Source organism: Haemaphysalis longicornis, unplaced genomic scaffold (genome assembly GCF_048455015.1).
Source record: "Haemaphysalis longicornis isolate Haplotype H1 unplaced genomic scaffold, Haemaphysalis longicornis Haplotype H1 scaffold_11, whole genome shotgun sequence".
Lineage (NCBI taxonomy): Eukaryota > Metazoa > Arthropoda > Arachnida > Ixodida > Ixodidae > Haemaphysalis > Haemaphysalis longicornis.
This window is the reverse complement of record NW_027526214.1, coordinates 57866702-58010880: the sequence shown is the minus strand read 5'-3', so window position 1 is coordinate 58010880 and position 144179 is coordinate 57866702. Positions and strand designations below refer to the sequence as shown.

Genomic DNA, 144179 nt, shown 5'->3' with positions numbered 1-144179 from the left:
CCAAGGGCTTTTTGATGGCATCACCGCTCATGTATATACCATCTCCTGCAGGGCTCCTTCCAGCTGTGGTTGCTTTTGGACGCTCAAGGGCCTGGGGTTAAACCGTAGTGGGCGCGCATCTCCCGTCTCGATGTGGTGTTCTAAGAAGTTCACCGTACCAGGGGCTTCCGTGAACATGGTTGCAAAGGGTTGTAGTATTGCTGCGAGCCATGATTGTTCCTCCGCAGGCCCTGCGTACTTCAGCAAGATTGTTTGCAAACACGTTTCCTCCTTTGCCACAGTGGTCTCCGCTGTCAGCAACCCTGACAGCGATTCTGATGGTCCTGCCGCAAAGCTGTTTATCGGCGTTCCAGGCCCATAGTGGTAGTTTTCGGCCTTCACGTCAAGCACTAGCCCTATTCTGGCCATACATTCACGGCCCAGAATAGCCGGACAGGAAATACCAGGAAGGTACAAAAACCGCTGCCTTTGTTTCGGGCCATCAACGATTACTGTCAGTCTCGCTGCCGCTGTAATCGGCACAACCTGGTCTGAAGGTTTTCTGATACTGGTGCTTACGTGCCTGAATTTAATCTTCTTCGGAGAACACCATTCTCCGATAAAGTCTCCGAACACAGAAACCGGTGCTCCAGTGTCCAGCAGGGCAGGTATACTCAGGCCGGCTACCTTGACGGTAATAAAAGGTGTATTCTCCAAGATTGCGGCCTGTTCTCGGGAAGCCAATGGCCAACAGCTCACCATGCGCTCACCGTTGCTTGCAAGAGGCCATTTTTGCGCCTTCTCCCCCATGCTCCCACTTTCCATCTTGTCGTTGTTGGGTGCGGCGTGCTCGAATACTGTTGATGTGGAATCTTGGTTCTGCTCCTGCATTCCTCGTCTTCGCCGAGCTTTCCACGGGCATTTTGAGCGCTGCGGTGACAATTGGTCGGTACACTTATCCGCCTGTGGGTTTGTGAACTGCGGCCGGCCAGGATGCGACGAGTCTCGCTGCACTTTCAAATGGCGTTTCTTGATTGCTTGTGTCAGGGTCGGAGCAGATGGTGCCCCTGTGTGGTAGGATGATCTTAATACCAGTGCATTGTTGTTTACCTCTGTTGGCTGCACTAAGGCAGGTCGTGGTGGCGCCTCCTGGCCCGCCGAGCTTTAGTACTTTGTCTGGTGGAAAGCGGCTTGCCGCTTTTCCTTGTTGCTTGACTCGGGTGATGTGGACACGAATTCCTTGCTGTTGTCTGCACAGATAGGCTTGCGATGGTTAGGAAATGTCTCTCCTCTTTGGGCTACTTGCGTCTGGTCATTCAGGCACAATGGGAACTCCCACGATGGCGCCGCACCACTGGGGTCAGTCAGCGCTGCAAAAGTTTCCCATGGTGGCGCCGCACCGCTGGGGTGAGTCAGTGCTGCAACAGCATCCTACGGCGGGACCGCACCGCTGGGGTAAGTCAGCGCTGCAACAGCTTCCCACGGTGGCACCGCACCGCTGGGGTGAGTCAGCGCTGCAACAGCTTCCCACAGTGGCGCCACACCACTGGGGTGAGTCAGCGCTGCAGCTATCCACGCCGTGGCTGCTCTCTGCTGTTTGCCTCTGGCCATTCCCTCGTGGTTGCCGGTTGTCGTACCCCACGCCTGCGAACAGCGCTGCCTTCCTGACTTGCGACGTTGCTCTCTTCGAGGGTAATGTCGGCTGGTCTCGGCCGGAGGGGGCCTGCAGTATGCGCTTACAAGAACGCTCTCAGCACGCCCCTTTAGGCGTTGGTGGTTGGTAGGATTCCGTGGCCATCAGCGAAGCTTCTATGGCTGTGGCCTCCTTTGCGAGGTCATCGAAGTCCGTGGACCGCAGGGATCGCAACTACTGCTGGAACCTCGGGTGGCTCGGTCGGACAAACCGCAAAACCTTTTCCGCATCGGGTATAGCCGGTTCCGCCCGCTCATACAGGTCCTGCATACAACTCACTTGTTCGCAAAGACTTTCACCGTCTCCCTGTGTCCCTGCACGAAGTTCGTCTTTGATGCGGTACTCATACCCGGGAGGCAGAAACTCCAGCTTAAAGCGCTCCTTGAATTCCATCTTATGCTCCAATGACTTCTGGTGACGTCTTCCAACACCGGCTCCCAACCGCAAAGCAACTGGCAAGATCCTGCTTATCAGCACGCTATCTGAAATTGCCATGGCTTCTTGGTAGTCCGACAATTCATAAAGAAAGTCGAAAACAGACTTCTTGTCTGTGTAACCTGTGTACGTTGGCACGGCTAAGTTTACCCGCAATGACGCATTGCAGTGGAAGTTGCATTGATTATCCTGTGGCGCCCGATCACTGCATAATGCCTCAGTGTTAAGCTTGCTAGCCTGAAGCGACAATAGTTGCTTTTCAAAGTCGGCCTTCTATGCTGTCAGTTCGGCCTTCAAGTCAAAAATTGTCTTTGTGTTGTCTCATAGCGGGTTAGTCTGTGCTGTGGTATCCAGGACATTGCGGTGGTTGACAGACTGCTTGTCCAGAAAGTTACAGCATGCTGCTGTACACTCGCTACGAAGTCTTCAGTCACTTGTGCCAACGTCGGCTGAAGAGCGCCCACCGCGGACGCTGGTTGCTCCTCGCTGTCCAGGCGTCATTGCTGTGACTGGCCGCCAGTCGGTCCCGTCCGTAGCCCGAGGAAGCAGCCGCTCTCGCGCGTGCCCCGGTGCGCACTCCACCCCGGCGCTCCTGCGAGCGCCGCTTTTACGGCACTTCGTTGGTTATGCGCATGTTCCGGGTTGTATGCGCAGTACACGTATTTGTTTCGTCTCACTGTTCATCACACTCGCGCGCACGGGCTCATGACGCACTGACGCCACTATCGCTGTTCGACGCGCGTACTTCACTGTAATCACCCTGCGCGGGCGCTCGTAGGGGCTACGTCCCTTACAAGAGGTAACCCCTCTGAGAATCTTTTATAGCAAAAATGATAGAAAAGGTTCAATTCATTTTCATGCCGTTGAAATGTATGGAAAAAGTTTTCGTACACTAGCTTGAAAGAATTTCTGGTCCAATTTGCCTAAGCATGAGAAAAAACCCTCAACTGTGCGGATTTGTGCTCTGTTTACGGCATAAGAGTAACTAATGCAACTCCTATATATACATATATATATATATATATATATATATATATATATATATATATATATATATATATATATATATATATATATATATATATATATATATATATATATATATATATATTCAGTAGCACTTGTACTGGGGTTCTTGATCTGCTCATTGGGGCTACATATTCGCAAACACATCAGGTGGCGTTCATGTCGACCACACTTTTGATTGTGCCCTCTTGATGCTACAGCTGGAGTGCTCTTTTCTGTTTACATTTTTATTGCAAAATGAAGGAACAGCAGCCAACTTAAGCATACAAATCATGCCGGGCTGGTTCACAGCGGGCTTTGAAATTCTCTTCCAGCGATTACTCTTTTCACCGTCCTAAAACTGTTATCTCACGGTCGTCCTCGTAAATGACGTTCTGTTACATCCGGTTATCCTACTGGTCCGGTACCCTCATTTTACAGTTGCCTCTTTTTCACACAACTACTAATCACTTCGACACTTCTTCAGCAATCATGCTTTTCATACGGCGCTAAAAACCCTTACTGAGTTTTTTGTAAGCCATTCGCCTTCTCCTAAGGGCACAAGATTTTGGCCCTATTTTTATATCTTCTTCCTATTAGCAGTGAAAGGATTGGTGGCCGCTTCATATAAACGGTTTATATGCCGCCTATCCAAATAACATTTTTCTGACTTGTAGAACACGCTTATTTATTTAAATTTTGAGCTATACTCTCAGGTAATCTCACAAAGCCATTTAGTCATGTAGTAAATGATGCCATACTAAACGAACGTGCTCGTTTCACAAATCCACCTTAAAAAACTAACAGAATACAGATATGTTCATGTTGTTCTTTCCAGCAATCTATCTTTGTATCAGCATATTACTTTATTTGCGCGAAATCTTTCGAAAAAATATGTTATTTAGGACGAACACTGTCCCAATCGCCAAAAAGCACTAAATTGGTAACGATACAACACTGATTCGTCCTGTACTTGACTAGCATGCGCCGTATTGAATCCACACAAGCACTACAAAATCGATAAAATCGAGGCCTTTCAAAAAGCTACCAGATTTATCTGTAATCTGTATTAACGCTACTTTTTGCCTTCCCTTGCATTGTCTTCTGTGGAACTCAGCACACTACGCACGCGCCGACTAAATGATTCTATGAAATTGTTTTACGCTTTATTAACTCAGTTTATCGCATGTCTGACAATACCTTACATTTCACTTGGCTCCCCGTCAATTACTAGAAGAAATCACTTTTTAATATCAAGCCTCACAGCGAAATCAAATTTAGTTTTTAAAGACGATAGTCTTTCTTGGGCTACTTACATCCAGAAATTTCGGTCTGTCTGTATGTCTGTCTGTCTGTCGGTCTCTTACTCGATTCAGCCTCCTGGCCAAAGCAGAGGCGATATTGCGCAATAGTCTCATATAATCACTGCCAAAGGTAAGCGTCTAAGCCCGGTTTATATGTTCATACTTGTCAACTTTGTTGAACAAGAACAAGACATTACGCAAATATAAGACAGGAAATTAGTACACAAGGTATATTTACAGTGTTCCTTTATTTAAAAATTTATGAATACTTGTTTTCTTTATAGAAAATGATATTCTACATCTATTGCAGAAAACCACCGCCTGCTGTCGCCACGGAACCATGCACCCACACGCATGCACCCCCAAGTGGGGATTAGCGAGGGCTGAATCGGTTGTTCCACTAGCTAGTTTCTAGTTTCTTCATGAAACGCATGTGAAGCACGGCTACGCGGTTCTATTATTCGTGAAGTCGGCCGCCTCGATTCACGCGCGTCACTACCGTACTGCAGCGCTGGCATTGACGAACACGGCCTGTAGCAGTGGAACGCAGTAAATTCAAATCGCCTTGACCAAACCCTTCGTGTGTTTACCTTGGGATGAGCGCGACGGTACGGGAACAGCATGAGAGGTGAGCGGGAAAGCAAAAGGGGCCATTTCTTGGCAAATGTTTACAAGAACTATCGGGTTTTGACGATATTTGCAACGAAAAGAGCAGACACGCGGCTTTGTTCCCCATCACTGCTGCACTCTGGAATGAATTGTCCAGTTATACTCGCTTCCCACCTCTTAAAAAAATTTTATTTGCCATTTCTGATTTGCGTTAACGGTTATTTTGTTGTATTCCTCTGTTGATTTGTTTAATTGGGATTTTTTCTTCTGTGAATGCTCACTCCTGCAATCGCCAGAGCTGGGGGCTGCAATATGTTTCAATAAACAAATAAATAAAAATATATCGCTGACGTATTCAGATTTGCAAGTCCCATCTTCCTATTGCTCGGAACAACATAGACAACATAGCAGACATTCCGCCCACATTACAGCTTGTCGCCTTTGAAATACGGATCACAAAATGACCAGTGGAGCACAAAAAAAACTATACATACTGATAATTAACCCAATACAGGAAAAAAGCTTTCAGAAATTGTGGCCTTGCTCTCTCAGCAAATAAGATACACTTATTGTAAACAATCATATAAACCATAAAGAATAGAACAAGATCCGTGTCAGCTTGATGGATTTCCAATATCACAAAAGACGGAATTTAGGAATTGATGGCTGCGTCTTCAAAGTAACGGAAAGTCAACACCGACAAATGTTGCTTCACATTTCGCTGTGTGGATTTTGCAAAGGCCTCGATACAGGACCTGCTTTGGTTTCACACGAATACAAATTTATGAAGAATTAAAAATGTTATACATTCCGTTAGCCTGGTTTGTATACATTGAGGAAGCTTTTCAACATGATAGCATTATTTGCTTTTACAAAAACTGCAAGCCTACGCTGTTTGGGGAATTGCGGTGTGATTAACACAATCTGACTTATAACACTGTAATGATATTGTTAGCCTGGCAGCTACACTTCATATTCTTTGGGAATTGCTGCATACCTTCCACAGGACAGCGTTTCAGGACAAGTTTTCGCCAATATATACAGTATTGATATCGTGAACACTTCCATCAAAGTAAAACTTCCAATAAATTGTGACTATACGAATATATGTTTAGACAAAAATCAGTAAAGGAATTGATAGCAAGTGGTAATTTTGTGTGGAATAGTTTAAAAAATTGGACAAGAGAAAGCCGTCTAGAACTATATCCTGCAAATATGAAGGTCCTGTTATTTCCTGCTGAAAGTGGCCGTATTTTCACATCAAACGAACTTCTTTATTTTAAATTCTGTCGCGATTGTTTCCCCTCAAACCATTGGGGAAAATATTTCAATACACTCTTTCATGCAAACACCATACACTCCTTTTAGCAGCGAAGCAGTCTCAGGCAGTAGGTTTGTGTATCAAACTCCGCCTTGCATCCTCCGTATATTTCAGCAGCACACAATAATTACTGTGATATTTTGGCCTTGGTTTAGGCCTAACGGTCACATAATAAACAACAATTCAGAACAGATTTCTCTGTGTGATAGAGAATGTGCCGAGCACATTTACGCAGTGATTATGTGAAAATAATACCTAATGCCATTAAAAAGGTAAAGTTTATTTTTTCGCGAAATATAACCAAGACACAAAAAAGTTACCCGTTTCTAATCCAGCCGGCATATTCCGACCTACACCAGCCTTAAGTTTACTCTTTGAAAAATGAAGTGTAGACTGTTTTAACATATAAAACCACATACGGCCTTCAATCGCTGAGAAATAAACGTCCTAGATTGCTGAACGAACTTAAGATTAAAAATAAACCTATAGAAAAACACCTTTAGGCAACGGCGAAATGATTTGATTTTGGCCTCATAATCACTTTTTGGTCTTACTTGTAACTTTCTATATATGTATTTTTGTGTCATGTTTATAGGACGTGTATTTTGTCTATTGTTCTGCTTGTTTTGGCGATATGTATTTTTGTACCTTTTTGTGTTTTTGTTGTAAAATAAGTACGTATGGTGCCATTGTCACAGAGGGTATTTCAAGTGTTTTACAATGAGAAATAAACGCGGAAGCGCCACCTTCACTTCACATTGTCATTTCTTTACCGTTTGCCAGACAGTACTGAAAGTGTGTCCAAATATAGGCCCGTCTATGGCCCCTATCTGGATCTGCCGGGCACAATCCAGATTTTGGGAGCCACTGATCATACGCTGAGCAGATAAAATTCGGCCACCAGTTTTCGGTACCTCTCGGGTCGATTCGGTTAACACAGAACGGCAGATGCTCAGCTCCCAATTCCCTATTGATTTCTATTCGGTGAACGATCTTTAGAATCAAAATGACCTACGCACGGTTCCAGGGGAGTCCTTTTTTTCTTCAGCGCCGAAGCACGACAGGCGACTGGCCAGAGAATATACGTTTTCTTGTGTCAGTTGGTGTTAGGAATGAGACCAGCCGAAGTGCGGCACGCGAATTCGTTTTCCACCGGTGAATGGAAACCGCTTGTCCACCGAATATTCGGGTTCTTCAATGATGATGATGATGTTTGGATTTTTATGGCGCAAGGACGACTGAGTGCAACGACTGCCAAATGTTGTATAGTTCAATTCAATGACATGACTTTAAAACTAGACCATTGCAGTTAAACTAAAAGAAGTAAAACTCAAGGTAATGAAGCTGACTGGTGTAAAGGGCTAGGTTTTCTTGGTGCATGGTAAAAAATGAAATGTATAAACTTAACCTCAGTGAGAAACTTAAAAACACGCTTGATAGAAAATATGGGCTCGTCTCATAAAAAGTATGATCGGTGTAGTGGAATGTGTTGTCTCTATATTTCTGCGAAGTGTTTGTGTAGTGTTTTTTCTAGTGTCTTGCATTGTATGAGGATGTGGATCATGGATTGGGACTCTCCGCATCTGCTGCACAGAAGTCTTGGAGATGCAGTGAGACGGTGCGAGTGCGTGGCGTGTGTGCGCCCTATCCGTAATGTAGCAAAGGCGACTTCTGTGTATCTATTGCGTGAGTCGGTGGCGTATGGTCGCAAGTGTGATTTTATTATATTTAACGTGTTTTGTTTGCTTACTCCAGTGTGTTTGCCATGTTTTGCAAAGTTGTTTTCTGATGTGTGGCTTCACGTCTGTGTAGGGTAATGTGGTTATGTCTATTGTATTCAAAAGTGTAGCCGCAGCAGCAATTCGATCCGCGGCTTCGTTTCCGGCTATACCGCCGTGGCCAGGGACCCAGCAAATTAACATTTGAAATTTGTGGGCATATACTGACACACACTGTTGTTATATATAAACACATTGTCGTTTCTTTCCGGCCGAAAAATATTGTCTTCAAGTATTCCTTTTTTCCGCGTACTGCGAAAGAATGCAATGAGCTTGACAGTAAAATTATTAAAACAACGAGTATTAAGGAATTTGAAAAATTCATCTCTGACTACTATGGTGGCTTTTTTTGCATTTGAAACCTTTTCTATATTGTTTGAAGTGCATTGTTCTGTGTTCTTACTTCAGTATTGTACTGTTCACATTGTTGTTCCACCAAGTGCACCTACTCTGCTATGGCCCTCCTTTGGGGCCAGTATTGCTAAATAAATATACATAATACATTTGACTATCAGATTGACAACGTGGTTTTTGGGAGACTGTGTTGACGACAACACCCGCACAATACTCAGGGAATCTGCATAAATGATGGATTGTGGGATGTGACTTTCAAGTATATGATGAACAACAAGAAGAACACAATAATCCTCTGGCGTAAAGATACTAGTATTACAATTCAGAATTTTTCTTACATTAAGGCCGGCTTCATGCACAGCGCCGTACATATAAGTGGCAGGTTTAGAGGCATCCGTATAAAATTCAGAACACTGATACTTCTGCTCCAAATACAAGTGCTGCAGAATTGCACATCTGGGAGCCCTGTTTTTACCTATATGTGTGGAAGATGTGTCCCATAATACAGAGCTAATATGCCATGGTGCCATAAACTCTGTTACAGAAGTTTGTATGGTATCTAAAAAGGAGACCGCAAGCAAAAGGAGACAGCAAGCAAAATGGAGACAGCAGGAGACCATAGATTAAGCAGGAGTTCAGTGCTACATGTATCGTAAAAAACTGATTTAAAATGATGGACAGACATGGATGAAATTTCAAACGCGCAAAGGTGATCTGTGTATGCTCGCTACCGTTGTAGGTTGCATTTATTGCACTCCATACGGAGGCTTTCGATCGGGCTAGAGCAGAAGGCGCCACATGACACGAGACGCCCCAAGTGAAGCACTGGGTCTTGCATTTCCAGGGATGTTTTACCTGCTGACCAATAAAAAGCACTTCAATATACCAATCGTGAATATACAAGGCTAGAACAAACACGTTAAAGAAGTTGTTTGTCACAACCAAAAGAAATGAGTTAGAGAACATTCAGGATAATCTATGTTTTCAACATTTATGTTTTAGCTATTTTATCTGTGTGGAAGAATGTCACGTTTTCGTGAAATATTTTACGTAAAAGCTTGTGATCGTTTTTTCAAAGAAATCGAGACACCATTGAGGTGACTTTCCGGATCCGGCCAGATGCCGCGCCTCTTGGAAAACAAAAGACAAGTGCACTTTCCAAGAAAAACGTTAAAGCCATTTCTATATGTCCAGCCAAATAGCTTGTTAACAGCAAGCTGGACGTGGCGCTCACAGACAGTCAAGTTACAGGATTTAGGAGAGATTTGAACGTCGTCTACTTATATTGAACAGGAAATTGTTTGTGGTAGCGCCTTTCTAAGATAATTCGTTTTCACAACAAAAAGGGTGCAGCTCAAACCTCCACCTTGTGGCACGCCATTTTCCTGCATATGACCCCTAAGGGGTGCCCTTACAGCTGGCACATCAAACGTTCTTTTAGACCATCGTATTTGTCACTGCACTTTATGCTTAAAAAACCCGATTTTTGAGAAACTGTAAGTGCATGTCTATGTGGCATTGCACAACGTTTGTAAACTTTTTTTCTCCACTCGAAACGCTTTTAGCTAGTGCCACTTGCATTAGCTTAGATTACCCATGAAAAACCCAAGCCTGATATTACTATCTTATGTGTATCGAGATAGTCGCTCAAGTGGTTTTTCCTTTTTCTAGATATGCTTAGAAGATTAGGCATTGATTGTATGCTTGGGGATGTCACACAAGATGTAATATTAATTTGCCAGGTTGCATTTGGTCGCAAATATTCTATTTAATTGCAGCCTAAAGAAAATCTCAAAAAAAGCAGACCGGAGACAAGAGGGTTATCATGCAAAACCTGCAGTGTCATTCTCTGGTGGTGGTAAATATAGTTTTCAGTACTTACAAACACAAAAAAAGTATGCACGTGTTCGTTGGCATCACAGCCGCGCTCTTTGCCCTTTAGAATTCCATGTCCCTCTGCTTCCTAAGGAGGGAAGAAAGTAATATTGGGGGAACTATGTTCCTCTACCAATGCCATGGCAGGTTTCAAGCTTTAAAGAAAATAGACCGAGAGGGCTAGAAGCCAACACTCTATTGGAAGAAAACCCCTTTGAATATAAAAAAAACATTTTGTGGTGGAGAAGAGCGGGGGACGAAAGAATCTAGTAGTACCAATAGAGGCAGCATAAATATAAGTAAGGGCCAGCATGAACAAAATAAGTACAATTCTGCGAGTCAGTTTGGCAGAAAGGCCTGCCAGAAACGAGCAGCTGCACTTCACAAAAAAATAAAATATATGTACACGCTTTTCATCATGTACGCAGCCAATCAGTCTTATTTCAATGGCAGAAACAGTGAAGCGGAAGCAGTGAAATCAATTCTAATTTTGAAGAAGTAGATTGAAGTGCATAAGAGATAAAACACACAGAAATTTGTAGGGGGATTACCAGCGGTAGCATCCTTACTTTGTCAATTTTATTGTTTATCCGGCGCGTTTTTATGGCGTTCCTTTTTTTGTCCATGTTGTTGTCGTTGTACTTGCCATTTCCACGCCATGTTCTTGTTATTTTTTCTAAATTTTTAATAACGTTTAGGCAAGGCCGTTCTATCCTTTTCAAGCCCTGTATTTCTATTTTTATGCGTAGCATGATACGCATGATAGATACACACAATAATACGCGTGATATACATTTTGTATCATGCGTCACAAGCATATCTTACCAAATAACTTTGTCATGTGGCGCCTGTTATATCAATAAAACAGGCGTGTGTGTTACCTTCAGGGTAAGAGCACAATGAACCCGAATAAAGCAATGTTATCACACGATCCGTTACGTTTTGAAAGCTTGCCATATCAGTAGGAAGTGTAACGGATGTACCAGCCAGCCACTGTCTAACTATTTTGATTAGGTATGTGGGCGGCATAAATTGTTGTTGTATTACAATATGTTTATTAGAAGAAAAACGACAGTCAATACACAGCACCGCTGCACCTTGTCATTGCCTCGGTCGTTGTTTGTTTTACTGCAATATACCACATTGCTGAAATTGCTGAAACTCAGTAAACAAAATATATGATATGAGAAAGAGGGAGAATAGTCTTTATTGATACTGGTGAGGTTTACCTGGTCAAGGGGCCTAGCTTGCTACACCAGATGTATGAAAAAATTTAATCGACAAAGAGATGATGATAATGACTGTGATGAAGGTGATGCGCTCACTAATAGAGTCCTGTTTAAAGATTCTGATCGTCTTGTGTGCTTCGCAGGAAAGACAATAGAGCTTTTGCACCCCTAGATGCTCCTTTAGAGTTTGGCTAAGGGGCTAGTACGTCCGGTAGAGCTTTAAATGTTGTGCATAGCATCATTTGCCCTTGGCAGCCTAATAAAGCCTTAACGGCTTTTAATGTATGTCACCACCTTTGAAAAAACTTTTTTTACACTTTGTTGTTCATACATTTTGAGAACCAGCAAACATTCTAAAATGTCTTGCAGGAGCAATCACGTTCTCACATTTGTTAGTTCAAAGGTTATAGTCAATTTTCTAAGATTCCGTCGATGGTTTTAAAACGGAAACATTTTTGGTGCCACAACAGAAACAGAGAACGCAGGGAATATCCTTATTGTACATAAAAGCTTTGTAGAGTCTTACTAATACGTACAAAATAGAAAAATACATTTCCTGGGTATTCCGTTTGCCTAAACCGTGCTTAAAAGTTGTTTAAAGAGGATGCGTGACCCCAAACGCGTCTCTATTTACTTTGCAGGCGCTGTATGCTCCTGCTGTAAATGCTAGCATGCGCGTCACTTTCATAGGATTATTATACCAGAACTACAAATAACATCTGCTGGATCATTTATTAAAAATGCGCTGTCAAGTCCAGAATGAGAGGCGACTAAAGAGAAAGTTTCGTGACAGTCGGTAGGCAGTGAATGCTCCAGTCGAAGACCATGTGGGCTTGCATGTGTCGCATAGTACTGCAAAGCCTGAAGCTAACGCGAAAATTGTGAGATGCCACTCAAAGAATCTTTCCTGCAAGGCAATAGGTGTTTAGGCATGCGGACTTCATCATCTGCTTTCGCACAACTCATTTATGTAACGTAAAATGTCCACGTGGCCTGCCTATCCTTGCTTTTTTTATGTATGTGGCTTTGGGACACTCTAACGATAGCAAAAGAAGTACAGCAAATATTTTGAGGGAAGGAGGCATTGAACTTGGCCACCACGTTACTGTGGGATATTGAACCAGTGACCAGTATCGTGGGAATCAGGGTAAGTGCTATTCAATGGGCAGGACAAAACACCTCTGCAAGAAAAAATAGATTCAAACTAAATCCTAAAAAGTGTTTGTCGCAGCTAAGGGGATCCCTCGCTATAAACTTGGTGATATATAACTTTCCCGAACAAGATTATCTGGCTTAAACTTGGATCAAAAAACATTATTCTTGTGTTTCTCAAACGACTTGCATTTACGCTCTAACGAAGCACTGGATAAAGCCTGCATTGATATGATCTGGAAGAGTGGGCCGGTCAAATGTGAGGAATATAAGCCTAGCAGGTATTTCCTTGTCAACTCTTCTGATGGTAATGCGCCGAACTACCGTCACACCCCGTTTTCGCAGGCCTTCAAGGAGGTCGGCCTCTGTCTCGTTTGCCAGATCTGGCTCCGAAATCATGCCCTGGGAGCTGTTGAGGCGGCGGTGGGGCGTGACTCGGATAGCCAGATCGGCGTGGCGGGTTTGAGCAAGGAGTTTATCGGCCTGATCATGTCTACTACCTCGACAAGGATTTAACCAGGTCGATGTTTTTTGGCCTTATACGAGTTTCCAACAATACCCTCAAGAAACTTTGAAACAAGAAATACCGACTGTGAAGCAAGAGGTTTTTTGGTCGATCGATTCAATCACTATGAAGCGAGGGTAGTATTTTGGTTTAGGAGGACCGAAGTAAGAAAGTAATGGGAAAGCAAATTCGGTGCGGCCCCTTTTCGGGGGCCGATCACGTTTGGATTGGGGTTTATATTTTACGCTATAGCATAGTATAAAAGCAGAAAGACGAGGGTACTTTCTTCGTCAGCCTTACCCTGATAGCTGAAGAGGTCCACAGCTCCCTGCCGGTAAACAAACACGGAGCCCATCCGCCGGAGCTTTACCTAGGCTGCGACAGCCACCGTTCGTAGTTTCTGCCCTTCACCATTGAACACATCGCTACCGTTGCTTCCAACATATGAAGAAAAGCAGAATGGCACCGCCTGCTAGTACTACAATGGTCGGCTTGCCATCAGTCGAAACAAGGTCATTTGTATATCAAATAAGAAAACTGGACCTGAAATATTACCCTGTGGCACACCAGCAATACTACTTTGAAATGCGGACGTGGGTTGTCCTTTTTTAACGCATTTAAAAGATGACGTAGGTAAGATGTCAGGAATTCAAGTGGACTGGGTTGTATGCCATACGGTTCAAAATTTTAAATTAAATTGATATAGCTAAAGTGATGGAAAGCCTTCGAAAAATCTTAGAAGATGCCAACACACATTTATGTCTTCAAAAGCGCGAAGAATAGGTTATTTCTGAGGCAATCGAGCTCATTCAGTACATTTATCTTGCAAACAACAATCTTGGGATGTGTGAACAATTTAAACCTGTTGAAAAATTTAACTAGCCTTTTTTTCTATAATTCTCTCTAAACCCCTTCAAGAAATCGGTAATAGAAAAATCGTCTATAACTTGAGAAGCTATTTTTATTTCCGCCCTTGTATATAACAGTTACCTCAGATAACCGCAATTGGCTTAGAAACGTACCAGTTGGTAAGGCAAAGTGATAAATATAGGTTATTGCAGGAGATAGTGGAATGAGGAGAAACTTCACTGGGGCGATTTGAACGCCATCTATATCGCAAGACCTGTTGTTCTCATAGGACGAAAAAATGTTACATACCTCAGTACAATCAGTTGGTCCCAAAAATATACTACTATTGTTTCATGGTAAGGTATTGTAAGCAATATCTGAAGTCACACCAGTATACTTAGTATTTGAAAACAAAGCGTAATAAATTTGTCTGCAACTTCCCCACTCACAATATTTTCACCCTGCAAAACAAGACATGTTACTCCTATACAGATCAAGCCTGCTTTACTAATTTACTAACTTTGTTCCAAACTTGTGCACGATAGTCACCAGTTTCATTCGGAAACTCTTCACTTAAAATTTTCTTTGTTCCTTTTTGCAAAAGACCCTACTTTATTGCCGTATTTTTAAAGCTTGCCAGTTAGTGGGGCACTTTGCATTCATAAATTTCTGATGTACCTGGCTTTTTGTTGTTATCATTTTTAGGCATTTTATATATTTTTATTTCTTCAGTCTTTTTGTGGACTTCATCAAGGTTTTCTCAGGAAACTGGGCATGGTATATACGTATATAACAGAGAGATGTCTCGTACGCCTCGTCATCAATTTCAGAACAAAGACGTCATGCAAGTGTTGATTTGAAAAAGCGCAGAAAAAGAAGGTTTGAATTCCAGGCTTGATCTTTTGAGCTGTATTCTGTGCTGGCAATTCACGTTGTTTACCTGTAGGACGTTTCACAAACACGTAATTTGGAAAGTGATCGCTGATTGCAGTGTACAGTGCATCACAAAATAAGGTATTGATATTTTTTATGACGTCTTTATTTCCACTTTGTACAGGTTATAAACCTTGCGACAGAAATAAAGGAATATATAGTGGAGGGGGAGCGGGCCACTGTCCACGTCTTCGAGGTGGGGTGGTCCCGACGTCGGCCCTGAAAAGAAACGGCCGGGTCCTCTGTCGTCCTTACAATATTGAAGAAAAGCCCGCCAGAGCTGGACTGCGTCCGGTGGTTCAACGTGCGATGGTGGATCTATCCACTCCTTGAGGGTTCCAGGTCGGCGTACGCCGAAAGACTGAAGTGCAGTCTCCCGAACCGCAGTAAAGGCAGGGCAATGCCACAAAATATGTTCAGTCGTGCCTCTTGCTGGGCATAACGGGCACTGTGATGTAACGTATGAGTGTGGGTTGATGAGGTGTAGCCGCGCTGGGGACAGGGGTTGGCCAGTCTGGGCTGGGCGAAGAATTACCGCCTCTATCCTTCGAAGAGTACCGGGTGGGCGCCGATATTTTTCCTCGGGGTTCGCCAAGTGCCTAAAAATGCTGCGACGATAGCATTGAGCACGATGCCACGTCTCGGCTTTATTCATTAGAGGTGACGGTGGGTGTGCAACATCGGCAATGGCTGAAGGGGAAACGACAGCGAAACCAGTAATTCCCTCATGCGCAGGAATCCATTTGATGAGTATGTTGTAGCCTTCCTCCCGTAGGCGACGGGCTTCTTTCTGAATTGTGTTAAATGCATATGGCGATGAGCTCAAGATTGGTGACCATGTCTTCCTCAGTGAACAGATGAACTACAGTCCTGTCTGTCTCAGAATTATGCCAAGCTATTGCGGCGCCGTTCTGGAACCGGGCGGCATTCGTTTATAGTTGCACGGTCCCTTCTAGGGATATCTTGTAGCTTGTGTGATATTTTTATGTGGCGTTTAGCGGCAGCTTTGCCCCATGGCGGATTAGCTGAACTCATGTTCTTTGTTAATGGTATACCATCCACTAAGTCGATGAGTTCTCACGGTGGGGCAGGAGACGAGAGCCATTTCGGGTTGTCTACGTCGTATCCCGATGCCCACAAGATGTGACGGCGAGCCACCCCTGTGGAAAGACGGAAGCACTGGGCTTGCGACAGCTGCTCTGCCACATCCACCAGGGCATTGATTTTGCTGCATGCCTGCAGGTACACTACTGGGTATTACAGCAGTAGTGCAGTGACCAAGCGCATCGCTTTGCGATTAATTCTCTCACGCTGAAGGTGTTGGGTAGCGTTAAGTCTCATGTACGAATATGCGCACAGTATTTTCGATGGTATCAGGGCTAGGGTGATCTGTCGCAGCCCCACTTCTTTGATTCCCATCCAAGGCGGAGACGCGACGCATAAGGTGTAAGGCCTGATGGCAAGTATTCATCGTGCTATGAAGCCAGCTTTTAGGTCCTCTGTCGTCGTCAATAAGCATGCCGAATATACAAATTGTTTGTTTCCAGGCATATGACTGAGTCCAGTAAACGAAGGGAGAGAAGGTTTCGTAAGGCCTCGGATCGTAGTCACCGACTGTTCATGAGAGCAACGTATTCGGTTTTTTCAGGACGGGTTTTCATGCCGCACTGCTGGATGTAGTCATGAACAACATTCACGTCGGCCGGCAGGGCTTGTTCTTGCTCTCCGGGGGACCCCGAATGGGTCTGAAGGGCTATGTCGTCTGCATATACTTCAAAATTAAGACCGCGTATCGAAGTCAGCATTGGTGGGAGACTTGACATGACAATGGTAAATAGAGCGGGGGATATGACAGCGCCTTGTGGGACACCTGCTGGGTTGCTCTGCAATTCATCCTGACTATCCCCAATGATTACTCAGAAAGGTCTCTCCGCAAGGAAGGCTTTAACGAAGCGGTATAGGTTTCCGCCTAACCCTATGGGCTGGAGCCGGTTAAGTATGGTAGAGTGGGGCACGGAGTCACACGCCTTTTTCACGTCTGTGCCAACTACCACTCGGAGCTGTGCACTGCTAGAGTACGCGTGAACATCGTTATGAAACCTCCTGAGAATATCTTGTGCACAGAGCCCGCGACGAAAACCTAATTGCATAGGGCACAGTACGTTGTACTTGTCTAAGTACCACTCTAGTCTTTTAAGAACGATGCGTTCCATGACCCTACAGACGTTGGATGTTAGGGATATCGGCCTTAGGTGTTGTTATGTTCGACTCTGCCTGCGAGGTTTGGGTATTGGTATCACTACTGATTTCTTCCAGGCAGAGGGAAGATCACCGTTGTTACAATAGTCCTTCATCACTTTCAACAAGGACAGTTTATGTGATTTGGGAAGGTTCAAAAGTGTTGAGTATCGCTCACCATCCGCACCCGGGGCGCTTTTAGTTTTGGATTCATACAAGGAAGCCTCCAGTTTGTCTAACGTGAAGGGAACGTCGTATTCCTCTGCATCTGATGGCGGGTCCGCTGGCAAGGCGTCCACATTCTCAGGTTGAGTAAAAAATTCTCCCCTGCTTGTATGGCTGGCTGTTCCGGAGAGACGTTCAATTTCAGGGCCATGCTTAGGGGAGGAGAAATACGCCTCTTGCGTACAAGCAAAGCTCGAAAAATATGATAGGCCCTCGACAAGTCGGCGGCTTCGTTGAGCGAGTGGCACAGCAGCTGCCAATCTTGCCTCGCGACGTTCATCGTATGCTGCTCAACCTCTTGAGAAATACGCTTGAGAGCGCGCCTCCACCGGGGTGTCCGGCCAGATCGGCAATAGGAGTTAAGAGCACGAAGCTTACGATTCCACAATCCCAAAAGGTGGGAGTCCGGCTTCGGTGCATCAAATTTGACTGAAAGCTTTATTGTAGCTTTTTTTGGCATCGTTTATCTGAGCGATCAGCTGTTCTAATCTCTCGGGGACATCCACCTAACTGAGCGTCGTACGGAAATCGTCCTATGAACGTGTTCGTCAATCTGATGGTACTGGGGCAGCTGCAATAACTTACGCCCTCGAGGGGCCCACGACAACACTACAGGATAGTGATCATTACCCATGACATCATCGACCCGTGACCATTGGAACTTTCTGTGATGAGAAGCAAGTGTCAGGTCTGGCGAGGTGTCCTGTTGACCTCTGTGCATACCAAATAGAGTGGGTAGGGCCAGCTCGTTGGCGATGGTGAGTTTGGCTTTGATAACTTGTTGCCACAGATGTCTTCCCCTACCTTCTGGGCGTTTATATCACCAGCCGGCGTGCATGGCGTTAAAATCGCCCCCAACAATAACATGATCCTGGGGATATAATCATAAGAAGTGTTCCGGAAAAGACATACCCCCTCGATAAGCAGTAGTAACGAATGATCTGACATAAACTGAATAGACCGAGGCTCGTTGGTCACCATGTAATGTAAGGCGCACTCGCGCTACCTCCTGCGTCTGTCTGCACCAAGCGGAGGTATCAAGCTCGGTCTAGGACGCCCGAGAGAGAACAAAGATGCATGATTATTCATTAGCTACTGGATCCGCAGTTCGCGATCCTGTCCCGGGACATCGGTGCTGTATGGAATGGGTGCAGTAAGGTGTATACCCGATTAGATTTTGTGTTTTACTGCCCGCTTCCTGAAGTAAGACAGCAAGAGGCAGCGTCGGTGTGATCGACAGTCAACTTTGAAGGTCAGCTTGTTTGCGATGAATTCCGCGGCAGTTCCATTGCAAGAACCAGATAGGCGAATCCGAAGCAAAGATGTCATGTGGGTTTGCTCTACTGCTTGCCATTATGGAATTGGAATGTGTGCAAAAATAAAAATGATGTATGTCCGAGTCCGGTCTCGTAGTTTGGAGATAGTTGCGCTATTCCTAAGAGAGGCAATATTTGTTTTATAACCTCTTTAGAAACCGGTTCGATAATATCTTGAGTAGGTCTTCTTAAACGTCTAACATGCGTGACCGATCTCACAAAAGACGTGCTACTGCACCTTGTCGTGTAGCATGAAGAGCATCAGCATAAGCACGATGTAACCGCGCCTGCTTTGGTACCGGCGTAGGTTCCACGAAGGATGCCGGCAGGGATAACGGAGCGGCATTTCCTGTAGTACCTTGAGATTGCGTGGTATGTTTCTGCGCATCGTGCCGTTTCGCTTTGCGTTACCTGTCTTCTGCCTTCGGTTGATGATGATGATGATGATGGTGTTTGGAGTTTAATGGCGCAAGGCCGACTAAGGGCAAAGAGCGCCAAACAATAGTGATTACATGAAAGTGGCATGGAAGTAGAAGTACAACATTTCAGTAAAAATAAACCAAGTAAAACACAACGTAATGAAGACGACTGGTGTAAAGGGCCAGGTTGTCAACATGCATGGTATGAAATGAGATATAAAAATTTTACATCGGTAAGAAACTCCAAAACGCGTTTGATTGGAAATATGGCTTCGTCTCCTAAGAAGTATGACGGGTGTGGTGGAATATGTCGCGGGTGTGGTTGTGGGAAGTATTTGCGTCGTGTTGTGTCAAGTGCCTTACATTGTATAAGGACGTGGATCACGGACAGGGCCTCTCCGCACCTGCTGCACAGAGGTCTTGGAGATCCAGTGAGCAGGTGCGAGTGCGTTGCGTGCGTATGCCCTATCCGTAATCTAGCCAAGGCGACTTCTATGTATCTGTTGCGTGCATCGGAGGTGTACGGTTCCAAGTGTGGTTTTATTACATGTAACTTGTTGTCTGTTTGTCCACTCGAATGTGTTTGTTATGTTTTGCGAAGTTGTTGTTTGATGTGTGGCTTCACGTCGGTGTAGGGTAATGTGGTTATGTCTACTGCATTCAAGGGTGTAGCAGCAGCAGCCATTCGGTCCGCTGCTTCGTTCCCAGCTATACCACAGTGGCCAGGGACCCAGCAAAGAAACAGTTCAAATTTCCGTACATACACCGACATAATCCCCTTGACGATCAGATTTACAACGTGATTTTTTCAAGACTTTGTTGACGACAAAGCCCGCACGACACTGAGGAAGTATGTATATATAATGGATTGTGGGATGTGACTTTGAAGGATATGATTAACGACAAGACGTACACCGTAAGCCTCTGCTTTAAAGATACTGGTATTACTATTAAGAGTTCCAGTGACATTAAGGCCGGGCCCATGCGCCGCGCAGGACACAGAGGTGGCAGTTTTAGAGGCGTCTGTATAAAATTCAGAAAATTGATAGTTCTGCTGCAAATACAAGAAGTGCTGCAGAATTGCACATGTGGGAGCTCGGTTTTTATCTACATGTGTGAAAGATGTGTCGCATAAGACAGGGCGGAGATGCCATGGTGCTATAAAATCTGTTTGAGAACTTTGTATGGTGTCTACAAAGGAGACAGAAAGCTCTGACGCTGCATCTTTAAGTCTGTAGGAGAAGGGCGCAGAGAACAATGGTCGGTTTAGGAGTAGTGCAGTCATAGACGTCTCAAAAAGCTGATTTAAAAGGATGGTGTGGCATAGATGAAATTTTAAAAGCAAAAGGGAGATCTGTGTATGCTCGCTGAGGTTGTAGGTTCCACTTATTACACTCCACATAGAGGCCTTCGACCGGGCTAGTCCGGAAAGCACAACATGCCAGCCGGAGCCCCAGATGAAGCACTGGGTCCAACATTTTGAGGGATGGCTTACTTGCTCAGCCATAAACAACACTTCCATACTCTAATCGTGAACCTATCAGGCTAGTAAAAACACGTAAAAGGAGTTGTTTGTCAGCACCATATGAAGAGTGGGAGAGAACCTTGAGTATATTCATGGCCTTTAAGCATTTATGTTTAAGTTGTTTTATATGTGGAATGAACGACAGCTTTTCGTCAAGGACTACGCCTAAAAACTTGTGTTCATTTTTGACTGGAATTGAGACACCATTGAGTTTGATGTCTGGATCGGGCCGAATGCCACGCCTTTTCGAAAACAAAACACTGGATTGAATTTAAAACCGTTGCTATCTGCCCAGCCAGCTAGCTTGTTAACACCAAGCTGGACTTGGCGCTCGCAGACAGACAGGTTACAAGACTTAAAGGATAATTGCACGTCGTCTACATAGATTGAGCAGTAAATGGTTGGTGGCAGAGCCTTCCGAAGAGAGTTCATTTTTACAATAAACAAAGTGCAACTCAAAACTCCTCCTTGCGGAACACCGTTTTCCTGCACATGATATCTAGAGAGTGCAGTTCCAACACGCACGCGAAACGTTCCTTCAGAGAGGTAACTGGCAAGCGTGTTCCACATGTTACCCGACATACCAAAGGACTTCAAATCGCTGAGGATGCCGTACCGCCAAGCAGTGTCGTACGCCTTTTCAAGATCAAAGAATACTGTCATACAGTACTGCTTATGGATATGGATGAAAGCATCTTTAATATATGACTCTAATGCAACAAGTTGATCGTTCGTAGATCACCCCGCCCTAAAGCCCGCCTGGCAGCTCTCGAGAAGACCGTTGCACTGTAAGAAGTACACGAGCCTCCTGTTTACCATCTTCTCGAAGAGCTTACACAGGCAGCTTGTCAGGGCAATGGGGCGATAACTGGTGGGAGAGGAACGGTGCTTCCCATCCTTTAGGAAAGCCACTACCATGGCCTCCCCCTAAGAGCGTGGGAAGTGCCCCGAAGGAAATATTTTATTGTAGAGGTGAAGAAGTGTTTCAAGCGTGTCTGCATGTAAGTGTTGTATAATTGTGTATGAAATCCTATCTGCACCTGGAGCTGAAGGTTTACAAGTACCAAGTGCGACATTCAGCTCATGAAGTGAAAAGGGGGTGTTATAGGATGAGTTTGACTTATTAGTGTCTCGCAAGGACTTCTTTTCACATGATGCTTTGTGTTTAATGAAAGGGTTGGTGTACTGTGCTGAGCTGGACACGTGTTCGAAGTATTGTGCAAGCGTGTTGGCCTGGTCTTCGAGTGTGTCCCCTGTTGTGCTAACCAGGGGCAAGCTGTGTGTCTGTTGTCCTTTTAGCTTGCGTATTCGTGTCCAGACTTTGTGAGTGTCGGTGTATGAGTTGATGGAATTGAGGAAGGCGCGCCAACTCTCCCTTTTCGCCTCACGACGCACACGCTTCCCAAGAGCCTTTGCCCGTTTAAAGGAAATGAGATTATCTGGCGTGGGATACCGGCGAAGGACACCCCACGCCTTGTTCTGGGCCTCCCGCGCCCGCCTACAGTCCTCGTTCCACCAGGGCCTCCTTGGGGTGCGGGACGCACTGGAGGCCTGGGGCATGGACTTGTCGGCGGCGTCGAGTATGTGTGCCGCGATGAGTTGGGCTGCTTCCTCCACGTGTAGGTGTTTTATGGTTGTGTGGTGTAGTTTAGATGTTTCTGTGAATGTACTCCAGTTTGCATTTGATTCAATAAACCTGTTATGGGAAGATGGACTGCTCGGGCCTATACCTATATACGTTAATGAAGTGGGGAAATGGTCACTACCATATGGGTCTGTGCCCACACCCCACTCAAGACATGGAAAGAGAACTGCGGAACCAATCGCCAAGTCAAGATGAGAGTATGTATTGTGTCCTAAGTTATGGTATGTAGGTTGTTTTTTGTTGAAGAGGCATGCTCCGGAGGATGTAATAAACTTCTCTATCAGGCGACCTCGGGCATTCGTTCTGGAGGAGCCCCAAAGAAAGTTGTGCGCATTAAGGTCGCCTGTTAGTATGTATGGTTCGGGAAGCTGGTCGACCAGCGCCTCGAAATCAGAGCTCGAAAGTGCATGATCAGGAGGAATATATATTGAGCATACCGTTATCAACCTATTAAAGATTATTGTTCGAATTGCTACAGCCTCAAGGACAGTGTTCAGAGTGACAGGGTGGCAAGCTAAGGATTTCCGGGCAATTATGGCCACACCGCCAGAAGAGTGTGTGCAGCGTTCCCTGTCCTTTCTGAAGACCATGTAACTATTCAAGAAATTTGTGTGCTTGGAATTCAAATTTGTTTCCTGAACACACATTACACTTGGCTGATTAGCATGCAGTATTTCGTATACATCGTCAAGATTTTTAAGAAGGCCTCTACAGTTCCATTGAATTATGTTTTCTTTTCCCATTATTTAGTGTGAGAGCTACTGGAGGTGTGTGTTTGTTTATGTGTCGTCTTTCGGGGCTGTGACTCTCGCCTTTTATGGCTTGTCGGGAGGCTTTGGCGTCGGGATGCGTTCCTTGCGCTGCGTTGCAGGCAGGAACGGCCCGACATCCATCTCGTCGTCGGATGTCCGAGGGGTGGCCGACGGACCAGCCCTCCCCGGACTTGGCCCCCCCTCGGGAGCCCTTCCTTTGAGCCGCCACCGCCGAGGGCGTCCGGGGCGCCACAGGTGGCACGAGCGGTGCGGTCGCGGTGGGAACCGGTGCGGGGCCCGTGGTGTCCATCACCTCGGTACCCTCCAACGCACTGGAGGACGGGGAAGCCGAGGCGGGAGCGGCACCGGTCCCGAGGGAAGAGGTTGCTACCACAACCGCTGCTGCCTCAGCAAGCGGCGTGATGGCGGGTTGGGCTGCCAGAGGCAACCCAGGGGGGGTGGGGGGCAGGGACCAGGTCAGACTCGCTGAACTGGGTCCCTGTGGAAACGAGACGCCGCTCCGCCCCCCGGCGAGCTGCGTCGGCGTACCTCCCCAGGGGGAAAGAGGCGAACCTCTTCCGCGCCTCTGGGAAGGTGATGTTCTCAGTTACCTTGATGTTGATTATCTTTTTTTCGAGTTAGAACTTTTCACACTTGCGGGAGTATGCCGCATGCGGCCCCCCGCAGTTTACACAAGTGAGAGTTTCTGATGGGCAGTTCTCGATCGGATGATCGTGCGCCGCGCATTTTGCACACGTCGTTCGGCCACGGCAAGAGTTCGCACCATGCCCGAACCACTGGCACTTTAAACAGCGCCGCGGGTTCGGGATGTACGGACGGATGGAGCAATGGATAAAACCTGCATGTATGTGTTTTGGAAGAACTGCGCGGTCAAACGTCAAGATAATGTGCTTGGTGGGAATCTCCTTGTCGTCTCTGCGGATAGTGATGCGGCTCACGGCAGTGACGCCCTGATCCTTCAAGCCGGCAAGGAGATCCGCATCCGTTTCGTTCAAGAGATCTGTCTCGGATATCACACCCTGCGAGCTGTTGAGGCTCCGATGGGGTGTGACCCTGATGTCGAGATCAGCCAGTCTAGTCTGAGCTTTGCAGACTGCTGCTTGTCATTTATTTCGATAAGAAGTTTACCAGACCTTTCTTTTTTGCAAGTATACGATTTTCCTATTATGGCTTCAAGATACTTGGCGATCAAGAAGACTGACTGAGATGCAAGAGGGTGGGTTGGATTGAGGGACTCCAAGACAAGAAACCGAGAGTAATGATCTGGTTCAGGAAATGTTAAAGATGGCAATGGGGGAAACGATACTTCGGTGCGGCCCCTTTTAGGGGGCCGATCGCGGTTGGGGGGGTTTAGATAATACCATAAAGCATAGTTTAAAAGCAGGGAGACGGGGGTACTTTCTCCTTTGACCTTACCCTGGTAGTCAAAGAGGTCCCGGAGCTCCCTGCCTGGTAGACAGGCAGGGAGCCCATCGGCCGTAGCTTGACCAAGGCTCCGACGGCCACCGTTCACGGCTTCTAACCCTTCACCTTACAACTTCTAGCCACGGTAGGCGACAGCTTAATTATGGGGGGCTCGGGGTACGCAGTGTCGCCACTCACCGTCACCAAGATTACACAAGGTGCCCCGTGCGGGGTACTGCCTTCGGTAAGGACCACCTTTGAATTGGCGGGAAATGCGAAGGAACAAACAATGTTCTGAAGCTGATTGTGTATTAGCAGGGGTAGTATACGCAGTCGCGGTCGACGTTTGGTTGCCACGACAAAGCTGGACTTATTGTTCAAGCTCCTTTCGTCGTGACACTCGGCTACGGCGAGCAATTCCATCTTTGAGGCATTTCGTAGCCTGTTCCGAGCAGGGCATTTCGATTATGTGGCTAGGTGGTGACCGCCGCAGTTTCGGTATGCTGGTTCTGTTGGATGACAGGCCTCGAGTCTGCCATGTGCGGCGCGACCACGGAAGGAGCACCGGCGCTGATCTAGTAGGGGACACGAATGTTTGCTGTGTCCGATTTTTTGACAAGTCTAGCATACGAGGGCTTTCGGGTAATTGGGCACTGCCGGTAGGAGTCTGCTGTGTAAATGAATTTGGTGGGGTATTCTGGAGCTGTGAAATGTTATTAGAGCGGGTCCGTTTGTGGCCATGGGCCTGGCGCTGATTATCTTGCACCAATAGCAGGTGAGCTTAGCCATAAGCTGTTCACTTGTTAGCCCGTTTGCACGATATATGACACCGTGAATCTGGCCGGGGCGAATGGTATCTTATGCCTGCATACGTGTCGTCTTACGGGAAATGGCGAGAGAACGTAGTCCAATAAGGTGGTCATGGGCATGCGTATGCGAAACGTCTACTGCAAACTGGTTGCTCAATCTGAGAGGCCTTAACTGAAATCCTGAGCAGAAGTGGATTTTTGGAAGATCTTCGTCGATAGCTCTGTGCAGCGACCGTGCGAGGAGTGCGCCTAATTGTCCCCGGTGATGTAAGCTTAACAAATCACAGTGTGCTTTACATTGAGTAGATCAATAGCTGAAGCTTTTTTCTTTCGCCTCCCAGGCTGCCAATCATCTTCGAGAAGTTCATTGTCAGTCAAAAGATCGTTTCTGCCCCGCGAGGTTACCATGGACGCAGACGCAGAACCCCACGTTCGTAGGGAGCGTTCAAGACCGTCTGCGAGTGGGCAATTGCACTGCCCTTATATATTTGCTTGTGGGAGAAGTGCATGCTTCTATTGTGGGTAGCTTGACACATTTCGAAGATGCGAAAAAAGTTCAAAGTCGTACCTGAGAAGGATCATTTCGATGCGCATTTTCAGTGGAGAGCACCGAGAACGGGTTTGAAAAGGGTATCGACGCAACAATTTCGCAAGATTCATCCTCCGTCATGGTGCTTTGGTGGGCTTCAAGTGCAGTGGTAGGCTGCGACGCGTTATCGGAGTCGCTGCAAAGCTATATTGCCGCTGCATCTGGCTGAGGCGGCCTCGGAGCCATGTTGCAATCGGCGGCAGGCGTAGCAGAACAATCGGGTTAATTTTTTCGGGTGGTATCCGATGTAGGAGCACTGAAGACGTTGTCTACAGGACTAGAAGGTCCAGGTGATGGGGGCCCATACATTTTTAGGTGCACAGCTCAAAAAATATCTGGGCCATAAAAGTTGAGAAGCTCGGAGTGATGCGAACGTGCATCCGGTCCAGCCAGCAGCTTGCTGCGCCCCCTTCAGGTATTGATCTTTGTGTTAGAGATCAATAAATAAATGGGACTGTCTGCATCGTAACGCGTGTGGCATTCTGTGTCAGCATAGAAATGCCATTTGATTCCACCGTAATAAAAAAACTTCATGAGCAGGATATAGTTTTAGAAAGTCGATATTGCCGTGAACCATACATTGGGTTTGTTTATTTGTGTTTTGCTTTTACCGCCGGCGGCCCCGGTCTGTGTTATCTCTGCGCCAAGGGAAGCGCGTGTTCCATTCTTTCTTTCTGTGCCGCATGTGTTATCTGTTGTGATAGGGAGAGCATTCCGATCTAACGTGAACAGCCCAGAATGATCTTCTTGGATCTACTATGTTCTCGATGCGAATCGACGTTTCGAGAACCACGCGCGCCAAAAGATAAAAACCCTGCAGTGCGGACGCCGGGGCATTCGATTCTGCGACGTTCGCCGACGCGTCACTTTGTTGACCGCTGCTTCGCCGCCTCTCTATTCTTTTGAGTTGTTAGGGGAGCACAAGTTCGCTCCAATAAACGTGTTTTTCATTCACGACAACTGCATCGTCCTTGTCTTCGTGACAATATTGAAGTCTCCCCAAAAATTAAATTGAATTTGTCGTTTTGCATATAGGTGAGGAGGCAGTGCAGAAGTTCAGTAAAGATATTTTCATCGGCATCAGTGGCTCGGTACGCTGCAGAATATATAGAATTATTTGAGATAGTGGTTAAGCATTCAACTGCATTGGACACGAGAGAAACATCTGATAGAATGTCACAATAAACATATTTGTAAACAAGATATCCTGCCCACCTCCGTTTCTATAGATCGATTCCCAAAAAAGCTTCGATATTCGTCACCTTGTAAATTTTATCCATACATGTATACCATGTTTCTGTCAACATGACGGCATGCAACTAATAAGTAAACTTTCCAGAACTACTAATGTTTCGGCTTCGTTGTGCCTCGTCGAAAGAATGTTAAGGTTTATGCAAGCAAAGCGTATATCAGTGTTCATTTCAACTATTTTGCTGACATCACGCATTGACCAGTTTACGCCTGACCAGTTTACGGAAGATTATCTACGTCATAGGCGTTTCGGAAGTGCACGATAGATTCCTCATTTATTCGCGCAGAGACCTTTCCATCAGGTGCTGAATCAAAACGGCAGTTTTTTGCGTTTTTTGCGCAATCGCCATGACCAGCAACTGCTTGGTTACTGGGCAAAGGTGCTCCTTGATGAACACACGTTTGCTAGACCTTCGGCCAAAGTCACAAGTCGAAAGTTTCATTGTTCTTGCCTTCTCTGCCACGTTGTTATGATTTGACCAGAATTTCAACACCAAGAAAATGTTTGGAGCGACATTCGGGTTTTTTGGTGGAACAAGGTCGCAGACGTAAATCTGCGATTCTGAAATGGGCTTGTTTATTAGTCTACCTATATCGGTGTTGGTGTCAACAACAGTTTTATCCTCAGCGAACAGCAAACCATTTACTTCAATCTTGCACTTCATGGAATACTGCTCCCAGCTAGTAATGCATTGCTGGGTGCTCAAAAACTTGTTTTGCTGGGCTTGGCAGTCTAAGTGTAGTTTTAAGCGCGAATGCACTTTTTAAGCGAGCCTGAATCGTCCGCCGCCGTCGTCCGCATAGCAACAGCTGCGGGTGCGCGCGCTCCTCGTCTTCCCTAGCAACGGAGGGAGATGGGCGCGCGCTACTCTCCTCCTCCTCTCTCCGCTCAGTGACTGCGGGTGTTGGGCGCCTCCTCTCCACTTCGGGCGGCAGAGCTCTCGCTCGCGTAGCGGGCGCTCCGCATTCCGACGCGTGAGGGCGCTCGTGTAGCGGCCGCGTGGCGCGGGAGGGTATTAGTCGAGCGCGCGCCGTCGTCGAGAGCGGTCGTTGGTCCTGCATCTCGATAACGATGATGGCGGACCGGGCAACGGTACCAGCATTAACGAGTGAAATATCTTTCTTTGTAGTTGTGTGCGTGTGTGTGATTTCTCGACTACTCATTAAGATCACGATATCCACCGTAATAGCGCAATTAACCACCGTGCATTCGCACTTACACACTCTCCCCCTCGGGGAAGTGCGAGGGAAGTTTTTCGTTTTTTTTTGTTGAGAGATTTGTTTTCCCTTCCCAGCTCCAATTCACCAAGTTGGTAACTGCCTACTACAACTCACTGATATTTATTTTCGAGCAACAGCTCACGTGTAAAAATGGTCCTTTTTGCAAAGTGGTGACAATAGTACGGTTGTAACTTTCCACTGCAATATGCTATCGTAAACATCACTGCTCGCATTCTGCCACGCGAAGTAGGGATAGGGCTAAGAGTGGTTTGCCCACACATTGCGTGGTGCAAGCATTTATAATTATGGTTGTTCCAAATCAAGATACAGAGGGGGCCTTTGAATCAAAAATTCTTAGCGCCAGAATACATCAAAGCATGTTATAAAGAAAGCAAGGAGGTTTACAGCCATACAGGTACTCTTTGATAACACAAAAATTAGCACTAGAACAAAACTTATGACGGACGTCCAAAATCCGTATTTTATTACCCCCTGTAAGTCCCGGGTACATTTCTGTCGATCTTGAACGGCCGCAAGATGTCTGAAGGCCCGGCTCGGGTGTCTGTCGGACGTTAGTACGATGATCAATTCCTTTGCACTGGGCCATCCCACGGACGTCCGCACTACTTTCGCCGGCTTTCTTAGGATATCCGAGAGATGACGAAAAATGGGACCCCGGTTGTCAGAGAGATGTCGATAAACATTTGTGGTCCAATGGGTCTTATCCTCCAATATCTTTGGTAAATCGCTAAGAACTTCCTCGGAAACCGGGCCCATTCCGGTTGGTAGGTTGAAAATGCTGGAATTACTGATGTGGGGCCACAACGCTTGGTAAGTTCACGCGGTATGCACGGGAAACCACCACTATGGTAAGGGGCGGCTGCAAACACAAGGAGACATATAAACTGTAGCGGTGGCTCGGAGCTACACCACTAACTTTTTCTGAACGAGCTCACTGCAGGGGTCGAGCATTGCTTTATTGCCAATAACGACGAGTTTATGCAGGCTGGGCGAGGGACGTCATGCTCACGTAGGAGTAAATGCTTGTGCTCGTTATCAGGGCAGTGACAACTCGGTTACATCTTCCTTTCCTTGATGCAATCAAGGTCGCTCTAGCAGGGGGTACCGACGATGCTCGCGACGTTCCTGAGTGCTTCTTCGTGGTAGTAGCGGCTCGCGAACGGGACCGGAACTGGCAAGCCTGAGGAAGGTGTTGTGGTTGTTGTGGCACGGTAGCTCTGGAAACTTCTGGAGATGTTCCCGTATGCGTCGCATTTATCGGCCATCTTAAGTTTTCACCAATACGGAGCGGGGAGCTCCCGCTGATCCTAGCACAATCACCGGGGACCACGTCCGTGTGTGCCTGTCGTAAACCGAGGCCCACTGACCGGGTGAGAGGTTGCGCAGGTCCCCAGCTCCTCGGTTCTAGTAGACCCCCTGCTTGTGGCAAATCTCCTGGAGACCGGAGTGCACCTTCGTGCTAGGCCATGGTGATGGCTTCAGGTTGTAGGAGGGAACCAGTAGTCGTCTTCTCATCTGTCGAGCCATCAGCATCTGCACAGTTGACTTCGAAATAGCATCACTTGGAGTATTGCGCTACTGAGGGAGAGGTAAAGAGAAGTCTCGGCTATTATAGAAACAATTCTTCAGCACCATTTTCCATTCTTGCACTGCCCCATCGGCCATGCCATTTGCGCGGGTGATAAGCGTTTGACGTCACGTGGGTGATTCCTAGTTCATGGAGACATTTATAAAACTTGTGCCTACTAAAACGGGGCCCGTTGCACTACAGATGTTCACTTGTAAGCCAATGAGAGAGAAAAATTTCGCGCACCACTCCTATATCTACCGAGAAGTTGTGTATCCAAACTCCAGTATTTCAAAATAAAAGGCGTAGAAGTGTAAAATGATGGCAAACTCTTTACCACCGTGGTGGAATCAGTCCATGCCAACTATTTTCCATTGCAGACTGGGACATCATGAGGCAGTAGAGGCATTTTCGTATTTTGCTTTTGGTGAGCCTGGCAAACTTTGCATGATGATGCAACCTTTTCAATGTCGCTCGAAATGGATGGTAAACACGACACTCCTAGAACGAATTTTCATCGTTTCTGCCCCTGACTAGGCCAAATGACGAAGGTGAACCATTTGAGCTCTCTTTGTGCTTGGTACGGTCACCTTGTTGCTGCGAAAGACGAGGCCATCTTGTATATGCATCTCGTCTCCATACGCCCAATATGGTCTGCCACTTGCTGGGACGTCCTCTTTGTTTTCCAGCCAGTCAGTCTCGGCGTACGATCGGCCGGTAGAAAGAGCAGGATCGTTGGCAGTTGCTGCACGGAGCTCTTCGAGGCGACGCTAGGAAGATGGAACGAGGACAAAGGTGTTAACATTGAAACGTGCGGTTTCTTCCCTCAATAAGGCGCTGCTTGGAAATCTAGAGAGCGCGTTAGCCAAAAACAGCTCTTTTCCTGGCGGTACCGAAGATTGATGGCGTATCGCGGCAATGGCAGTCGCAATCGTTGTAGTCTAATTGGGCACTGGTAAAGTGGCGCACTGAAAATTGGCACCAATAGACGATGGTCAGTTTCCACCGTAACATCTGACTGGCCAAGGATATAATCGTGAAATTTTCGCAGCCATGCGCAACCGCTAGAGCTTAGTTTCCAATCTGCGCGTACCGCGTCTGGCCATCACTCAGCGATTAGAGAGAGAGAGGGAGGGACAGAGAGACAAAACTTCATTATGTTGTTTGGGTAGTTCGGAGCGATCTAGACGAGAAAGCGATAGGGCGGCCGTATTGTATATGAACGGCGCCAACGCCCATGTGGCTGGTGTCAACAGAGAGGGTGACTGTCTTTTTCGGATCAAAGTAAGCAGAAAAAGGGGCGATTAATAAGGCTTGGCACAGCTCATTGAAGCTGCTTTGCTGTTTTTCCGTCCAGACCGAGGCAATATCTTTGCGGAGCAGAGTTGTAAGTGGTTCGCTTAGCACAGCATTCGTGGAATGAAGCGCTGCACGTAATTCATCGTTAGAGGAACACTTTAAATTCCTTCTTTTTACTCGGCGCTGGCATGTCCTAAATGTCTTGGACGCGATCGGGATCCAGGCTCAGTCCTTGCGTGGTGAAAACATTTTCATGTACAGAACTTGCGCCAGCAAAAAGACATTTCTGCTAGTTCAGAGGGAGGTTGTGCTCACGGTAACGTGCCAGCACTTTGGTCAAGTTGTCATGCTCTTCCTTCGTTGTGCCCCAGACTACTATGTCGTGCATTACAACAGCTACTCCAGACAGGCCCTCCAAGAGGCGACGCATGGCTGCTTGAAATATTTCCGGGGCAGAAGGACTTCCAAAAGGCACGCGGAGCAACCGATAGCGCCCCTAATGTGCGCTCATAGGGTAGTGTTCACGTCGGGCATAGGGTAGTGTTCACGCAGCATAAGCTTGTTAAGCTCCGTTTGGTAGAGAAAAATTCTTGTTTTTTTTACCTGACCATTGAGTTGGTTCGGTAACCTTGGTTATGCCGTTTTGCTCCTCTATGCGTTGAAGTCCGGGTTTACTTTGTCTTCATTGGCGACCGCAACCCTACTGGCTGGCACAACAACAGCAACGGCGCCCGGCTTGAGCTTCATTTTGTATTCAAAATTTTCAGCTGTTTCAATCCCGTGAAAACATCGGCGAAGGGCTGCGCCAACGGGTAGAGCTGCTGGGTCTCGACGCTATATATGCGATACCTTAAGCCAACGCTTTCTGATGTTCCTCCGCTGAGTGCCAGCGGCACGTTTTGCTTAGTGACGAAGAAGGTTTCATCGTGCTGTTTATCGTTCGAGGATAGCAATAACTTTACGTTAAACTGCGCAGGCTTTTTGTGGCCGACCAAACTCGTTAACCTGGCTCGGCAGGTTTGGCAAGTCTTTATCAGAAGCGACAAAACGTCTTGCTCTGAAATCACACGACAGTTTTCTCCTGTATCAAGCTTGCAGACCGTCCGACGGCCTTCAATGCAAACTATCCCGGTGCACTGGTTACTAGCGATTCCGCTCACTGTTAGAGCGTCCACGAAAATTTTGGGATTTCGTAAACCCGCAGCTCTTATTTCACTGCGCTTTGAATTTCGCTGTGCAAGAAGGATGACTGCGCGCATGCTTGTGCAAAATGGTTCCATCCTCCGAATTTCTTGCAGGCTTTCCTTTCGCTGGGCAGCGGCTGCTGTGGTGAACTTTACAGCCGTATTTGCTACATGGCTTTGTCACTCTGCCAAAAGCATTTATGGCTGCAGTTTCACCGCTTTCAACGGTGCACGCATGTGCGCGAACTGCTCCTCGCCTTGCTCTTGGAAGCGACAGACTTCGACTACTGGTTGGTAAGACGAGTTTTCCGAATTAGCTTCTTTTGCACGAGTCTCTAATACCGAGTATGATGCGACTACGAAGCATGCGCTCTCCTGTCTCCAAAGTCGTAGTGTTTTGCTAGCGTTCGCCATTTCACAAGCCAGTCATTGAAATTTCGTTTTCGTTTTCGTGTCGGGAGCCAAAGAAAAACACATGGTAAGTGAGGTTCTACGCGCGCATGTATAAGTCTTGAAATTTTTGAAATATGAGGTTTACATCGGTTGTGTCCTCTCTTGGCTCACACTTTACTGAAGCGCACGCTTTTCAAGCTTATGATGATGAAGTTGGGGTTTAATGGCGCCTTTAGCTCAATGGTCATAAAAGCGTCGCCGCTTGCACTTATTTCAGTTGCTTGTTCAGTTGAGTAGCCGTGGAAAGCAGTTCAAACTCACTTTTCTAGGTCTTCCACCCAAGCCAAAACATCTCGCGATGTGCCAAGGGGCCTAGGAGGAGGCAGGAGCGTTGTTGGCAGTGCAGGCGTTGTCGGCAACGCAAGCGGTATCGTCATGCTAGAAGTTTTCTGCTGCACAATCTGAACCAGCTGAGCGCCGGTGTGGAACAACGCTTTATTGCTGATGACGAAGGGCTCATCTAGGCTGGGCGAGTGACGTCCCACTCACGTCGGAGACACAGCTTGTGCTCGTTATCACGGCAGTGACATCTCGGTTTCACTTTGTAAGCGGAATGTACCGGGTTTGAATCCGCTTACCCCCGTGTGCCCACCGATTTTTTTATTTGGTACCCTTGAAAGAGGAATTCACGCTTTGAAGAGAACTTTACCATTGTGAGTGCCCGTGACTATTGACCATCTAGCGGTGCTTCCGGCCACCATGCCGCGCTGCTCCATTGGCGGAGGTGAAAAAGTCTGGCGGCATGTCCTGCCACACGCGGTTACACGTTCAGCATCCACCATGGCTCTGGAAGGCACCATGTGCATTCGTGTGCCTTGGTGGTGCCTGGAACCTACCGGTAAAATAGGTACAAGCGACTCCCCGCCTTGGCGTTGGGCCCTTGTGTGTTAATACAACGCTTGGGAAGTTCAGCTGGCTTTCACGGCAAATCGCCCTGTTTTAAAGGAGGGCTGCAGAAACGCAAAATTTTTTAGTCCTTTAAACACTTGCTAATATCCCGTTGTGCCCGTGCGAGCTGCCCAAGATGGTTGAGCTTGTTGATGTTTTCTCCGGTTATCATTCTCCCTTTCAAGTGTGCGAAACATATTAGAGCGATGTGCATGCCCTTTAACTGCTACTCCGTGGTGCGGACCACGGATACCGAGCAGAGATGTTCCAATTCATTGAGCAGTTTATTCTTCGTTTTCTGGATGTCTTTACAAAATTCCCTAGGCCACTATTCATCCGTCTTGATGTGATCTCAAAGCTTTGAGGTCAGGTGGTTTTGGCTTTGAATGATTCCCACTCCGTCGACCATATCGTGCGAAATCCCAAACAATGTATTTCGTCCCGCACGTGTTCTACAAATTCTTGGTTCTCCATGATCGATGCATTCGTTCTACAACGGGGTTTTGTTTGCCTTGTTTTTTATTTACATTGCAGCTAATTTTACATGGGACTACGCCGTGGTCCGACAGTGGGACGGGTGACATGGTGTCGTCTTGCACTCGGGTAAGTCTCCCCAGATAGAAAACTGATCCAGCAGTTCTGGAAACGCATCATTCCATCTGCTTTATGATGGGGTCGCCCACTTACTCCATGGGGCCGCGTCGGCAACGTCAGAGTCACGAACGACTGACTAAAATTCGGGACGGGGCCCCGCTGCCAGTGGAGCCACCCGTTCTGTCATTTTTTTCACGCCATTGAAGTTGCCACCAATAATAAATGCCCACTCTGCATTCAAAAGAGGGTAGTGCAGATGACCAACTGAGTTCGTGATGGTGAGCCTTGTGGCCGTATATGCACAGGGAACAAGGGAGTTCACTTCCCACAACTGTCTACTGTCATGCGAAGAATTTGCAAGGACAAAAACAAACGCTGGGTAAAGAAGACGACGAAAAGAAACTACGAAGCAGACGGCAGGCGCAAGATGGTCCGCCAAGTTGATTGACACCAGCTACGGCGCCGAGTGCTCGCGACCATGGCACGAGCTCGCGCCGGCCACCAGCCAATCAGGAGCGGCCAGCGACAGCGACCGGCGGGCAGAGGCGATTCCGAGAGGAAGACGGAAGACAGGAGACAGACTGAAGTATGGAGCGTGACCGGGCTGCGCGGCGGTCGGGCGACCGGACCCGTGCCGTGCCTCAGGAGGTCCTCCACCAGGACATCCTTCAAGACATTTAATCCACAAGGAAGTCGTCGCATCGGGCATCGGTGACGACAGCGGCGCTTCAAGAGAGCTGCGTTCCCCAAGACGGTGAGGGGATCTCGGAGCGCGCTATACTACCGCGGCCACGGCACACTACCTGGACATTTCAACGCTACTTCGACCGGTGTCGGTAATCACTACGTACCGTGTATCATTCCTTAGTTCCCCGACTGTGACTCTTCCACTATTTGAACTTATTGCCGTTTTCTATACCGTGTCCTCGCAGCCGCGCTTTGACCTTTCGTTTGTATCGGTTCATTGTGTGCATTTTGTTGTGCTTTAGGGTTATACAAATATTGTCCCTAGAACCTGACACTACACTGGGATGAAAAAGCCATCTCTGCCCAATTTGCTGTTCACGATTTTAACCAAAATATTTTTGCTAACCACAATGGCTGCTCCGCCACCTCTGGTGTTTGTCGTGGTGTGAAAGCGCGTAAAAAGATTGCCGAACAGGCTTACAGAACGTTTTGCATCGTCTGATTTTTAATTCCTGTTTTGTCAAGAAACGCTACATCAACGTTTTCCCAATTTACGTTGTAAGTCGAAGTCGCCGTTTTGCGGAGACTAGGGTGACCACATAAAGCGTGGCTATCTCTAAAATGGCTTGAGGCAGCCTTGTTGTGGGTAAGGATCACACCTCAGCTGCTTTTAGCTGGGCCTTCAGGAATCCTTCACTCGTTTTTTTCCCTTGACCGTATCGTTTCCAGCCCTGCCGCGTGCCTTTCGGCGTGTCGCAATAGTCATTTCGGAATTATTGGTCTCTTGGTAGGAATCTTTTATGACTCACTCTTCTGTGTGACCCACATGTCGGTTGGGCTGTATTCATGTAGTGCTAGGGGCCTTTGTGTGGCTGGTACTTCTCATTTCACTCGCTCTCCTCTCCGGTGTCCTCGGCTATGCAGCTTTTCTCTCCTGCGCAGGGGGAGGGCCCGGCGTCAAGAATGTATATACGCACCGGCTGGGCACGTACACTGGCGTTTCATTGAAAGCGATTGCTCAGCTACCTCTTAACACCCGATGCTCATCATGGCCGCCATTCCGTTCGGGTCTATCTATACCCCCGTCTGTGGCTTTGGGAGCGCTCGCTGCTGTCTTCGTTCTGCGAAGAGACCGTGGAGTGTCTGTGGTTGTAGCAAAGGAGCGACCGGAATGGCAACACTCCGTCTTACAGAACGTTTAGTAGTGCCCGGTGTCGTGGCATAGTAGGCACAGTGCTGGCCTACCAGCTGCACTTTAAGTATGAGCACATCCGCGTGGTGCCATGGTGGGTATGTTTACAGCGACGGGGGCTAAACGGGCTGATATGAGGCACCCTACTCGTTCCGGGCATGTGCGCGAGCCTAGTTTATCCTAGCCATAACGTACCGCTTGTTGCACCCGCTCAATGAGCTCCAGCGACAACATCATTCGTTCGTTAGGAACCCTTAATAGAGCCACTGTAGCTTTACAGCAACTTCACTTCAGTGGGGTTTTATGACCAGGCATCTCGTCCCATTTACTGCAATCTTGGTCCGTGCAGCTAAGCCTTCCATCTTTTTCTCAGACCTGGCGGTCACCATCCAGACGTAATTGGGCCTAAATGGGCTATGATGTTCTAGAGGACTGCTGCGAAGTCGCGAATTCCGTAGGCCATGCCTAAGAAATTTTATGCAGTACCAACATAGAAAGAAATTATAGGAGGCCTGGGTGGGGTGCTTCGAAAGAAAGACATGCAAATGTTTCAACATGCGGTGGTCGCACCACGCTGAGGCATACCCAAGGGTAAAGAATGGTGTAGGACAGGGGGTGGCACATCGGTGGAAATCAAAAGTTGACGCGGCAGAGTGGAAGCTCACCTTGAAAAAACGGCATCATATCCTTTTGACAAGGTCCCTTTTGTGAAACACAGCTGCATACCGCGCGACTTTGCATTCAGACTGCGTTACCACTTTCGATACCAGATAGGTACAGATGGTACACAAGTGGTGGGCACTGCTCCTCTTGCAGTCCCAATACGAGCCCATGCGAAGCTCCAATCTATTCTTGAGTGCGGAGGGTGAAGACATTGGATTGATCAAAGCAGAACTCAAGAACGTATTCGAGTTCTTACATATCTGCCAGCAGGCTGACCCGTTCCTTCAAGCGGACATCCAATGTATAGGCTCCTTTTATTTGCATCCGGGATGTGCCACATAAGTTTCCGCTTCGTACGGCACCCGCATCAACGTAATCTACAAGAAAATCGTGAGCGCGGTGTCTTCAATGAAAACGCTATTTTCATTGGAGTGCCTGCTTGCCATCAAGCCGCGAAGCTTTACTTGTACTAGCTAGCATAGACCCTGCCACAATCAATTTACTGACAGCCCTTTGTTCCTCACGGGCAGGGGATGGGCTCCAACGAGTTAGGCAATGGTCCATCTCACTCTTTACCACACTTATTTCTGCTTTCGTGATCCAGTGCTGCCATTTATGGCACGTGAACAGTAGCAAGGTTTGTTTCACCCTGTTGTGCTGTATGCCTCCTGTGTCAAAACCGGGAAAGTACACAGCACATCTTTCTTGATTGCTGCACGGCAGTGTATTTTTCGGATAAACTTCAAGCGTGCTTCCAAACCTCGCGGATTGTAACATGGCTCATCCTGCAGTTCCTCTGCGAGGAAAAGGACTACGTCGTTTTTCATGGCTGGGTCCTCGCCAAGGAATTAATTCTCTCTGGAAGGCGTTGGTAGACGAAGTGGAGTGTGCCCTTGACCCACAGCCCACAAGGTGACATTTTTTTGCGGAAAGTGGAATGGACGGTGAAACTGTGAAAAACGGTTGCCCGCGGCCGGAATATATAGAAGCGCCTTAAGACAATTGTGGATAAGCGCAACGTATGGGCCATGAAAATATTTCGAGTGGTCTATGGGCCACTGCAACCATGCGTTGATTGACCAATCGCCTTTCCAGGTGTATACAGAAAAGAGATTAGCGCCATCCTATAGTGGCCACAGAATTCTATCAGGCGCTGCTACTTGGTAGCCTCTTTTGAGTTGTCATTCTTCCAACTCTTTACTTCGTGTTTTTCGACCTGGACTTCCGTTCAGAGTTATCTCACTACCGAAAACAAGTAACCCACACATCCGCTGTAACTGAGTAACCAACAAGTAACAAGTAACAACTAACCGACACATTGACGGTGGGCTTCGCGGCTGTGCCACGACACAGGCCGCTAACCCGTTCCCCATGACCATGGAAGTTTTTTTTCTCATTATCGCCGACCTGCTACTGCCTGCCTTGCTGTCTGTATCGTCTGTCACCCCGGGAATCTACCTGCCTTCTACCAACGAAGGCGAACCTCCTGTATGCCCCCTCCCTAGCACCCATCCTTACGGACCTTTGGCAGCGCCACCCCTCCATCCGTGGATCGTAGAGATAAATTCAGCCACCCTATCGCGTTCGACAACATCCCCTGCGCCACCATAAAGCAGCAACCACCATCCAGCGCACACTGTGGGCTTCGCGGCTGTGCCACCACACGGGCAGCTAACCCGTTCATCCTGATGCAGCAGGTTGGTAGTTAGTATCCCACGTCTACTAAAAAATCAAGTAATTACCGTTCGGTCAGCTTACGAGCCCACACTGCTGCTGTTTGCTTGTTACCGAATGTGTGAATGTCATACGTGCCTTCCTATTGTTATCGGGAGATGTAGAGATGAACCCCGAGCCAGATATCCTCGCTGAGCTGAAGTTGCCACTGGGCCAATCGACAATATTACCTGAGGTTCGAGTTGGTAAATCTGAGATACCCACCACAAACCAGACTATCACAGATCTTGGAAAGCGCATTGCTGTCTTAAAAAATCACTGCCAAAATCTTCTAACCCTTCGAGCACAAGTAGATGCAATAAGTACTAATACCGATGAGCTAACTCACCGTGTGTATGACATAGACGAGCGTCTTGACGACCTCGAGAACCGTTCCCCGCATGACAATGTAATATTCTACAATCTCCCTGACACTAATCGGAAGAAAACATACGCTCATTCAGAAGAAATAATAATTCAGCACTGCCTTGAAAGACTTGAACTAACAATCGAACCAAAAGACGTAGAGCATGCACATCGCCGAGGGCGGCACACCAATAACCATAAATTGCCCATAATAATGAAACTCTCGTCTTTCAAAACTAAAGAATCCATCCTTTCAAAGAACCCAAAACTAAATGTACGAAATTTAGCATTGTCGAAGATTTCACATACCCTTTTCGAATAGCCCGAAAAGAGCTCGTTCCTTTTGCTGAGAGCAAATATGTGCCATTTTTACTGCGTTTTCAAACTTCGCACATTGGCTCAAAGCGGTACATTTTCGAATACGAAGCAGGAATTCTCACGGAAAAAATTGATCAGTACGATATCGCAAAGGGCACCGAAAGCCATGTACAAGCATTAAAGTTAGGTTTCGTTTTTTGTAATTTATACTAACATCCGTAGTTTCCTTCCTTAGTCCATGCCCCTGTTTAATCTATAAAAATCATCTGACAATAGTACACCTATATTGACCACCGAAACGTGGCTTACTGACGACATTTCAGATACAGATGCTCTGGCTGACTTGCCGCACTTTAACCTTTTTCGTCACGAACGTAAGAACGCACGTTGCGGGGGCGTACTGATCGCGACTAGCAAAAAGCTATCTTGCTCCCTTATCAATATCACCTCACAACTTGAAATAATATGTGTAATGTGCCGTTCCCCACCCGAAACAGTAACACTTGGCGTATGCTACAGGCCCCCTGGTATTGATCCAAATTTCGCCCGCGAACAAAATGAAATGCTATCTACGCATACTAATAAATACCCCACCGCACATATCCTCCTTTATGCTGACCTTAATTTTTTGAATATTGACTGGCTGAACAAAACACAACAAATTATTGGAAATACCGAAGCCAGAGAATTTGTCGATATATGCAGAACTTTGACCTTAAGCATCTGGTATCGAACCAACACGTGTAACTAGTGAATCTTCGAATATTTTAGATCTGATACCAACAAACAGCCCCGAAAGCTTAGAATCTATGTTGTCCTTACATAAAATCAGTGGTCACAAATTTATTCATACTACAAAAAATTTCATCCCTAAAACACGCCACAATTCCAGCAGAATAATAATTATGTACAATAAGGGTGAATATGAAGCAATTATTACAAACTGCGAGATCTCCTGCCTGCGTTTGAATCCAATTTCGATTCCTGACTTCGTAACAGTAACTTTAGTCTTTAGGGACAAAGTAATGCAGTTAGTTAATAAATACATCCCCAAGACGAACTTTCCCTCCAATAAAACTAAACAATAATTTCAAAACGATTAAAAAGGAAAGAAAATAAAAAGAAACGCCTTTTTTGTACTGCGAAACTTCATGCACTGCGTGCGCATGGGATATGTACTATGCTGCAGAAGACGCATACTATGCTGCAACTCGAAGTGCAAAACTTACGTTTTATCGCATTGCCTTACCTAAAATTTTAACGAATAACTCTAGAAAGTTCTGGGAAGTTATCAACCCGCAACCGACAGGCGAAATAACGCTTACAGACCATAATGAAGAGAACGTTAGCGACGCTGATTGTGCCGACGTGTTTCACATCGCGGTGTGGTCTGTGTTCACTAAAGAAGAAGATTTGCCACTTCCCTCGCCACCTACTACGACATTACCGATAATGGCTCCAGTGGAATTTTCTGTTGCTGGCATTTTGTTCCTTATCGACACACTTAAACTTTCATCATCATCTGGCGTAGACAACATTAACAACTGTTGAAATACACTAAACCAATTATTGCAGTGTATTTTTCAGGGCTGTTCTTATTGTCGCTTGAAACAGGAATGTTACCAGCCGACTGGATAGTGGGAAAGGTCATTCCGGTCCACAGATTAGGTACAAACAGTCACCCCTAAATTACCATCCCATTTCAATAACCAGCGTCTCATGCAAAATCATGAAACACGTCATATACACTCACATAATGCACTTCCTGGACGCTAACAATTTTCTTCATTCTTCCAAGCATGGTTTTAGTAAATCTTTATCTTTTGAAAAACAACTATCGATATTTACTCATGATTTACATGCTAATCATGACGAAAACCTCTAGAATGATGCAATCTTTCTAGACTTCGTTAAAGCTTTTGACAAAGTACCACAAAAACGCCTGTTACTAAAACTTGCCCAGTTGAAACGGCGCCCCAAAATTCTAGCATGAAATTCAGAATTTCTTGCTAACCGTTCCCAGTTCGTCGATATTAAAAATAGCCATTCTAGCTCCATCTCGGTAACATCAGGTGTCCCCCAAAGGTCTGTCCTCCGACCCCTTCTCTTTCTAATAGATATTAACCATCTACTCATGCATGTATCTTCTCATATCCGCAACAAGATGACAAGCTGGGCGAGTTGGTATTGGTTCATGGTGATGGAAGATAGCCAGCGCAAGGAAGACGAGTACAAGGAACGTAACAGACAGCGCGGCACTCACAACTGAATTTTTATTGGAAAAGAAAAAACATTTATACACCAAACACCGCTCATGTCAAAACAGTTAAATTCAAGAATGAGTCACAGCGCAAGCCTCCAACTCGGCAAGTCACACGTTCTGCAAGATAACCGATTTTGCTTTTGTGCAAGGGCACAGAAGGTTGGCTAACACAAGTTTCGCAAATTTTGGATATGAAAAAAGCCTCAGACACTTCCCTAGTATGTTGATTAGGCTGTTCGAACAACACGGTTGTGTCATATAAAACCGGTGTACACTTTTACATGTGTACACGTGCGCCAATGAGAAGCCAAGTTAGCAATTGAAGAGTTCTGGATGGACAGAAAATGCTCGCGCAGTCGGTTTTTCACGCAACAACCAGTTTGACCTATGTAGCAAAAACTACAATACAACGGGATGTGGTAGACAACGCCAACAGCACACGCAACATAACTGTACTTGTGGTTGACACTGCACGTGTTGACAACGGACTTTATATTGCTATCTCTTTTTTTGGCTAACAGTGAACAAATTTTTGATAACTTATTTGGAGCTTTGAAAACCACGTAAACACCATAGCGGGAACCTACGTTTTTAAGCCCGTGGGCAATCCTGTGGCTGTACGAAATTACTGCCAATTTCGTTTTCTTCTGTGAAGGATCACCACTCGAGTCACGTTTAGCACGACCTTTAGCAACTTTTATTAACTTATCGGTGACAGGCACGGGTACACTAGAAGAAACACCCGCGTCTTGTAGACGGGCTACTTGCTCCGCAAAGCTAGCACCTATTAAATGTTTGCAGGATTTTTCTAGTGCAGATCTTAAACACGAAAAAGCGACGCCCCTTTTTACTACAATAGATTGGGCTAACCTTAATATAAGGATAGGAATTGCTGAATTGGGCTCACAACAAAATCAACAGTGACTACTTTTAAAATGCCAACTAAAGTTGGGAAACTGCAGCAAATTATGCTGTAGTTTGTCCACTGGTTGACCAAATAAGAGATAGCAATATAAAGTACGTTCTCAACAACTGCACTGTCAACCAAAAGCACAAGAATGTTGCGTGTGATGTTGGCGTTGTCTATCATATCCCTTTGTCTGCTGGTTTTTGCTACTTAGGTCAAACTGGTCTTTGCGTCAATAAGCGACTGCGCGAGCATTTTCTGTCCATCCAGAACTCTTCGCTTGCTAACATTGCTTTTCATTGCCGCACGTGTACACGTGTACACAAGTGTATACCGGTTTTATCTGACATAACGCTGTAGTTCAAACACCCTTGTGAACATACTAGTGAAGTGTCTGAGGCTTTTTTCATATCTAAAAATTGCGACACTTGTGTTAGCCAACCTTCTGTGTCCTTGCACAAAGCGTAATCTGTTATCTTGCAGAACGTGTGACTTCCCGAGTTGCAGTCTTGGGCCGTGACTCATTCTTGAACTGAACTGTTTGGACATGCGCGGTTTTTTGGTGTAAATATGTTTTTCCTTTTCCAATAAAAATTTAGGTGTGAGTGCCGCGCTATGTCTGTTACCTTTCTCGTCCTCGTCTTCCTTGCGCTGGCTATTTTCTAAAACAGCCGCAAGTTTGCCGACGTTTGTGTTCTGTACCGCAAAATTACTAACCCTTCTGATCAAACGGCGCTTCAAAATGACCTTAACCGCGTACAGTTAATAGAACTGTACGCGGTTAATAGAACTGTGGTTAATAGAACTTAATCCCACTAAATGCAAACTCGTTTCTTTTCAACGCCACCGTAATCCCTTGTATTTTTTTACGTAATAGCTAACTGGACTCCTAACGAGTTCAATTCTATAAACGCCTAGGCGTCATCTTAACCTGTGATCTTCAATAGCGCAAGCATATCACGAACTTCATATCAACAGCAAACCGATCTGTGGGTTTTTTCAAGCGCCATTTGCGTCATGCCTCTCTGGACGTCAAACTTTTCAGCTATAAATATTTAATCCGACCAAAATTAAAATATGCGGCTAACATGTTGAGCCCGCAACAGGTAAACCTAATCAATGAATTATAATCAGTGCAAAACCGAGCAAATGGATTCATTCATTCCCCGTATTCCTTTGACGTAGGCCTACCTTCCCTTAAACGTGAAATGGTCTTTGAACTCTTTCAGTACACAACCGCATCACCAGCTTTTGTTTGCTACACAAGTTTTTCTACAGCCCTCTTAATCAAGCACCCTACATCTTCCCACCGACGCGCATATCTCACCGCACTGCACACCCGAATCAAATTGCCCGTCCACATGCTGGCACTACTACTTTTTCTGCCTCATTTTACCCCGTGTAGCAGTAGACTAGAATGGCCCTCTCTGTTACGTTCCGGCCATCACGTGTTCAGCAACATTTAAAGAGAAGGTCACCACACGCATTTCCATTTGACGACCTGTGTACATTTATCTCTAACCCACCCGTTATGTATTACCCCCTACACGGGGGTCTTTAAGCTAATAAAGTGATGTGATGTGATGATGTGATGTCATATACTACTCATTGATATTGCCGCGACCATGTATTGGGTTTGTTTATTTATGTTTTGCTTTTACCGCGCGGCAGCACCGGTATGTGTTATCTGTGCGCCAAGGGAAGAGCGTGTTTCATTCTTTCTTTCTATGCCGCCTCTGTTATCTCTTCTGATCGAGAGGGCATTTTGAACTAACGTGAACAGCCTGGAATAATCTTCTTTGTTCTGGATGTTAACTGACGGTTCGATAAACATTCGCGCCTGAAGATAAAAAGCCAACATAGAAGACGCCGCGGTATCTCATTCCACTCTGACGCTCGCCGACGCACTCACATTTTTGGCTGCTGTCTCGCCGCCTGTGTATTCTTTGAGTTGTTAGGGGAGCACAAGTTCGCTCAAGCGCCCCAGTCCCGCGCCCCCGTCGACCCACACCCACAAGACTTCGATGATCACAGCGCGTTCTTCGGAATCGTCACGGAAAGCGACCTAGCCTCCCAGCAGCGTGCGGACCCCGACTTACGTGTAATAATCGACTACCTCGAGGGATGTAATGTCGCCGTTCTTAGGACATTCAAACGCAACTTACCAGCATTCAGCCTGAGAAACTCCGTCCTGGTGAAGAATTTCGGGCCCAGAGCAAGAATGCATCACCCGCTTGTCATTCGTGCGGACCTTCGGGACGAAATTTTGGAAGCGTGCCAAGACGACCCGTCTTACGGACATCTCGGCACAGCTCGAACTATGGGGAAAATCAAGGCGAGGTACTAATGGCCCCGCCTTACCTCTGACGTCACCCACTACGTCCGCAGCTGCCGTGACTGCCAGCGACGAAAAACTCCGCCAAAGAGACCCGCCGGACGTCTGCAGCCAATCGCCTCCTATGGACTTCTGCAGCCGATCAAAACTCCTATGTTTTCTTGGCAGCATAGTCGTTTACTAATCCATATTGGATATCTTATACCAATGCACGTAGTGCCCGCCATCGTGACGGGCGTGACTTACCATAAAATGTTGTCTTCATCGTTTGCATAAAAAACCGAGATGAGAGTGTTGCAATGAATTCGGTTGATTGCGGGGTTTAACGTGCTGACGGTACGCAGGCGATGAGGCACACTGCAGTAGAGCGCTCTGGAATATTTTATCCACCTGGGGATCTTTACATGCACCGAAATCCTAAACACAGGCGTTTTCGTTTCTCGTCTCCACCAGAGATGCACCCACTACACATGGAATCGAAACCAGGTTCATGGGCTCAGCAGCAGAAGACTGATTTAATGAGCCACCCCGGAGGTTTTCAAAGTATGTTATTATTAGGACCAAGCACAGTTAAAGCACTTTAAAGCGCCATCTTACAATTTAAAGTCCGCTACGTTTTTCAATGTTGTGATCTTATTTCTGATAGTCTTGCTTAGCAGCATGGCAAAAGAAAGGACTTAAAATGACTGGAAGAAAAAAAATTTTCCTAAGTCACCCACAACTAAAAAAAACGGCCAGCCATGAAGGGCAGCCGTCGCTGAATCCTCTATAGAAACTTATTCACTCATATCTCTTTCAACTGGGGTATTGCTGCTTCATTAGAGCCAGTATGTTTGGCAAGGTGTTATAATTTTTTTTGAAAACATGGCAAAACATTTTTTTCCACAAACACATTTGCAATGCATAAAAATGCCTTGTCAGATTTTTCACAAAAATATCGGAACATTTTCTTGCGTTAACACATATGGCTGCACAGTGTCCCAGGTGATTTGCCAGCCCAGCCGTTGTATTCCTTTAGGTAGGTGGAACGACCAAGTCAAGTAGTGATTTCACAACAAAAAAACTGCTAGGAGCCTGAAATTTTCTTTAGCCGGAAGTTTTATTGGTTTACTTTTTTCCGGTACCCTCCTGACCCGTAGGGCACTATTGATGGGAGTTGTATACTAGGACGTTCGACCTGTTGCAAGGATTGTATATATATAAGTTTATTATGTTTATTACTTGCTCCACATTTGTATTTCACCAACAAAAGCATTTAATAATCTAAAATACCACATTTTCTTACCAAACCTATAGGTGCCTTTACAAAGGTTTGTCTTCGGGGATTGAGAAAACATTCATCACCATCATCAGCCAACTCAGGTTCACTGCAGAACAAAGGCCTCTCCCATTGACCTCCAACCGCTCCGGAGCTTCAAAGCTCGATTACACAGTTTACCCCCCAATATCTCTTTTTATTCCATTCAATTTTTCCCTTCTTCTATACCCATTTCTTGTTATCAACTCTGTTACCAGAAAAGCCCACCGGTTGTTGGTTTGTGCCACTACATGGCCAGCCCAAGTCCATTTCTCTTTCAATATTTGAACTACATCTTATACTGTAGTTGGTTCTCGGATGCAAGTAACTCGCTTGCCATCCCTGAGTGTTACTGCTGTAATTATTCGTTCCATCACCCCTTTATCCGACCTGACTTTGCTTTCCCGTTGTTTAGTACGCCACACATCTTCAGAATCATATGTAAGAACAGGCAGTATGCACTGATTTTAGATTTTTTTTAGTGACCGAGGTAGCTTATTTTTAATCATAAAAGAGTGCTTGCTTGTAAACCAATAGGTATTCTGTGCCTCATTTCTCTCTCGCGTTGGGGGCCAGTACTATTCATCTGTCTGAGGTATTTGTAATCTTATACTTGTTCTAGCGTGTCTTTCCTATGTGAAGAGAGGCTTTTGGGCATGTGTATTCCTCGTACATAAGGTTATTTTTGTTGATCTGAAACCCCACGGCCATAATTTCTGATTGCAATTCTTGAGAAATTGCTTGCCTGTGTTCTGTAATATCACTGAGCAAGAATATGTCACCTGCAAACCACAAACGGCTCAAGTATTCTCCGTTTATCTTCAATCGGACGTTTTCCCAGTCAGGTTTTCTAAGTACCCTTTCCAGGCATGATGTGAGTAGTTTTGGCGATATGGTAGTTCCTCTTGTCCCTCCAATTCGTATTGAAAATTTTTCACTTTTCTGGCGGACGACTACACTTCCCGTGCATTCCTTATATATATCATTGTCAGCGAAAACCCCTGCAGGTTCTCCTCAGGTATTCGCCGGCGACTGGGACTTGCCACAGTGCCAATCACTAGAGGAGGACGATTGGTAATGGCACAAACAAACATATATTCTGAAACCAAAACACACACATCAAAATAGAAATGATTACGGAGACAATTACAAACGTCCGCTAATTACAAGTTCAGCAAAAGTTACATAATACTGATGACTACCAGTTCTAAAGAAAGTACCAAGAGACGTTGCCACCCTAGGTTTGCCATGATGGGGCACTGTCAGGAGTGTGTAGTAGGTTCTAGTGACGTTGTGATTGGAGGTGTTTCAGGGCTACCATGGCGACATCGGCAGTACCGGCACGTCGAAGAGGAACAAGCACCGTTCCCGTACACAACGGTCTGCTCGGCACCGGCGCATGGTCGGGCGCCCTATAAAAGTGGGCAGGCGGCAAACGACCACTGCCACTCGACGAAGGGCAGCCGGCGACGGGTCGTCGAGGGGCGGACCACGCCAACGCTGCACGCATCCAAGAGTCAGGAGTCGCGCCTAGCCACAGAATGCAAAGGCACTCGGTAGAGCCTTCTCGAGCTCAGATAACGAAATCCGACGATCTTCGAGTCCTCTGGCTGGACGTCGCGCTCTCCGAACCTGCTCCATGCACTCCTCTCGCCATTCTCGGTCGTTCCAGCGTGACCTCCCCTTCTTGTTTGTGAGCACTTCACACTCGCCCACATCATTTCTTCGGGTGTCTTCCCGTTTATTGTTTGTTCACGCAACCAACATAATGGGCAATCCCCGCAGGCCCCATTCGCGTGAAATGTACTGTATTCCCACCATGTCATAGTCACAAAGAGCGCTTCACCTCACGAGAGCCTCACCTCACATTCATTTGGAAATATTATGCTGCTTTCCCCTATTAGCTGGTCTTTTATTGCTTTTAGCACAGGGCAGGCCACTACTTAATAAAATGCTTCCTAACAATTATGAAAAGTAGTACAGTAGAAATTGCTTAAATAAGTAACTACGATAAGCCTGTTTGATGTAAAAAAATTTCGAAGCTTGCACTAAGTGCTCCATGCGTGAACCATAACAAAGCTGGAGCCTTACGTTCTATGAAAGAACTGAAGCACTGTAGACCATTACAGATTGCATTAGGGTTCAAATGGTTTATATACATAATTCGTCGACGCTTTTCACAGTGTTAGTACTAGTACAATCGTCATTTCAATCGATTTATTTTCTTTCTTATGAATGGCTTGCGGACCAGGATATTATTATGCGGATGCTGTAATATTTCCCCCAAAGAAGAATGCGTCAGCAGCCCCAGAACCGGCAGCAACTGGTTTCACGAACTGGGCGTCAGTAGTGTGAGTTGCCTTGTGCTCACCATTTAGGGGCGGACGAACGTGAACTATATTCTTTATAAATTTTGCGAGCGCTTCGCCCATGCCTGGATGAGGCCGGCAGATCCCCATAAGCCACGTGGTCCTGTGCGCGGTGAATGGCAGGCGTAAATATCAGTCGGGTTTTACAAAAGAAGCAAACCCCTGCCAGCAATCGCAGCACCGCATATAAAACTAGAATACCAGCCACGTGTAATGTACGCCGTGTAGTTTTGTCTGTGTAGCTTCAACATAAAATATACAAGCAACATATAGAGTATGTCTTTACATGGACCATAAAATGTTCAAAAATAAAGTACCAGCAACGTACTCTTAACATCGTAAACTTGTGATGTGAAAGTGCATGTACATGTCACGTCTAGTAGATATACTGCCTGGACATAGACCTTCCGTTTTTTGTAGACTTCGCAGAGCTGTTCGTGGTTTCTTATATCTGCACATCTGTTGCATGCTTGTCATTTAACTCAGCATAACGATGCTCCTGCGGTTGACTCTCCTCGATTCGTAGCTAGATACCCCTATGCCTGGTCATCTACACTCTACGGCTTCCAACGACCGGCAGCGACGCTTTGAAGACGGGGTTATAAACAGTGAGAACAGTGTGGCGATTGTGGTGTGGGCAGATGCAATGCAAAAATTATTTCCCACGATATAAACAATGCAGTGGCGGCCACTTCAGCATGATTGTAGGATCATTTTTGTCCCCGCTCGGGAATAGTAATGGCAATATTCAAAAACAGGTTGTGTGCAAAAATTGCTTAGGTGATTTGTGGCTCCTAACCGAATATGTCGAACACGCAAAGTCCTCATAATCAACCGGCTGATCATAATTTTGCACACTCTGTATTATCAGTAGTTTTGGAAAAAGTATTGCGCGAAAGCACACGCTGCTCTGATTTCTTTGTTCTCCGCCCCCATTCACTTTAATTTGTGCATATAGCACCAAAGGTAAGAATATAATGGTTGGGGGGATCAGTATCACAATAACTGTCGACTAAAATGCTTTCGCATTTCAATTTTTCGTGTGTGTTCACGATCACGGGGCGGCGATAGGCAAGAAGCCGTATTTTTGCTATTCCCTCCGTGCAATGTCATGCTGCTCTATCTCTGGCCGCGGGTATTTGCTGTCAGCTTTTTAAACTTCAGCAAAAGTGCTGAACTTTAAATAAACACTGAGCCCTCATGACGAGAGAAGCTGATCACAACAAAATGTCTTCTTTGGAGCAAGTGCCTTCATTGCTCATCATATTCAGCAAAAGCGAGTAACATCCTAATGAGTGTTTTGCTTAATACATAATCATTATTGCTTCTGGAACGAATGACCGGTAACTCTTTCGCATCATTTTTATCTGGCAATGATCCCCCAACATTTGTCGCTGAAGGCGGGTTTTGACTGTCAATTAGGGAACATTACTCCTCTGACTGCACTACTTTGTGTAACAATGTAAGCACCCTTATTTTCTTCCGCTTTAACGTCTGTGTTCCCCCTCAGCAGAATTTATGAAACGGTGGTCAATATTCGAATGATTAGATTAAAGAATGCTTAGTCTGTTTGTGACCAAATGTGACTACGGCACTAAGCCTGCCTTCTTCAATGCCGGTGTTGTTCCCTTTGAGCACACATGGATAGTTTACAATTATAAAGATGGTATCGCATATAAACAATATCAAGGGTACACGTTCATACTCTTCTTTTCTTTTAATTTGTGTATATAATTTTGGGGCTACACGTTGTCCTTCAGAAGGTTTGCCATAAATATTAGGTCACAGCTGATTACGAACAAAAAAGCGCGATATCAGTGTTTGCTATTTTGGGGTTTTTTAAGCTAAGTAAGTTTGAAATTTTATGTAGTGATCGTACGCTGTATACCACAATTCAATTAACAATTCAATTGAATGAAAAATAATTGGATGTCTTGATTTCTGTGCAGTATTATAATGTAAGTATATAAATAAATTGCTTTCTTTGATAAAGTTATTTGATTTTCAGTAAATACTGCAAGAAGTGTCTCCAAATTAAGTTGTAAGTGTATTGATAATCCCGGCTGTTCTCTCACGTGAGAAAATGTCTGAAATTGCAATAAACAGTATAAAAAAATTAAGGGATGCTTACACCACGGGGAAGTCGTTAATGGCGAAGCTACTGTACGTGAGCACTGGTGGACACGCAGATACGTTTCAGTCTCACAGTTTTGTTATTTATTATTTATTTATTTACAGATACCTCAAAGACCCCAATAGGTGGGGTTTTACATGAGGGGTGTTGAAGCACGAAAATTACACAACAACCGAACAACAAACCGAAAAAAATACAACCGAGCTAGCGTATCACGAATACAGACGGTATCAAGCACGCTCTGTTGATAAAAGACATACAATGCCAACCAACGAAGTAGATAACACCCCTAAAGATAATCGCATACAGGACACAAAAAAATCAGTGCAGACGTTTTTCTACGGCAGCTTTGAACGGAGTCGGGTTTGTTTGGGTGACGACTCTTTCGGGAAGGCTGTTGCATTCGATGGCTGTCAAAACAGGAAATGAATATAGATAGGTTGTCGTGCGTGCGTGAGGTGGGTATACTGCGGGTGAGTGGTTGAGGGGATTCAATGGGTGGTGAGCAGTTTTTATGCAGAGGTTTTCGCATGATAACGAGTTGTACAATTTGTGGAGGAGGCAAAATCGTGCTACTGTACGTCGTGTTTTGAGACTTTGCTATTTAGCTTTACGGTTAGGATGTGTTACGCTTGTATGGTATAAATAATCGGAAAAGACGAATCTGGCTGCATGGTTCTGGACGGATTCAAGGATGGTACATGAGTTAGCTTGCGGTAAGTCCCAGACTGCACACGCGAATTCCAGCTTAGGGCGAACAAGCGCTTCGTAGGCCAATAATTGACGTGTGGGCGGATGCAGGTTTATGTAGCGTCGCAGGAAGCCCAGCGCGCGATTCGCGTCCCTGGTGATGCGATTTATGTGGGATGTCTATGTAAGGTCATGAGAAATAGGAAGACTTAGATATGTAGTGGACGAGAAAGGGGATATAGCGAAGCCACTTACGGAACATTTGTACGTGGAATAGAAGTGACGCCTGTGCAATGACATGATGGATGTTTTGTGAATGTTTAGTATGAGAGTGGTGGTGCTACTAATCGTACTAATACGCATCAAAGAGGTCGCCGTCTTTTCAGTAATAGGTGGATGCAAAGTCGTCATCTGGATTGTAGGCGCCTCCTGTTCTTCGTCATCGACTCGATGACGCGGTGGCAGGATCTGCAAGTCGACTTGGAAAGGGTTGGAACACTCGTAGCATTTTCTCCAAGTATCTTTAATGGCTTCTTAAGGACGCCGTGTCCACGATGACCTCTGCCAAGCATTGTGCCTTTTAAGCTTGACCATGAGCGCTGGAGTTTTTTTGTACATGCGTGGTCACACATGACGACAGCGCTAAAGCTTTCTTTGCTAAAGCCACTCTGCCTGCAGGATACTCAGCGGTGAAGAAGAACGACAAACTGAGCGAGTTTGTACAGGTTCATAGAAAAAAACACCACAAAAACATACAAAATATAGGAAAAAAAACGTACGACACAGGCGCACGCCCAGTATCCTACGTTTTGCTTGCTCAATCGTGTGTGTTTCACCAGAGTTTTAAACTGCACGCCTTAACGAGCACTTGCCAGGTTCTCGCTCCTTGCTTCCTTTTCCAGTTTTTTTTTTCTGAAGCCAGTGCGCGTGTTGAGGACGCTGGGCGATCACTACGAGACATGCACTCACCAGAGCGCAGGGCTTCTACAACAACTCCACAGTTAAAAAATGCGGTACGTTTATCGTGCTGAGACTCTCAAAATTGTCCTCGGCCAGAGAAGGTGGCTTCCCAGTAGTGTAAATACACGGGTGAGGTAACCAGGATATTCTCATTGTGGTCACTATTTATTACTATATTACACAATCTGTCACTATATAGCAAGATGTAAAAAATTATAATTTCAAAATTTACTTTCAAATACCCATCTGTACTCTATTAAGGTTTTTTGCTTTGTAACTTAAATGTGATACCGTTTGTACAGGAAATACTTGTAATAAAATTGGTGATAAAATTCCGCGCCCTTTTGCTTAGGTAAAATACGAAATAGCAATTCATCTGAGCCTGACTGCAAATAAAGTATCACTCTCTTTTTTCTTTACCTCCATGAAGAAGGATGACCAGCAAAGCCTTGGTGGGTTACAACAAATTCATTTGAGCCCCTAATTTCCATATAATCGGTTTCCGAACACTTCCCGTAAAGCCTGTTGCAGCCGTTTTCCGTAAACTTTTTGCTAGAAGAGCAAGTATTGAATGCCGACAGTTTTCTCCTTAATGATGCCAGGGCGATTGTTGTGGCGCAAGGGCTGTAGGGCAGCTTCAAAAAAAAAAGCCAATAACCCATAGACAAGAGAAGATTACCACTGAAGTGGCTAACAAAAAATACGTGTACAATCATTTAAAAGAAATGAATTAGGCCGTTATAGAGTGCAAGTTTGTGACCATGCCTATTATAAAATCAGCTAAAACATTATATTCCCGTAAGTGCTTAAAAGCCCGCTAAAATATCATTGGATGCTCATAGACGAAGAATTCTGACACTAGTTGGATATGATTTCGGTACAGGAGGACGGGGTATTTGTGCTGTGTTCAGGGATGTGTCTCACATTGACTTAATGTGGATTAGGGATTGGTGTCCTCCAGTTATGCTGCACAAATGTGAAAACCAGTGAGGAGGTGTGAGTGTGTTACTTGTGTGTGGCACATTCGTAATATTTCTATTGTGGCTTTTGTGCGACTGTTGTTTCATCCCGTACTGTATCATCTGAAGTGTGGTTTTACTAAGGGTAGCTTTTTCCTTGGTGTGGTTACTTCAGTCTCTATCTGTGTTATACATACGTATGAGTAAGCTCCAAAATATAACTAAAAAAACAAATATTCAGTAAACTTCTGCGGTTAAATACTGAGGTTTAGATTGCTTGTTATACTTTCCCAAAACTCTAAAAGTGCGCAGCAAATGTCACAGTCAAGGCACTTTTTAACACATGACCTATATATTGTGCACATTCATATTCCCTGAAGACAAAAATGCTGGAGTACTTTTTTGCGTTATATTTTCTCGATTTTTACGAATGCAGATTTCAAAAATGCATGGCGGAGCTGCCAGGGTACTACATGACCTGTACTAGATGTTCTACAGGTGTGTAAAAAGGAGACACCCAGTTAGGGTGCTTGCTGTCTGATGTATGAGAAAAAACTAAATCGAATGGCCGTCTTCTAAAGACATTGGTTGTGGATGGATTACAAAACAAGGATTAAGGGTTGGTTAAATTGATAAAGCTTTAAAGGTGTATAACAAGCTACCGTAAATTAAATGGGAAGCGAAGCACCATTTGTCGCAATTCACATAAAGACTCTGGACAGTGCTGTTAGCAATGCGCCATGCAAAAAGCAAAGGCAAAAGAGCAGGATTAGGGTGGGGCAGTTTTAACGGAGTTTTTGTGCCTGACCAAGGTATCACACTGGCTCTGTGCAGCTGAAGACCCTACAAAGGCGGTAATATAAAATGAAGAAGATGCTTGTCAACAATAGGATTTAGCAGACAGGACCCTCTGTATATTTATAGTTTTTGAAATATTTTAAGTCGGCAATAAAAGGAGTTTTCATCTACTGCTACAACTAAAACTGGTGGTCCGTTCCGTCACGAACTTACTTACAATTGAGGATAACCTGCGTCCGCGTGGAAATCGTGCTTCGCAGAGAACACTACGCAACTATTTTCCAGTCAAGCCCATTACCCATGGTTATTGTTTCGTGTCCACCGTGAAAAAAAAGGAAGGACCCGAGTGCACGTGAAAGCGTCGATTGAGGAGTTCATCCGGCCCATAAAATAATTAGCAAAATAACGAGCGCTTATGTGCGCCCCCCTCTCATTGATGTCCCACCGTTCCCGGCACACTATTATCTAGCTAAGCCTACCCACTAAGGCAGATTACCCAGAATTCCACTGACCGCCCAGCGATCCTGTGTGCGTGCCTCGCGGCCACCTCCCAGCGTCCACGACGCACCTTTGTCAAGCAAAACCTGCCCAATCGTAATATTTTTCAAAATCGGCAAAGAAACTCTATCGTTTGCTGTAATCGTGGCAACACTTGCTACAAATGGGAAAAGCATGTGACAGCGTATTCCCCTTGAATGATTATTACATCCAAAAAATAAAGCAAGCTTACACTAATAGCAACCATAAATGCGGAAGCAAAGATGAGGCAAGTTGCCTTGAAGGGGTTGACACGATTGTAACACGTAATGTTCTGGGTATGTAAGTAAAAAGCGTGTTTTGTAAAGCCAAAAAAAAGGAGCCAAAAAATTCCTGTTGAAGTGCGCAAGCCACAGAGCTGCTTCCTCAAAACCGCATTCCTACTGTGGAAACAATAAATGTGTAATATATGCCATCTCAGAGTATCCTATCAAACACCATAAATAAAAACTTGGCGTATGGTTGTAGTCGCAGAGTGGGGAATAGTAATATACAGTAAGCATCCGTAAAGATGTACTGGAAGTGGTAGTGATGGTTCCTTCGTCATATTAAAAGTTCGTTTTAGTAGAAGCTTTTCAAAAAATGTTAGGGATTGCGCGCAGTTGCATGCAAATCTCTTGCTTCCAGATAGGTAATGGAGCAGTCTTAGAATGAGGAACCAGGTAAGAACATAATTTTTTTGACCGCGCAACTAGACAGAAGACTCTCATAAAGAGCTCCCGAATATACTTATTCAGTAGAAGTGGCGACGGAGACCCTAAACCAGGTACCTCTAGTGACAACGTAGCGGAGGTATAGTGGGAACTCCTCGCTTTGTCGAAGGTGGCACAGTGAACACGCGAATTCAGCTGACCCCTACACAAATGCTGCCGCTGAGAAGAGGCATTGGTCAGGAGAGCTGCTGCGTTCGCGAACAGGAAGTCTCGGTCATGGCTTTTCTAGATGCGGAGCATCTCTTATCGGGGGGATGTCACTTGCCCGTGCTCCGTCCGCAGCGCCTCTGATGGTGATTGTGGCAGGATGCCCCTATAGACTGCCAACCGAAAAATCCATCACGAGGCAGATTCGCGTTCACCCACCGTCATGGTCTTCCCGTAGGGGAAGCGCTGAAGAAGAAGGAGACGAAGACAAAGCTGTGAAGACGAGGGCGTTTACGTTGCTAATCTATCACGACATAGGTTCGCTTTCAACCACCATCGTCTTCTTTCCGTAGGGGAACCGCTAAAGAATAAGGAGAAGAAGATAAAGCTGTGAAGAAGAGGGCGTGTACGTTGCTCTCAGCCCGTGCACTAACGTCAACGACCTTTACCTCACCAACGCTGACGGATACTTCCGATTCTATCACAGAGACTGCAACATCGACAAGAACATGAATCCCGGCGAGGCGGTGATTCTCGGCGCCTCGAGAACCACCGCCTACTCACCCTCACAAAACAGAACTTGCGTGCCTTTGCCACCGGTGTGGACCCAGACGCGGAATTCCCTCTAGCGCTACTAAACCCCAAATCCCCCAACATATAACGGCAAATCAATGAAATCACACGGAACCCTCATGATGCTTCGCATCATCATCAGGGTTCCCCACTGGAAGATGGTGTACGTTTTTTAAAATCATTTTACCCTGGTAGTTTTCCGCATTTCTCCTGCAGAGCAGAGTAGCCACATACTCGCTCTCGCTCTTTTTTTTCTTTTCTTAGCGGCTGCCTCCACGGGGTGAAGGGGGGAAGAAGTGGTAGCTTTATCTGTGTGTCTTTGTTCCTTCTCGCTGACTTCATCCCTGGTGCGAATTCGCTTCGCGATGTCGTTCCTATTGCTCTTAATTTCATCTGGTGGAGTAAATACCCCGCCGCACCATGCCAGGACTGCCTTGTTAGCTATCTGAAATCGCTCGCAGGGGTGAAAACCCCGAACGTTTTCCGTGTTATCTGAAGAGTACTCGCAACGCTGCCCATCTTAACGGTTTTTTGACGTGGGGTACATTGAAAAAACCAAAGAAACCTTCCCACCTTCTTTTGCATAAGCAAGGCTATGTGTTAACCCTGTTTGTCCTAACGGGAATTCACTGCAATTTGTTTCGCATTAATTTCATATCACAAAAGTGGAATTTCTTTTCTCTAACAGTCCTCCTTTTGTATATTGCAATATTTCACTGTTCAAGACATACCGGAAAATTCCAGCTTAGAAAGAATGAATGAACCAATGAATTACTTTTTATTCACTTATGCACATGTATATATGCAGATATTTTTTTAAAAATTGGCCCACCAAGAAAAAAATCTGTATAGACAGCTTTACTAGTCCTTGGCTCCGTCATGTACAAAGCAATGACAAGGCGGTCAGAACTTCAGACAAGAAGTAAACGACAAAAAAAATCAACCAAAGATAGAAGGAGCCGCATTACTGCAGAACCAAAAAAAGTGTTACTGAGTCTGTAGAAAAATTCCGAACAAACTGAAGATATCTTGTAGATTGAAATACATGGTGTCCACGTTATCTCTAAACCACCGGTTAAGCAATGACAGCAGAATAAAAAACAATATCTGTGAGCCAAACTTTTTTCTGGGGCACGTTAAAATCCATTTGTCACGTAGTCATGTGGCATAGAGTTCATTACGCTCCGTATGATTTTCTAATTGAAGGACGCTGTTTTCCTGGTGTAAACGAGAAGCTTTTTTATAGGACGTGAATAAATATACTTCGTATGGAGTTAAAGTACTGAATTTTTTTAAAGTATTCTAGGAGGATTCCATGGGTTGGTCTGTTTGAATAATAAAAATTGCTCTCAAACTCTTTTTTGCAAAATAAATCTTTTCATTCGTTTGTCTTGGTTGTCAAACCCTAAACAAGTTTACAATAGTTTAGAGTAGACAAAAAAAAGAGTGGTAGATGAGTACTTTACCCCTGTTGGTATTACGAATATCAGTTTTGATAACGCTCAAACAGCAGAAGACAGCTTATTCATCGCATGATTTGCGTGAATGTTCCAAATAGGTCAATACACAAATTTATTCCTAAATTTTTAAAGTCGCTCATGACCTCAAGTTTGTTACTTATAGGAAAGGGTACAGTTGTCCGGTGGGTAATTATTTTTATCGCAAAAGGACATAACCTTTGTTTTACAGGCATCAATTGTTAAATAATTGTTGTCAAAACATTTCTTAAGCTCCAGTAATGATTCATTTGCAATAGTTATAAATTAGCATTCTTTGGTTCAGAGAATGGCGAGGTGGTGTCGTCGGAATAATTATTAGGCTTGGCCTGTGGGGTAGCAGTAACTATAGAATGATTTAAGTATTGAACAAAAACGGTCCCAATATACGTCACTGTGGTACTCCAGAAAATGACGATTTTTTTGCAGATGTTCATGAGGTATTTTTAACGTATTGGCGACGTTGCCTCAAATATGACTTTATCAGGAGTGACGCGTGTCCAGGAAACCCATAAGGCTCTGGCTTTTTAGGCACAATATAATTTGATAGGGAGTCTAAGGCTTTCGTAATATCTACGAAGAGGGTAAGTGCAAGGTGTTGTTGTTCTGTGATTCTAAACTAAATTCCTTCGGTATAATTACGGCCACTTCAGTAAAACGCGATAGTATAAATCCATAGTGCGAGCCAGTGAAGATTTTGTGTTCAGCAAAATTAGAAATTCTTCACACAGTAATTATTTTCAAATACTTTGCAAAATATTGGGAGAAGAGAGGTAGAGCGGGAATTACCAAATACATTTTTACCTTTCTTATGTATAGGAACAACTTTCGCAGATTGCATTCGTGATTGGAAAACTGCTTGTCCAATCACAAGGTTAAATATAAATGAGAGTACTGGGGCAATGTGTATAATAACATGCTTGACAGGTTTTGTCAGTATATTATCGCTACCACAGGCACGGCTGTTATTTAACTTTGGAAAACATGCATCACATCAGTGACGTGAACGTATACTAGGCGAATAGTAGAATTTATGCTGCTCTCGATGTTGGCATATAAAACAGTACCTGTGATGCCAAGAAAAATGCTCACAAAATAATCATGGAAAGCGTTTTCAAGTGAATCATTTGTAAAAACAGTGTTATTATGTACGATCTGAGACGACAAACTGTTCGATCACCGCCGTTTGAGGAGGCTGTAATTATTTCCTACGTACGAATCTTGTGCCTCTGCGAAGATTACAAAGGTTCTTGTAATATGTTTTCTTTGCTTCTTATTTCGTTTTGAAGTGGGTTTGTAACTATTTAAAATTGAGCAAAAAATTTACTATCTCTCTTATCGACAAAACACTTATACAACTTGTTTTTTTTGTGCTTAACTTCCACAATATTTTCGGAAGTTGTTCATGGCTTTCTATATTTATTTTATGGCGATTGGTTGATAAAAAAACTTTGGCAAATAAGGTCCTTGAAAAACCTAATGAAACATGTATAAGCATCCTCAGCACTTGAGTGTTTGTATATGTCTTGCCAATTTGGTTGTGATATCAGCAGCCTCAATCGAGCGAGCGTTATTGTAGTTATATTATGAATGCAAGTACAGTATTCTTTACGTTGTATGATTGCTGGGGGCTTGGCTTTTCAAAAAAACAAATGTTCCCATGTGGTCACCAACTGGTGTTAATATCGTGCATAAGAGCGTTGGTAATTTACTATTGTCGGTGAGAAAAAGGTCAATCAAAGTTCTGGATTGAGGAGTGACTCAAGTAGGCTCCTTTATAATGCCTATGTTTCATTACCATAACAAAAGTTGTTCTTTACCCTCGTGAAAGGTTGGTATCTGTAAGCAAGTCGATATTAAAATCCTCGCATACAACCATACTACCAAAAACAAATATTTTCTCAAGTATAGCCTTCTTAGTCCTGGGGTACCCAAATGAGTACCATAACCATATAGGCACAAAACCTTTCCACCATTCGAAATTCGCGCGTTAAAAGTTGTTTCCCCTCCAAAAGCATGCCTTTCTTTCACTAAGACCCCCCCCCCCAGGTGGCGCGATGTGTCAAGTCATTTCTGATGAGGCGGCAAAAGTGGCTTTCAACGGCGTGAAGGCTCCATTGCGTCCACTGGAAAAGCAAAGCTCATAGTACCCAAATTGGTATCATCAAATTTATTTACTTTCGTTTAGTTTTTTGCTATTTCAATTTCTTTGCGTTTATTTCTATAGTCAATAACCGAATAAAAGTGTGTGTAGGATTTTGGAGCATTTTTGAAGCATTCTAGCATTTTTGAAAATAATTGTCCTTGCATTGCACACGCACTGAACCCCGGAGTACCCAAATGGGTACAATCAAATTCTATTACTTTCGTTTGCTTCTTTCCCATTGTAATTTTTGCGTTTATTTCAAAGGATAATGAACCGAATAAAAAAGAACTACAAAAGTGTTTTGTAATTTCGCAATCTTGGAACTAAACAGATAGAGATAAATTGTTCAAGGTTTCCGTGTGGGGGTGCGGCAAACTGTTGAGATAATTAGGTTATTACTTGTAATTTTTAGTATTTCCCAGCATGGGGCACCTTGAGTTAATGTGGTGACAGTATTGGGGACACCGCAGACCCCGATCCCCACGACATAAGCTGTGACCTACCATGGTGATGTGTTTCTAAGGTGAAAGGTACAAACCTCAAACGGTGGCCGTACGAACCCAGGTCAAGAGCCGGCGGATGGGCTCCCTTGTCTGTTTACCAGGCAGAGAGCTCCGGGGCCTCGCAAGCTATCAGGATAAGGTTTGAGAAGAAGGTACCCCCCTCCTCTGCTTTTATACTATGCTATATCGTATTTTCAAACACCCACCTAAATTTGATCGGCCTTTTAAAAGGGGCCGCACGAAAGCATCTTCTGCCCCATTTCAATCGGTAACCTTTCCTGAACTGGATCATTTCTCTCAATTTCTTGTCAAAGATTCTCTCCGTCCAGCCCACTCTCTTGCATCGCAGTCAGTCATCTTGATCCCCAAATATCTTGAAGCGATAATAGGAATATCGTATAAGGCCAAGAACTGAAATGACTGGTGAACTCGTCATCGAGGTAAATGACAAGTAGCAGTTCACAAAGCTTCTAGCTCAGACTATACTGGCTGATCTTGACATCAGGTTAACACCCCATACGAGCCTCAGCAGCTCGCAGGCTGTGACATCCGAGCCAGATCTTCTGAAAGAAACGGGTGCAAATCTTCATGCGGGCTTGAAGGGTCCAGACGTCACTGCCGTGAGACGCACAACTATCCACAGAGACGACCAGGAGATTCCTACCAAGCACATCAACTTGACTTTTGACCACGCAATTCTTCCACAACATATAAATGCAGGCTTTATCCGGTGCTCTATTCATCCCTACATCCCTAATCCACGGCGCTGACTTACGTGCCAGCGGTTTGGACATGGTACAAACTCTTGCCGTGTGCAAACAACCTCTGCGAAATGCGCGGCACAAGATCATCCGAGCGACAAATGTCCGTCCGATACCCTCTCTTGTGTGAACTGCGGGAAACCTGTGAAACCTATCAATTAAAAATGATAATCAACATCAAGGTCACTGAAAACATGACCTTCCCAGGGCGCAGAAAAGATTCGCCTGCTTCCCAGTGGGCACGTACAATGACGCAGCTCACCGGGGGACGGTGCGGCGTCTGGTTTCTACAAGGACACAGTTCAGCGAGTCTGACCTGGGCCCTCTTCCGCCCCAAACTGGGTTGCGTCGGGCAGCCCAACCCTGCATCACGCCGCTTGCTGAGGCAGCATCGCTTGTGGTTCCAACAGCTTTTGTCGGGACCGGTACCACTCCTGCCCTTGCCTTCCCGTTCTCCAGTGCGTTGGAGGGTGCCGAGGGGATAGACACCAGTGGAGCCGCATCGGGTCCTACCGCCTTTGCACCGCCCGTACCACTTCTGGAGCCCCCGACGGCCGCGGCGGAGGCGGCTCAAACGAAGGGCTCCCGAAGGTGGGCCAAGTACGGGAGGACAAGTTTGACTGGCACCCCCAGAACATCTGACGAGGAGGTGGAAGTCGCGTTGGTCCTCCCTGCAACGCTCCGCAAGGAGCAGTCTCCGACATCCATGAAAACAGAAACGGCCAAAAAGCCCCTTCCAGGAGTCCAAGCCCAGAAAGACTTTACATAAATAGTGACACTCCAGTAGCTCTGAACACCTAATAATGGGAAGAAAACTATTGTTCAGCGGAACTTCAGAGTCCTTCGGAATAATCTTGACGACGCGTACTAGACTGTGCATGCTCACCAGCCAACTTTATTGTGTGTCCATGAAACACATTTACATTTTAATTAATCAATTTTCTTAAAATCTATATGTTGTTCACAAGGAATAGGCTATGCGGTACACACTCTCCTGGTGGTGTGGCCATATTCGCCCGGAAATTATTAGCATGCCACCCTGCCCTATGAACACTGTTCATGTGGCTGTAGCAATTCGAACAATTTTAATAGGTTGATAACCGTGTGCGTCACATATATATTCCTCCTGATCTTGCACTTTCCAGCTCTGACTTTGAGCAGCTGGTTTACAAGCTTCCCGAACCATACATAATCACAGGCGACCTTAATGCTCACAATTCTCTTTGGCACTCTTCTCGTACTGATGCCCCAGGTCGCCTGATAGAGAGGTTTCTTACATCCTCTGGAGCATGCCTTTTCGACAATAAACAGCCTACATACCATACCATAGGATACAACAAATGCTCAAAACTTGACTTGGTTACTGGCTCCGCAGTTCTTTTTTCTCTTCTCGAATGGGGTGTGGGCACTGACCAATTTGCCGTGACCACAACCCGACCTCACTAACATATATAGGTAAAGACCCATGCAGTCCATCTTCCCAAAACAGGTGCAATGAAGAAAAAGCTAACTGGAATATATTTACCGAGACATCACAACTACACCAAGCATTCATTTGACACCCACAAGTAGATGAAACTGCTCAACTCCTCACGGCGCACATCCTCGACGCCGGCGAAGAGTCCATTCCCCACGCTTCTGCTGCCCCGCGCAATTAGCGGAGGCCGTTTTGAAATGAGGAATGTAGCGGGCGCGAGAGGCAAAAAGAAGGCGTGGCGTATCCTTTGTCGGTACACAACGTCCGGTAATCTCATGGTGTTGAAACAGGCTAAAGCTTTTGGAAAACGGGTGCGCCATGAGGCGAAACGAGGTACTTCGCGTTCATTCATAACATTGAATAACTCATACACTAACACACACAAAGTCTGGGCACGTGTACAAAAACTCAAAGAACATCAGACATACAGCCTGCCCCTGGTCAATACAACTGAGGAAACACTAGTAGAGCAGTATAAAACACTCGCACAACACTTCCGTCACGTGCCCAGTTCCGCGCACTCCAGAAAAACATGAGTGAAACACAAACTAATCCGAAAAGAAGCCTTTACATGACAGCGACAGATCCACCACAACCTATAACTCCGAGTTTTCGCATCATGAGCTGAGGGCTGCTCTGATTTCCTGCAAACCCTCAGCTCCGGGCTGAGATAACATCACATATGGAATGATACGGCAGTTACACGCGGACACTCTTGTTACAATGTTTCACTTTTACAAAAAGATATTTCCCTCGGGGCACATTTCAAAGTCATGGAGGGAGGCCATAGTTGTAGCCTTTTTGAATGGGAAGGATCCTATCTCTCCTGCTAGCTATCCTGCTATGATATTATGTGCTTAACAAGAACATAGTTCCATGCAGTAGAGTTAAGAAAATTAAAATTTTCTGTATTTACCGCAATAAAGCAACACCTAGACACGTATGCTCCTTTAAGAAAATGTCTATAAATTGACAGCATGATAAAAACCATGAATGTGAATTGAAGTCTCGACACTTGGGCATTACTTTTTTATGCTCTAGTACCGTTACATCTGCCACTGTCTGGATGAAACCGCATCCTTCGGTTCATTAGTGCGACACTTTAGCCACTATGCTGCCAATGCATGTTAAATAGATCTTGCGCACGTTGAAGATAAGCAAATAAAGGCTGTATTCTAGGGCCTCACTACATGAACACATCACTGGAAATTAAGAAAGAGCTGCAGACCAGCACCCCTACTCAGGTTGGTTCCCGCAATTGCTGTTTCATTCCAAGCACGAGACTCCACCTTTCCAGGACTGCGCAGACTTATGAGTTAGCTTTGCAGCTATAAACGGTACATTAGGGAGCTTAGCATCACTTTGACAACAGCTCTTTTGCGCCTACAGTACGCTCATTAAGTACGAGAGCGAAAGGCTAAAAAGCAGCTCAATGCAACACTACCTCTGGGCCAGGTTATGATCACTGAGTGTGCGGCAGTGTGAAAGGTGTTTAGCATCACTCTCTTTTATCCAATTAACTGATGAGCATTTGTGGGCACTAGTGATGACACCGGCGTGATAGCGAGTGTTTCTGCACTGGGTACAGTTACTGCGGCCTGAGAACATTCGACACAAAACAATACATCTCATTCTTCTACTCATTCGAATAAGCTTTCATAGCAGCTTTACAGCTGAAATGTTTCTGAGTAGGATATATTTTATAAAGTGTCTCAGGAATTTGGTCCACTAACAAATTACTTATCCCTAAGTGAATGTCCCCTATTTTCCGTTTCCTGTACCTTCATTCAGCTAAAAATTTTGGCTTTGGAGTAAAATACATTGATTAACTATAGTCTGCACAGCATATTTCCTTGGTGTCTTTCACTAGAAATCTGTCTCCCTTCCCACTGACTCTAAGCAATCTATAAGCATTACCTATTTTCCTGAGTTTAACTTCACCATTGCCGCTTTTCCAACATTCTAAAAAGATACGAGAACACTCATGCCCAACTGATGCTTTTAAATGTTGGTTGTACCCCGTACCATCCACGAATGAAATAGACTGGCTACTGAAATTGTAGAGCGCCTTGTGCAATCACTTATTTCCGCAATCAAGACACACAAACAGTCCGACATTCCCCAGCCGCTGTGTAGTTTTTGGTTTCACCTGTTTGAGTGCTTTCCTTCCAGTGGTTTGCAGTTGATTTTAAATATTTGATTTTGCTTCTTCCAATTGTTGCTGCCCAGTGAACTGTGCTAGTTGAATTGATATTAAACTGGGTGAACAAATTGTGGCCTTTGAGTGTCCCTATTCCTGCAATATTTATTGCTGTATTATTCTCCCAGGTGAACAAAGTTTGTTGGTTTGCTTTTTGTATGCGCGGTTTCTAGCAAAGTTGTCTAAAACTACACCTGTACCCTTTTTTAGTATAGATTATGCCTGTTTGCTCCTGCCTAGTGCCTCTTAACTGAAGCTTTCAGTATCCTTTAAATATATAATGAAATAAATAAACCAATCTCCGAGAATACAGGTATTAGAGTAGAAAAGACCTTTATTTGACAGAAGTTACAGGCTGAGCTGATTCTGTAGTACTGTGATACAACTGAGACTGTGCACTTATGTTTTCGTTTTCCGTACTTTGCTCCCAGAAAACAGAATAGGAGCACGTAACAAAATGCTCTCGCAGCAAGTGTTTGCGATGAAGAGTAAGCGTTTCGTTATTTCAGCCTCACATTCCTTCCAAAAGCTGCCTGCTGATCAAAACAAATGAGATAATAAAATGATGTTTGCTTTTTAAGGAGTTGTTGAAGCAAAGGTTTGTGTACTGGAAAAACATTTGAAAATCCTTCCTGTCCCTAATTAAGTATGCTGTCACGTAGAAATGCCATGGGGGTTTTGTTTGGCTGTTTCAGATGCGGTGCTAGCCTTTGGCAGATAGTATCATAGGTCCCATTCGGCCAAGTCACATCAAGTGAGAGCTCCCCTAAAGCATTGCACGCAGTTTCGTCGGACCGTGTTTTCCGTGACGGGACCGAACCGGCCCCCCCATTTGGCTAATGACTCTAGCACCCGTCCCCCCCCCCCCCGTGCCGCATCCTACCGGAAATATGCCTGAAGTTTCACTTTACCTCTATGGTGATCTACCCACGATGCCGTACAGAGTGCAATATTTCACCTCAGCTTTCGCCCACATCACACACCTCATGAAGATAAAGTGCATCGGACCTTTCTAATTCAACCACCTTTGGTTGGCAGCATTTATGTCTGATGAAAAAATGCAATTGTTGGTGGCGCACTCAAAGATCATGGTGGAAGGGAGGCGTTGCCTAAATACTAACCCTAACTGCCGGAAAATACGCGGTGAAGGTTTACTATGTGCTACCCAAAGTCTCTGCCGAGCTCCTGTTTTGGCCGGGTCCAAAGGGTGGTTCACGAATTATGACAAAAACCACAACTCGCGCACATGACCGCAACCACAAGGTTTATTTTTGAAATCCCATCGACTGCAACATCCCTTAAGGCATTCCCCCACCAGGCCACTATCCTAATTGAAGTTCCTGGTCATCCACCACTGTGCCTCCGGTTCTACCACATTGGACACTGCGGGAATAGCTACAATAAACTATGGTGCCGTACATGTCTTGCCTGCGGGCACGGCAAGGAAAACTGCGCTCAGTCTTACGCTACCAGAGCGACGCAGCGAACGTCTACAAAAACGTTATTGCAAAGCAGCGTACACCCGAAATTCGAGGCGCGCGTAGTGATACGGTGAGGTGGGCCCTCACCGGCCCTTCCCCCTTATACCACGATGACCACTCTCCACAGTTCACTTGAGGTTGCCACGATTAAAGTCGTGAGTCACCTGTTCGCAAAGAGCAAGAGTTGGATGACTCAACGTACTTGAATACCATATATCGACGTCGCCTTGGACGTCGTCCTAGGCGACGTAGAGTAGGGGGTTCAAGTAGGGGGTTCAGCGATTCTCATATAGAAGCAAGAACTTGCGTAAATATGCGTCCGCAAACTGGCGAGAGATGGCCGCTTTTGAATAGTCGATGCGATCATGGGGAGGTCACACGCACGTTTCCTGTGCACTTACGTCCCCAACGATTGGCCCCGTGGGTTCAGTTGTTCGATGTACTCTACTCTGTTCTGACTTTACTGCAATCTAAATGCAGGGGACTGGGCACATAGTAGAAGCAGTGTGGACCCATCGGCGCGAATTTGTAAATCTGCACTTCAAAGCTGCATCTTGTTGCATGCTGCCTCAATGCAGGAATGAAATACATTTCACTATACGAATTGGCGCGCTCTGTTGCAGGCCCGCTTGCACCGTGTTGATGTTCGTGTGGATTTGTTCTCACAGGTGGTCCGTTACGAGGTGACACCAGTCCCCTTTTCCAACCATGGGCTCGGTACTTCAGACGTCCAACTCGGCCAAACGTTGGCTGCTGCAAATCCAAGTAAGCGTGGGAGAATAAATGCCATCATGCTAAAAAAATACTTTATCGAGAAAAATCACCACAGAAATACAGAATGTCAAATTAGGGGCTCTAGACACCACTTCCTGGAAACAGCTTAAGAAACAGGTCAAAGATGAAGCAAGACACATTGGCAGAATGGATGCTGCTGAAGATAGAGCCAAGGAGCGCCGTCGTTTAAAAATCCTTTGGGGGGTCATCGAGGCTGAAGAGGGGACCACCGGAATTCTAGAAGGATATCCAATTAGTAAAGCAGGAATTAAGGAACGACCTAGAGCTACGATCCTGGGGAGCACTGGTCTGCAATCGGCGAATGCAGGATGAGCAGGAGGCAGAACCGTCAAAAAGCTCTCACACCTTCGACGGGAACGAAGTGCTCAAAAACCGTCATTGAGGTTGAACACAAGGCGTTTTTGCGCTCAGGAGTGCAGAAGTAGCGTTTGCCTACCCCGAACACTTCTCTCGAGTATTCAGCACCGACAAAGAGCCAGAATCCGTCTCAGAATAAACACTACAACACTTACCGAAGGTATTGGAGAATAATAAGAAAACAATAAATATGCCAACATGCCCATAACAGACTTTCAGGTAGACGAGACGATTAAAACCGTGCAAATAAACAAATCCCAAAACCCAGATAGAATCATCGCTTAGTTCTTCAAATTCCTGCAAAGAACTTAGCCCCATCCTTGCAATACTTTGCAGGCACATGGAAATAGAAACTCCTTCTGCCAATCATGCTGGGCCTTCAGCTGGTTCTTATACAAAAAATCGTTAACCCAACCACCCCCAGATGTGAACGACATCTGCCCCATCTCGCTAATATCAGCTGACTACAAACCTTGCAAAGATCCTTGAGGCGGAACTCGGAGGAGTGTTAGGGAACCATGAGACCTGTGGGTCCACAGGCCTCTCTATCACCACCAATGGACACTAGGCGGTAGACGCGGGCGATGCGACAGCACTGGGCGTTAGTCCGTTGGCAGGGGTACAAATGGACTTAAGGAAAGCTTTCGACTAAGCGGACAGCCCCTAAGTACTTCCGATTCTGCGTCCCTTAGGGATTGGGGACGTATTGCTCAACTGGATGAAGACTCGCTACAACAACATTACCATCATCCGTCTTAAACCATCGGCCAGTAGTCCTCATTTCAGTGCACAGATCAGTGCAGCAGGGGCGCCAAATGTCACCAGTTCTCTTTGCCGAGTGTCTTGAGCCACTGTTTCGGGTGGTTGCTGTGTCAGACACGATCAGAGGCATTGTCCTAGGGGAGGACAAATTCCGAGTCCTGCCCTATACTGACAATGTGGCCTTCGTCACATCTGTGGCTCGGGGGGGTGAGGTGGTAGAGCTGGCTGGTCACTTCTGCTGTCTCATCAGGGACAGAAATAAACCCGTCCAAGCCAGAAGAAGCTTGGCTTGGTAAGCGTGTTTAAAAATCTCGACAGCTCCTCAGCATCAATTGGAAGGATAGTGTTGGAAGCTACCTGAATATAATTGTTGACCTGGAGAAAGGGTACATTTCAAGATGGCGGAATAAACTGGTGGCTGCTGCTGGAAACTCCAGACAAAGAGCACTAGGCACATCGTCATTTTCTCAAAAGCTCACGTCTACAGTCCCCTCGTGTACCCTGCCATGTTGTACGGAGCACGCATGCGTAAAACTGACAGGAGCTAAATAAACAAACTTTACCGGTTATGGGCTGCCTACATCTGGCGTTCGACGTACAAACCCATGTGTCACCCAACCTGTTTTGGAATCTATCGAGAAGGGAGGAGTTGGCTTGGTGAGTGTAGAGCTCACGCTGATCGTACAGCCCTTCTTGTACTTCTGCGACCAGCCTGGCTGTTCTATTCACGTGACTTTACAGTGCATAATGCCGCCTACCTAAGCAGCTTGCCCACCACGCCAGAGGGCCTTAACCACTGGGTCCCACTGGTTTTTACAAAGAGGTTGCCACTGCCATCGTAACAGTGGAGGAGCAGTTCTTAAGAAATTAGCTATTCACCGCTAAGCCACAGAAGCTTTACTAAGACTTCTTGGCGAAAGTCCTTCCGCCGGCTCTGTATAGGCAACATTCGAGCACACGCCACGCACGAATGCATTGAGGCCTGTTATCGCTGCCAGTGGCCACCGGTTCTAACAATTTCTCATTTCCTTTTAATGCCAAAGTGCGGCCATTTATTGCACGTAAGGAGTCTTGGGCCTTCTTTATTCCCTACGGCGAGAGATGCATCTTGGGCAGGTAAACAGAGACGTCTGAGCATGGTTTTTGTACATCCCACACTGCCCACTAATTTTGTGTTAAATTACAGACATTCTGGTATTGATTATCTTACTATTTATTATCTCTGTCAGGACGTGTTCTTGGCTTTGAATATCTAAGGATCCGCCACTTGTTAATTCCATTTCCTTTCCAGATACACTGCAAGACACGTGCTCAGGCTACAAATTTCTTATTTATTGTTGTCTTAAGACGGGATACTTTTTACCTTATTTTTATGTGTGAGAATATTTGTGTGTGGATGTCTTATGTAGTCACCCTTGGCCGTGCTGTCATGGCGTTGCATTTGATATGTTTTGGCATGTCACTTGTAACCATATATATTCTTGTAAATGAAGTTATTAAAAATATCTACTAAAAAACTGAAAAAAGTTTATATCATGGCACTAGGGTCTGCCGGAAGAACAGGGTTGCTTACTTCAAAAAAGCACACAGGAAAAGTCAAAAGGCAACAGGAAAGTCAAAAGGGAAAGTATCTGAACCAAAATGTCGGAGCAAGTGAGTGGATATAGCCTTTAGCCTTAAAGACTTAAGTCAGACCAAAGAGGCTCATTTTGGCTATCACAAATTATCTCCCCTGTTATCTTGTAATACAGCAAGGCAACCAACTCTTCGTGAACTAAGCGAATGATGTATAATACACACCTGTACACAGCCGTGCTACTACAGCGAGCATGGCCTCTATTGAACTTGGGAAGTGGCAGAAGCAACGCCACCTCATGTAGCCGAAGAGGAAGGCAATTTGTGGGCAGCAGCTGGGAGCAAAGAGGAATAATCATACAAATAAAATTTCTACACATATAAAAGGCCAACTGTAAGTTTATGCCTGTAGGGCTCATATCAATTATTTGCAGGTAACTTTTTTATTTTCTGAAATCTAGCCTAAAATCCGGGTACCCTTCCGTACACAGTTTTTATAAATAATAACTACTTTTAAAGGCCCTTTCACAAAACCTAAACAGTACAAACGCAATTTGCACACATTTAGTTTTGTTGAAAAGAACAATGAAAAGTCCACTTCTAGTGCACTTAGTTTCATTCAACTAGATGAAGTTCTAGAAATTGCACTTAATCTTTCATTTGACTAAATGAAACTCTGAAGCTCAGCCCCAATCTCTTAAATTCCACTTGTGTCCTAACGGTGCTGAGTTCTACCTTTGATATTGTTGTCGTTTTAAAGTGTCTGTCTTCGTCACACATTTGACGCCGCTTTATGGTTCTTCATTGTTGGCAAATCAACCTCCGGAAACCTATAAATAGGCCACAATGTCTACAAGCCTCCTCTGGATATAGGAATGCCGTGATCACAATACCACACGAACCGATACATAGAAAAAAAAAACAAACAAAGCATCAACACCACCAGGGTGGGCACAGGCCGGATAGAAATTAATAAATTATGATAGTTGGATGGCTGCCCCTTTGCCACAGTTTGGTGCCATCGGATGGGTATATAGTAATGGGCGTCTTAGCATTTAATAGTTTTTTCATTCTGGCTTTACCATTCTTCTAGTAGAAACTACGTAATGCAAACTGGATCGTGTAGGTTTATACTGCTTACCCGGCTTGTTGGCGTTGCACTTGTATCGTGCATGCCCTTTTTGAGGAAAGCTTCATGCAGAGAACAAAGGAAAAAGACCCCAAAAAGGGACAGCACGGACACACCGCTGGATCAATGTCTTTTTTTGTCTGGTTTCTGTGTGATGTGAATGAGGAATATAAAAATAACAAATAGCAGAAAGTCGAACAGTTGTGCAACAGCACCTAGCACCGCCTATTCAATGGGGTTCAGTTGTTTAGCAAGAAAGGCAATTTGGCCAAGTCGTGTTCTTCTCCACATACTGCACACAGCCCTTACTCCACCTTGACCCACTTCCATCTCCATATCAGAGTTCTCAACAATCGAAAACATGTATATGTAGTGAGGTGTAGGTAAAAGGCTCGGGGAATCTTTCGAAAGGATGGTGCACCACCTGCTCACGCAGGCCAAGAAAGAAAAAAATGGAGCAGTTCAGCCAAGGTGGTACTGAGATGGTGCCCCTCGCTACCAAGTATAAACACTACGGATTCATGTTCAATTGATGTACCAGCATTTTCTCTAAAGTAATCAGATATTGCATAATGCCTTCATAAAGGGTGGCGATGCTCTTCCCTCACTGCGGCCAGAAACGTAAGACATTTCGCGAACCTCGAAGTTGAGGCCCACCAGATGAAAAAGAACACGTGGTGCAGGCATACAACTGTTCCTTCAGCAGGATGTTTGAGTAAGTGTTGCTGGTGTTGCACTCAGCAATAAGGAATCAGGTTTGTCAGCACTACACTCAATGACCCCTTTAAATACGATTCACACAACCCCACCACGTGGAAACCCCAAGAATTAAAGGTCTTCCAAGGACGAAAAAGAAGTTCTGGATGATTTAGGATTTAAAGTATCTTCGTGCACTCTCATCTAGGTTGATAGACATGAGCAGCATCGCAATAATTTCTTTATGTTCTTTTGTCGTGCTCCATCAATCGACTTAATAATTTGCTGACCGCTGGTTTATCTGATCACTATTCATGAACGTCATTTAATGCATAAAGTGACCAGGGAGAGTACAGTTGAAAACATTGCTTTACAGTGAGCACTAGATGAAAAGTCTCAAACTTGTATTTTGTACTCAAAAATACTTGAAATAATTAGAGCCACAGTGTCTAGCAGCATGATATTGTCATTTGTCTATTAAGTATCATAGGAAGGACCACAATTATTTCGAACTGAGTAAGCTCAAAAAGAAGCTTCAAAGTTTGATAACAAACCTGCCTTTAGGGTATTGTGAGGCATCTATGCATGGCGGTTTAGGCATTGTTGCAACTTTTCGTCAGAGACTCTACCAGAAATCATCTGTGAAAAGAGGCTCTATAAAAAGCTCACCAAATACAAAAAAAAACTCCAAATAGAAGAATATTTCACTAAAAAAGTTTTCGTCATGTATATTAAAATTTTCCACAATGTACTAATCTTGATTAGGTGACACTACATAAGAGTTAGCTAAAAAATATACAGGACAGGTTTTCCTGCTTTTGTGCATTTCACAGTAGTCCCATGCTGAGGAGATACCATTCTGCCACATTCTTGAGCCTACACTACCGCAGAGAAAACGCTATACCATTTTTTTATTTTTATTGATTTTTTTACTCTCAGGGCTTACAAGAATCGTTACAGAGGGGAGGGTCCACATCAGTAGTGAACCTTTTAGCCCAGCTACACGTCCCATCTGAACTTGAAAAATATTTTCGGTGTCTATCCTAACCGCTTGGTTGATTGAAATGACAATACATAAATGGATGAAGCCATGTCCGCAAAATGTGGCAGAATAAAACATGCACGAACCAAACAGGGTCACGGCCATGGACGTATACATCCTGCAGCAAAATAGCGATCTACGATAGTTAATATATATGCATAACTAAAACTTCATAATCCCATCCCTGAAACACTCGTTTTTTTGTCCTGTTTGCCTGTCCTGTGGGGCCTACATATTTATTTGACGAATGCGTTACACAGCAGCAAGCATCAAAATCGTGCAAGAATTTTTTGCAGCACGATCAGATTCAAAGATTGCCTTCCCTTAATTTAAACTGTATGTAAAACTTCGTGTGGCCACTGTATTCCATTTGTCAAGGTTTGAATTGAATAGTGGTCAGTTTTTTACGCAGGCTCTCATTAAATTATGGCATTTTGCTTATGTTCTTTCACCACCCTTTATGTTTTCAAGGAAACTATGGCCATGTGATGGCGGAGGCTGCGGCATTGCTTAAAAACCGGGTGGGAATGAAACCAAAATAGTACATCCCCCTACTCACTGTTCCTACTACTGCACCAACTATACCCTGACCCCCAGCAGGCTGAATATCTTTCCAATTCAACTTTGCATCTATGTGCAGTTATTAAGGCCACATAAGAATACCGACCGCACAATTCCTACAATGAAGTGCAGGCTGGTGAGTGACACGACATTGGCTTGCACCAGCACCTAGATGGGGAAAACAAGTTAACAAATCTTTGTCTCAGTAATGCAGCACATGCAAAATATAAGGACATTGGTGCTTGGGTGGCATTTAGGCAACAGTATTGACTGTCAGACGTAATATTTAGGAGGCAAACAAGGTTCATTTAATGTAAAACATCATACACACAATCTGCATTTGAGACGGGCTCAATTTTACGCCATGCAGCAGCCTTTCTTTGTTCCATAGGTGGGATGCCATTCTGGGTACGTCTTCCCCAAGTAAAAATTAGCAGTCAGTCATGTTACGTGTTTGGTGCTACATTTGCACTACAGTGCTAGATACAAAATAGACACCAACGTGTGATAAAACAAGGTTGCAATATTCCGCAGGACGGTGTGCTCAAAATAGAAATGTGACAAATGCACTCTTTCTAGCTACTTATGCTAAAATGCTGAGCGACTGAAGGTGAGTACCATCATCGCACTAATTTTTTCACTCTAAATTTTCTCCGCCCAAACTGCTGAAATATATACACACACGATGTAAAAATGAAAATTCCTGCCACTCGTGTTCATTTCCTCACTGCCGAGCATTACGGTTTCCATGTTCTGGTGAACACTCGTTTGTTCGGTTTTTTTCCTAACTGTACAAAACGGGCCTTCTATTCTGCGGACACAAACAATACCGACGACACTTCTAAGGCGTTCTTCCTTTACGCATGAGTGGAAAAGGAGGCTGCCCTATTGAATATGAAGATAACATCCACATAGCTAGGCCAGTGTGGCGAATCCCCATCGTGCCTCCAATAGGAGCAATGGGTGCAGCTGGGAGTGCGCGAGATGATATTTACGTTACGTGGTGTTGCCATTCCTATTGTTACTGGCCCGGTTTATGTCTTTCTTGTCTGAATAAAACTCAGTTACAATGCTGCACTTTGTCATATCTTCTCTTCTTTTTCTGTCCTCGTCTACGTGCGCTGTTAATCTATTGAAGACAACATCGCCAAAAACCGTTTCTTTTCTAGGCAGGCTTCACAAGAGTTTGAACTTCGTCTGGTTGGTGAGGTGAGGTGAGGTGATTGTGAGATGGAAAGAGGTTCCCAAACTGCACCACATGGTACATAACTTCTAGAGAATTGGAAGCCAGGGGAGCAGACGTTGCGCGAACTAAAGAAACATAGCACCGATGTTTGTCTACCTATTGCTCTGTCCCGTCTGTAACACTACCACTTTTTTCGAAGTTACGTTTCACACAACGCCAGCAGCAAAGTGCAACCTGAATGCCTTTTCACTGATATACTGGTAAAACTGATCAATCGTGATATTTCATTAGTAATGATGTTGAGATGCATAATGCTCACGAGGAGAAGGCGATGAAGAAGCTGGCAACGACAAGGGTCTAAGTTTAATCATGTGCCAACGGTCGTCCCGCTGTCGACGGACTGACCTCTTGCAGACGAATTGAGCTCACAACACAATTCACACGGCTGCACACAGTCTTCATTGATTCTCGTTGTAACAGTAGGCATTTGAATAAAATTCAAGGCTCTTACCTTGTTACACGCTTAAACCGAACTGCGCAGAACACGGCTGAATATTGGTCGTCACTCTCCGAAGGTCATGACCAGTGGATTGAATTGGCTCAGATGACCTGGATTTATAGCATCGCCGTTATTTTGCGGTCTCAAAACAACATATTGTTACGTAGCGGCAGAGCAAATGAGTTGAACTATGGCAAAGATGGAGCGATGTATTCAAAGGTAAAACGATGTATGTAAAGTATCTACATGGCGGCCATTACACGGCACGCATAGCCATTTCATAGGCGTCGTAATCGTCGTCATGGTTTTAATTGGGTCATGACCGTTTGGGGCATTGTTCGCCTGTATATAAATTCCGTGACATGAACCCTCTGGTCAAGAGAGACCGTCCTGGTCGAAGCCGTGGCAGAATGAATTTGTGATAGGGATGACGAATGCGATGAGAATTACGAGGAAGACTATCTTGTCGCCACTGGTGTCGATGATGTTCTTGGTGATGCTGGCACCGCAGCAGCGATTTCTTGTTGCGGGACAGCGTCGTCGGTTGAGGAGCCATATTGGACGAAACGGCTGGCGATACGGCATTCAAGGTTAATCTCGTAACGGCAAGTCACTGCAGGTCTTCGTCGGCGTTTTAAAGGCTTGGGTACGTGGTTGAGGCCATTGTCGAGGAGTGGTCACGGCAGGGCTGGGGCTGCCAGGCGCGGCTCCTTTAACATTGACGGCTCAGTCTACGCTAATGGCATGCAAAGCTAGGGAATTTATAGGGATGTACCCCGCATGCTCCACCAAAATGTTACGAAGCGCGAGAGCAAATGAGTTGAATCATGATTGACGATAGAGCAATGTATTCAAAGGTGGAACCTTGTATATAAGTATTTATATGGCGGCCAGTAGACAGCCCGCCGAGCTCCTTCGTTGACGTCGTAATCGTCGCCGTCTTTTTTGGGTCATGACCGTATGGAGCATTGTTCGCCTATATATGAGTTCCGTGAGAATATCCAACAATGAACCTTTCAACTGTTCAAACTAAACCATTAGTACACATATTGTGTACTTTATATGGTTTTTATCGTAACAACGGGAGGCATTCATACGGCACTTTGGATATTACGGGTATAACGACGCAGACGGCGCTCATGGCTCAGATATAAATAAAAGAACATTTTTCGCCGCGAATCTCCAGCCCTAAATAAAATCCTTTCTTTAAAAAGAATTTTACACAAAAATAAAAGAAAGATGGTTCATTTACCTAAATCTTGCGCTGCAAATTTGACTAGCCAAATATGTGCAATTGGCGCGAAATTCACACTACAGAATCAACAGCCCGCAGATTGTATGTTTAATATCTCAAGACATTATGTGTATAAAATTTTTGAAAAAGATAACGCACAGACCTAACGTCTTCCTTTATAAACCAATAGTAGGGACGTGCATTTCCTATCCCAGACCCTTATTAAGCATCACTAAAGATCCCGACTAGAGAACAGGGTTATTTTTGTTCAGGAAATTGCTCTGCGTGATTATCGGCTCCTTTTGATTTTAAAATTTGTAGAACACACGTGTACGACGATTAAGGATGCAGTTTTTTATACTGACTAATAAAGCGGAAAGAAAAAAAAACCAGCACATTTTGACTAAACACACATGGACACTCCTACACTTTTTTTGGCAGCGTAGACTTTTACTAAGCCATGTGAAATAGCTGAGCCTAATGCACGGAGTGAATGCCGTCTTGACATCACTTACCATAAACTGTTTGCTTCACGTCTTTGTAAGCGACCACTCCAGTTTGTGTCGCAAAATATTTTAATATTGGGACCAAGCTGAACAGTGGTGCTGAGTTAAACAAATTTAACACTGACGCCAAACAATTTCAAGGATAATGAGCTTTTTAAAGTTGTGTTGAATATTCTGATGCTCCAGAAGTGGGATAGTAAAGATGAGGACTAAATTAAATCTAACAAATCATTTCATTTCATTTATTCACACTGCAGCCCAAGATGCTGGCCTATGCTGGGAGGGCAGTACAGAGCAAGATTCAAAGAACGCATGAACAGGATGCTACCTATAACATGTCACAAAAGCTTACAAATACTTGACTAAGCACAACCGCGACATCAGAACAACAAAAACAATCGCAGTGGGGCAAAATGCCTTGCCCCAAAAACACAGCACCAATATAACAAAATAGCAGGTAAATTTTCTTATAACGTACAAGTGGTCACCAGCCTAGGTTTAGATTATTTTAATTCATGAGGCAAGTAGTTTTCCAGTTCTTGTAAGAACTTTCTTCATTGTAAAACCTTAAGGGGGAGAGAATTCCATTCGTTAATGGTACGCACAAAAAAACTATTCATGTGAGAATTTGTTTTAGAAAATATCGGCGTAATAGAGAGGTTATGTCTTTGTCTTGTTTTTCGGGCTTGAAGAAAAGTGACGTAGCGAGGTAGTTTAAGCCCGATTTTCTCACTTATAATGCTATGCGAAAACTGGAGACGACAAACTTTGCGCCTGCGTTCTAGCGAACTGATTTTATTTCTAAGCATTAGTGAGGTTAGGGAATCTTGTCTTTTATATTTTCCAAAGATGAATCTCACAGCCTTTCTTTGTACACGTTCCAAATTTATAGTGTCCTTTTTAGTATGAGGGCCCCAAACAACCGCCGCGTATTCGAGTTTCGATCGTACGAAAGTGTTTTAAGCAAACAGTTTGGTTTGTGCCTGCGCCTTTCTAAGTTTTCTCTTCAAAAACCACAATTTGCGCAAAGCTGCTGAACACGTAACGGAAATATGGTCTGACAAAGATAATTTATTACTAAATGTAACACCTAAATATTTGTATTTTTAACTTCAGTTATGACGGTGCCATTTAGAACATAAGAAAATACACTAGGTTTTTTTTTCCGTGTTACCCGAAGGAAGGCAGTTTTTTCAATCTTTATTTCCATACCCCAAAGTTTACACCAATCGGAAATTGCGATAACTGAATTTTGCAGACATGAGTGATCATTTGGTGACGCTATTTGTTTAAAAATGACACAGTCATCTGCAAATAGGTTAATATGCACATTATCAGGGATTTTGTTAGTTATGTCATTTATATATATAAAAAATAAAAGCGGTCCTAGTACGCTCCCTTGCGGTACACCCGAAGTTACTTGACAGACACTAGAGGAACATTTGTTAATTTCTACAAACTGTTGTCTTTGTCGGAGGTAAGCCTTAATCTATGATATGATATTATATTTTAAGGAAGCCCAATGCACTCGAGCTTATGAATTAACTTTCCGTCGGGAACCTTATCGAACGCGTTGCTAAAATCAAAAAAGAGCATATCAACTTGTCCAGATGAATCAAGCACTTCCGAAATTTTATGAACAACTGACACAAGTTGAGTTGAAGTAGACAGGCTCTTTCTGAACCCCTGCTGTATTGGAGAGAAGACTTTGTGATCTGACAAGTACTGACGAATGAAGCCTGCTACAGTATGTTCTAATAATTTACTGCAAGTGCTTGTAATAGAAACTGCACGATAATTTGACACATTGAGGCGATCGCCCTTTTTATCAATGGAAGCAACTCTTGCCTTACGCCAGTCGGATGGTATCTCTACTAATTGTAAGGCAAATTTGAAGAACTCAGTTCAAATTCACATATCTCTTCGGCATGTCTTCTCAAAAAAGCGTTCGGAATCTGATCAGGGCCTGCTTACTTCCTAACGTCAATATTCGGGAGCATATCCAAAACACCTTCTCGAGAAATTGTAATATCGTGTACGAAAGATCTAGTTGAATTACATCGTTCAAATTCGTTCATGTCAGAGAACACACTGCAAAAGTAATCATTAAACTACTCAGCCATACTAGTGGCGTCTTCCACAATTTCACCGTTAACTTTTATTTTATGTATAACCTTTTTTTGATTTACCTAAATACCGTCACAACTTCTCAGGAGCATTCGTAATGAAATCAGCAAGGCTGTGGCTGAAATATTTTTCTCTTGCAGCTTTCAGTTTTTTTAATATTTCAATTTTTAATTCTTTGAGACACGAACTCTATCCTTTATGTTTCTTTTTTATTCTTTTGAGTTTTTGCTTAGTTTGGATGATATCTCTATTTATCTATTGGTTGGATCGAGGTTTCTTGACCCCCTTCAATGGAATAAACCTTTCGATATAATAAGTAACAGTGTCCCTGAACTTTCGCCACGATAGCTCAACGTCATCATGGACAATATTAAGGTGTAGGTCCAAGTGATCAATAATTGATTCATCATCTGCGTTAGCGTAATTCCTAATCTGAGATTTCTATCGAGGTCGTCTGGCATTCACTTCCATTGTTGACGTAAAGGAAATCAATTTCTGATCTGAGATGCCAGGTTCAATTTCAACCATCCCTTCACTGAACATTTCACTAAGCAATAGCAGGTAAAGAATGTTTTCTCCTCTAGTACATACGGACAACCTGCTGAAGACTGAAAGTTAGCATAATATCAACAAGTAGGTCACAAGAAACACAGATACTCTAAAGTTACAAAATTCAAAAATAACTGCCAACCTTAGGGGTCTGTAATTTTTAAATTCAGGGAAGACTTTTTCAAACAGGTTACCACTGCCACGAGGCAGGGTGTTTTGTCGTGGATCTGGATAGTGTGGATGCGGATGGACCTTTTCACTGTTGGACTGCTTATACAATTCATGGTTGCGGCACCAACAAAGAGAAAAAATACCAAGAAAATGCCGCGTGCACGTAAGCATGCATTTTGTGCAGAGCGCACGACTGCATACAGGCTTTTGTGGGCTTTTTCCACGTGAGGAACTCACAACAAAGAAACTACTCAGCTCAGAAAATACGAGCGCATGTGAGCGTGCTTCACATGAGGAGCACCCAGCATTATCTAGGCTTGCGTGTGGGGTTACGCCACGTGAGGGGCTCACAAAAACAAAAAGATTATGGAGTGCACGTGATCGTGCGCCTCGGGATGAGCACCCGGCATCATCGAACTTGCCTTTCGAGATCACCCTGCCAAGCGTTTGTGACGTGACCTCTTGCGTGCTGTTCTTCTCAGCAGATCACATACGCTCGCGCCGGAAGTGTGCAGCACCAAACAGCTCGCGCTGTAGAAACCCAGTTTGCGAACCCTGTAGCCACCGTTTTCGAGTGCGTGCTAACATGGTCCACCATGCTAAATACGTTAAAGCCAACGGACAAAATGATCTGGGCCAGCCACTCATGGAGAGCTTTTAGGAGCAAGTTAGGAAATCCATGAAAGGTGCAACAGCCGAGTCTTCGACAAAGGCAGAGAGATAGAGAGAGAAATCGCTTAATTTTCCAAGCAAGTTTCGTAGAAAAACGTGGTGGCTGCTGGGCGAATGCTGGCGGCGGCAGGGGCGGCTCGGTCAACTAGAAGTAGCTGCGCCCACCGTTTCGTTCAGCCCAGTGCGTCCTCCCACGTTTCTACGCTGGAGATTGGGTGGAATGGGTTGAGAGGGCAAGAACACAAGTCATGGCCTAGCGCGTCCACGGAGCCACAGAGGAGACAGCTGGGGGCAGGAAACTCAGCGGGATAGATCTTTTGGAGGCGAAATCGAAGGGGAGGCAGTTGGTTTGGAGGAGTGTCAATAGGCGCTCGAGAGTGTTGTTGAGGGATGTGTGCGGTGTGGAATCGTGTCGACAGGACAGACGGTAATGCTCCGTGGCAACGTGGCACGAGTGCAGACGATCGCAGGCCGATGGAGCAGTCTGTTAGAGAGCAGGAGCAAGCCCAGAACGGCTGTTTAGTTCTTGTGCAGCTTTGTTTGCCGCCTCGTTGCCTCCGACCTCCGACCCCAGTGCGGGCCGGGGTCCAGACGATGTTGACTGGCATAAAAGAAGGATTTTAGAGAATCTTGAGTGATGTAGCCGAAATGCTACCGCGATTGATGTTTTCAATTGCCGTCATCTAATCGGTGATTTTAAGGTGTGGTTGCCACCTGATTACGAGGGCCAGTGCTACTGCCGCCTCTTCCGCCATGCAGGGGTAAGATGTCCGCACCATGAGGGGAGTGACTGGGGGAGGGCCTGCCTGCTTTCCGGTTCTTCCAGCCTTTCTTCATCGGTACAAGCTGGGGAAGTCTTTTTGTTAACATATGTGAATGAACAGTGTTGCCAGTGAAATGTGAGTCCAGACTTTCTATTTTCAATACGCAGTTAGAAGGACCAAGTGAAATGGTGGTTTCAATGAAGAAAAACTCCTATGAGTATCTAATGTTCTTTAGGCATATGATGAATCTAAAATATTCATTACGTCATCCGTAGTTATATTTACATAAAAGCAGTTTTGTTGACATACAAAACTCGCACAAAACCTCTTCGTGCAAAACAAATACAAAGCAGAGAAAAAACCCGCCTTTAACTTCAAAACAGTACGCCTGCGGGGAGTGTGGAAATAAAATATAGCAGATATAGCTAAAGAAAATATAACTGCGATATACTTGTACGAAGTAAGAAAACCGACATACCAGCAAGGTATGAACCACCTCAGCAAAATATGTCCAAATAGCGTCCACACATGAAGTAGAAGCAACATCAAGAGTATGTCTTTAACATAGTCGCGAGAACGCCCGAATATAAGGTACCAGCGAAATTATCTTAACATCCAAAATTTTTCATAAAACTATTGCACATTGTATGGATTTTTAATCGAGATACCCCTGGGACATAGACGGTCAGATCGTTTAGGAACGTCGCAAAGATGTTATTGGTTTGCTGGGATAGCTTCAATAAATAAAATACAAGCAAGATCTAGAGTATGTCTTTAACATGACCCATAGAACGTTTGAAAATAAGCTACCAGCAACGTACTGTTAACATAGGGAACTTGTGATGCGAAAGTGCAGGTACTTGCCACGTCTAGTATACTGCCGGGACACAGACCTCAAGATTTATGTGAACTTCACAGAGCTGTTCGTGGTTTGTTATATCAGCAAACCTGTTGAATGCATGTAATTTAGCTCGGCGTAACGACGCTCCGGCGGTTGACTCTCCTTCAATCATTGCAAGATCCCCCTATGCCTGCTTATCTGAACCCCCCGACTTCCAACAACCATAAGCCTTGCTTTGCAGTTGGGGTACTAAACATTGAGCAAAGTACTGCGATCGTGGTTGTGAGCAGAGCCAATGCAAAAAAAAATCATTTCCTAGATTTCAAAAAGCCTGTGGCGTCCACTTGGAACTCTCAGAAAACCTTGAATTGAGCTTGATATTTAGGTTTTTTCCCGCTGGAAAAGAGTAAAGTGAATATTCAAACACAAGTTTCGTGACGAAATTGCGTGTAATTTTTGGATTCTTACCGAGTATGTTGAAAATGAAAAGTTATCAGAATCAACGGGCTGATCATAATTTTGCACACTGTGTATGTTCACTAGTTATGACCGAAGTATTGCGAGAAATCACACTTTGCTCTGATTTCTTTGTTCTCGCATCATTCAATTTTATTCTTATATATAGCAGCAAAGGTAAGAATATTATTGGTTGGGGATCACTATAACAAGACGTGGCTACTACAATATTTTCCAATTTCTATTTTTTTGTATGTATTTACCATCTCGGGACGGCGATAGGCAAGAATCCGTATCTTCTATTCCCTCTGTGCACTGCCGTGCTTCTCCGTCTCTGTCAGCGGGTATGTGCTGCCAGCTTTTTAAACTTCAGCAACAGTGCTGATTTTTAATAACCACTGAACCCACATGACGAAAACAGGTGATCGCAACAAAATGTATTTCTTTGGAGCGAGTGACTTCATTTCTCATCATAGCCAGCGAATGGGCCTAACATCCTATTGCAAGTTTTGCCTAATACCCAATCCTTAATGCTTCCTGAACGAACGAACCGTAACTCCTTCGCAGCATTTCTTCATTTGGCAATGATCACCCTACCATTTGTCGTTGAAGGCGGGTTTTGCCTGTGAATTGGGGAAATATTACTCCACTGACTTTCAAATATCTTTCTGAATATCTGAATATCTGAAAACTGAATATCTTTCAAATCATGTAACATATCCATTTGTGAACGTCAGGTACAGCTTGGGGTAAATAAACTCTCTCGCTGGGCAGATGAAAATGGATTTAAACTTAATCCTTCTTAAAGTAGCTGCTTTGTATTCTCAAAAAGGCGCGGTATCCTGCCCGATCCCGACGTAAAACTGGACGGTAATTCAATTCCAGTGAAAAAAGAACACAAGTTCCTGGGTGTGGTGTTTGATGAGAAACTCACATTCATACCCCACATAAAACGACTCAAAGAAAAATGCCTAAATACAATGAATATTCTAAAAGTCCTGTCTCACCAATCATACGGTGCAGACAAACAACTTCTGCTTCTCCTTTATGCCGCGTTGGTAGGGTCACGACTGGACTACGAAAGTGTTGTGTCTGGGTCAGCCACAAAAACAGCACTGAAAATGTTAGACCCCGTGCTTCACTTGGGGCTTCGCCTGTCTTGTGGGGCATTCCGTACTAGTCCTGTCCACAGTCTTTATGCAGCGTGCGACAAATGGTGCTTAGCGTACCAGCGAACTTATGTTGACCTTCTATATGCCTCCAAGATCTAATCAATAGATAACCATCCCTTTGAACTGGTTTTTACTGATACATCCACAACTGGACTCTTTTTGAACCGTCCATCAATTTCTGTTCCTTTCTCGCAAAGAGTGAGGGACGAGGTGAATATTCATGAGGTCTCCTTCTTAGATACATCCAAATCATCTCACACTGATCTTCTAGCACCATGGCATCTCCGTCCTGTGTCGTGTGACTTGTCTTTCCTTCAGTACAAGAGGAAGATGACACCAAGAACTGGGATTTTGCAGCATTTCTTGTATCTGCAGGACAAATACAGGGCTGCAGAGTTTCTCAGCAATGCCTCTAAAACGTTCACAGCAGTGTCTTGTGCTGCGCATGGACCCAATTTTGAAGCATCTAAAATAATGAATGTAAAGACAAGTATATTTACAGCGGAGGCATATGGCATTTTCCTGGTTATAAGTCACATAGTTGAACATCATATTACTAAATCCATTATCTATACAGATTCTCTGAGCGTCACCCGTGCATTATCATCGGGAAAGTCATCGAAAAACCATGTCGTTAGTCTTGTCCTCAAATCATTTATGCAAGCTTATTCTTCAAACATTGAGGTTACTTTGTGTTGGGTGCCGGGCCACTCTGGCATCGGCGGAAATGAACTGCCAGATGAAATGGCCGCCAATGCTGCACTCCGAAACACAGCAGACATTGCAACACTACCTTACACAGCCCCGCACGGGGCACCTTGAGCAATCTTGGTGACGGTACTGGCGATACCGCGGACCCCGAGCCCCCAAACATAAGCTGGATCCAACCGTGGCGATGTGTTTATAGGTGGAGGGTTAGAAACCACGAACGGTGGCCGTCGGAGCCCAGGTCAAGCTCCGGCGGATGGGCTCCCTGTCTGTTCACCAGGCAGGGAGCTCCGGGACCTCTTTGGCTACCAGGGTAAGGTCAAAGAAGAAAGTACCCCCGTCTCCCTGCTTTAATACTATGCTATATGGCATTTTCAACCCCCCCCCCCCCCAAACGTGATCGGTCCCTGAAAAGGGGCCGCACCGAAGTATCCTTTCCTTCTTTGCGTTCTATCTCGCTCCCAAAGCCAGATAACTACTCTCGTTTTTGATGATTGAATCTGTAGACAAATCGAAGCCGGTTTCCTCTCAATCTGTATTTCTTGTTTCTAAATACCTTGAAGGTATCATCGGCAAAACATATGACGCCAAAAAGCTCGGAACTGGTGAAGTGCTAGTTGAAGTTAAAACTCAGCAGCAATCCACAATCCTTCTGAAACAAACCCGCATGGCAGATCTGGAGATCAGGGTCACACCCCACCGCAGCCTCAACAGTTGTCAAGGTGTGATCTCTGAGGCAGATCTCATCTCCGAGACCGAGGCCGACCTTTTGGAAGGCTTAAGGGATCAGGGCGTCACGGCTGTAAAGCGCATATCAATACGCCGCGATGACAAACCGGTAGCAACTAGACACATTATCTTAATCTTCGATCGATCCACCCTTCCAGAATTCATAAATGCCAGTTACATACATTGTTCTGTCCGCCCATACATCCCGAACCCACGGCGCTGCTTCAAGTGCCAACGGTTCGGGCATGGCACAAACTCCTGCCGCGGCCGCCTTACCTGTGCAAAATGCGGCCAACATGACCACCCATCCGAAAACTGTAACACCCAGAGTTTTACCTGTGCCAACTGCCAGGGGCCCCAAGCAGCGTGGTCCCGCACTTGCGAGAAATTACAACAAGAAATGAAAATAATCAATGTCAAAGTAACCGAGAACATCACCTTCCCAGAGGCGCGGAAGAGGTTCGCCTCTTTCCCCCTGGGGAGGTACGCCGACGCGGCTCGCCGGGGGGCGGAGCGGCGTCTGGTTTCGGCGGGGACCCAGTACCGCGAGTCGGACTTGGTCCCGCCCCCGCCCCCCCCTGGGTTGCCTCTTGCAGCCCAGCCCGCCTCCGCACCGCTCGCTGAGCCAGCAGCGGTTGTGGTCGCAACCTCTTCCGTCGGGACCGGTGCCGCTCCCGTCCCTGCCTCCCCATCGTCCAGTGCGTTGGAGGGTGCCATGGACACCACGGGCTCCGGACCGGCTCCCACCGCCACCGCACCGCCCGTGCCACTTCTGGTGCCCCCGACACCAGCGGTGGTGGCGGCTCAAACGAAGGGCCCCCGAAGGGGGTCCAAGTCCGGGGGGCCCGGTTCCACGGGCACACCCTGGACATCGGACGACGAGATGGACGTCGTGCCGTTCTTGCCTGCAACGCAGCGCAAGGAGCGGCCTCCGTCGTCCAAGCCTACAGATAGGCCGCCCAAAAAGCCCAATCCAAGAGTCACAGCCCCGAAAGACGACACATAAACATACACACTCCAGTAGCTCTCACACTAAATAATGGGAAGAGAAAATATATTTCAATGGAACTGCAGAGGCCTTATGAATAATCTTGACGACGTTTATGAAATTCTGCATACCAATCAGCCAAGTGTAATATGTGTTCAGGAAACACATTTGAATTCTAAACACACAAATTTCTTGAATTGTTACCTTGTATACAGGAAAGACAGGGATGGCTGCGCACACTCTTCTGGCGGTGTGGCCATAATCGCCCGCAAATCCTTAGCATGCCACCCTGTCACCTTGAACACCGTCCTTGAGGCTGTAGCAATACGCTTAATAATATTTAATAGGTTGATAACGGTATGCTCCATATACATTCCTCCTGATGTTACACTTTTGAGCTCTGACTTCCAAGGCGCTGGTTGACCAGCTGCCCGAACCGTACATTCTAACAGGCGACCTTAATGCTCACAATTCTCTTTGGGGCTCTTCTCGTACAGATGCCCGGGGTCGCCTGATAGAGAGGTTTCTTACATCATCTGGAGCATGCCTTTTCAACAACAAACAGCCTACATACCATAACATAGGTCACAACACATACTCATGTCTTGACTTGGCTATTGGCTCCGCAGTTCTCTTTCCTCTTCTCGAGTGGGGTGTGGGAACTGACCCATATGGCAGTGACCACTTCCCCATCTTACTTACATATATAGATAAAGGCCCAAGCAGTTCATCTTCCCATAATAGGTTCAATAAGCACGAGCTAACTGGAATACATTTACAGAGACATCCAAACTACACCACACATCCATAGGACACCTACACGTTGAAGAAGCTACCCAACTCCTCACGGCGCACATCCTCGACGCCGCCGAAAAGTCCATTCCCCACGCCTCTGGTGCCCCGCGCAACCAGCGGGGGCCGTGGTGGAATGAGGACTGTAGGCGGGCGCGAGAGGCCCAGAACAAGGCGTGGGGTATACTTCGCCGGTACCCCACATCGGGAAACCTCCTCTTGTTCAAACGGCCAAGGCATTAGGAAAACGTGTGCGCCGTGAGGAAAAAAGAGAGAGTTGGCGTACATTCATAACATCAATAAACTCCTACACAGACACACGGAAAGTATGGACACGTATACGCAAACTGAAAGGGCAACAGACACACAGCCTGCCCCTGGTCAGTATAACAGGGGACACTCTGGAAGACCAGGCTGACACACTCGCACAACACTTCCAACACGTTTCCAGTTCAGCACACTACACGAACACTTTCCTGAAACATAAAGCCTCTTGTGAAAAGAAGTCCCTACACAACAACAACAAATCACAGACTTCTTACAACTCCCTGTTTTCACTACATGAGCTGAGGGCTGCTCTGAGCACGTGTAAACCCTCAGCTCCAGGCCCAGACAACATCACATACACAATGATACAACACCTGCACGCAGACACTCTTCTAACACTCTTACACCTTTATAACAAGATTGGGCTTTCGGGGCACATTCCAAACTCTTGGAAGGAGGCTATAGTTGTAGCTTTCCTGAAGGAGGGAAAGGACCCGTCGTCCCCCTCAAGTTACCGTCGTATTGCTCTGACGAGCTGCCTGTGCAAGCTCTTCGAGAAGATGATAAATCGCAGGCTCGTGTACTTCCTTGAGTACAACGGTCTTCTCGAGAGCTGCCAGGCAGGATTCAGGGCGGGGCGATCCACAAATGATCAACTCGTAACTCTTGAATCGTATAATAAGGATGCCTTCGTGCATAAACAGTATGTCGTAACTGTGTTTTTCGACCTCGAGAAGGCCTACGACACCGCTTGGCGCTACGGGATACTCAGTGACCTGAAGTCTTTCGGTGTTTCGGGCCACATGCTCAACACTCTGGCTAGTTATCTGTCCCACAGAACGTTTCGCGTGAGAGTTGGTAGCGCACTGTCAAGGATTCAAGTGCAAGAAAACGGCGTGCCGCAAGGCGGAGTTCTAAGCTGTACTCTTTTCATAATTAAATTGAACTCTCTTGGGAAGGCATTGCCACCTACCATTTCTTACTCTATGTATGTAGACGACGTACAGATATCTTTTAAATCTTGTAATATGTCAATCTGTGAACGTCAGGTCCAGCTTGGTGTTAAAAAACTTGCCAGCTGGCCAGACAAGAATGGTTTTAAACTCAATCCAGGAAAAAGTTCTTGTGTTGTGTTCTCCAAAAAGCGCGGGATCCATCCGGACCCAGATATTACTCTGAATGACGTTTCAATTCCCGTTAAAAAGGAGCACAAGTTTTTAGGCATAATATTCGATAACAAGCTAACATTTGTCTCACACTTGAAACATCTTAAGCAAAAATGCCTAAAAACTATGAATATTCTCAAAGTTCCCTCCCACCAGTCATATGGTGCAGACAGGGAACTCCTTCTGCGGGTTTATAGCGCCCTAGTGGGATCCCGCTTGGACTACGGCAGTGTTGTTTATGGGTGCGCAACAAAAACGGCACTAAAAATGCTGGACCCGGTGCTGCATTTAGGGCTACGCCTCGCATGCGGTGCTTTCCGCACTAGCCCTGTCCAAAGTCTTAATGTACAATGCAACAAATGGTCCCTAGATCACCAGAGGGTGTACATGGACGTTTTATATGCCTCAAAAATCATGTCTATGACAAATCATCCTTTTACTCCGACCATTAATGATGCATCCTCACAGCAACTCTTTTTAAATCGTCCATCAATCTCCATGCCGTTTCATCTAAGAGTCCGAGAAGAAGCCTCTGAGCTAGAAGTCTCGTTTTACGGCATTCACAAGACGCCCATCATTGATTCAATTCCACCATGGCGTCTCCGCCCTGTGTCATGTGACCTGTCTTTTATGCAGTTTAGCAAGAACAGGTCACCAAGGATTGCGATTCTGCAGCATTTCTTGTTTGTGCAGCATAAGTACCGCTGTGAAGAGTTTTACAGTGATGCATCCAAGACTGCAATTGCTGTGTCTTGTGCTGCGCATGGGCCAAACTTTAACGTCAGTAAAACAATGAACCTTTGTAGCAGTATATTCACAGCGGAAGCATACGGTATTTTAATGGTAATAAATCACATAGTCCAACATCAAATCCTAAAATCCATCGTGTACACGGACTCTCTTAGCGTTGTACAAGCACTTGCATCAGGAAAGCACTCTAAAAACTTTGTCATCAATCATGTTTTTAAGGCTATCATGTCTGCATATGCATCAAACCTTCAAATAACTTTCTGTTGGGTTCCAGGGCACTCTGGAATTGCCGGGAACGAAACCGCAGATCGAATGGCCACTGCAGCTACACTCTTGAATACAATGGACATAGCAACAGTGCCATACACAGACATGAAGCCACACATCAGACACCAACTTCGCAAGAGATGGCAAGCACACTGGAGTGAACAAACAGATAACAAGATAACAAGTTACACGTTATAAAACCAAGCTTGGGACCATACACCACTGACACCCGCAGCAGATACACAGAAGTTGCCTTTGCTAGGCTACGGTTAGGGCACACACATGTCACACACTCGTGTCTCCTCACGGGGTCTTCAAGACCCCAGTGTGGCAGGTGTGGAAAGGCCCTCTCTGTAGTTCACATACTCATTCAATGCGACGCACTTCACACAACACGACGCAAACACTTCCCACAGCTATACAGACTACACGTCCCGCTACACCCAGCGTTTTTCCTCTCTGACGATCCCATGTTTTCTATCAAGTGCGTTTTTAAATATTTAGAAGAGGTTAAGTTTTTGGACCTCATTTCATACCACGCGTGATCACTCCCTGGCCCTATACAACAGCCATGCTCATTGTCGTTTTGTGATTTTACTTTTGTTTTTGCTGACTTTTCGTAGTGTTTAAGGTTTCACCCCTCATATATGACTATTGTTTTGGCGCTGTTTGCCCCAGTTGGCCTTGCGCCATAAACATCCAACCATCATCATCATCATCACTACCTTACACAGACCTCAAGTCACACATTAGACAACAACTCTGTAACACTTGGCAAGAAGACTGGAGCGAACATACAGACAACAAACTTCATGTAATAAAACCACACTTGGGACAATACACTACTGACTCACACAACAGGCACATTGAAGTTACCTTAGCTAGATTGCGGACAGGCCATACACATGCAATGCACTCGCACCTGCTCACGGGATCTCCAAGACCCTTGTGAACCAGGTGTGGGGAGGGCCTATCCGTGGTCCACATACTCATACAATGCAAGGCACTTGACACAACACGACACAAACACTTCAGAGAACTCTACAGACAACACATTTCCCTACACCCGTCGTTGTTTCTGGGTGACGATGCTATGGTTCCTGTGAAACGCGTGTTTAAGTATTTGTCAGACGTAAAGTTTTTAAACCTCATTTCATATGATGCATAATCAAATCTGGCCCTATACACCAGCCATCACCATTATCTTTATTTGATTGTACTATGTCCGGTTTTTACGTTTTATACCTACCTTTTGTGATAATCAACAGTCTTCATTAAATAAATCCTTCTCTGGCGCTCTTTGCCCTCATCGGCCTTGCGCCATGAAACACAAACCATCATCATCATCAACTCCGCTGACTGCATATCTGTAGGCACCTTTATTTCCATCCGTTTTGACGTCTACGTTCCCCCTTAGCGAGTTTTGTGAAATGATGGGTGATAATAGTATTATGAGATTAAAAATGCTTAGTCTATTTGTGACCATATGTCACTATGTCACTTGGCCCCCCTCCTTCAATCCCGTGGCTTTTCCCTCTGTGTGCACACTAGGCCCGCCTTCTGCAGTGATGGTGGTGTTCCCTTTATGCACACAATAATGCTTTACATTAAAAATAAGATGGTATTGCATATAAACAATGACAAGACTACACCTTCATACTCCTCTTTTTTTATCCAAATTCGTGTATATAATTCTGGGGCTCCACGTTGTTCCTCAGAAGTTTTGACATAAATTTAAGGTAAAAGTTTCTTGCAAAAAAAGCGCAATGACGGTGTTTGCTTTTCTGTTTTTATAAGCTGAGTACTTTTGAAATTCTAGAGAGGAATCCTACACCTTATACCACAATTCAATTTAACCAAATCAATTGAATGAAATTGCAACGAATACAATTTTTGTGTCCAGGAATGGAAAGTAAGTAAATACCTAAATTGCTTTGTTTGAGAGACTAGTTTATTTGCAATAATTACATAATGAAGTGCTCCTCGATACGTCGTAAGGTTTTTCATAATCCCGGCTGTTCTCGCACGTGAGGAAACGTCTCAAATTACAATAAACAGTCTCATAAACATTCCGGGATAATTTCACTCACGGGGAAGTCTTTAATGGCAAAGCTGCTGCAGGTGAGCACTGATGGACACGTTGATATGTATTCGTATCGTTGTTTTTAATCAGAGTGGTGCTGCTACTAATTGTAGTAATATGCATCAAAGAGGTCGTCGTCTTTGCAGTAAGAGGTGGATGCAAAGACGCCATTCACTGAATACATTCTGTAAATACATTGCGCTCTGTTGAGGAGGTTACGCAAATATGAACGCGTGCTCAAACTCTGTTTGCCGTACGTAGCCTATGCCCTAAGCTTGATGGAAAACAATAGGTCCTAAATTACGTCAAAGGAATTCAAGCTCGCGCTTGGCTGGTTCACGTGTTTTGGACATGTTCATTTTTGTTTACGTTGCTAGCTACGGTTATGCCAAGGTGGTTTAAACTTTATGAACGCTTATTTAGATTGATTTCAAAACCGCCAAAAGAAAAGACAAATATATGTCAACAACCGCACTGCAATCATCGAATACGCAGCACTCAGAATATTATTTATATACTGCGGAAACAAAATCGGGCTCCAAAGCAGACCCTTTACAAACACGGGATATTTCTTGAAGCAATGACGAACAAGTATATTCTACATCAGGCGGCTTTCTTGTTAGTGAACTGCACAATGACTTTTTTATTGTCGTTCTACACTTAAGGTTTTCAAAAGGCTTGTTAAGGGTAAACGTCTAAAATGCTTTGATAAATCAAGTGCAATGACATCGACTGGTTAACCAGAAATATTGGCATCTGACAAACACTGCAAAACACAAAAATATGGCGTGACCTTTGATAGCCGCCTTCGAAATTTTTTGTTTGTTTAAAATATATATTTTGGATAAATTCTTCAAATGTTTACAAATTACACGGTTCATGATTATTCCAACCGTACAAGTGGGGGGTATAAAATAGTAGTTTAAAGTCGCTAACCTGTCTCCACACTTAAAACAGATTCAATCCTCTCCAATATTATTGTAACGAAGCCAAGGACGACGCAGTGGCCTCGAAGGAGAAACAAGTTTATTGGAGCGAACTTGTGCTCCCCTAACAACTCAAAAGAATACAGTGGCGGCGAAGCAGCGGTCAACAAAGTGACTTGCGTCGGCGAGCGTCACAAAATCGAATGCCGAGGCGTCTGCTCTGCAGGCTTTTTATCTTTCGGCGCGAGTGTTTCTGGACCCGTCGATTCACATCCAGAACATTGTATATAACAGACGATTATTCTGGGCTAGTGACGTTAGGGCGAAACAGTTTGCTTATCTGAATGTGATAGCCCATGCGGCATAAAAATAAGGAATGGAAGACGCGCTTTGCTTGGAACGCAGATAACACATCCGGGCGTGGCCCGGCACTAAAAACAGACAATATATAAGCAAGCCTATACATGGTTCGCGGCATTACCCCCTCTAAGAGTGCATCGACTCGATGCTAAAATAAAAGACAGAGCGAACAAACAACAACAACAACAAAAAAAGTGCGTCATCATGCATGGTAAGGGTTCAAGCAAACCACGTGGACTACTTCGGGCCGCATGTGTCGTCGTGATGTTCCGGAATCATCATCGGGGGTCACCTCGTAGGTAAGTGGGCCGACACGTCGTAGAATTTGGTAGGGTCCGAAATATCGTCGCAAGAAGCTTCTCACTGAGTCCGCGTCGTTGGATGGGAGTCAAAACCCAAACAAGGTCCCCTGGGTGCTACTCGGCGTCTCGGCGTCGGAGGTTGCAGCGCCCAGCATCCATGATCTGCTGGCGCGGGTAACGATCTCGAGCCAGCTGGCGGGCCTCCTCCGCACGCTGAAAGTATCCTTGGACGTCATTGTTGACGTCGTCGTCTTCTACGTGGGGAAGCATGGCGTCGAGCATCGTAGTTGGCCGTCTTCTGTAGACAAGCTCGAACGGCGTCAGCTGCGTCATCTCCTGAATAGCCGTGTTGTACGCAAACGTGACATACGGAGCGCTTCGTCCCAAGTCTTATGTCCAACATCAACGTACATTGACAGCATATCTGCGATTGTCTTGTTCAGACATTCTGTTAGTCCGTTCGTTTGCGGGTGGTACGCCGTCGGTATTCTGTGATCCGTGTTGCTGTAGCGTAATATTTCTTGCATCAGCTCCGCAGTAAAGGCCATTCCGCGGTCCGTGATTACGACTTCCGGGGCTCCATGACGCAGCACAACTTGGCTTATGAAGAACTTTGCGACTTCCTGTGCAGTGCCCCTAGGAAGAGCGGCGCTCTCTGCGTAGCGCGTCATGCATTCTGTCGCCACGAGAATCCACTTTTTCTGTGATTGTGACGTAGAGAACGGGCTTAGAAGGTCCCTTCAATCTGTTGAAAGGGCCTCGACGGGACGGCGATCGGTAGCAGAAAGCCGGCGGGTCGTGTCGGCGGCGTTTTGCGTCGCTGGCAGTCACGGCAACTCCGAACGTAGAGGGTGACGTCGGATGAAAGGCCGGGCCAGAAGTACTTCGCCTTGATTTTTGCAATAGTGAGAGCTGTGCCGAGATGTCCGGAAGACGGGTCATCGGGGCACGCTTCCAAAATTTCGTCACGGAGCTCTGCAGGGATGACAAGTATGTAATGCGTTCTCGTTCCGAGGCTGAAATTCTTCTTCACGAGGACTGAGTTTTTGAGGCTGAATGCTGGCAAGATCCGCTTGAACGACATAGGCACGGCGACATTTTGTCCTTCGAGGTAGTCGATCATGACGCGCAAGTCGGGATCGGCACGCTGCTGGCGGCTAGGTCGCTCTCCGTAACGACTCCGAAGAACACAATTGTCTTCATCGCAGTCTAGTGGTGGCGGGTCGACGGGGGCGTGGGACAGGCAGCCGGCGTCGGAATGTTTCCTGCCGGATTTGTAGACGATTGTAACATCGAACTCTTGCAGGCGCAAGCCCCACCACCAAAGACGGCCAGAGGGGTCCTTCAAATTGGCGAGCCAACACAGCGCATGGTGGTTTGTGACAACCTTGAATGGTCTACCATATACGTCTGGGCGAAATTTTGAAATGGCCCATATAATTGCGAGGCACTATTTTTCAGAGGCTGAGTACTTTTTCTTCTCCTTCGACAGACCACGGCTTGCAAAGGCGATTACTTCTTCGCGAGCGCTTTGCTTTTGGACGAGAACGGCACCCAAGCATATATCGCTGGCGTCGGTGTGCATTTCTGTTCCGGAGTTTTTGTCGAAATGAGCGACCACGGGAGGGCTTTGCAGGCGTTTTTGCAGCTCGCAGAATGCCTTTTCTTGGTCGTTTTCCCAGCTAAAAGGCGTGCTATCTTTCGTCTACCATGTGAGTGGCTCTGCAATGCGGGCGAAGTTTGCGACGAAGCGCCGGCAGTATGAGCACAGTCCGAGAAATCTTCTCACGCCCTTCTTGTATTTCAGCCTTGGGAAGTTCGCAATGGCCGAAGCTTATGCCGGGTCAGGTAGGACTCCCGCGGCGTTGACGACGTGGCCCAAAAACTTCAGCTCCTCATACGCGAAACGACACTTTTCAGGCTTCAGCGTTATCCCCGGTATACGAATGGCCTCGAGTACAGACTCCAACCTTGCAAGGTGTTCGTCGAAATTCCGGGCGAATACCACAACGTCGTCGAGGTATACCAGGCAAGTGTGCCACTTCAGGGCAGCTAGCACAGTGTCCATGACTCTCTGAAACGTTGCTGGCGCCGTGCACAGCCCAAAAGGCATCACCTTGAACTCGTATAGGCCGTCCGGCGTTATAAACGCAGTCTTCTCTCGGTCTCTCTCATCCACTTCAATTTGCCAGTAGCCGGTCTTCAAATCCATCGATGAGAAGTGCTTGGCATGACAGAGGTGGTAAAGGGCGTCCTCGATTCGTGGCAGGGGATACACGTCCTTTTTGGTGATTTTGTTTATTCGGCGGTAGTCAACGCAGAACCCTAATGTGCCGTCTTTTTTCTTTACGAGTACGACCGGCGCAGCCCAGGGGCTTTTCGATGGCTGTATAATGTCGTCGCTGAGCATGTCGTCAACTTGAGTCCGGATGGCTTCCCGTTCGTGTGAAGAGACGGGGTATGGTGACTGTCGGGTAGGTCGGGCTCCATCTTCAGTTATAATACAGTGCTTCGCTAGGGGTGTCTGACATAATTTTGAACTCGACGAAAAACACTCGCTGTAGCGACGCAGCAAAGCCAATAATTGGTTCCGTTGTTCTTGCGGTAGCGCCAGATTCACGTCGGAGGGGTGCGGAAGCTTGAAGGTGTCATCGGGTGTGCGTTCGAAGTCGGCGATCACGATCACGTCACTTTCTTCTTGCGTTTCTTCGAGGAACGCAATTGCAGCTCCCTTGTTTAAATGCTGGTACTCTTCAGTGAAATTAGTGACCAAACATGATATTGGCGTTGCTGAAAGTGCGCAATGCCTCTTGCGATGGAAACACCACGGTCGAGAAGCAACCTTCGATCACTCTCTAAGATAGCGTCGATGTCAGAAGCAGCATCCTCACAGTAGACGGCGATCATCAAACTTGCGCGGGGTGGCAGGGTGATGTGATCGTCGGCGATGCTGACAGCAGCACGGTGATCGGGGTTCGGCTGCGGCGTCATGGAGTGATCGGAGGAAAAAATTATGGACTTGATGCGCAGTTCAATTATTGCGCCGTTGTCCGTCAAAAAGTCAATTCCGAGAATTACGTCGCGGGAGCAGTTAGGCAAAATAACGAACTCAGCAGGGTACGTGGTGCCCCCTATAGTGACGCGTGATGTGCACGTTCCACTTGGCAGTACGAGATGGCCTCCTGCTGTGCGTATATGCGGGCCGTCCCATGTTGTCGTAACTTTCTTCGGCTTCGACGCGAATGAGCCGCTCATTACCGAGTAGTCGGCTCCCGTGTCGATGAGGGCGACTACCTCAAAGCCGTCGATGGACAACTGGACGTCGGACGCCGCTTTCCTGGAGTTTTAGGGGCGAAGCTCCTTAGGGCGTGGGTCTGTCCATCCTCGACGCATGTATGTAGCCACCTCTAGTTTAGTTCTTGGATTGTTTAGTAGATGGCGGGGAGCGTTGTAATAAAATCCGTTCGCTGTTGGCGCGCGCTCGGAGTCGCCCGATGGATAAGGCTGCAGATGTGCGAGCCCGCGAGGCAGAAGCGCTCCGTGAAGCTGCGCGACGCCGCCGCCAAGACCCTGCCGTACGAGAGCGGGAGGCCGAAGCGTGTCGTCTGGCTGCGCGACGACGCCGCCAAGATCCCAGCGTTCGAGAACGAGTGGCCCAAGCGTCACGGCAACGGCGCGAGGACCCTGCCGTACGCGAAGCGGCACGGCGGCGGCGCGAAGAGGATCTCTAACTCGTCAGAGAACGGGAAGCGGCGAGAAAGCGCGCGTATCGGCAGGCAGACCCCGATGCAGTGAGAGCTCGTGAGGCGTCTGCAAAACGCATCAGGCGAGCTCAGCCCCAAGGTGCCGACGCGCGGTTTAAGCGAGAGTTTCTAGACGTTACGTTCGGACACAGGTGTAGTGGGCGAACTTTCACTGAAGAGTCACGGTTTTACCGATGATTCCCCCTCAGGAGCTTCGCCCACTCATCGTCATTTACCCCGTGGATATGCTGTGAATTTTGGTGCGTCGGGGCGTTGTATCTCGGCTTGTACGTTTTGACGGTCGGGCACCATGCGTCGTCATTCTCGTCATCTTCTCATAGGCAGGCTCTGTCGTTTTGGGTACGCGTCGCGTCGTGTAGTCGTCGGGTTCGGGAGTCACGTCCGGGTTAGATCGAGTCGTTGGGCTGCAGGCACGGTGTTCGGTGCGGCCATGCGTCGTTGGAGGGTTTTCGTTTTTTCGCCGTTCGGCAACTTTACCTCCAGAAGTTGCTGCTTTTAGTTTCCCCCGCGTGGGCTGGTGAACCTTCCACGTGAGACGTCAGTGGTGTTATGGCGGTTTGGCGACTGATACCGGTAGGGCGACGGCGAACGGTTGAAGCGGGCAGGTCCTCGGTTCGTGTTGGACAGGTATTCGTCGATCTCAGTAGGGCGCTGGCCGGGTCGGGGGCGTGGTGCGTCGACGGAGAATCCTCGCAGACCAAGCCTCTTGTAAGGGCAGCGACGGTAGATGTGGTCAGCCTCTCCACAGTGGTAGCACAGCGGGCGAATATCGGGCGTTCGCCACACGTCGGTCTTCCTTGACGTCTGGTATTGGTCTACAGGGCGTCGGGCGGGCGGCATTGGATGGCGGTATGGCTGGGCCTCTTGGCGACGGGTTGGAGCAGGGCGGGGTTGACGAAGACCTGCCGAGTAGGTCATCGCTTGGGGCTGACGGGGTGCTTCTGAAGGCATAGAAGTTCCCAGCGCCTGTTGAACCTCTTCACGGATGACGTCAGTCAGAGAAGCCACTTAAGGTTGTGGCGTTGTTGGAAAAAGCTTCTGAAGCTCCTCCTTGACCACTACTTGAATGGTCTCGCGCAATGTATCGGAGCTTCCAGTTGCCGCACCGATGGTCTCCGAGAACAGCGCGTTGACAGGGCGGTCGTATTGCCTCATTAGAATTTCTACCGTCTTCTCCGTCGCGGCCACCTCAGACGCGAATTCAGCCACCGTCTTCGGCGGGTTACGGACTAGACAAGCAAAAAGCTCTTGCTTCACTCCTCGCATTAGAAACCTGAGCTTCTTTTCTTCGGTCATATCGGGGTCCGCACGGCGAAAAAGTCGCTTCATCTCCTCAACGAAGATCACGACACCTTCGTTGGGGTGCTGCGTTCGAGTATCAAGCTAAAGCGCAGATCGCTCTTTTCTCAAACGGTAGTGAAGGTCTTAAGGAACTCCATTTTGAATTGAGTCCTGTCGGTCAAAGAACTCTCATGGTTCTCGAACCAAGTTCGAGCAGCATCTTCGAAGTAAAAGAAGACATGCCGGAAAGTTTCTTCGTCGTCCCACCTGTTGAAGATGCGGACGCGCTCCAGCTTCTCCAACCCGTTTTTTGGGTCTTCAGCGGGGGCTCCCCGGAACGATGGCGGTTCCCGGGGCTGCTGCAGGAGGATTGGCGACGTTGTTTCTTGCACCATGGTGTTGGTTGCAGCGTTCCTTTTCTTGGGCCCTTCTGGCATCAAACCGAACTCGGGTAGCAATCCTTGCATTCGGCGGTTTTCTCTGGTTGGGCTGGCTTGGCGGCTTCCAGATGGCATAGAGAGCATAAAGGGTGAGCACCCCGCACCTCCACCAAATGTCACGAAGCCAAGAACGACGCAGTTGTCTCGAAGGAGAAACAAGTTTATTGGAGCGAACTTGTGCTCCCCTAACAACTCAAAAGAATACAGTGGCGGCGAAGCAGCGGCCAACAAAGTGACTTGCGTCGGCGAGCGTCGCAGAATCGAAGTCCGAGGCGTCTGCTCTGCAGGCTTTTTATCTTTCGGCGCGAGTGTTTCTGGAACCGTCGATTCACATCCAGAACATCGTAGATCACAGGCGATTATTCTGGACTAGCGACGTTAGGCGAAACAGTTTGCTTATCTTAATGTGATAGCCCGTGCAGCATAAAAATAAAGAATGGAAGATGCTTGGAACACAGATAACACAGCCGAGCGTGGCCCGGCAGTAAAAACAAACAATAAATAAGCAAGCCCATACATGGTTCGCGGCAATATTGCTTTTATGGTTTTTACAATAAAAATATCCATGCGCGATTAGCGTGTACATTGGGTAAATCAAAAGTCCTCGCATTTCCACGTTGTGGTAGCCTTTAAATTGGATAAATTTCATCGAGTTCATGTCACTTTTATTTTGGTGGTGCCGCGTAAGAGCTGGAGAAACAGCATCAGATTTGTTAGTGCTTTCAAATTTCAAGGATGTAGTGGCCTAGTAGTGTTACGTGTTATTGATAGGATGAGCACTCGTGGAGAGTTTGCGAACAAATTAAAAGTGCACAAATAGGCGCAGCGTGAGTTGCCTAATTATCGAAAATTCTGCGTGGGATGCCTGTCACTTCGACTTCTTGTTGATGTCACCTACTAGAAAGAGGTATGGGAAAAGTGGTATCGCCTATAAATTCTAAAAGATCTAAACGTGCGAATATTTTTTCATAGTTGTTACACAAACAGTGCACGCGTGAGCAGCTTGTAGACACGTTTAAATGACACAAACAGGCGCACGAGTCGCTTTGATTAGGAAAAGTTCATGTTATGCCTGTAATTCGTTTATGTCGCATGGCTGGCCCAGCAGCAAATGATGTTAGGAAGGTTGCTGTGTTAATTTGCTTTTAAATTAAAAACTTTCTCAAGTTAATTACGATGCGCAACGTTGGCCACCTTGCGACAACTTGAAGGGACTAGTTTAGGCGCAACACGAATCACTTTTAAAAAGAATAATTACCGTGTTATCCCTCCTTCTTTCTATTCTATTTTCTATTTCGTGTTTCTATTTCGCGACCACTCGCGTACTGTGAAGAGAGATCGAGAAAGTTGTTGCGTTGCTTTAAATTCAAAAATTCTGAGGTTGCGAAGCATGTTGGTATTTCTAAAAACAGGATCCGCACGCGTGGTCAGGTCGCGAACTACTGAAAGGGAAATAACAAGTAATGTGCAGTCTCTTTAAATTAGAAGAATAAGGACGTGACTGCACAAACTTCCTCATTTCATAAATGCCGCCCAGTAGGAAGACATTTCTCAAAGGTAGTTTGCTATTGGGTTACGGTTCTAAAATATCTGATGTTAATATTCTGTTAATAGTTGTAAAATAGAATTTGCACAGCTGGTCAGCTCGCAAACTAGTTAAAAGAGAAAAAAACGAGTCCAAAGGAAGTACCTTTTATATGGAATAATAATTGTGAACTCCTTTTGCTTTCTCAATTTTGCATCATCGCCTACTAGCCAGATATATGTTAAAAATTGTCTGTATCCCTTCTGAATTCAAAATTCTCTCAGAGTGAGAAATTTTAACTATGCCTCAGCCCTGTTGTCACTAGAGGTACCCGGTTTTACAGTCTTCGTCGCTGCTTGTACTGAATAAATCTTTTCGAGAGCTCTTGATGACAATCTTCTATCTTGTTGCGCGTCAAATAAATTATGTTCTTATCTGGTTCTTCATTATAAGACAGCTCCATTACCTATCTTGAATAAAGATATTTGCATGGAGCTGCGCGCAATCCCGAATATGTTTTGATGAGATTCTAATAAGACGAACTTTTAATAGGACGAGGGAATCATCATTATCACTTCCAGTACATCTTAACGGAAGCTAACTGTATATAACTATTCCTCACTCAGCGACTACAACCATACGCCGAGTTTTTACATAATGGTGTGTAATGGGATACTCTGAAACGGCATATATTACAGATTTATTGTTTCCACAGTGGGGATGCTGCTTTCAGCAAGAAAATTTGTGGCTTGCGCACTTAAACAAGAATGTTTTTGGCTACTTCTTTTTGGCCTCACAAAACGCGCTTTTTACTTACATATCCCATAGAACATTTCGTGTTAAAATTTTGTCAACCCGTTCGAGCCGACTTGCTTCATCTTTGCTTCCGCATTTATTTTTGCTATATCCTCCTGAGACCCGAGAGATGACGAAGAAAAAAGAAGCTAATTTCTTTTTTCAATATTTGAATTTACCGGACTACAGAGATTATTCTGATGTCATTATTTATTGTCTTTGACTCTTCGTTGAGATGCTATCAGACGGATGAGCAATATATAGCGCACTGGGAAAAAGTTGTCAAAAAATCATGGAACATGATGCCATAGACAGTGCGTGTGTGTGTGTGCGGGTGTGATGTGTGCGGGCGTGTGCACTTGCGCGTGTGCGTGTGCGCGTGCCCATGCGCGTGTGTGTGTGTATGCGCGTGCGCGTGTGCGTGTGCGTGTGCGTGCGTGCATGCGCGCGTGCGTGTTTGTGTGTGTGCGCGCTTGCACGTGCGTCTGTGTGTGTGCGCGTGTGCGTGCGTGTGTGCGTGCGCGTGTGCTCAATGTACTCAATTCCTAAAGTGTACTCAAACTCAAAATGGACTAAAAATTCAAAATGTACTCAAACTAAAAATGTACTCAGTACTCAAAATATACTCAAGCTCAAAACGTACTAAATACTAAAAATTTACTCAAACTCAAAATGTACTCAAAACGCAAACTCTCAAACCCAAAATGTACTGAACACTCAAAATGGACTCAGAACTCACTCCAGCTGAAACTCAGCATGGTACACTAGCCTTGCACTCACTCATACTCAAACTCACCTGTGAGTATGAGTACACATGAGTCTGAGGGTGTGGACTCATGAGTGTCTGCCGGCCTCTGCACGAGAATCTCGTAATACAACCGGAAACCTTTTTGGCGAGTGAAAAAACAACACGCAGAAGTTGTCTCCCAGCAACACATTAAATGTCCGAGAGAGCCTTCAGAATATTTATTGTAATCAAGCATTTAGTTTTTTTAAATTGTTTGATATGTGGGGTGATGCTGAGTATTTCGTAAGAGACAACACCTAAGAACATGAATTACTTTTTGACTGGAATGTGCACATTTCGTTTGATATCCTCAACCGCCCAATTTCTTGGACTTTTGGAAAAGAAAACACAAGTGCCGTTTAAAACTTATACTACCTATATCTATCTGCCCGGGCAGCCAGCTTGTTAACACCACGCTCGACCTCATGCTCGCAGATTGAGAGGATACAGGGTTAGAAAGAGCGTTTTACGTCGTCTACACGGTGGTGGTGGTGGCAATTCCTTCCTAAGCAAATTAATTTTTACACAATACAGAGGGCAGCATAAACTCCAATTTGTGGCACTCTATTTTTCTGAAGATGTACGCTAGAAAGTGGAGTTGCAACTATCAAGAAACATGTTCTCTTAGACAAGTAAGTGGCAAGCGTTTATATTATGTTACCCGACATGCCAAATCTCTTCACGTCGCTGAGGATGCCATAACGCAAACCACCATCATACGCTTTTGAAATGCGAAAAAATACCGTCAAACAGTACGGATTGTGCATGAAAGCAACTTTTATGTATCAGTTTATGTCACCTAGCTGATCGTTGGTTAATTTCTCGCCAATAGGTTTGCCTGACAGCTCTCTCGAAGGCCGTCGTACTCCAAACAGGTTTCGTACCGTCTCTTTATAATCTTGTGAAAGAGACTGCAAGAACCGCTTCTCAGGGTGATAAGACGGTACCTTGCCTGGAGGGAAGGGTCGTTCCCCTCCTGCAGGGTTGCGCCTAGAAAGGCCGATCCTCCGAAACACCAAGAAATATGCTCAAAAGCAATTATTTCTTGTTTACGAATAGAATTCCTTCCGGAGTGTCTGGTTTATTTTTGTATAGTGGTGCATGTAATCTTGTCAGCGCCTGGAGCTTAAGGGATACAAGATATACAAGGCAGCCCTTAACTCATAAAAGGAATATTAAAAGTTGTGACCCCATTTAAATGGTTATTGTCGCGTACGCGCTTCTTTTCTTGATGTATTTTGTAGTGAATGACTCTTGTATTGTGGTGCTCGAAACGTGTTGGAAGTGTTGAAAGAGTGTAGCAGCCTAGTCTTCGAGTGTCGTACTTGGTTTGGTGAACAGGGGCAGAGTATGGGTATGTGTATGCTGTCTTTTAGGTTAAATATTTGTGTTCATTACGTGTATGTGTCTGTGGATGAGTTCATGAATGTAAGGAATGCGCGCCAATTCTCCCTCTTCGCCTCACGGCGCACACTCTTTCCAGGAGCCCGTGCTCGTTTGAAAGATGTAAGGGTACTCAACGTAGAATACCGCCGACGGATACCCGACGCCTTGTTCTGAGCCTCTCCCCCCGCCCCTACGTTCCTCATCCCATCAGTGCCTGCTTTGAATTCGCGGGAGTTGCAGGCCGGCAGGATGGTCTTTTCGATAGCCTAAAGGGATGTGCGCAGTAAAGCTGCCTCTACCAAGTGTAGGTTTGTCTTAGACGTGTAGAGATATTTAGGTTTCTGTCAAGGTGTTCAAGTTTACTCTAGCCTCGTTAAACTTATTATGGAGAGGTGAACTGTTAAGGGCTTTACATGTGTATGACAGTGTTTGCGACGTGGTTGCTACATAATTGGTGATTGTCAACATCCCGCTCGAGAGATCAAAAAAGAAGTGCGGAGCTGATAGCCACCTCAAGCATTGAAAAGGGTGGTGTCCTGTGTAAAGGTTAGACTGTTAGAAACATTTCTGTAAAGATACCTCGGGCAATGTGCCAGAAAAGCCTTAGACGGCGGTATGTGCAATTAGGGCGGCAATAAGTGTGAAACGTTCGCGAAGCTTATCGACGAGCACTTCTGAATCGGAGCTTAAGACCTGCAACTCAGGGTGGATGGAAAGGGAGCCTACTGTAAATATTGTAATAAATGGTATAGTATAAATTTCTACAGGCTCAGCCACAGCATTTGGTGTGATGCTATTTCATGCCAATGATTTTGTGGTGACAATGGCCACCCTTGTAATTTCGAGATTCCCATATACCTATTAAAAAGTTTGGTTACTCTAAAGGCGTTGTTCCTGCAGACACTAGGCACTTGGCTGATTAGCATGCAGTATCTCGGAGACATCGTCGACATTTTTAAGGAGACCTCTAAATTTATACTAGGTGAGGTTTCCTCTTCCCTTTATATAAATGGGGAATTACTTGAGTGTGCGCGCATGTATGTTATGGTTTCGGTGTGTGTGTGTGTGTGTGTGTGTGTGTGTGTGTGTCTGTGAAAATGTTTTGTTTTGTTTTATGGGGCTTGTATTGTCGGAGAAAATATGTGTGTTGGTCGGTGGCCTTCGACGTCGCAGGCGTTTTCGTGTGCTGCTACGCAGATAAAGGTCCGATTTCTATGCCATCTAGAAATATCGTGGGGGTGCCCGGTGGAACGGGTGGGTGCCCTGTACCGAGCACCCTTTGGAGTGCCCTTCGTTTCCGCCACCAGCGCCGTAGGCGTCGGGCGCGCATGTTGAGAAGAGGTGGTGTATTGGGGCCTTCAGTGGGCGCAGTGTCCCCTGTGTCCGTTTTCTTCAAGCCCCGAGGAATACTACAGGACTGTTGATTGTACCATAGAAGGGGCAACTCCACTACCGTCGTTGTGGGTTTCACGTCAACCATTGGCGGTCATGCCATGGCCGTGGTACCGGTGTTGCTGCCGCAAGCACTCATGCGGGGAGCGTGGGTGGGACCAACTCTCTTGGCTGCATTACGTCATTGCCAAAACCGCCAACGTGTGCAAAGCCTGTTCCTACATCTGGAAGGCTGGAGGTCTCATTCAACTTAAGGGTGACATTTGTTTTCTGTGCTTGAAGTTATCCCATGAACGTAAATTGGCCGGTCAAGGTCAGCGGCAACAATTACAAGGGAAGTTGAAAGTGTCACAATTATCTCGAGCATGATCGGATTGAGCACAGTACAAACAATTTATCCTACCATTCCAAGCATTCATTGGGTGCCCATACCGCTGGTATCGGATGCAGCGGTGTGGGTTTCGCACGTGTGGGAGCGTGGCATATCAAAGGAAACGTGGCATCACAGATTCTTGAATTGGGGTCTATCGAAGGTCAATATATTGTGATGCGCCTGACTGCTGTGACCCCATCATCATGCATCCCTTTGAGGATGGTTTTTTCTCTTTGTTGATCATGTCGAGTGCAGAAATGACCCCTAGAGAATATCTTAGGGTTATCTGAGCTATGACTGTAGTTTCTGAACATATGATATTGGATTGTGTCAAGAGCCTATGTGTCCGCTATCTGGGGCTGACATCAATGAGCCCTTCTCCTGAAGTATGTTTTCGTGTTGTAATTGCTTCAGCAATGCTATCGATCAACTTTTGATCAAGAATTACGTATTTTCCACTTAAAGGTGTTTCTTGTCAACAGGCTGCATGACCAGAAAGCGAAAAAAATTCTCATCGCTTCTTAGGTCACTGTTCGGAAGTTTGTAAGTCACTTCGGTGCGGCCGCCTTTCAGCGCTCTGTTATTTTGTATGGGAATTATACGATACCGTACGCTATGTTATTAAAAAGAGGACACGCATTCTCTCTTTTCTGGCTTCATTCTGATGGTCAAGGATGTCCAGAAGCTCTCTGCTAGGTAAACAGAGAGACAAAAAGCCATCGGCGGGAGCTTGACCACTGCTTCCACCGCCGCAATTCGAAGCGTATGCCCTCCAGCTGAACACTCATCGCCATGGTTGGATACAGTCTGAAATGGGGCCTCGGTGTCCGGGGTGGCGGCAATACCGTCACCATGAATACTCAAAGTACTCCATCTTGAATTTCGTTTGAAGTCTAAAGCAGTGGTATTCGGGCCGGTTAACCACCGGGAGAGAAATTTCAAAGCAACGGCAAATTTTTTTTTCAACCAGGAGCAATTGTCGACTTTAGTGTCTCAATTCTGCGTCCGCAGGGGAGTAACCGTAAACACGCGATTCTTTTGGTGTCGACACCCACTAACTTTTCGGGGGCTATTGAGTTGCTGTTGTTTCAATTTATGTTATACCACAGCATTCCTGCTTCTTGGTGTGGTGTAACGGCTTCATCAGTTTAAATACGGGCCCAAGATTTGTTTGCTTTTCTAGATGTGCAAACAGAGTTCTTAAAGTTTAAGTTTTTATTTCGCTACGATCAGATTAGCACGATTGGCGTAATTACAAAAACCCAAAACCTATTTTATGTTTACAGTTTCTCCTCACCTTCATGCTTTTATGCTTACAGTTTGTATTATTCTCTAGAACCAATGCTTGTATAGCACGGAAGCTTCGAGACAAACAAAAATCTTGTGTATCATAAACAATGCAACCGTGCATCAGGCCGTTCAGAGTGGGGTGAACTTTATTTTAATTGTAACCCTGGCAGGGTAGTTGTGCTATTAAAATAATATCTTTATTTTAGCTGAAAAATTTGACAAAAAATGTGAAGTTCATAAAAATGATGTCGAAGTATTACGTCATAAGATTTTACGACACCAAGTGTTTTATTTAGTGTTCAGATAAGATACGCTCTGTAAACGTGAACGAAACATTGTTTCATTAAAAAACAAATAGTATGCATCGCCCTTACAATAACCACATGTTTGAATACTAAATGTCTGCATCTGATTGAAAAGGTAGGCATTCCGGACATCAATTCTTAATAGCCGAAACGTTAGGTCATTCTTATTTCAATTGAAGGTGTACATATTCGCTAAGACGTGAGCCTCTCTTGACAGAGACGCGTGTGGTGCGCAAAGATGACAGAGATCATATTTTAACAAGAATTATCTCTAACTATTGCCAACAGAGCACAATGATGTAATCCTTGGGTCTCACGGCACAAAAAATGATTTTATTGCTTTTAACATTCAGGCAAAAAGAGTGAGTAACCTGTATATATTATGGGTTTGGATCGAATTGTAGCCTTATTTGATGATTCTGTCGACATATATGTATCTTAAAATAACACCCCGAGCTTAAGTGGTTGTAATTTTTCTTGTTCGTAAAAACGTTATGAAGCGACTAGCCACGCTTGTATTGCAGATCTGCACTTTTAGGTGAATAGCCTGGTGGGGTCTGATAAAACACGCAGCTTTAAACTGCCCATTAGACCACTAGTGAAGAGCAATGTTGAACTGTTAACCTTATATCAGTATATTGTAACGAAGTCAAAGATGACACAGTTATTTTTCAGGAAAACAAGTTTATTGGTGCGAACTTGTGCTCCCGTAACAACTCAAAGAATACACAGGCGGCAAAGCTGCAGTCAACAAAGTGACTTGTGCAGGCGAGGTCCGCCGATTCGAATACCGCGGCGTCTTCTCTGCAGGCTTTTACCTTTCGACGCAAGTGTTTCTCGAACAGTTGATTTACATCTAGAACATTGTAGATCAAAGAAGTATATTAGACGCTAGGGACGTTAGTGCCAAACGCTCTCCCTATCAGAATGAGATAACCCGTGCGGAATAAAAAAAAGGGAACACGCGCTTTGCTTGGGACTCCGATAACTCAGCCGAGCGTAGCGGGGCCGTAAACAAACAATAAACAAACAAACCCATATCTGTTTCGCGACATTACCCCCCTCTAAGAGTGCATATCCCCATGCTAAATTAAAAGACAGTCCCAACAGCAAACAAAGTCCATCGTCTTGCATAGTAAGGTTTCAAGCGAACCACGTTAACAACTTCTGGCTGCCTGCGTCTGTGTGATGTTCTGGAATCACCATCGGTATGACCTCGTAGGTAACCTGACCGACACGTCGTAGAATCTGGTAGTAACCGAAATAAAGTATAAGAAGCTTATCAATGAATCCGCGTCGTCGGATGGGAGTCCAAACCCACAAACAATCCCCCGGGTGGTACTGGGCATTTCGGCGTCCGAGGTCGTAGCGGGCGGTATTCACCAGCTGCTGGTTCGTTGTTTAAAGTCGAGCAAGGTGGCGGGAGTCCACCACACGCTGAAGGTGCCCTTGGACATCGGGGTTGAGTACGTCGTCCTCTACATGCGGAAGCATGGCGTCAAGCATCGTAGTCGGTCATCTTCCGTAGACAAGCTGGAACTGCGTCATGTGCATTGTTTCCTGGATAGCCATGTTGTACCAAATAGAACATGCGGGAGCACTTCGTCCCTAGTCTTTTGGTCAACGTCGACGTACATTGGCAGCATATCCGCGATCGTTTTATTCAAACGTTCCGTTAGTCCATTCGTTTGCGGGTGGTACGCCGTCGTTCTTCAGTGATCAGTGTGGCTGTAGAGTAATATTCCTTGCATCAGCTCCGGAGTAACGGCCGTTCCGCGGTCTTTGATTAGGATTTCTGGTGCTCCATCTCGCAGCAAAACTTGGCTTATGAAGAACTTTGCGACTTTTTGTGCAGTCCCCTCGCAGTAGTGGCGGTCTCGGCGTACCGCATCAAGTAGTCTGCCGCTACGACAGTCAACTTGTTCACGTATCGGGATGGTGGGAACGGGCCCAGAAGGAACATTCCAATCTGTAGCAAGGGCCTCGATGGGACGGGTGATCGGCTGCAGAAGTCTCGTCTCTGGCATTTTTTTGTCGCTGGCAGTCACCGCAGCTCCGGACGTTATGGGTGACGTCGGATGTAAGGCGGGGCCAATAGTACTTCGCCTTGATATTTACAATTGTGCGGGCTGTGCCGAGATTTCGGGAAGAGAAGTCATCTTGCCACGCTTCACAACTTTGTCACGAAGGTCTCCGGGGATGACAAGAAGATCATTCGTTCTCGTTCAGGGGCTGAAATTCTTCTTTACTAGAACGGCGTTTTTGAGGCTGAATGCTGGTAGGTTGCGTTTGAAGGTTCTAGGCACGGCGGCGTTGCATCCTTCGAGGGAGTTGATTATGACGCATAATTCGGGGTCGGCAAGCGGCTGGGCGGCTAGGTCACTCTCCGTCACGACTCCGAAGAACGCGCTGTTTTCATCGTAATGTTGGTAGTGTGTCTACGGGAGCGCGGGACAGGCAGTCGCGTCGGAGTGTTTCCTGTCTGATTTAAAGGCGATTGTAACGTCGAACTCTTGCAAGCGCAGGCTCCACCACCCAAGAAGGCCTGAGGGGTCTTTCAATTTGGCGATCCAACACAGCGCATAGTAGTCTGTCACAACCTTGAATGGTCTACCATACACATATCGGCAAATTTTTGAAATCACCCATATAATAGCGAGGCACTTTTCAGGCGCTGAGTTGTTTGATTTTCTTCTTCTTCGACAAAACAAGACTGACAAAGACCATTACGTTTTCGCAACCGCTCTGTGTTTGGACGAGTACGGCACCCAAGTCTATATCACTGGAGTGCGTATGTGTTTGAGCTTATGCGCCGTCGTCAAAATGAGCGAGCAACGGGCGGGCTTTGAGGGCTTGTTGCAGCTCGGGGAATGCTTTTTCCTGTGGGTTTTCAAGCTAAAATGTCGGTATCTTTAGTAAAGCGTGCGAGTGACTTTTGCAATCAGTGCGAAATTTGCAACGAAGCCGCGGTAGTATACCCGTAGTCCGATAAATCTTCGCAAACCCTTCTTGTTTTTTGGCCCTGGGAATTTCGCAATGGCTCGTTTTGGCCTTCTAAGGTATGACTACCACGGCATTGACGACATGGCCCAAAATGTTGACTCTTACCCGAAACGGCACTTTTCAGGCTTCAGCGATAACCCTGACGTACGAACAGCCGCGAGTAGACTCAAACCTTTCAAGGTGCCCGACGAAAGTTCGGGCGAATCCCAAAACGTCGTCGAGGTGTACGAGGCAGGTGTGCCACTTCATGCCAGCTAGCACATTATCCATAACTCTTTAAAACGTTACTTTCGCAGTGAACAGCCCCAACGGCATACCCTTAAACTCGTACAGACCGTCCGGGGTTATAAATGCAGCCTTCTCTCGGTCTCTCTCGTCCACTTCAGTTTGCCAGTAGCCGGTCTCCGGATCCATTGATGAGAAGTACTTCGAGTGGCAGAGGTGGTCTAGGGCATCGTCGATTGGAGAAGGGGGTACAGGTCCTTTTTGGTTTGTTTGTTCAGTCGCCTGTAGTCAACGCATAATCTTAATGTGCCGTCTTTTTTCTTCACCAACACGACCCGGCGCAGCCCAGGTGCTTTTCGATGGCTGTATATTGTCGTCGCCGAGTATGTCGTCCACTTGAGTCCGGATGGCTTCCCGCCCATGGGAAGAGACGCGGTACATTGAATGTCGGGTAGGTCGGGCTGAATCTTCGGGTATTATTCGGTGCTTCGCTAGAAGTGTCTGACGTAGTTCTGATTTCGAGGAAAAATACTCGCTGTAGCGACGCAGCAAAGCCAATAATTAGTTCGTTGATCTTGCGGTAGCACCCGATTCACGTCGAAAGGCAGCGGAAGCTTGACGGTGTCTTCGGTGTGCGTTCAAAGTCGGCAACCGCGATAACGTTACATGCTTCTTGCGTTTCTTCGAGGAACGCAATAGCCGCGCGCTTGTTTAAACGCTGGTACTACTGGGTAAAATGAGTGACCAAAACGTGGAATTGGTGTATTCTGAAGCGCGCAATGCCTCTTGCGACAGAGACACCACGGTCGAAAAGCAACCTTTCATAACCTCCTGCAATATCTTCGACGTCAGGAGCAGTATCTTCACAGTACACCGTGATCATCAAGCTTGCACGGGGTGGCAGGGTGACATGGTCATCGGCAATCCTTACAGCAGCACGATGTTCGGGCTCGCATCCGGCGTCATGGAGTGATCGGGAAAAAAGGTTATTGACTTAGTCCGCGTATAGTATATTGCACCTTGTCCATCAAAAAGGTAATTCCCAGAATTATGTCCCGAGAGCAGTTAAGCCAAACGACTAACGCTGCAGGGTACATTGTGCCGTCTATGGTGACGCGAGATGTGCACGTTCCAGTTTGCGTCACGAGGTGGCCTTCTGCTGGGCTTGTGTGCGGACCATCCGATCTGGTCTTTACTTTCTTCTGCTTAGACGCGAATGATCCGCTCATGACTGTCGGCTCCCGTGTCTACTAGGGTAACCACATTAAAGCCATCGATGGACAATGGGACGTCGGACGCCGCCTTCCTCATGTTCCGGGTGCGTCGTGGCGTCGTATCTCGGCTTGAGTGTCTTGACTGTTTGCACTATGCGTCGTCGTTATCGTCGTTTTCTCAACGTCAGGTTTGGTATGTCGTTGTATTCGGGAGTCACGAGCGGGTTATATCGGGTCGTCAATCTGAAGGCAAGTCTTGAGTAATGGTCTTCGAGGAGTCGTTGCCTCGTTGGAGGGTTTTCAATTTTGCGCAGTTGTGCAACTTCACCCTTAGAGGTTGCTGCTTTTAGTTTCCCCCGCGTGGGCTGGGGGACCTTCCACGTGTAAACTCAGCATCGCTACGGTGGTTTGGCGACTGGTATGGATATGGCGACGGCGAGCGGTTGAAATTGGCTGGTCCACGGCTGGTGTTGGATAGGTATTCATCGATCTCAGAGGGGCGCTGCCCGGGTCGTGGGCGTGGAGCGTGGACGGCGAAACCTGGCAAACCGAGCCTCTTGTAGGGGCAGCGACGGTATACTTGGTCGGCCTCTCCGAAGTGGTCGCACAGCGGTCGACTGTGGGGCGTTTGCCAGACGTCGGTATTCCTTGGGGAGCGGGAATACACCGGAGCTGGTATGACCGGCTACAGTAGACGACGGTACGGAGCCTCGTGACGATAGGGCGCCGGTGGGCTAGGGCGGCCAACAGCAGCCGTGTAGGCCTTCGCTTGTGGCTCGCGTGGTGCTTCTGGTGTCGTTAGAGTCCCCAGCGTTTGCTGCACTTTTTCTCTAATGTATTCGGTAAGACAAGCGAATTTTGGTTTGGGTGGAGTTGGGAGACGTTTCCGCAGCTCCTTCCTCACTATTGCGCGGATAGTCTCTGGTAGGCTGTCTACCGAAATCCGCATGCTGTCGACGTAGTTCACATTTGCCGTACCAACAAAGTTGCGGTCGTACTGCTTCGCACACAATTCGAAGTCCTCTTCAGTTGTTCTGGCTTCCGTCACAAATTCGGGGACTGGTTTGTGCGGATTGCGGACAACTCCGGCCAACAGTTCTTCCTTGAAACCGAGCATTATGAAACGTAACTTCTTTTCTTCCCGCGATGTGTGTGCCAGGACGCATGGAAAGTCTATTCACCTGTTCGATGAATACATCAATGCCTTCGCTAGAGGGTTCTGTCCGCGTCTGCAGCAACACTTGGGCCCTCTCTTTTCGCAAAACCGTGGTCAACGTCGTTAAAAGTGATTTTTAAATTCATTTCAATATTCTAGGGAGCTCTCATTGTTCTCAAACCAGATCCGTGCTGAATCTTTAAGGTAGAAGAACACTTGCCTCAGTGTCTCCTCGTCGTCGCATCGGGTTAACAGCATGGCCCGTTCGACTTGCTCCAGCCAGTCTTCGGGATCCTCCGAAGATGACCTATGGAATAATGGGGGCTCCCTGGGTTGCTGAAGAACGATGGCAGGATTGGTAGCGCGCTGGTAAAGGTGCCTGCGTTGATCATGGTTGTGATCACGACGTCTTCTTTCTTCACTTTATCCGGAAGCAGTCCACATTTCGGCTGAAGGCCTTGCTGTCGGCGACTCACACGAGTGGGGCTTGCTGGCCGGCTTGACAACAGCTTAGGGTGCATTTACCCAGCACCTCCACTAGATGTCACGAAGTCAAAAACGGCGCAGTTGTCTTCAAGGAAATCAATTTTATTGGAGCGAACTTGTGCTCCCCTAACAACTCAAAGAATACAAAGGCGGCGATGCAGAAGTCAATAAAGTGACGTATGTAGGCGAGCTCGGGCGATTTGAATACCGCGGCGTCTGCTCTGCAGGATTTTATCTTTCGGCGCGAGTGTTTCTCGCACCGTCGACTTACATCTAGAACATTGTCGATCACAGAAGAATATTTGAGGCTAGTGATGCCAGTGCAAAACGATCTCCGTAGTCGATTGAGATAACCCGAGCGGCATAAAAATAAAGAATGGAACCCGTGCTTCGCTTGGGACTAAGATAACACAGCCGAGCGTGGCCGGGCAGTAAACAAACAATAAATAAACAAAAGCATACTCGGTTAGCGGGAATATAAGCATTTATACTGTAGGAGGAAATATACGAATAAAGCATAAATAAGAGCAACTTGACAATTGAATTTGCAGATGTGAAAATGCACATTAAAAGCAGCTTTTATGTGTAGTTGTATTCGCGCGAGAGTGGGCGTAGAAAATGCCTAGAAAACAACTTTGGAAGTCCACGAAAACACCTGTGGATGATACGATAGAGGCACTCCAGTGATTTCGTACTAGGGGAGGGAAACGCAGAAAACAAATGCGACTATAATTTTTTTTTAAACTCTACACCAACCTTTTCTAGCATGCATGTTAGCTCTGAAATTTTAAAGATTTATCTGCGGTGTTCTGCACCACCTGTGGCACATTAATGAATTACCAAAGTTCAGGAGATATCAGTCTGGGCCAGAAAACCATTGCTGTGAGTACGTTGCAGAGACCATCTGCAAACATACAACCTAAATTGTTTGTGGAAACGTTACTGCAAACAAGAATAAGAGTTCGATTAACTCCCTAATGAACAGCAAACCAAAAAAATTGACCAGGAAGCGAGCGAAGAGAACAAGAACTCCCAAGCAAGCGCTTAGAGTCGCGCTTTTGGGCTGCAGCTTCGAGTGTAGAGCTAAAGGCCTATAAGAGTCGGTCCGCTTCGAAGCCCCAAGTTTTGATGTGACTTTTTGTGGTACGAGGTCTGCGGCATACGTCCGCTCCACGGTGCCTATGCCATCATGGCCCTAGTAACCCAACCCGATACGGTGGCCTTCTTTTAGGAGCCTGATGTTTGCATAAGCTGATTCCCTCCATCCACAAGAGCCGTCATTCCGGCAGCTGAACGTGGATCGCAAAAGGACGCAGGTGAGATACAGAATTCGGATACCATTCCACTGCGAACTGAAGCGTTGGGGTTTATATTTATTTACAGGCCCATCCAGCCTAATGCTATTGCAGTACTACGACGACGCATTGTATGCCATGCAATAACGGATGGAACACTAAGAGCATGTAGCTCGCCATAGTTGGGCGACATAGTGCTGCCGGAGGTTGCACACTATTTAGCATGTAATGGTTTCTTATTGGCTTATCAACCACGAGGCCTTCACAAACTTACTTCGTGAGTCTCGAAGACAACCTTCTGCGGTTGAGCACATGAGCAATTCCACTCTCTCCTCAGAAAGTCGAAGTGAGAGCCTTATGAAAGCTGAAAAGACATTTTTCGAGGGCGCGTATGCAATCGGCCGGTAAGAGTAAGGAGTTTCTGACTTTATCTACAAACGGTGAATAGGTGCTGGAAGCGAGGAGTGACCAGTACCTCAGGTTAGTGGATGTTCCCACAATATTTGCTCCCCCCGGACATGGCACCTTCTGTATTCAAGGCGACGGTATTAGAAACACCGCAGACGAGGGCCCCCACCCTCTGAAGGCTCGGTGCTGGGTTTGTGCGGGCTCTGGGTCGGGGGCTCCGGATCAGGGTGTGTGAGAGTTTTGAGGTGACGGGTAGATGTTCCACACGTGGGTGTCAGAGCACTGTTATTGGTCTGGCCGAGGGGATCCGATTCTGTGTAGAAAAATGAAGCTCCAGGACCTTAATGGTCATCAGATTATAGACAATGAACGAAGTACCCCAGTTCTCTGCGTTTTTATGATCTATCATTTAAAAATTTTTGAATCCAATGACTGGCCCACGCTACATCACTGCACCAATGCATTGTTCCCACCACTCATCAACTTGCCGTTCTCGAAGCTAGATATTTACCATCAGTTCTTAATGATAGAATCAGCTTACCAAAAAGTCCTGTTACCTTGCGGAACGTATGTCGTATTTCAAAGTACATTAGTTGCGTATTCTAAAATTTATATATTGCAAAAAATCTTAGTAACAGCAATGTCCCCTCGAGTTGACGAAATGAGAGCACCAGCCCACTACACTGCACGCGACAAAACGCAAGGGATATTTTTAGATCAAAGTCACACTACATGGGAGCTCCACTAGCTACGAGGGTGGATTTTCTTTTTTGATCTCCTCACCGAAACACACACTGATCATGTCGAAGGCTCAAAAGGTCGCGGCATCAGACCAGTGACGCGTGAAATTGTAGTAATATATACAAAAGTAATTATCAGTCAACACATCATCTTTACAGTCAATCACTGAAGAGTACCAGAATACATCAACGTATGTTTAATTCCTTGCGCAGTCCGGCTTCACATACCTAGCCCTCGCCTCAGCTTCACATCTCACCAATTTGGAAAGGGAACAAACTGGTTTCGATGTAAAATAACTTGCGCCAATTGCGCAGAATATGACCATCACTGAGAACTGTCTTTTCACACAATGGTATAGGCATCAGCGCTCAAAAAAAGTCAACACGTTTTCAGGAACCTGTGAAAAGTTGCAACAAAAAAAGGCCATAAACTTCTACATCACAAGAGCATCACTTTTTTCCACGGCAGCGAAAGAGGTTTGCATGTTACTTCTGGAGAAGCAGGCTGACGCGGCCCAGTGGGTTTTGGAACCGTTACCGGTAAAAATATGAGCGTGACTTCGACAACTATTAAACTCGGCGACCATACGAGCCACTCGACCAGAAATGGCGGAAAAGGCGGCTATAGCCTTAGCCATCATACAGAATCCAACCCCCCAGATAATCATTTCCTATTCAAAGACTGCAATCCAAAATTTTGCCACAGGCAGTTTATCACGAGTGGCATTCAAAATTCTGGAAAAATTTCGATCGAAATCCCCATACGAGAAAATATGCCTGACTTGGGCACCCGCGCACTCCGGCCTCGGGCGGAATGAGACGGCCCACGAACTCGCCCGAGGGTGCAGGATCCGGGCAGGGCCTAACCTCTATACCTATGACGGGGCGCGTTCTGCGAGGGATCGCCCGGTCACACTTCATGGCATCACAACACACTACCTCCTCTCCCGCCGGATCTACCCACCGGGGGACCAGCAATTGGATAACCACAAAGAGCACATGTGGTGTTTACTAAAAACCAATACTTCCCCCAACCCAGCTCGTCTGTCACACATACACCTAACTATCTATCGAACCGCGGCCTGTTGCCTGTGCGGAGATCACGCCACCCTTTCTCACATCATATGGGCATGCCCACAAAATACATTCCGACTTATCACCTCTGAGGAGCACTGGGAGGCCGCGCTCGCCAGCTCCGATGTGGACCTTCAGGTTCAGTTAATCGATAGGGCTGTGGCAGTCGCCGGTGAGTGGTGGATGCCACCGGCTACAAGCGCCACCTGAATGGCATAGATCCAATAAAGTTTTTTTTCTCTTACTCTCTCGACAAGAACAACAATCCAGCCCAAAAGCTGCGTTTAATACACACTGTCTGGTTTCGGTTGTAAGCAAGGTCAGCAAGAATAATCGTATGGCACTCTCTCCCCCTCCACCGGTTGCCTCTGGTATCAACAGCCCCTACCACCTATGTGCAAGAACGAAGCGGCTGTAGTGCCAACCAACACCGACGGAACCTATGCTTCCGTCAGCAGCCCTCAGCAGCCCTCAACTTCGGCAGCTCTCAGTAGACTGGTGGGCACTGAAGACAGAAACATAGGGGGATCCGCAGTGGTCCCACCACACAGCAGCGCCGGTTCACCTGTGGCGCTACTGCTTCACTCGGTGGTGTGTGTGAGAGAGAAGGCAGTTTCATGGTACTGACGAAGGTCGTCCAGAAAGAGCCTGACATGCTACGCAAGGTGAAAAATGAAACGAGGGAAAAAAGAAAGAAAGAACATAGAAAACCAAGAACGAAAAAAGCAAAAATAGGAAAATAGCAAAAGGAAACATCAGAGTTTGGGCCTGGACGCAGTTGAGTAGTTGGGTATCAAAATGAAATGTGGAATTATATTCTAGAACATGTTCGCTTCAAGTTCCACATAGCTCCGACTCCGCGGAGCAACCACACGCGAGTCTGGTACGTTTAGCGCGAGCATAGCAGCCATGCTGAACATACACCCGAAATGTTCACTTTGACATCCCACAGAGTAGAAAGGGGAGGAAAACGTTGTTAGGGCACACGTATCTTCAATTTTCAGCACTCCGCAGGGGCGCCTTGTCTATCCAAGATGACGGTAGAGGCGCCACCACGGACACCGAGCCCAAATGGGTTGGACCCACCCATGCCCTCGGCTGTGCGTGGCTTTGCCGTGTCCCGGAAAAAGCGCATCCGGGTGGTTGAGCAAAAGACAGGGTTGAATTGTACCTTCATAGCCCCCTGGCCGAGGCAACACACCACTTCGGCCCCCGCTTCCCGTAGACGGCGCCTACAGTCTGACGCGACCTTGGGGAATCAGCCAGTCGCCTTTTCCTGGCCTTTTCTCCATACTTTTGCTTTCCTATTGTCTTTTCTAACCCGGTTCTGTCATCTTATCTCTGTATTATTTCTCCCTTTTTCTCCGGGCGGCGAGGGTTAACCCCGCACGAAGGCTCCACCCTAGATCCCGAGCATAATGTTCTAGCGCAATGTACACTTAGCGTGTGCGGCAGAGCCACGTTTCCTTGTTGGGCTCGGTGGTGGGCGACTGGTCTTGCCGCCTAATATTTTCCATGTTTTATGGTTTCGTTTTCTTTTCCCCCCAAAGAACTGATGGTTCCTCAAAAAAAGGTCGACCCGAAGCTCTGCAACCACACCAAAGCACTAGTTTCGCGAAATTTCCAGATGTACATTCTACCAATGAGACCAAACCAATGACCAAAATGTCAGTGTTTATCGTTGCGAAAAGCATAGAGAAGATTGTCGGCAAAGATTACAACGCCAAGAAGCTCGCATCCGGTGACCTCCTCCTTGAGGTAATGCGCTAGAATAAAAGCGAGAATCCGCTTAAGCAGGATAAAATCGCTAAACCTGGCAGTAACTGTAATGCCACACCGCACGCTTAACACCATTGAAGGTGCAATATCCGAGACTGAGTTGTTGAATTGAACGGAAGCCGACCTCCTTGAGGGTCTGGAAGACCAAGGTATAGTCGCGGTCCGAAGAATAACTATACGAAGAGACGGAAATGAAATTACAACCAAACACATCACCATACCTTTTGCAAGTACCACCCTGCCTGACACGGTTGAAGCCACTTTCATATGGTGCCATGTGCGGCCATACATTCCGAACACGAGACCGTGCTTCAAGCGCGAAACGTACGGCCATGGCACTGAAGCATGCCGGGGCAACTTGACTTCCGCCAATTGTGCCGACACTGACCACTCTTCCGATAGTTGCCAGCGTAACACTGCCAAGTGTCCGAACTGCAGCGGTGCGCACGGGGCATACGTTCGATTTTGTGCGACTTTCAAAAAAGGAAAGGAAATAATACAAATTAAGGTTACTGAGAACATCACCGTTGTTGAAGTGCGCCGGAAGCAGAGGTTGTTTTCGGCAGCCTCATACGCAGATGCGCCCGCCGGGGGTTGGGGCGGCGTCTGGTTAGTACAGCGACGCAGTGTAGCCTTAGTACTGCCTCGCCGTCTCTTCTTCCTACTGAGCGGCTTCTGATCACTCCTGAAATTACCGCAGACGATCTGGCTGCCGCTCCCCCTCGTGAGCTGCCTTTCGTAGCCAAAGCCGCCACAAAGTCCGCGGCTGCCGTGTTTGTGGCAGTCGCCAACACAACCGGAAGCGATGCCGCGCCTCCGGCTCCACAAACCACCTGACAACCCTGATTGTGAGTTCAGCATGTATACTGGAGGGCCGGCTCTCTCTGCTACGTCTGACGTGCCGAGTTCCAAGCCCCTATCACGTGGGGCCGGCCGAGGCACCAATCGTCCTGGTGCGCGCACTAATGAGCCCGACACATCAAGTGCTCGAAAGAAAACGCTTGAATTAATGGATGCTGTGCCGTCTCCTCTACCACCTACGGGGCGGCGCCTATCATGTGAGCGCCAGAAAAAACCGCCTACGATTACAGGCCCATCAAGCAAGCAATTACTAAGCAAAACACACTTACAAAAGTACTCATTCCCCAAATGAACGTAATTACTCAAATCATAATAAAATCGAATTGTAGGAGCCTGATAAAAATCTTGATGACATTTATTAAACCCTATCAGAAGGCAAACCAGATATAACGTGTCTGCAATTAACTCACATAAACTCGAAACAAACAAACTTCCTTACACACCATACTGTGTTGTGTAAGGACAGAGCTGGCTGCACCCACTCCTCTGGAGGTGTTGCTATAGTTGTGAAGAAGTCACTTGCACGGCAACAAGTAAGCGTGCATACTAATCTTGATGCCATTGAGGTGAGAGCAATTATTTTTGTGGGTTGACGACAGTCTGTTCTTTATATGTCCGTCGGGATTACCTACCTTTCAAACTCGCAGCTGCTGAGTTTGAATGTTTAATATATCAGCTCCCACCAACTTTCATACATTCAGAAGATTTTAATGTCCATCATGAGCTGTGGGGCTCTGCACGTGCAGATGCGCGTGGGAGACTGCTAGAGAAATTCTTGCTGTGTTCAGGCACCTGCCTTTTTACAAAAACACCCCAAGTATTACAGTACAACGTATACTTTGCTGCCGATCTGGCAACAGGCTCGCCTCCCTCTTCGCTTTGGTACAGTGGAGTGTAGGTGCGAATTCCTATGACAGCGACCATTTCTCTGTAACGTTAACTGCAACAGAAATCCCTTCAATTCCACAACGCACACAACGTTTCGGTGCAGAGGGTGCGGATTTGAAAAAAAAATAAATATCTCAGCTGTCGTATGCATCTATAGAAGGTTTAGGTATCGGCCAAGCTGGGGAAATAATTACTGCACACATAATTGATGCTTCACAATCCTCGATTCTCCAAACATCCGGTACAAACAAGACCAAACAAAGGCCTTGGGGGAACGACGAGTGCAAGATAACCCGGAAAGAGCAAAACAAACCGTGGCCGCATCTTAGAAAGTACCCAACAACTGAAAATTTTATTGCTTTTAAACGAGAAAAAGCCAAGGGTAGGCATATTGCACGTGCGGCCAAAACTGACAGTTGGAAGTCATTTCTTACATGAATTAACTCTTACACTGAAACACACAAAGTTTGGAAGATAATTGGCGCAATACAAGGACGTAACACAAACACCCTTCCACTTGTGCGTACTGCTGGAGACACGCTTGAGGATCAAGCCAATGTTCTTAGGGCGCACTTTGAAAGCGTCTCCTGTTCCGCACACTACACCACACAATTCTTACAACAACAAACGTCATGGAACGGCAGCCACTACGCAAGAGGAAAGCACAACGGAAGGGTTACAACAGCCCATTCACTAAGCACATTCACTAGCTGTGTTGCTTGCTATCAGGGGTAAAATTTCCCCGGGAGATGCCAAAATTACATACAAAATGGTGGAACATGTTCATCAAGATACACAGGAAACAAAACTGTTCTTATTCAATATAGTATGGCAAGCTGCAAGTATTCCTAAATCCTGGAAAGAGGCCATTGTTGTCCCGATATTAAAAAAAGGGAAGGGCTCTTCTTTACTGGGCAGCTATAGGTATTTCCTTAATGAGCTGTTTCTATAGGCTTTTGGATAAAATGATAAACACGCGCATAATTTACTTTTAAATATAATGGAATTTTAGATAGTTGTCAGTCTGGCTTCTGGTAAGTAGTTCCGCATCCGGCACTGTTGTAGCGTTGGAAGGTTATATAAGGGACGCATTTGTATATAAACAGCACTGTGTCTCTATCTTTTTTGATCTGGAGAAAGCCTAGGGTACCGCATGGCGTTATAGTATTTTACGTGACCTTTCCACATTTGGTATCTGCGGCAATATGTTCAATATCCTGGAAGATTACCTTACTCATAGAATCTTTCGAACGCGGCTTGGCACACTTTTATCAAGAGTGTTATGGTGCCTCAGAAAATATGGTGCCTCAGGGAGGTTTTATAAGTTTCACACTTTTGATTGTTAAAATGAATAATTTAAAGAAAGTTTAACCCCGCCCACTTTTTTATTCTCTCTATGTGGACGACGTGCAGAAAAAATTTCAAGTCTACAAACATGTTCATTTGTGAGAGACACATCCAACTAGCAGTAAATAGTCTCTAGAGGTGGGCGGATCAAAACGGTTTTATATTCAATGGAGACAAATCCACCTGTGTCCTCTTTTCAAAACCCGGAGGCATACTAGCAGATCCATTTGTCACGCGACACGGAAAACAAATTCCAGTGAAAAAGGAGCAGACGTTCTTGGGCATTCTGCTGGATAAGAAGTTAAGCTTCATACCCCACATCAAAAAACTAAGAATAAAAGGCATTAAGGAACTTGATGATCTAAAGGTCCTCTCATGCCAGTCATACGGAACTGACAGGGCTTGCCTATTGAAAATTTTCAATAGCCTTGACTAATCGAGGCTTGACTATGGCAATGTTATTTATCAATCAGCCTCAAAGTCCGCTTTCAAACTCCTTGAGCCGGTGTTTCACCTGGGGCCTTCGATTGGCGACTGGAGCTTTCCGAAAAATCCTGAAATAAAACCTGTATGTAGAATCAGATACGTGGTCACTAGAAAGTCAGCGTAGGTAAACAGCCTTAATATGCGCAATCAAAACTATTTCGTTCCAAAAACACCCCTCAGGCATCTTAACAAATGATACATCCACTGTGGGTCTGTCTTTAAAACGACCCTCTTTTGCGTAACCGTATTTAATGTTTTAAACACTTTGGCATCCGACATGGAAATTTCTTTAAAGACACTTACAAAACCACCTTTACTGATGTCCTTGCACCATGGAAACGGTTGCCGGTTGCATGTCACATGTCATTTGCTAACATAGACAAGAACAAAGCTCCCTGTGCCTTCATGCACCAGCACTTGTTCAGCCTTCAACACAAATACCAATGTAAAGGATTTTACACAGCCGCGTCTAATACCAACTCAGCTGTTTCTTGTTCTCTTTGTGGACCCCAATACTCTACCTCGAAGACACTCAATCCTAACTGCAGCACATTCACAGGCGAAGCCTATGGTATTTTAATGACTGCAGAACACATAATACAACACCAAATACACCGCTCAGTCATATACACAGATTCAATAAGTGTAGTGTCAGCCCTGCATTCTGCAAAGCCTCACAAAATTGCAGTGCTTAACTTTCTCTCATACATCGTCATGTCAGCCTACGCTCTGGGCCAGGAAATCACAACCTGCTGGGTACGTGGACATCGCGGAATAGCCGGAAACGAGGCTGCTGACAGGGAATCAGCTGCTGCAGTTGTCCGGCATGATGTGGACGTTACGTCTGTACCGTACTTGGACCTCAAAGCACTCGTCAAAAGATAACTCCGTAAAATCTGGCAGAAACGTTGAGATTAGCGAAAAGAAAACAAGATCCATACAATCAAACCGACGATAGGTAAACATACTCCAGGAAAGCTACACAGATCCGTTGAGGCCGCAGTTTGTCGAATAAAGATTGGGCACACATATGGCCCACACGGACAATTTTTCACATGTACACCACGCTCAAATTTTGCTAGATGTGGGGAGGCTATTTTTGTACACCATGCACTAATCGAATGTAGAGAACATCAACCAGAAAGACGGAGACAATAAGCAGATTTGTATACAAAACACATACCACTAGACCTAGCACACTTTCTATCAGACGAAGCTATTGTCCACCTCAAAAATACGTTAGCTTACCTCCCGGAAGTTGATTTTTAAAAGAAACCTCCTACTGGGTGTAACCGCAGCCTGCCGTCAATGAGAAGGACAGTGCTGAAGACTTCTATTGTGATGCTCAGGGGCCTCACCTTTTTTTGCCTTGGCAAAACTATCTCCCCGAGCCAACCTGTTTTTTAAGGCCTTACATACTTGTGCTTCGTGAGCTGTTTCATATCCTTGTTGTCATCACTAACCATTGGCCCTATGCACCAATTTTAAACAGGCACCTCTAACTGAAACACCAGCTCTCCTCTTGGTGCTCTTTGGCCTAGTAGCCCTTGCGCCATTAAACCACACCATCATCATTATCGATTTTTAGCAGCGGTAGAGTGCACTAGAATAGGGGAGTGTCTCGAGCGGGCGGAGGCGGCGTTGCTTTGGGCGTGCCGTGCGCAGTCGACCGCCGCTAGGGGCGCTGGTGCGGAATCTCGCAGCCGATAAGCTGCCGACGGCCATCGGGAGGAAACACAGATGGCGAGGTGCGCTTGTGCCTGCGGTTTTACGTGTGCGAAAGTTTAAGTGTTTCTTAAAGCACTAAGGAAGTTGCCTAAAAAAGATGGACTACCACTGCTTAGTCCCAGGCTGTCAAAGCGGCTATCCATTCTTGTAGGCCAGTAGTGCACGCAGCTGCAAAAAGATAACCGAACTGGAGAAAACGTTAATTAGATGCTATGAAATAAACTTTGCCGCCACACTGAAGTGAAATCAGTTGCATCTTATTCACTGTATATGCATGTGCTTTTTTATATCGAGTTTTAAAAACAAATTGGCGCAAGGCTGGAGAAACAGCAGAGCTGGTGGCCCCTCTCCCTTCGTCAGAGACCCCGCCGCTGAACCTAACATTTATTTCCGAAATCTCCGCTGAAAGTTCTCCATCACTAGCAGGTCCGGATCGTTTTGTCCGCAGGCTTCACATCTACCACAAAGTGGACTGCGTTAGGAATCGCGAACTACAGGCGTCAGCAGCGCGAACTCAGCGTCTGTGCTCCCCACTAAAGGTGCGAACGTACGTGAACTGGCGAGCAGAACAGCACGCCTTTGAAAACAGAAAGACAACGCGAACTGATTGCAAAGCTTGTCCAGACGCGTGGTTTCGCTTCGCCAGGGCAGCTTCGAAACGTAGCGGTAGCGCCACCTGGCGGTGCCGAAGCTAAACGGAGTGGCTCGGCAGCGCCACTCGGGACACTCCCTTATTCTTGTTCACTCCAGCAGCGGTAAAGGATGTTGAGTTGCCGTAAACTGTGCATAAAGCAGAGAGGTCTTTGTTGTCCTTGAAGCCATTTTTGCACTTGACGAGGGGCCATGCACATTATGCAACTTATAACGCGTTGTGGGAAGCCTGCCCAAAGTTACTGTCAATGAGAGTCTTGGTGTGTCATATTGTTTACACATATACATGAAATGGTGAATATTTTCAGTAATGATGCAGTCTGCACAAATAGGTGAGCTGGTCTGCTGAAGCTTCAAACCATAAAGCCGAGTGTTGGCGACGTTCAGGCGCATGCGGTGTATTACAGAGGAGCCTTTTTTGTTGCGACCAGGCGGCAAGCTGAAAGTACATTCTGTGTCGACAGTGTACAGCGATGCGTAGTGATTAGACTGATCAACCCATACGAAAGCTGTGTCTGCGGTGCAATACGAGACGCCAGTGCGATGGCAAGTTTCTTGGAGGATAGTATTGCGGCTATAAACTTCGCGATTGTGGCTTGGAAAATTGCAGCTTTGGCTCCAGTATACACCGATACTTCCCAATATTCCGGCATTCACTACAAGGTATAGAAACTGTGAACACGTAAGGCTTTGTTCTCCAACAAGGCGATGTTGATTACGAAAAGAGTGAAAGCATTTAAGGGTCAGGCGGGAGCATAAAAATCGTCGATCTTCTGGCTAAACATGTGTTGATGCATTATTAACCAGACGCTGGGCGGCGTGCTCAGTCGCTGTAGCTGATGTCCTGTGACTGAGTTTTTGGGAGATCGTAGTACACGACAGGAAAGTAAAAGCGCAGTTCGTGGGGGAACTCTTGCTGAATAAGCCATCAGTATATATGTGAGTATGGAGGCGCATTTGCACTGTAGTAGTTGAAGAGCAAGAAACGTAAGAGTTGGTGCGGGGAAATTTTCTTTTCACGTGATTCCTGGCATGGATGTGCAAATACTTACCAGCGGGAAAGCTCATAACTGCAACGAAGGCAGAGATGTGGTCTGGTGATGTTGCGGAAAGAGGTCCTGCAGATCTAGAGCAGACAGCTGAGCCAATAAGTGATTTTGGTGCCTCGTCCTGAAAGGTTAAACCGCCAGAAGCAGTTCCTGTTTACACGGCGCTATGGGCTTGAAGATTCGATATTCAGTGATAGTTCCCGCAGGGAAAGACATGTGTCTGGCGCCAATACACACACCTGCATAAATTCATCGCCTTTATATGTGTTGCTGAAACGGGAAACAAGGCGGGAAGGCTGTAGCGTTGCAGACTTTCAAAGAGAGCACCTTAGAGAAGAAGAAGCAAGTCAACTGGGCTGCCACCATTCTTTTTGGAAATATGTTGAAAAGGGACGAGAACTTTTTTCAAACTTGGGATATGTCGCGGCCACATAAACAGTCTATAAAATGTGACGCCAAGAAACTTGTGATTTGCGATGTACGATATAAAGATTTTGATTAACGTGAGCAAATACTGTTTACCGTGTCGCTTTCTAAAAGCAATGTCCACTAATTCTGCAGCGGAGATTTGGAGTCCACGCGCAGCGAGGAACGCTGAGGTCAAATCGATTCCCGGCACATGTCTTTTAAGAAACCCACCCGGATGACGCCTGGAGCAACATATGCAAATATCATCAGCGGATAGTGAAATAACCAGGTGGTGCCACTGTGTACCATTAGAAAAATGACGCTCGGTACTTCAGGTAGCTGCGATTTTGCATCAGGTTAGGTTTTTTTTTGAAGATGCAATGGTCACAACTCACCTTACTTGATAGGAAGGTAATGGCCCCCTAATGGAATCGGGAATTCGGCAGGTATGAGCGCAAACAGCCGGTTTACTGGAACAGCTTTTAGCACTGAAGCAGTAGCCATTTTGGGGGAGGGGTGTTGTCAAATACAACAGTGGATAATTGGCTTTGAGCCAGGCTAGGCGCCGCACCTGCAGCCTGCAGACCTGTCGCAGGCTGGGTTATGCGACGGTCATATAACTATCGCAGCAGGTTTAAATTTGATAATAACTTTTAGCCGATCATCAGAGTGACGAGAAAAGAGGCTAGCACTTTTACTCTTCTTCCTTTTGTGACGACGGCTACCTCAAAGGGACCAAAAAGCCCCACAGTCCAATGCTCCCGATTTGTCGCACAACTCATAGGACCTTCGATTGCAACATGACGGTCGTTTCGTTCCTGACTGCCGCTTATCACATGGAATATGTTCTGACGTCCAACCCAAGAGATAAATGAAAAAGCACACAAACATTGCTCCGAATGAGAACGCATAAACCTAAACAATCCCGTTCATCTTAACACAATATATAGGAAAGTGAAAACAACGTCTAGTGAAGCTATAAAGGTCTGCCGAATAGTCATGGCGATATGTACTACATATTGCCTTCCAAGTGTCAAGTGTCTACAAGAACCTCATATCAATACGGCTCATTGAAACGTCCACTAACCTTTTATGATACTTAAAAACCACAGAAATATTTGCACACCACTCTCGCGGCTGTGTGGGCATCGTTGCCCAATATTCTTTGTGTAACACAGCATCATCTTTGACACTGTCTTTGCGGCTGTAGCCAGTCCAGCAATAATATTTTAACTAATAACTCCTCCAAGCTCAATTTACATCCCTCGTGACTTCGAGGTCTCAAAACCTGATTTCAAGGGGGCTGGTGAATCAGCTCTCCAAACCTGTTATTCTGATGGGGTCCTGAATGAGTCTAATACTGTTTTAGGATTTTCAACATAAATGGTGATAGTCGGCCGCCACAAAAGTTTCTGACATTTTGGGGAGCATGTCTCGTGCACACAAAACAGCGTACATACCATAACGGATGCTACAACACTTATTCACATTTTGACTTGGCAATTGGCTCTGCCATCCTTTTTTCCTCTAATGATTGAGAAGTAGAAACGAAATATTGTGCTACCAATCTCTTACCTACCACATTGAATTCACAGATAAAGGCATAACCTGTTCGCCTTCCCATGAAAATTCAACAAGAAAAGAGCTACCTGGAATAAACTGAGAGAAACATGTGAACTTCACAACAAAACTAAAGGAGCACCTACATGTTTGGGTGGCAATCCGACGGGTCTCGGGGCCACCAAAAACTTTATTCAACACGCTTTCAGTGCTACCCGGAACCCAGTAAGACCCTGGTGAATCAAGGACCGAAGAAATCGCGAGACGCCTAGAACCACACTTGAGAGATCCAACAGTAATCAGCTTCTGAATAACTCGTATCATAAAAAGGACAAATGCTTTGGGTAGGCATGGGCGGGGAGGCAAAACGTGAGCGTTGCCGCTTCTTCCTATAGAATAAATAAATACAGGCACAGAATAAAGTTATGAACTTAAACCAAAAAAAAAAAATGCTACACGCACTCCACCCAAACAATTACAATATTTGTTTGGGCAGTCAAATCTATTATCTTGGACTGTCGTGTCTCGCAGGGGTAGTGTATTCAACCCTCTTCAACTAACGGGTTTTTTATAGGAGTTCTTTTAAATGAAAAAATATCAACATAATTAAAAATGATACGGGGAGTCCAAAACCTTCTATCAATTGCTCGGCTCTCTTCGCCCATAATCAACATATGTGAAAAACGCTTGGTTCTTTCTTTATTTCAAGTTCAACTCCATTCTCCTTCACTTGCTTAAAAAGCAGGCAGTGACTTTACAAATAAGGCACAGTAGAGCACGCATTGATAGTAACTTTTCCAGAAGAACAAATTACTCTGTTCGGGATGTAAACATTTATGTTAAGCTCCTGTATTTAATAAAATTTATGCTTTCTTCAAAAGGACCCCGTAAGTAAAAGCCTAACATTTTTAATGGTTATGAAACAATATCGATTGAGTTGATTAGTGCTTCGGTCTCTAACTCAAGGGTACATATATCAGCCTTGGTAAAACACTAAACATTACCGCATTGTGTATTCCTTACTTTGTGGCAATATGTTCTAAAAAGTAGCCCAACCATTAGAAAATATTTGACATTGCACACCTAATGAACAACTACTAAACAAACGTACAGCAGCTGTAAGGACAACAATGTCCTATATTTTTTTTTCGGTAATAATGAAGCATAAAAATATGGCATCGATAATTCTGCAATGTATTGCAGAATGTAACTTTCCAATCCCTAACTTTCTCGCAACACCCTCAAAAGTGTTTTGGTGACCTCCCAAAACACAAGTCGCTTCACCAGCCTAGCGCACGTTACGCTGCAGTCATGTCACTGGCACGTACTAATTTTAGTTGACCTAGAAATTAGATTTCCTTTTTTTATTCGCCAATAGGTCGCAATCCAAGCAAACCTATATTAGGGTTTCGTCTGCTTAACAACATACCTGGCTCAAGAGGAAGCTGTAAAGTGTAGTTACTCCTTTCGTCACAAATTTGCAAAAAAAGTCTTTGGAGAATAAAATTACCCTTCGTAGTTTTGGTAGCAATATGCCTATATAATATCACTGAATTATTGTTTTGTAATTGATTCATTTAGTTAGGAATTCCTACTACCTCACGGGCAGTATGGAAACATTCTGCCAGTAAACTAATTACAGATTCATACTTTTTGCTACGAAAAAGAGACCCATAGCACTTTTGACTCTTTGCTTCAAACTGAACGACAGTATCACTTCGACTCTGAAACGACTAATATCTTTGTAATGACCCGACATATTTAGAATGCATGTTTTCTGAAAGTGGATTTCCTGGGCATCCCATGTACCTAGAATATTTATCAGAAATTACTGATATAAAGCATACATTGCTGGTAGTTTATTTTTGGGCGTGATCTCAACCTATTTGAAGGTGTACATATTTCGGGTGCTTCATTTGTAGGCTCCATTTTAATGCATGTTTTTGAAGTGATTTCAGTGTTACAGATATTTTAGTTAGTTTCTGTAGAATTGCGCCTACGTACTTATTAACAAACGGCTTTGAGATATATATTTGTAAGCAGTGGCAGACGCAGCTACGTGAATGTGCTAGTGTTTCGGATCGGGTTGCGCTTTCTTAAACACATACCGTATAGGGTCGATTCTAAACACTCTCGTTTTTCGACGATCTTTATGCCCAAACAAAGCGACGGGTTGCTTAGATTCTAAAAACGTATATTATCCCCCGCCCCAATATTTTTTAACCATTCCTCGACAAGACTAGAGTAAAAAATAATGTTTTATTTAACAATCATTCCAAAGAAATATAGCCACATTTACATCGATATCTACATCTGAAACTCAGTCACCCTCAGTGCCATGAGACTCCTTTGTGTGGCTTGGGCCGTGGCTTTCACTGTCCCCCTGCAAGTCGTCTTCTGTTTCTTTAAAGCCGTTGATCAATTTAAACTTCGTAAATACCTTGGTTACAATGCCAACTCGGGCCCGGTTCCACGCGTCCGAAATCTACCTGGCGATAGTTGCGTGGAAATCTGAGTTCCTAAACGCGCAAGTAAACTTCTTTCCAATTTTTTCCCGAAATGTTTTCACCGAAAGCACTCCTTGCACTTAGAATGGCAAACTTAAAATGGGTCGGGGTGCTTAGAATGTATTTTGTACGGTATATTTAAAGTCATAATAATTACGTTATACTCTATTATATTTGCCCGAAAATACAATTGGGTTCATAGCAGCCGTCGTTATTCGTAGCTATCTTTATTTGCTTGTCCGTCGCGCTGCTGAGTAGCTAGGTCTTTTTGCTTTGGTTCCCAAGGACACAGTGTCAATACCGTAAAGGGTATATGCCTTTCCGAAAAAGGCGAAAACCGAGAACGCACCTCAGTTAACATCATGGTCTATGTTCAAGACCCCCTATGGGTCAATATCTATTCCGGAGCCTTCCACCATCGATTGCCTCATAGCCCTGGTGTAGCGTCAGAACGTTAAACCCCACAGACACTCCATATTCAATCAACTTTTTATATTTGGCTGTTTGGCCTCAATATAAAGTTAAGCCTCAGACACTAAAATTTACACAAATACTCGTCTTTCATTGTACAAAATCAAGTAAAAATTCTAAAACTTTTGCAACAAAAGCATTTTCAAACTTTAAAATGTTTTTTTTATACACAATATACCATGGTTTAAAACGTTATATCCCCAGCCAGCTGAGTGTACACAGGAAAGCAGCTGCTCTACCTGGACGTTTATAAAAAAATGTTCATTAGGCAATTTGTTCAGTTCTATTCTAAAGGCGGGAAGATTTTATTAGTCTTTATCGACTTTGAAAATTTGAGTACCACTTCAGGCGTTTTTTTAGCTTTGTTTGTGAGTTTCTCTAATGAGCATTGTTACGCTGCACGGCAGTAACAATAGCTTTCGGAAAACTATTGCAGTTCATATTGTAAACTAAGCACTTTAGAGGTATCTAAACCCTGCATCACTGTTGCGCTTGAACCAAGCAGTAAACCATTTTACTGTACAGACTGAGCGGTTCCTGATCCAAACACTGACAAAATCATTTTATGGTCATATGGGTTACTTGACAGTAAGAGGCGAGATGACGGCCTAAAATACGCTCTTGGGGTAGCTACGCTACTTTGCTGGAAAACGCCTACTGATATAAAAATACTAATGTGTGTGTTATTTCGCAAATATATCTAATATTTTTTCTTATTCTTTCCCTGAAATAACCAAACGAAAATCTAATTTATAATGCTTCTATCTGGCTTTTTTATATTGCTTTCAAGGAAGCGAGTTAACAATGACAGAAGATACAAGAAAGGTAACGGGCGCTGAGGTGGAAAACGTTGGTGAGGCCTTCGGAATGGGGAACGACACGCTTCGTAGCAGATACTTTTGTGTGTAAATAGATTCAGGCAAAATAGGCCGTACAGCGTTGCACCAATTTAACTTAATTTCACTTAAAATAGAGGGGCGAGACAGCAATTGAGATCTGGGAATAAATGGTTGACTGAAATTGAGCATGCTGCCAGGGCCCCCGATTTGTCGTCGCCATTGTGATATTGGCTGAAAAAGAAACGTGGCACGCATTACTCAGTCAGTGTTTGAACCGAGAACAGCGAATGATATACGCCTTAAAGAGGGGATCTCTTTGCTTAGAAGAAAATCCACACATTTTACCCCTCCCCCGCCCGGTAGAAAAGCATCGTCCTGATGCATCCACCATTCTAAAAAAATAAATGCACCAGTGGTACTGTCCAAAAGGAGTCATTCAGCGATTGAAGTGTGGCTTTATGCGAGTGTGGCGCCAGTTTCGATGGTGGCGAGGCACGAGCATGTCGTCGACGGCGTCGTATTTTACGTCGGTAACCTGGCATAGAACTCTATATTGTTTAAAGTACTGTTGAATATTTTTCACCGAGTCCTTTACTTCAGACGGGGGTCAATACCCAATCTGTAACCAGGTTTTTAGTGAGAGCCCTGTGGCAGACGTTGTAGCGCTGGGAGTCGTACAGCTGTTGCCGTCCTGTTCGCAAACGCGCTTGCTGCTGCACTTCTTCCACTGGTTCCGTAGATTCATGAACTTCCTGTTTCCGCTAGTGCTGTCAAGTGGTAGCACTCCGTCTAGCATAGTGGTGACAGGTTGGTCATTAAAAAACGAACAGTTTCAATCGTGTGGTATCTTGCTGATCTTTGTTGTAGGCGAAAGTGATGTGTGGCAACACAGCGGTCGAAATCCCATGCTCCACGCCGGAAGGAGCTTAAATGATACCAGCCTGTTTTTCTCCTTCTTAACTGTTTCTTGTTTTATTGTGAGTTGCGTTGTGTTCTCACTTATTTTTCTAAAAAGCATGTTATTCTAGGTTTTCAACTTCTTCTGTGAGAATACAAGTGTATATTCATACTTTATTTGTCTCAAATAAATTATACTTTAGGTCTGTTTCTCTGCTATGTAGATTACTATTTTTCTCAATTCTACGTTGTACTTGTGGTCCTCTTATAGTCTCTGACTATGGGACCTCTTTCTGCATATCTTGCACATGTTATCTGCATTGCGCACAATTATCCTTTTCGGATTTTGATTCTTATTTCAACACTAGTAGAACAGGTTTTCACTGAGACGTTCGCGTGTATTCTTCTACATCCAACCTTATTGCTTACTCTTTGTTTCTTGGCACGGAATCCAATTTTTGAAGTTGTAGTTTTCTTGTATTGTAAAAAAATGTTTAAATTTTACATGTCTCTAAGTACTATATAGACGCATTTTAATGTGTGTGTAGTATTTATGTGCGGTCTTAATTGGTCAGTTTGGCTTCAGTTCATTTTGTTTAGTAGGGAATTTATACTGTGTATAAAGTATAATATACCGGATATGTTGCATTTATAGTGTAAAGGAGGCTTCCTTCAATTTATGTCGTTTATACACGGTCTCAAAGTTTTATTTTAGGTTCTACAGTACTGTATTTACGTCTATCGTGCAACTTATTACCTTGGTAACTCTTTTTTTAATATCAGAATATTTTTTTACCAGAGAGCGATTATGGCGATGTTGAAGTTCAGGAGTACTCCGTCCCTACCCACAACACATAGCCGAGTCGAAACAAGATTGTGAGAACAACATAAAACAAAACGCAAATTTTTCTGATTTCTACTATTACACATAAAAGAGGACACCGATGAATACCAATACACTGTACGTTTAGGCAGTCTGCCATTTTTACAAATCAAATCTAGGACCATGGTAACTATTGCCGCTGTGACCTATTTTTTGACTTTGTGATATCGGTAGGTTCGCAGTTGCAGATAAAAATGCAAAAAAGAGCGACCACTACTGAGCGCGCGCCTAGTGGTGCCTGTCAAGTTTCCTCGGGACGCGCAGTTGTTTCAGCACAAAAACCCTGACAAAAACGCCGAGGAGCGAGAAAAAAAGCGAACTATGAATACCGCATACCGGCTGCTACCGCCGAGTCACAGCCTCACGCAGTGGCTTTTGCAAAATCAAAAAGCAAATCTCCAGCGCTGTCGCCAAGCGACACCGCGCATATAAAAACAAAACTGCTGCATTGTTTGTTAATATGAAAAGACCGTTTCTCGGGAGAGTGACAGCGGCCCCCTCGTTCTCTAAAAGCCTTTATGGATAGTTGGAGATATGGCAACGAGTGTGTCACTACTTCACGGTACAAAATGCAGATCCCGCCACGGTTGCCTCACGTCGACGACGAAGACATGGCGAATGTCTACAGTGGTGACGATGACGTTGCATCCACAGTCGCCGCGAAGATGACGATAACCTCTTTGTTGCATATGACGACGATTACCAGCACAGCAACTAAGCAAATACCCAATAACACTGAAACCTAATTTGCATCCGGCCATAATCCCGTACAACAGATTCGCCATTCAACTCTTGCGCGCGAGTGCAACCTTTCCCAAGTTTTTTTTTGAAAGAGCCCGCAATGCCTTTTGAAGCCTAAAAATTGCGGCCTAAAATCCCCTGTTAAGGTGGTTTCAAAGCGAAGGTGTATACGACACACAATGATTACCCATGCGATTTCACTTGAATTCACACATGTGGCTCTACACAGGGTGAAACTAGAGACAAGTGAAATGAATCTACCAAATTGTTTTATTAATCCAAAAAGATATACTTTGCTAGGGTTTTGATAAAATAAAGGAAGCTCGAATCCGGTGTTAGACAACCTTACCTTTCCTCCGCATCTGCAGCTGCCCAAGTAGGTGACGACATGGGAAGCAGATACGTAGGAGAAGTGAGATACTATGCATTGGTGTGAACTTCCTTTTATTTTTACTCACTCCTTGCCTACGCGCAAGGCGCGGACACGGCCGGTAGACGTGCCATGGGCCTGGCGCACATCGCGTGAGAGGTCGCCTGAAGCTATAAAGTTGCTTTCAACGAGAACACCGGGGGTAATCCCGCAGATGAGCTCGGTGAGTACGTTTTCTGGCTCCCCAGCATCCGCGTGGTCTAGTTTCTCAATCGGTAAGGCAAAGGTTGTCGCTCCGTTTCTTTATACGTTCCAGGTTGAATTCCTGGTGGCGCCAGAACATCTATTTCTTTGCGGGAGTTTTCTATCGACACCAACGGGCGGAACAGAACACTTGGGGTAAAAAGCATCCCTCTAAAAGCAACGCTCGTCATTAAGAATTGAAAAATTACTTCTTATTTTTGGACAGCAAGTGGGAATCCTTTACAAGAAGATTGTGCTATGCTTGTTGCAGGGAGCGGCAGCGCGCCTGAAAAAAAGGGTTATGATTTGAACTCAATTGAGTCCACAGTGTGGTCCTTTCCAGAAGCTTGGCGCCGAAGATCCTGTGTTTGTAGCATACTTCTCACGGTTAGCTTGGACTATCAACGTTTTTGGGCGAGGCCATTTCTTTTGGATATCGCGGTAAAAGATTTAAATACTACTTAGGGGTACACAAACAGCAAAAGTCTATCTACCACCTGCAGGTGCTGGCAATTCTCGGTTGTCTTTTTCCACAGGTGCGCGGTACTTGTGTGTCAGCTAGAAAAAGCACTGAGATACATTTTAGTTGGTTATGTCGTTTGGGACTGTCATCGCACTATTGAAGGTTCGTTAGGGCTTCGTGAGGGTGTTTGTGGGCTAGTGTGGGTGAATTGTCGCACTGAAGTTTTTTGGTTGAGCTGCGTTTTATACAGGAGAGATGTTGTGGCCGAGGCAATAGGGGGCCTGATTTTGGGGAGTTGCGTAGTGCTTAACTGCTTACACGTTAGGCTCACTATGTTGATCTGCTTGCGTGATAGTTAAGTAGAGAATATTATATAATCATTTATCAAAATGTTACTGTTCTGTGCTGGGGCGCATTTCTAATGCGGCAGTTCTGAAGCGTCTTCAATCGCACAGAACATTAACGCAGTGTTTGGAATGGGAAGAAATTGTTGTTACACACCGAACCAGTGCCCATTACAACTTTCAGTACGCGGAACCTGTTCTTTCTCAGCAATTACTGTGCAGCTCTGTGGGGCTTTGGTTGTAGCTGAATGTGGTGCTTTATGAGCAGATACGTTTGGGAACTAATTCACTCGGTTCCTTTCTTTGGTGGTAATTGTTATTTAACTAGTTTTAGGCAACTTCAATGTAGAAGCCATTTAAATACCCATAATACTGAGAAACGTGTAGCGAACAACAAACTACCGGTGGTACGGAAGAGCTGAACGGAACGCACTTCTTCCTTCCTTAATTACTAGTAGTAATTACGGTGCACTTGCTGTTTCCTCTCAGCCTACTTAGACAACACTGAAAGCGTCAGAAACCGTCTCGCAGAAAGTCGCATTTAGCAGGCACGGTCAGAGTTGCCACCTACTGAAAAATCCTTGCCAACGACTCCTGGTTTGAAGAGTACTTTTGGGCATGTCCATCTACTAAGGGTGACGTCTTTAACATTGAGATATGCAGCAGTATTTGTGTGGACGACAAGGAACGAAGAAATCTGGTGCACTAGTGGCGAAAATCAGCTCGAACTTGCCATTAGGCAAAGCAAGATAAAGCGGGACACGCCCCTGTCCGGACTTCTGGTTTTTCTCCTCTACGGGTCTTTCTGTTCTATTCCGTTTTCTGTCAAGTTTGGGTAGTTTTTGCTACAACTGTACCACCCAGAACTGATTATATACATTTTAACACCAAATCAGTGGCTCCTCCTCCAATCGCATCCAAAATGTAGCTGGTAGCCCAAGTCATTATGACCCTTTCTTTCGGATGTTGGTAGCACGTTGCTACAGGAGGCTGTGTATAATGGTGAGTAAAGCAGTCGGTCTCCTACCGACGAAAAGTGATAGCGGGTCAGAAGTTTAGGCTCACCATCAAAATTATAAAACAGCTGTTTGGGCGGAAAAAAAGACACCTTCGCTTTTTTACAAGATGCCATTGAGCGTTACTGCACCTAATGAACCACTTCTGAGAGCAGATAAGAGTACTCGCTTCATGCTGCAAAAACTGATTACTGAAAACCGTCACCAGAAGTGTGCAGCTTCTGCGTAAAGCAAAGAAATTATCACGCGTTCTCCAGCGAAGTATTTATGTTCAGGAGCAATGCGCACTTGGAAGAAGTGTATAGTCCTTCTGGTCGCGTGTATTGAAGTATTGCTTTTATCACAGTAGGTGGTGCTGAGCCCTTTCATGTCCTGTATACATCGCACCATTGCAATTATGAATGAGCATGCTGCGATGGCCAAACGTTTGTCGAAGCGTGAGGTCTCATTCAGGCAAGCCTTACCAGAAGAATGTAGATATTTGTTTCTACATCCTTAACCAGCAGGGGTGGGTTGATTCTCTGTCTTCAACCAGCAGTGGTCGGCAAAGACAATGCCGATTATATAAGAATTGACTTTCTTAGTCCGCAAGCTAAGTGGGTGATGCAGCAGCAGCAATGTTCTCAATTTCACGCAATCCGGGAATTAAAAATGGGGGATTGTAGGCGCTCTCCGATAATTTGCACCAACAGTGGTTCTCACATTTTTATTATGACATCTGTGACTCCGCTGGGCTGAAATATATGGCCTCTAGGGATTAATATTACATATTAAAAACCACTCTTTGTAGACCATAACACGGGGTTTTTGTTTCTTCTGGGACTTCAAAATCGGCAATAATGGTGAAGGCGGGCGTGAGGGCAGTTTCTTCAATGGATGGTTGAAGCGTCTTCCTAGAAATCCCCAATGCGTCTAAAACTTCTAATTCCCATTCGATTGGTATTCGTTGCTATGTTTAAAAACACTCCGCAGATTTGAGTTAGTGCCTAGAGATGGGCCATAGGATTCTCCGGAGCCTTTGAACAAATGTAAAACCATTGCGCTTACTTACATAAGCATATCCAAGTCGCTGAATTTGTCAACATCTGCAACATCGGCTTAAACGTTTGTTGAGCAACCGGCGTCTATAAGGTGTGCAGGTTTTGCTCACAAGAGTAGGGGTGAACAGTGGAAACATTCTCTGGCTGATCGTCTCGAGTAAGTCTCTGCCCGTTTGGATCTTTCAAGAACTCTCCGCTTCTAAGCAGTTCTTCGTCCGAAGAGCGAGCATATATAAATCAGTGGCGTTCTTGTATCCACTATTGCGGATTTGTTGCGGGAGACCGTAGTTCGGGAAAATTTAGATGCGCGGTTTGCCCGACCAATTTCAGAGTATTGGTTAGAGACCAACGGTTTCAACTCTTGCTCGCTGTCATCCGTCCCTACTAGCTTTACGAGTCAAGTCCTCAAAAAAAGTTGGTGTGGTATAAAAAGCTTAGCTTTACAGGCATTTTTCTATTCTTTCAGCTGAAACCATTCCAAAAATTTTGAGTTAGGGTACCCTCAACCTTCAAATAGGTTATTCCTTGGATTGCGAAGAAAAATGTTCTCTGCTGATTCTTTGTACCTAAAAAAACAAATGTTTCCCATTACGCCAAAAGCTTGGGTACTCTTTTCAGAAAAAAAAAACGCTTCAAGGTCATAAACAATGTTTCGGTGTATTCTGATGTCTTCTACACTTGTATTTATCGGCCAATTACACCGTCCTGCCGTAACTGTGCAGGGAGAGGCACGCCCATAGGCAGGTCCCTACAAAGTCGTGTAAACACTAGGTGGCGTGTGACGATGATTCTGCATATCAATCTGATCTGTGCGAAAATTTCTGCTTTTGTTTGAAGCACAACCGTGTTCGTTGCTGGTGTTTAGTTAAATAAATATAGGGTCTACTTCATACTGATTTTGAATGCATCGTGGTCGTAATAGCCAATGCCGAACACTTTTCTCTACTGTAATGATACAATTTGTTGCTTTTTGTTTAGTGCGGTAAGTTCTTCCTAATGCGGTAAAAATCTTTTGCCCTTCATGAAAACTACATGACCGACTTTTTTATTAGCCTGGGTTGGTCTGCTATTAGGTGGTGTTACGTTAGCCGAAGGGCCAAGAAATCTACGGCTTTCCAGATCAAGGGGAGAGGGAAAGCCCTCTTTGTTCAAAATCGTCACTAGTACTCAAAGCTCTCGCCGATCACCCCCAGTTCCCTAGAAATTCAACCTCTATTTATTAGACTCGACTGTTGTCTTATTGTTGGCATACTTTATCGGCCTCCCAATTCACCCATAGCTGCCTGCTTAGATTAGCTTGAAGCTATCTTTCTTTACTTAGCGAATCACAACGACCAAGTAGTTATCGTAGCTGAGAGTAATACCCTTTGTACAACTCATAAAGAATACACATATCTGCTACAGTCCTATAATTACTTGAACCTAATTACCATTCTTACGTGACAGACGGCTAAATGTGGCCCATTAATAGACCATGTTTTAACAAATGTACCCTCACATGCCAAAGTTGACGTGTATGATGTGCCCATTTCTGATAACCTTCCTGTCTCCATGAATATCAATGTTCTGATCCAATCAAAGCCACAGAAAACAGCACTTTCAACTAGAGTAGACTATACTTTAGCACGAACAAGTTTTTTTCATTAGACCGTAATTTAATATACAACGATGACGTTAACATCGAAATATGTGAGGTTATTGACAATCTCACTAGCATCATTGTCAACCGCCGCAAAATCATATCTACTAGGTCGTACCAGGAACCCATGTGACCATAGATGACTGATTACACGATCTCCACCCTAAAACCAAAATACTACTGGTATCACAAATGGAAGATGAATAAACACAACGGGTATTACCTGAGTAATTATAAACTGATGAGTAATAAAGCAGTGCCGCTTATTAGATTACGAAAACAAGAATAATATAGCCGTCTTATACAGCAAGCAAAGGGTAGTACTAAAAAATGTGTCAAATATTTAAAGAAGTAACTGGCAACAGCCCAAAACAGCATATTCGGCCCGACTTCATAAACAGAAGTATTGTTCACAGCATTTGTCTCCATTTAACGATCGTCGGCCCTGCCTTGGCAGCAAAATTTGACAATTCCACTGAGTACACTTTTCAAGGACACCCTTTCACCAACGCTTTCTATATGTATGACATTGAATCCGATGATATTGACGCTGTTGTAATAAACATGTCTACGAGTAAAGCTGCTGGACCAGACCGTATCATGGTGCGGTTGCTTAAGAAAAACATAGATCTCCTGTGCCCTATCTTATGTAATAGTAGTTGCAATCATTCTCTGCATGCTTCTACGTACCCATGATGTTTAAAAAAAGCTAGGGTCGCACCAATTTACAAAGACGGAGACCCTGCTCACTCATCTAGTTCTAGGCCAATGTCCATGCTAAGCGTTCTTAACAATATATATGAGAAGATTCTTGCAGCCCAAATGCAGTGCAATCTTGGTGACGGTGTTGGCGACACTGCGGACCCCGAGCCCCCATACCCACGCTGTAACCGACCGTGGTAACGAGTTTTAAGGTAAATGGCAGAAACCTCAAACGGTGGCCGTTGGAGCCCAGGTCAAGCTCCAGCGGATCAGCTCCCTGTCTGTTTACCATGCAGGGAGCTCCGGGACCTGTCAGGCTATCAGGGTAAGGTTTGAGAAGAAAGTACCCCCGTCCCTGCTTCTTTTACATGCCTTATGGTAAATCGTAAAAGACCCCCAAACATGATCGGCCTCTGAAAAGGGGCCGCACCGAAGGTTTAATTCTGCCACTCCCAACTCTCAGTCTACCAAAGGCCGATAACTACCCCCATTTTTTGGTGTTGGAATCCAATCAAAAAGAAAAGCCCCTTGCATGACAGTCCGTGTTACTAATATGAAAATTTCTGGAGGGTATCATTGGTGACAAGTATAAGGCCAAAAAACAAAGAACTGTAGAAATCCTGGTTGAAGTACACAACCACCAGCATGCCAAGATCCTTCTTGAACTAACTCGCATACCCAATATTGCAATCAGGGTGACACTCCACCGGAGTCTGAACAGTAGTCAAGGTGTCATCTCTGAACTAGACATCATTAATGAGACAGATGCTGACCTGCTGGAGGGCCTGAGAAATCAGGGCGTGACAGCTGGGAGGCGCATAACTATGAGGAGGGATGAGAAAGTAGTATCGACCAAGCACATTATCCTTACTTTTGGCCGGCCCACACTCCCAGAGTACGTCAATTCAGGTTTTGTACATTGTAATATCCGGCCCTACATTCCAAACCCGCGCCGTTGCTTTAAGTGCCAGCGGTTCGGGCACGGAACCAACTCCTGCCGTGGTCGTCTGACCTGCGCAAAGTGCGCTCAGCGTGATCATCCATCTGATACTTGTCCATCGTCAACCCTCACATGCGCCAACTGCCAGAGACCCCATGCCGCCTACTCTCGAAAGTGCGAGAAGTTTAAGCAGGTGAAGGTGATCATTAATGTGAAGGTGACTGAGAACATCGCCTTCTCAGAGGCGCGAAAGAGGTTCGCCTCTTTCCCCCTGGGCAGGTACGCCGACGCGTCTCGCCGGGGGGCGGAGCGGCGTCTGGTGTCCACAGGGACCCAGTTCAGTGAATCTGACGTGGTCCCGCCCCCCACTGGGTTGCCTCACGCAGCCCAACCCGGCACCACGCTGCTTGCTGAGGCAGCAGCGGTTGTGGTGCAGACCACTTTTGTTGGGACTAGTGCCGCTTCCGCCTCTGTCTCCCTGTCCTCCAGTGCGTTGGAGGGTGCCGAGGGAATGAACATCGCGGGTCCCGCACCGGCTCCCACCGCCACCGCACCGCCCGTGCCACGCCTGGTTCTCCTGACTCCCTCGGTGGTGAAGGCTCAAACGAAAGTCTCCCAAAAGGGGGCCAAGTCCGGGGCGCCCGGTCCGTCAGGCACCCCTCGAACACCTAGTGACGACAAGGATGTCTGGCCGTTACTGCCTGGAACGCAGCGCAAGGAGCGGCCACCTACTTCCAAGCCTACAGAAAGGGCTAAAAAGCCTAATACCAGAGTAACAGCCCCGAAAGACAACACACGAACACACACGCACACACACACTCCCGTTATTCTTAAATATACATATTGGGAACTCAAAACATCATGCAATGAAACTGCAGAGGCCTCCTCCAAAATCTTTACGATGTGTATGAGATTATGCATGCCAATCAGCCAAGTATCATGTGTCTCCAGGAAACCCACCTCAATTCTAAACAAACAAATTTCTTAAATACGTACATGGTATTCAGAAAGGACAGGGTTAGCTGCACTCACTGTTCAGAAGGTGTGGCCATGGTCGCCCGGAAATCATTAGCATGCCACCCTCTTTCTTTAAACACTGTCCTTGAGGCTGTAGCGATCCGTACGATAATATTTAATAGGTTGATATTGGTATGCTTCATTTACATCTCTACTAATTTTGCACTTCTGAGCTCAGATTTCGAGGCACTGGTTCACTAGCTGCCAGAACCATACATCCTAACAGGCGACCTTAATGTCTTAATGTGCATAACTCACTTTGGGGCTCCTCCAGAACAGATTTTCTAGGTCACCTGATAGAGAAGTTTCTTACATCCTCTGGAGCATGCCTTTTTAACAAAAAAGGGCCCACATACTATAACGTAGGACACAATGTATACTCACATCTTGACTTGGCTATTGGGTCTGCAGTTCTTTTTCCATGTCTTGAGTGGGGTTACCCATATGGCAGTGACCATTTCCTCACTTCATTAACATATATAGGTACAGTCCCCAGCATTCCATCATCCCATCAAAAGTTTAATGAATCAAAAGCAAACTGGAGCACATTCACTCAAACATCTCAACTACACACACAGCCATAAAACACCTACACTTGGAGGAAGCAGCCCAACTCCTCACGGCGCACATCCTCGACGCTTGCCAAAAGTCCCTTCCCCAGGCCTCCAGTGCGTCCTGCAACCCAAGGAGGCCCTGGTGGAAGAACTGTAGGCGGGCGCGAGAGGCCCAGAACAAGGCGTGGGGTGTCCTTCGCCGGTACCCCACGCCGGATAACCTGATCTCGTTTAAACGGGCAAAGGCCTTTGGAAAGCGTGTGCGTCGTGAGGCGAAAAGGAAAAGTTGGCGCGCTGTCCTTACATCCATTAACTAATACACAGACACTCACAAGGTATAGACAACAATACCTAAACTTAATAGATAATATACACAGAGCCTGCCCCTGCTCATTAAAACAGGCGACACACTCGAAGACCAGGCTAACACAATTGCACAACACTTCAAACACGTTTCTAGCTCTGCACACTACACAAACACTTTCCTGAGACACAAAACCGCTTGTGAAAAGAAGTCCTTACATGAAAATAACAGGTCAAAATCTGGTTACAATACTGAATTTACTCTCTATGAGTTGAGGGCTGCCCTGAGCACATGTAAACCTTCAGCTTCAGGCGCAGATCAGGTTACAGACACCATGATACAACACCTACACCCAGATGCTTTTGAAACACTCCTACATCTATACAACAACATATGGCTTTCGGGGCACATTCCAAAATCCAGGAGAGAGGCTATTGTAGTGGCGTTCCTGAAGAGGGGTAAGGACCCTTCTCCCGCCAGTTATCGACCCATCGCCCTCACAAGCTGCCTGTGCAAGCTTCTTGAGAAGATGAATAACAGGAGACTCGTGTACTTCTTAGACTACAATGGTCTTCTCGAGAGCTGCCAGGCCGGCTTCAGGGTGGGGCGATCCACAAACGAGCAACTCGTCGCCCTTTAGTCGTATATAAAGGATGCAATTGTCTACAAACTGTCTTGTGCTATGGTCTTTTTTGATCTTGAGAAAGCCTACGACACCACTTAGCGATACGGGATACCTAGCGACCTGAAATCATTCGGTGTTTCGGGCAATATGTTTAACACTCTTTATTGCTACCTCGCAGAACGAACCTTTCGTGTTAGAAATGGTACTGCCCTTTCAAATGTTTTTGTGCAGGAAAATGGTGTGCCTCGAGGTGGCATTTAGAGCTGCATGTTGTTCATTGTGAAGATGAACTCACTTCGAAATGCGTTCCCACGAACCATTTCCTGTACAATTTATGTAGATGATGTCCAAATATCTTTTAAGTCATGTAATATACCAATTTGCGATCGCTAAGTCCAGCTTGGTGTTAATAGGCTAGCTGGCTGGGCTGATCAGAACGGTTTTAAGCTAAACCCAGTTAAGAGCAGTTTTGTTGTGTTCTCCAAAAGGCGTGGGATCTGGCCAGATTGAGACATCAAATGGAATAATGTCTCGATTCTGGTGAAAAAAGAACACAAGTTCCTAGGCATAGTCCTTGATGAAAAACTTTCCTTTATCCCTCATATCAAACAACGTAAACAAAAATGTCTTAAAACAGTGAATATTCTCATGGTCTTGTCGCATCACTCATACGGTGCTGACAAACAAGTTATGCTGCGAGTGTTTACCAGCCTGGTAGGCTCGCGGTTAGATTATGGGGGGGTTCTGTATGGTTCAGGAAGGGAAACTGCCTTTAAAATGCTCGACCCAGTGCAGCACTTTGGCCTTCGACTTGCATCTGGTGCTTTCCAGACTAGCCCCGTGCAAAGTCTGTACGTCGAGTTTGACAGATGGTGCCTAGGTTACCAGTGCGAGTATGTCGATTTACTATATGCGTTTAAAGTTTCATCAATGTCTCACCATCCAATTAAGTCTATAATGAACTATACAGCTACATCCCAACTGTTTTTAAATCGTCCATCTATGTATGCGCCTTTCTCGCTCAGGACGAGGCAGGAGGCCTCTGAACTTTCTGTCTTGTTCTTAGACACTTTTAGACATCTCTCATTGATTTTATAGCCTCATGGCATCTTCGTCCTGTATTGTGTAATTTGTCGTTTACTCAATTTAAGAAAAACACGGTGCCCACATTTGCCATTTTGCAGCATTTCATATATCTCCAGGCGAAATATGGGGTGGAAGAATTTTTTAGTGATTTATCCAAAACATCCACTGCCGTGTGTTGTGCTGCACGCGGACCCAACTTCAATGCTTGCAAAACAATTAATGTGAAATACAGCATCTTTACGGCGGAAGCATATGGTATATTTCTTGTTTTAAATCACATTATCAAACGTAACATTGCTAAGTCCATCATTTTCACAGATTCACTTAGCGTCGTGCGCACAATGTCGTCACCAAGGTATTGCAAAAATTACGTTGTAAATCTTGTTTTTAAATCTTTGATGTCAGCGTATGCGTCAGGCTGAGTGTTACCGTCTGCTGGGTTCCAGGCCACGCTGGGATCACTGGCAATAAGTTGGCTCATGAAATGGCGGCTTCTGCTGCGCTCAGAAACACTCTAGACATAGCAACAGTACTCTACACTGACCTCAAGCCACTCATCAGACAACACCTATGTAAAACATGGCAAACAGACTGGAGTCAACAGACAGACAACAAACTACATGTAATAACAAACAATAACCCTTTCGCTGCATCCTTGTTTTACACAACTTCTAGGCACACTAGAAATGCTTCAGCTGGAAATATAAATCTGCCCCCCACAAACAGCGCGTAGGGAGAACGTCAGTTGCCATTTAGAGGAGCAAACATATGGAACAGCTGCCACCTGAAATAAAGAAAGCCCAAAAATTCAACACTTCTTTAAAATTTTATCTAAGCTTGAATGATGCGAGCTAACTTTGATATTTTTTGTTTCTTGGCATGTCGTGTTGTGGTCACAGAAATATCATACGTGCTGGATGGTTGTTTGGTCTGTGCATTCTTCAAAATCTGTGCTGCTGCTCTGGATTGTGAGTCTTGTTGTGACCTAGCATTGAATGTTTGTATTGGTTTTGTATTTGGTGATACTGGTATTATTATTTATTTATTTATTTATACATACTGCAGCCTAATTGGGCTATCGCAGGAGTGGGTTGGTACATAGAATGCAAAACAGTTTTCTGAACACAATAACACAGATAAAAACACAACACATTGAAATTCACTCATTCATAAAATATAGACATAATAGATAATAAGTACAGCAAGACATTGAAATTATGACAAACTTATATAACGCAATCTT

The 144179-nt window shown here is 45.5% G+C and overlaps 2 pseudogenes; one reads left to right on the top strand and one right to left on the bottom strand.

Annotated features, from left to right (window-relative positions):
* Window positions 1-29492: 29492 nt before the first annotated feature.
* Window positions 29493-34540, bottom strand: LOC144160654 (uncharacterized; annotated as a pseudogene).
* A 3815-nt stretch (window positions 34541-38355) lies between these two features.
* On the top strand, window positions 38356-142111 carry LOC144160653 (uncharacterized; annotated as a pseudogene).
* The last annotated feature ends 2068 nt before the right edge of the window (window positions 142112-144179 follow it).